This window comes from Rattus rattus, chromosome 15 (genome assembly GCF_011064425.1).
Source record: "Rattus rattus isolate New Zealand chromosome 15, Rrattus_CSIRO_v1, whole genome shotgun sequence".
Lineage (NCBI taxonomy): Eukaryota > Metazoa > Chordata > Mammalia > Rodentia > Muridae > Rattus > Rattus rattus.
In genome coordinates this window covers 55,652,607-55,796,785 of record NC_046168.1, presented here as the reverse complement: position 1 = coordinate 55,796,785, position 144,179 = coordinate 55,652,607, and the positions used below count along the sequence as shown (strand labels likewise).

General features: G+C 44.1%; 1 protein-coding gene and 1 pseudogene across 4 annotated transcripts; one reads left to right on the top strand and one right to left on the bottom strand.

The window, feature by feature from the left end:
- Positions 1–60,618: 60,618 nt before the first annotated feature.
- Smad2 (SMAD family member 2) lies at positions 60,619–122,941 on the top strand. Of its 4 annotated transcripts, none has more exons than XM_032886258.1 (11): positions 60,623–60,900; positions 81,622–81,909; positions 104,170–104,259; positions 105,231–105,424; positions 106,315–106,449; positions 109,034–109,108; positions 115,358–115,411; positions 117,235–117,447; positions 119,263–119,400; positions 119,569–119,713; positions 121,834–122,941. In XM_032886258.1, exons 2-11 carry the CDS (start codon positions 81,674–81,676, stop codon positions 121,955–121,957), a joined length of 1,404 nt encoding a protein of 467 aa, XP_032742149.1. In that variant the 5' UTR covers positions 60,623–60,900; positions 81,622–81,673; the 3' UTR covers positions 121,958–122,941. The 4 variants fall into 4 exon arrangements, with proteins under 4 accessions (XP_032742152.1, XP_032742149.1, XP_032742151.1 ...); XM_032886260.1 differs by having other exon boundaries at positions 60,881–60,900; positions 81,627–81,909; XM_032886259.1 differs by lacking the exon at positions 60,623–60,900 and adding an exon at positions 60,985–61,158.
- LOC116884385 lies at positions 68,340–68,973 on the bottom strand (annotated as a pseudogene).
- Positions 122,942–144,179: the final 21,238 nt, after the last annotated feature.

Below are 144,179 nucleotides of genomic sequence, written 5' to 3'. Positions count from 1 at the left end.
ATGAGTGTAGAAGAAAAGAACGGACCATGGGGTTACTCAGCAAATCAGGAGACAGGAGCTCTATCCTGAGGCACTATGGAATGTTTCTCAGTGACAGAATACCTGCCTGATATCCACAAAGCCCTGGATTTGATTCCCAGCACCAAAATAAAAGCCTTGCCTGTGGAAGAGAGTAGAACAGCACAGGAGGTGTTACCACAGCCTAGGGCACCTCCAAGGGCAACTGGAGGTCAGAAGTGATTCCGATGAACCAAAGTTGGAGGTCACTGAAGGCTGCACAGAGGAAGAGAGCTGCACACCTTTAAGAGACAGAAAGTACTTGGTTCAGCCTAGGTTCACTCACACTCAGGTCAGAGCCTTGAGGTTAGGGTCCAAAGGTGGAGGAGCAAGACTTGAGCAATGTGAAGGTGAAAGCAGCCAAGAGTTTCCCCCCAAGATGCCAAGACACTTCCTGTTGGGGAGAAGAGAGTGCTAATTGCACAACAGAGCTGACCTGGATGATCTCTCTCTCTCTCTGTCTCTCCGTCTCTCTGTCTCTCTGTCTCTCTCTCTCTCTGTCTCTGTGTGTGTGTGTGTGTGAGAGAGAGAGAGAGAGAGAGAGAGAGAGAGAAAGAGAGACAGAGAGAGACAGAGACAGACAGAGACAGACAGAGACAGAGACAGAGAGAGCAATCAGGATGGAGAAGGCTACCTGGAGCTCTCCAAGTACCTGTGACCTGTGACCTCTCTCCTTGAAAGGTGGATTTATCCCAGCAGGCCACCTCTAAGGACTGTGTGGCTTCATGCAGGAACAGAGTACTACAGTGGGGAGCTGCTGGTAACAAGACCTAATTAGAGAGGCATTCGTTAAGTCCCTGTCATCCTTGGGGAATCTGACAAATGGGTTTCGCGTCTCCCTAGATCTTAGCGTTCCAAAGTCATAGAAGGAGGGGAAGAAGGAACCAAAGTCTGTCCTTGGAAACATGAGGCTGGGAGCTGGTCAATGCCTGCTGTCTGCATGAGAGCAGACCTCCCACGAACCACAGAAGGCGCACCTGCACCTTTCTCTAGACACATGAAGGCCAGAGACTTGGCCTCCTTGTCCCTGGGTGCTCAGTCCTTAGAGCCACTTCCCCTATACATTTAGCTTATAGGTTTACAAAATCCAGAACTTCCCTGGCAATTGAAAAGCTTGCTCAGCCTGGGCTCCAGGAGGATCTGTTGAGCATTTGCTGCCAGCCTAGCTCTGGGATGTAGGCTCCGTGGGTAGTCATTTGTCCAGAGCTTGTTGAGACAGATGCGGGCCTCCCTTTTTCATAACGCTCACAGCCTCTCTCCCTGCCTGGCAGCTGCTTTTCTCATCATTGGACAGGTAAGAAAAAAAACAACCTGAGCTCCAGCAGAGAAAGAACTTGTCCAAGATCACAGTCATGGTAGCGCCACAACTGTGCCTACAATCTAACTCCTAGAACCTTCTTGTTCTCCTCCTTCCCTCCCCGTCTTCGGTGACCTAGTCTTTGCCTTTGAAGTTTCTGGTCTCACCAGAGGGAGAAAATGACAGGTGTGAACCAGTGACTGACATCAGCAGTGGCAAACCTACATTCAGGGCGAGCCAGAGAGGGGAAGAGCCAGCCAGCTCTGAGTCTGGAAGCCGGTGTTCCTCGGCTTTCTCCTAAATCTTGGGAGAAATGATAAATAGTATCCTCTCTCCATCAAGACCACCCAAGGAAAGAGCACAGAGATAAATGCAGCCTTCTGCCATTTCGTGATGTGATACATTGTTAGAGAAGAATTGGCTAGTCCGTAATTGGTCACTGATTCAGCATCTTAGTGCTAACCTACATACTTCTGGATGGGAATAGCCAGTCACTCCTGGTGGCCTCTTGATACAACAACCAAGAGTTACAGTCAATGGAAGGTGTCAGAGGGTGCTGCCTTATGTGCGGTGACCCAAGGTTTGCTGGAAACTATTTTTATTGTTTTTGGGTTGTTTTCGGTCTAGTTCTGTAAGTGTATTTCACACTCTGAAATAAGGATACAAAGTATAATGTGGTGACCTCCGACTGGGTAGCACTGCTGCTGGCTGTATTATCTAGTGTTGCATGCCCCATGCAATCGCATGTGCTGTCCTCTGTGACTGGCAATTCAGTACATTTGCTTGCATGGATATTACTGTGTGTTAGCACTATTCCTCACGCTGTGATATCACCATAGAGATGATGTCACCAGCCTTAACTCTACTCTAACAGGACTACTATTGAACATTTAGCCTTTCATTGACTGGAACATTGTTATCTAACACACACACACACACACACCTATAAAGCAAGGTTCAGGACACGCCTGTCCCATTGGGAAGTTGCAGGGATCACATGAGTGCAGGAGTTCAAGAGCAGCCTGGGCAACATAGATCACATCTCAGAAAACAAGAGGGGGGGATGGGATGACCCAGGACTCAGGAAGTTAAGGAAAGAGGATTATCTCAAGTTCAAGGCCAGCCTGGGCTACACAGGAGACCTTATCTCCAAACCAACAAAGTAAACAAATCTCAATGAGGTATTAGAATGAATTTCAAAATATATATATATTTTGGATCCTGTCTAAAAACCTGAACTCTTGCCTCCTGCAGGAGAGAGAAAGAAATTAATACCAGGAAAGTCCTACGTTGCCTTGGAGACGTCTGCAGGACCATCCTCCATTCCATTAACCACATCACTTCGCTCTCACAAACTCCCCCCGAATTCCCGGCCCATCTCACCTGTGCTGGTCCATCCTCCATCAGCCTGCACCCCCCCCTTCCTGTTGTCCACCACTGTGGTCCTGTTAATGCATGGTTTATTTGGGGTTTTTTTTCTTTTTTGTCTGTCTGTTTGTTTTGTTTTTGTTTTGAACAGTCACCCATCTCACACATTCTTAACCAACCACCTTCTTGTCCCTCAATGCTCCTTCTCTTTTCTTCAGAAAGCAACTCTCACACTTTGCTTCCTTCTCTCTCTTCTCCCTCCTTTACCCACCATTTCTGCCTCTTCCTCTCCCCTTCTCCCTTTATTTTTTTTTCTTCTTTTTTCTTTTTTTTTGGAGCTGAGGACCGAACCCAGGGCCTTGCGCTTCCTAGGCAAGCGCTCTACCACTGAGCTAAATCCCCAACACCCCCTTCCCCCTTTCTTTTTACTGCCTTCGTCCTTTGGGTTTGAACCCTCCAGAAGCATCAGGTCAGGTTTAGTAATAAGCTAGGCTACTGATGCTTTTCCTCTAGGGAAAGGCACATCCAGAGTCTTGAAGAAAAAACATTAGACAGGATAAAGAGCCAGGGTCATCAGCCATGGGAGCCTCGGGTAGTAGTGATGCTACCATTACAGTGTGCATCTGCTGTGGCCTTTTCTGGGTGTCAGCTGGCTTGTCCGTGACACTTTCTAGAAGGTACCAGAGCTGGGGAACATGAAACACAGCCTGCTTCACTTCCCTCACAGGGTGAAATATCTAAAAACTCTTTCCTCCTCAATCAGCCCAGAAACATTCCTGTGACTAAAAAGGCAAGGGTGTTTCCAGTAATGAGTTGCTTGATTTCCATTTGAGAATATATTTACCCAGGAGATTGAATGAAGTTGTTTTTGCTGGGGATTAAAACAGACAGGCCCGAAGCATTTTTATCATCCTGGAAAGGGTTCTCATTAAAAAAAAAAAAAAAAAAAAAAAAGAAAGAAAGAAAGAAGAAAAGAAAAGAAAAGAAAAGGAAGGAAAGAAGGAAGGAAGGAAGGAAGGAAGGAAAGAAAGAAAGAAAGAAAGAAAGAAAGAAAGAAAGAAAGAAAGAAAGAAAGAAAGATGCTTACTAGTATCTGGGGTCCCATCAACTTTGATTTCACTCCTGCCTCCATGACAGGTAGCACGACAGCAGAACACTAGGCAAGGGCTCTAAATGCTTTGTTCAAAATGAAGGTTGAAACCACTCCTCATGAAGCTGGGTGAGAAAAAAATCAGGAAGCATGTGACATCTGGGCTGTCAGTACAATTGTTAATTCTATATGTCGGCTAGGCAAATAAATTGGGACCATGCCGTCCAAATCCTTGTCAAACATTCTGAGTGTTTCTGTGATGATTTGGAGGCAGATTTCAATCAGTTAACTTTGAATAAAGCATTGTGCTCTAGTCCATGGAAATGGATCTCGCTCTTGTAAATGGGTTTTATCCAATCAGTCAGAGACTGGATAGAACAAAAGTCCAGCCTTATTCAGCAACAGAGGACTCTCCAGCAGACAGCTTTGGAATGTTACCTGTAACATTTCCTCCTGGTTCTAGAGCAGGTTAAATATCAGCAACCTCCCACTGAGTTTGGGCTTGCCAACATCCATAATCACCAGAACAACTTCCTTGCAATCCATCCCTGTCAGTACTCGCCCAGCCTATTGGAAGGCAGGCAGCCATCTAATCCAACACCTGTTTCACGACGACAAATACCTAACAAGGCTGCAGGTTTTGATTTTGAAAGCCTCTTTTCTGTAGGGACAGCCGAGGAGAGGGAGGGCAGGTTCTGACTGGAAGAGAGAAAGCCGGGGTTGGGGATTTAGCTCAGTGGTAGAGCGCTTGCCTACCAAGCGCAAGGCCCTGGGTTCGGTCCCCAGCTCTGAAAAAAAGAAAAAAAAAAAAAAGAGAGAGAGAGAGAAAGCCTCACATTCTATGTGGTTCTATGTGACAGACTGGGCCTCCTCACTAGCAACCTGTACCCCCTACCCACACCCTGGGAGAGATGGTGATGCTTTCAGCCTTCAGAGCAGTTCGAATCAACACAAAGGACCCATTTGCAGGAATCTACTACCCAGAATGCATCTCGGGCTTCTCAGGTTGGGAGCAAGATCGCCAGGCTGAATTCCCTCCTTCCTCCTCTCCAGGACACATCCCCTCTCTGCCTGAATTAGCATCCCAACTGTCTTGCTGTCTTCTTTTTATTCTGCATAACCCTGGACCCACCAGAGCCCCACCACAGACTCCTACCTTCACCCCCACCCCAGGAACGAGAACTCACGCCTTGTAAGTTTGTGCAAAATGTCTGTCAGTAGAGCTACGTAGAAGGCCAGGGCCTGTATCCTGCTCATTCTCTTTCCCCACAGAGCTCAGGGCAGCATCGAGTATGTGGTGCATGCTCAACCTTCAATCCCTGGGATGGTCTTTATCTGCAGAATCATAAGCAGTGATGAAGAATCCCCTTCCTACTTGTTTGATCACAGTGGTGAATAGGATTAGAACGGGTTCTTAGACTGAGCGTGCTAGAAGCAGAACCTGAGGTAAAGATTCAGCGTGCTGGACTGCTGGGAGAGTGCACACAGGAACATGGAGCACAGGCCGGCCTAGGAAGGAGCTCCTGCAAAATGTGGAGTGTGGAAATCTCAGCTTGATCCACGGGGGCTTTGGAGGGTAGACGGCATCACGTGGACTTGCCACCACAGGGTAGCTAGGGACAGGGCAACCAACCACGCTCCTTGAAACCAAAACCCCTCAACATGTAGTATACATCATTATTGGGGATCTAGCTTTTCAACTCCAAGCCAGCAAATTAATGTCTTTGCACTGTCCCTTAGCATAAAGGAGCCAAGACCAGTTGGTGCTGGTCCATCCAGGGCTGGGCTCTAGGGAAGGCAAATACACACCAGCCCAGAAAAGGGATTTGGAAGGCAAAGGGTGGGCATCTGGTTGTATTCACTGGACAGGCAAAGGCCAGTGCAGCATCTCTCTGTTGCATCCCACACAGCCCGGAGGCCCTGATGGCTGCATGCCCCACCCCTCAAGGCAAGCAAGCCCTCAGTTCAAGCCAGCCTAGAGTCTGATTGGATAACACCTGATCAGCTCCCTCCAGACTCTGTTGGCTTCCCGCTTGTTTGTGACTCAATTAAATTAACAAACTGGTTTCCCTGCCCAGACTCTTTCTGCTGCCTGGATTTTAGCATATGTCAGTCAGGGTGGCCCAGCTTCTCCAGATGGCTGTGAGCACGCTCTACAGACCTAATGCCAGCTCGTGGCCGGGGAGTCCCAAAGATTCAGACACAGAAGCATGAAGGAGAGAGAAGAAAACTGGGTTAAACAAGAGGAGAAAGAAACAGAGGGGTGGGCAGGGCACAGAAGGCAGCCCATGTTCTTCCTCTCAAGGACAGCACCTGCTGAGGAGCCCATCTTTCTGCAGGGAAGCCCTCAGCTCCACAAGATTGGTAAAGACATCAGCCCCAGGTTTCTTTGGAACCGGAGGGCTGAGATTGGTGGTTCTCAAAGTACAGTCCCTGGAACACAGGCATTTGGAACTTATAAGAAACCCAGACTCAGTCTTAAGCCAGCCCCACAGAGTCAGACTTCCTCATGGGCACAGCAACCTGTATTGTTTGTATGTTTAATATATATGGATGTTTTGCCCACATGTATGCCTTTGTGCCATGTGCATACCTGATACCCAAGGAGGCCAGAAGAGGGCGTCAGATTTACAAGCAGTCGTGAGTGAAGAAGCAGAAGTGAGAGCTACCGTGTGGAAGCTAGGGATACAGCCTGGGACCTCTGGAGGAGCATCCAGTGCTCTCATCACTGAGCCATCTGTCCAGCCCCAGCAACCTGTGTTTTCAGCAAGTTTCTCAGCCGATCCCATGCCCACCCAAGCGTGAGAACCTCTCCTGGGTGTTTAGCCTTCCCTTCTGGGTGTTCAGCCCTCCTGCGACACCAGGGAGTCGGCCGTTCTCTGGGTCAGCTGCAGGCTGTTGTCAAACTCCGAAATGAAATAAAAATGGCAACTAGGAGATAAAGAGGCTTCAGCTGGCCCGTGACCGCTCAAAAATGACAAGCTTGGGGGTGTCCAAAAGACTATCACTGACCAGCAGGAATGCTGCGGACTCTGGATTGTGGACCAGCGTGATAGGCTGGTGAGAGGCCTAAGGGCAGGTGAACAGGTGCAGGAATCCAGCCTGCTCCATGTAGCTGGCGTTGGGGGAAGGCCGGGTCTTCAGGTTGAATAAATGACAGAGAAAGTACTACCCACATCACTGGGAATTTACTTCCTGTCCAGCGCAGCAGCCACCAGAGTCTGCCTGCAACCGTGCCTATTGGTATGACTCCCACTATCACGTTGGCTAAGACCAGAAGGGAAGCCCTATGTCTAGATGGAGTGGCAGCATGGCAGATCCTGCAAGCAAAGCTACAGGAAGCTTCCACATCGCCTGTGTACTCAGCAGTGACCCATCTAGACTGGTAGTAGGATGGAGGGGAAGCCACGACGCTAGGCGCCCTGCGTGGAATTTTCAATAAGCCCCTGCTTTCAGCAAGAGAAAATATTTAACTTCTGTACTGGACACAACATGCAACTGAAGCCCCCTCCTAATTAAATAATTTTTGTGAACGCTACAGCTAGGCAGTGGTGGGATGGGAGGACCTGGCTCTCCCAGGCACATCCATGTCGTGTCGGGAGGAGCCTTCTGAGGGTAGCGAGAGTAAGCTGGATGCTTAGCTGTGTCTTGTTTATCATGACCCTTTGGCCTTTGACCTTGAAAGGAAACTTCAGGCTCTCCTCATTGTCTGCCTCCTCCAGGTGTCCTCAAAGGCCTTTATAGTAACTTTTAGTTAAAAACAGCAACAACTCAAGACATGTCAGAGGTGCAGCTAACTTTCCTCTTGGAGCCTCGGAGCCCCAGCTCTGGCTACCTTGTTGATATGTTGGGACATCTGCACGTTAGCCTCGTCAGCTGTATAGCCTTGAGTCCAAGGACCCGGGAGCATCAGGAGAAACTCCCTTTCTTTTCCTTTTCAAACTGAAGGACTGTGCTAGTTGCTCCTTGTATCTCTGTACGATTAAAAGGTTCCTTGTTGTTTCAAACAAACAGCAAGTGTGTCGTTTGAATGTTTTTAAAATGACAAGGGGAAAAAAATAAAAGGAGTCATAAAACACAAATATGTGGATCCATCTTTTTTTTTCTTTTCTTGTTTTGCGTCTCTGTGCTGGATGCAATCTCCCTGGGGCTTTGAGCCCCACTCTCCGAGTTCCCTATCTCCTGGGGTCTGGGGGCGGGGGCAGGGCAGGAGTGCTCTTTGCTCAGCATTGGCAACTGAGTAGCAAGGATTGATTTTTCCATCTCGGCTGTCAAATGAGGAGGTGGTGCAGATTAAGGAGGATTAAGTAATTATGTTAACGAATATTCCCTCCAGTGCCCAGCGTGTTCGGAATTGAAGCGGGGATTGAAGTTGATGGGATATTTCTGTGAAATCAGGTAATTATTTAAGTGAGTTCCCAAGTAATTCAGCAGGAAACGACTCTAGTTCACTTAGATGCCCGCGTATATCAACGTCGTGAATGTAGAATTGCCACAAAATCACTCTAGAGTGACCCAAATCTAAAAGCAAACAGATACAGCTTGCCTCAGCTTGGAAGACAGAAGTTGACTCTGGTGTCCTCTCCCCTCTTTTCTGTCCTATCCCCTTTCTCACCTCACCTCTCAGATAGGACAGTAACCCCTCCTTTCTTAAAGACAGATCTTATGCACACCAAATGATACCAAGAGGAGGGCACGGAGGACCCCGGGCTACAGAAATTGGAGTGAAGGAAGTTTGTGGAGACCAGAGAGACACCAGGACGGTGGTCCTAAAGGATGGAAGACTAGGAACCCGGCGAGGGGAGTTGCAGTGTGCAGGGCCTCGGCAACTGTTGCTGGGTTCATCCGGGTACTTTCACAGTTTGGATAGTGTGAGGGCTGGTCACAGAACTTGGAAATCAGTCTGACAGCCTGTTAGAGGCTGAGGTCCAGCAGGAGAGAATTGAATCAGGTATAGGTTGGGAGGGGGTGGGGGAGGCGGGGAGGGGGCGGAGGGCGAGGGGCCGGAGGCGGGCTGGTCCTGTCTGAGTGAATTCAGACAGCTTTAGGGAGTGAGTGGGCCGGGACAGCCCATGCTGGGGCTGTCGAATACACCCTAAATGCACTTTGTCAAGTGTCTGAGCAAAGGCAGTAACTAGGACAAACCCTGTCCTTCAAGGAGATGGGAGCTGGTGCAAGGTGCCCAGCGCCTTCATGCGCCTCCTCCCCACACCTCCCCCCACGCTCCCCAGCCAAGCCCCGCCAGGAGTCTGAAGCAAAGTATAATCTAAAAAGTCTAGAATGGTGTTTGATTTGAGGCACGAACCTAATAATAAAGGACAGTCAGGGTGAGAGAATTGTAGACTGCAGTGGTTGCCCTGAAGGCTTCTAGATAAGATAGGGTCAGCCTGGGAGCCGGTGTCAGACAACCAGGAAACCGAGCTTTAGTCTGCGGACCCCCTAGGAGTTGCGTTCTGCTTTTCTTTGTTCAATCTGTCAACCCTGGCTGTAGGAAACACACCGGTGATTTTTATTTCCTCCTCAGACTGCGGATTTGCTAACTGGTGAACAGTATTGTTTTGGTCTCGTGGGGGGTGGGGTTGGAGGGGTGGATCCTAATCCACTCGCTTTAATTCCTGTGCAAGCAGTGGTCTTGTTGTCAGGTTGGGTCTATGTACGGTCTGGAGACAGGGAGGGACCCTAGACGGGCATGAACTCACTGTACCACCATTCCAGGTCCAAGATCCCAGACTGCAGCAGCTCAGCCCGTGCCCTCATAAGATGTATCAATGTCTGTCAAGTACAACCTCCATAAAACTCCAGGTCCACCCCCATCTCTCTTTCCCTCCCTCCCTCCCTCCCTCTCAGGTAAATCCATTAACTAACTGCCTTGGAACCTTGAAGCCCCAGGCCTTATAGATCTTGCCTGTCCATCAGGTCTGTCTAGGAGAAAAGAAGCCTCGGCTCCATTGTCTGCCAATCTCTTCTGTCTCAGCCAGGGAGCGCTTGAACATCCTTACTAAGAGGTTATGTATCTAGCCCACCCCTCAGTATAGAGGGGAATGAATTGGGTGACCTCACCTGTACCAAAAAAATCCATGGACATTCAGACCTCTTCTTGTGGTATTTTTTTTTCTTTTTTTTTTTCTTTTTTCGGAGCTGGGGACCGAACCCAGGGCCTTGCGCTTGCTAGGCAAGTGCTCTACCGCTGAGCTAAATCCCCAACTCTCTTGTGGTATTTACAAGTAGCCTGTTCTCTCACGGCACATTAATCCATCTCTAGTTTTAGGAAAAATACCTAATACAATGTTAATATTATTTTATAAAATGAGTTGCATTTTTATTTGCATTAATTTGTATTAATTATTCTTTCCTATTGGCCTTTTTTTCCCAATATTTTTGCCCCATGGCTAGTCGACCAGTAGATACAGAACCTGTGGCTCTAGAGAGACAATTGCAAAATCATATAGATATTTGCAATCTTATACCAATGTCAAATCCTTGCTAACTTTTAACCTGTTAAACCCAATAAAAGTTTGCTTTTTAAAAGTGCATTTATAAACATACACATAGATATGCAAATATCAATCTTGAGAGCATCTTAAAATATTTAAAAATCGGGACTATTATCAGAGCACTCATCTGAATCGCACTCTTTGATGCTAATTATAAACGACCCAGTCTGGCCCTTGTCTTTAATGGCTTTATAAGTGCTAGGCTTGCCTTTCCAATTAGACTGTAAACCGTCTTTTGCGTCTCTAATCCCTCTCAGAGCACCTGCCATAGAGTGGGCCTTGGTAAAAGTTTAATGATATGTCTGACTCTACAGGACTTGGGTTTTCAATTTGCTCCTTCTTCCGGCAGCCACTGCTCCGGTTCCATTCCCCCAACCATTAAAAAACAACCACTTTTCCTAAACTCTCACTTGGTTTTCCACCCATCACTTTTAACATTGATATTCCCCATGGACGAGTTACACACCGAAGTTAATTGGAGCATCATTCAGCATCACACTTGCCTTTTAAGTACACCCAGAATGAAACGCCACTTACCTCGCAATGGGCGTGGCCAGAGTGAGCTCCTCCCTCTTACCTCTCGGTGGGCGTGGCCAGTGTGCCTTCCTGAGGGCCTCCAGTGTCTTCAGGTATGTTCACAATGTCATTATCTACAATACTTGGGTAGCAGGTGTAGTCATGATGTCATTCAAAGGAGCAAAAGAGATCTTCCTCTTAAATACAGAGCAAACGCAAACATTAAAAATGCAGAAAAGTGGGGTTGGGGATTTAGCTCAGTGGTAGAGCGCTTGCCTAGCAAGCGCAAGGCCCTGGGTTCGGTCCCCAGCTCCAAAAACAAAAAAGAAAAAAGAAAAAAAAATGCAGAAAAGTACGCAGGGGGAAAAAGTGAAAACGTAGCCTTTTAAATGAAATACTTTTTTATTTTTCACTATGTGGACCTATATGTAGGTGCTGCCAGAGGTTGAAAGGGAGCATCGGATCCCCTAGAGCTGGAGTTGCAGGTAACTGTGAGGGCCGGGAGCCAAACTTAGATCCTCTACAAGAGCCACAAGTGCTTTTAACAGAGATGGCCCGTAACTGCCATGATCCAGCCCCAAACACTAAACTTTTAATTCTTCCCACTATCATTCTTTGTATATCCTCCCAACATCTTACTACGCGTGGGTTACATGTATATGTGCATGTAAATCTTTCCGAGCATACATAAATAGCTTCATATGACAAAAGATTTTGTCTTCCTTTTCCTATGAAGCAACGCTAAGCAAATATTTTTCCTGGGCCCAGCACCTTAGAATCAGACAGGTAAGGCGCTTGTTTCTAGTTTTTCTATTATAACAATCAACAGCCCAGTATTTGGGAGGCAGAAGCAGGAACATCTTGAGCTCAGGGTAGGTCCGGATAGGGGGACAAGATTCTTTAAAAAGGTAAAAAAAAGGGTTCAGTAAAGTTCTCGGTCATTATCTTGCACTTACACGGCTGTGCATCTTTAGGGAAAGGCTCTTGAGAATAGAAGGTGTTGGAAATGCAGAATCACAAGGCTTTAAATATATAGGTAAGCCCCTACCCCAAGACAACTGTACTATTTACACTGACCTTGAGGAATTATAACAAGGATGAAGAAGTGGCTTTTCCAGCCCCTCACTAAGAATGGAAGGTAACAACAACAGCTCCTTCTTTGGGCTTTCAAAGGTGTCGGTGTTTCTAGCCATCAAATCCCCTCCCCGCCTTTCTTTTAAGTGCATTCATTCATCCAGCAAAAATTGAGAATCTACTGTGGCAGACCATCTGGGTCAGCGGCTCTCAGCCTTCCTAATGCTGCAACCCGTAAGTACAGTACCTCATGTTGTGGTGACCCCCCAATCACAAGATTATTTCACTGCTACTTCACACTGTTATGAATTGCAATGTAAATATCTGATATGCAACCCCTTGGAAAGGTATAGGGTCATGCCCCGCTCCCCAAGATGAGAACCATTTAGCTGGATGCTGGAGGGAAAAACAAACAAGCAAAACAAGGTTAGTAGCAACTGTCTCTTCCTCCAGAAGTACCTTTGGAATCCTTTCCGATGTTGTTACTGATCCAGACCCACATATCCACCTCTGCAGTAGGGGCATGAAGGAGTAAGGTGGGACCGTGCCCTTGATAACTTCCCATCCACTCAAAGGCAACAAGCCTGAACCACAGTGGAGGCACACACATGCAAACAAAATCAGGGTTAATCTCTTGATACAGCGTCCAGTGTCGAGGATGGTGATGAAAGAGTTACAGGAGCTCAGGCGAGGAGCTGTGCCGTTGGTGGCTTTCCAAAAGCATCCAGGGGCCCCTGCGTGAGCTTTTAGACTGGTTTCCCACTGCGTGTACCGGTGTCTAGGTCAGGAAGGGAAAGAACAGGATGTGCATCCTTCCTGTGCAGGGACACACCTTTTTCACACACCAAATGCAAAGAGGTCAGGGACGAGACAAGGCAAGGTTTGGGGCGGTGGAAGAGAAAGGAGAAGAAATGGGAAAGCGCCTGTTTTGTGCTTGTGTTAGTCACTTATCTTTGTTTCTGTGGTTAAATAGCTGACAAAAGGCAAGCTGAGAAAGTAAATGTTTGTTGCAGCTCACAGTTGAGGGGGGGCAGAGTCCATCATGGCGTGCAACTTTCTATCTGCAGCAGAGGGAAACTGCTTGCTCATATCTAGATGGATCGAAAAGCAGAGATAGAGAAAAGTGACACTCAGTCTGCCTTGTCCTTCCCCCCTTCTCCCCTCCCCTCCTCCCCCTCCTCTCCTCTTCTACTCCCCCTCCCTTCTCCTTTCCCCCTCCCTTCTCCTTTCCCCCTCCCTTTCTCTCCCTCCCCCCTTCTCCCCCTCTCCCCCTCTCTCCCCTCTCCTGTATGTGTGTGTGTGTATGTGTGTGTATGTACATGCATGTGTGCATATGTGTTTGGGTGCTCATCCATGTGTGCACTTGTGGAGGTCAGAGGCAGATGCCCAGTATCTACCGCCATTACTCTCACCTCAGGTTTTCAGACTGGACCTCCCACTGAACCTTGAGTTCCTGCTTTTGCAGCCTGGCTTGCCTACACATCCTCGCAACCCACCTCCCCTGGCGTCCCCAACACTGACGTTGCAGGCAAACTATTTCACCCAGACTCTTACCTGAGAGCCGGGATCTAGACTAGGGTCCTTCATGCAGTAAGTCAGTGACCCACTGAGCCATCCCCCAAGTCTCTCCTTTTTTTTATATTTTATTGTCATTCTTTTAATTGTGTATGGATTTGGGCCTGTGGGCATAGCTAGTGCCTGCAGAGAACAGAAGACCATGTCTCATCTCCTGGATGTGGAGTCACAGGCTGTTATGAGCCATCCAGAGTGGGTGCTGGGAACTGAACGTAGGTTTTCTATGAGAGCAGAATTTAGCCTCTGAACCATTTCTCAAACCTCTACCCTCTCTTCTTGTCTGGCACCCCAGCCCATGGACAGTGCCCACACTTAGGAGTCTGCTGCTTCAGGTGCTTCTCTCTGGAAACCTTCCAACCGACACATTTAGGGATGTGTTTAAGTGGTATCCTAAGTGCTCTCTGATCTAATCAAGTTGACAAAATTAATTCTTTCAAGTTCTGTTTTTATTAAAATCTACAAACATACATGCAATTTACAATATTTACACACGCTTTTGTTATTAATATGAATTACATTTACTTTTTTTTGTTGTTGTTGTTCTTTTTTTCCGGAGCTGGGGACCGAACCCAAGGCCTTGCGCTTCCTAGGTAAGTGCTCTACCACTGAGCTAAATCCCCAGCCCCTACATTTACTTTTTTTTTGTAAAACCAACTATTTCCCAATTTTCTTCTGGCTAACAAAGCCCACTGTCCACTACCTCAAATTCCTCTTTTTTAATATGTAACCCCTTTTAGTTTCTGATTGCTTCTGGATTTACATATTTGTCTCTGGGTAACATCCTCCTCCTGTGAACTGTTGACTTCCTGTGGTGGGCGATCCTCAGTGCCCCCTCCTCTATGCTGTCCTGCTCCCTGCCTAGTCCGCTCTCGGGTCAGATCCCAAAGGAAGCTCCACGTCATTACGCCATCACGTCATCACGTCATCACGTCATTACATCATTACATCATCACGGCGAGGTGATCGTTCTCTGTGCTGTGGCTGCTTTCACATTCCTCTCCTTTTCATTTTCACTAGAATTGCTATCTCGTTTTCTGTCATCCAACCCCAATTCTCTCTATAGCTGTCTGTCTTCTCTCAAGAAGATCACAGTTCTAGCAATTTAATCTTTGTAAGAAGGCCCTCCATAGAGCCCCTGGGTTCCCCCACGTTGAACTGGTTCCGTTCTCCGCCATTACTCTAGGCTGCTTTCTTCATACTATCTGGCCCCCTGTTCTCTCCACACCGGTTCAGACTGTGGTTTGGGTTCCTGCCTTCCCAATGCCCTCTCCTGGGTGTACCCCCTCATTTTGGTGACGCATATCCCTCAGAAAATCATGTAGGAGGGATAACGTTTTCAGGCTTTGATTATAAGAGAATGGCACGGTTACTTGCACAGCTGGGCCGTGTCTGGAGAGTATCTTCCTCTAGAATTCTGAACGTCTTGACTTCTTACTTCAAGTACTGCCATCAGGCAGTCTTCTGCCTTCTGATTCTTGATCACAGTGTATCTGATTTCTTACGTTTTCCTGGCAATGACAAGATCTACGTGAATCTAGTGTTCTTAAATTTCTATGTGCATGCCTCTGTGTAGGACATTTGTGGGCTCCCTAGGACAGAAAGAGTGTTGGGTATGGGAATTTTACAGAACTTTTGACAAAAGATTTATTTTTATTAGTTTTATTTATGTGTATGTGTGTCTATGTATGTGAATGTGGATATCTGCTATGGTGGTTTGAATGTGCTTAGCCCATGGGAAGTGGCGCTGTTAGGAAGTGTGGCCTTGTTGGAAGAAATATGTCACTGTGTGGGTGACCTTTGAGGTGCTCAAGCTCCTCTCAGTACAGAAAAGAGAGTCTACTTCTGGCTGAGAGGTCAAGACATAGAATTCTCGGCTCCTCCAGCACCATGCCTGCCTGCACACTGCCATGCCCCCTGCCATGATGATAACGGACTGAACCTCTGAAACTGTAAGCCAGCTCCAATTACATGTTTGCCTTTATAAGACTTGCTTTGGTCATAGTGTCTTTTCACAGCAATGGAAGCCCTAAGACTAACTAAGGGAGCCTCTCAGAAGCCAGAAGAGGGTTTGGGATTTCCTGAATCTAGAGAGTTACTAGAGATCGTGAGCTGCCCAATGTGGGTGCTTGGAACTAAACTCCAGTCGTCTCAAACAGCAGCAAGTGTCTAACCACTGAGCTGTATCTCCAACCCTTGGCAGCATCATTTCATTGGCTTCCTCTCCTTATGCTCTCCCTTTTTTCTTACTTCCTGCAGTATCTATACTGTCTTCTGAGAAATCCTGCACTGGCTGGGTCATCTTATCTGTACTCTGCTCAATTTTTTTTTTAAAGATTTTTTTAAAATAGCTTTTTACCTTGTTTTCTGGGAGAGTTTTCAGTTTTAACTAACAGGGTTGTTGGATTTACCCTATTTTTATTTTCATTTGTACGTGTTACTCCTCTTAAACATATTTTTTATTTAATCTTTAGGAATTTCACGCCATGCACTCTGCTTCTAGTTTTCCCAGACCCTCTATGTAGTGGATGGGCCTAATGCTGCCTGTATTCTAATGCTAATTTGGGGGTCCCAAGCCTGGTTGCCCCAGAGTCCACACAGAGTAGCCACTGAGTGACCCTACCCCCCGTTATTTCTTATTGGTAAATCAAGATGCCAGCAGCCAATATGTTCTTCTGGGCAGAAGAAACATAGGCGGGATTGAGGTTCTCGGGCTTGGGGTCAGAGGAGAAGCCACCATGAGTTAGGAGAGGAAGGAGAAGCCACCGTGAGTTAGGAGTAAAGAAAACGTGGCCCCGAGGGCTGGCCAATTGGAGTTGAGAGCAGCCCAGATGAAACCCAGTAAGTAGTAAGTAATAATTCGGGATTACCGATAGGAAAGATAATTCCAATAGCGTGCAGCCTAGGTATCTGCCCAGCTCTTGCACTGCTTATTAAGGCTTATTGTAAATATAAAGACTGTGTGTGTCGTTCATCCAGGAACTTAATTAACTAAGGTGGAATAGAAACCTCGGGCTGGGATTAAAGTAATTTCTACATTTGCATATTCACCGTCCGTCCTTGTAGCCTCCCCCCAAAACTAAATAAAGAAATAAAGACAGAAAAGAATTCTCTATCAACCATGGCGTTCTGCGCATGCGCCACTCTGCTCCTCCGTCTTTCCCACGTCTCCATCACGTATTTATTTGTGGTGGCATTGGAAGTCGAGTTATGCTATGCATGCAGTATACCCCTTTGCCCCAAAGTCCCAAGCAGCTTTACTTGCAAATTTTCATTGTAATGAGTCATTAGGCTAGTTCAAGGCCTCTAGCTTCCGCTACAACATAAATACTAGACCCTCAAAAAGACTCACGGACACCCTGCTACTTCCCTGACTCGTGAGGATACTGTGGCTGCGGATATACAGGGCCAGCCTCTTCACACACTCCAGTAGCTCATAGATGGGGAAGATGTTAGGGTGAGCCAGCCCTGGGCCTGGGGAGTAGTTGACTTTGTCAGCCTGTCTGCTTTTCTGCACCCACACCACCAGAGAGCTGGCACTCCCGTTGGCCAGGTGAGGGGTGGAGCCAGCTTTCCTGCTCTTCTCTGCCCAAGACTCTGGCATCAGCTCTCACACACCCGTTAAATCTGGGCCACCTCTTCCTCTCACTCACATCACTGCTGGCACCAGCATGGGATGGTTGGTGCGGATCTTTGAGCTCAGCATGGCCCTCAGACATCAACTTCCGGCTGCGGTACTTATCTCCCGCACCTTCATAGCCTTCAGTGGAAACATGCACCACTGACCTCAACACAGACCCTGGCTGCCACAGGATGGCGGAGCCAGACATGGCCCTCCGGTGGCAGCTGCGCCTCGGGCATCAGTATGGCCTCAGGTGGCCGCTCAGGGTTCTCACATCAGGCCGTTCCTCGCCACGGGCATTTCCATTCTGCCTCGCCTCATAGCGTACAAACAACTTGGCTTCACTCCCGCCTCTCCGTCACCTACTTGCTTCTTTTTGCTGCACCGGTCAGGTGAGGGTCCTCAGGGCCCGCAGTATCAACTCTCTGAATTTTAAATGCCAAGAATTCTTTATGCAGGTATGTATGTACACACAAACATATCTTCCGTGTCTCTAGCTATGTTAACATAGATTGTGGGTTTAGCGTGGCGATATTCTTTGTTCTAAGTTACAAAGTCCCCGGAATAGTCCATTTTCTGTTTGTTCTGGTCTCTATAGTTCATGTTAATAGGTTGTCTTAGATGTCTGATAAATCTTGTTTATTTATCTCTGAAACTTTTATATACATATGTGTGTGCGTGCACACACGGGCATTTATGTTCATTGTGGGAGTGCATGTGCACATGCGTGTGCACGTGTGGGATTGAGAGGACTTCTGATGTCATCCTCGGGAATGTGGTCTACTTTCTTTGAGGCAGAGTCTCTCTACACTCAGGCTATACTGTCTAGCCCCAGGTATCCCCCTGCCTCTGCCTCCCCAGCGTATTTTTATGTGCGTGCTGAGGATTGAGGTAAGGTCCTCACACTTGGGACAAAGTTGTCCTACTGACTTAGCTACCTCACCAACCCTATGTAGCTACAAAGAGCAAAACCCATTATATCCTAATGTGTACCCCCGAATGTGGCGTTTTTCACTTTCCAAGTATGATTTAAAAAAGAAATATCCTGTACTAATGCTGTACAGCAGTGATGCGGTTACACACTCTAAGAGGGTGACAATAGCGAACATGGTACTTAAGTACAGGAGACAAAGAAACTCACAGCAAGCTCAGGGCTGTGGGGCTCTTCTGAGTCTGGCCATTTTCCTGGTGGAAAAATGTCTTTAAGTCTTTCCTTTGGAGCCATCAGAGGGAACCATACCAAGTTCCCACCTGAAGAGTGGCTAGCTCACTAGCAGACTGCCGGACTGCCGGAGGATGAGAGGGATGGAGCCTGGGGACCTGGCATCCCCCCCCCGCCCCACCCCCACCCCCAACCCTCCTCCCCACCCCATCTTCTGGGTCCTTGCCTGTCCCAGGTTCTCAGCTCTTTCAGTGCTGCCCTCTCTCAACCCCGTACAGATAACCATCCTGTTACAGATATAGAAGAGGAATATGGAGACTGCTTTGCTCACAAGCCTTCAGCCAACCCTTCTAATTCCATCTCCTACCCTCACCTCCACGTCTAGAAAGGCCTGGAGCTGCCAACTCTGGAGCCTTCTGGGGATTCTGGCTTACAAATTGAGCCGGTTTCCCACATTCTGCACTCTTGGCTTAGGATCCAATTTTCTCTCCATTTTCTGGGTCTGCGTAGTAAATTACCCCTTATCTGGTTGCATCGTGGGTTTCCAGTTTTACTGCTGTTCTCTCCTCTCCAGCTTTCCCTACCGATGTGGGTTTGCGCCTTTAAAAACCCCCTTCACTGGCACGCTGATGGGGTTTCAGTAAGGAGCAGAATCAAATGTTTTCATCTTTACACAAGTCTCCCTGCTGTTAGCTTCTCCCCTCCTCTCCCCGTCTATTTATTCTTCTACCTAGAAATCCCCACAGTAAGGACAGAAAGCAGAGAAATACGCTGAAGCCCAGAAAGCACAGCCTTCAGTCAAGGGGAAGGGAGGTGAGCTGCGGTGCGGTTCAGGGTCAGAACGCTTGCCTCGAAAGTGGTGGGAGTGTTGAGGAAGGCTGTGTCGTAGGATGTGGATTCGAGCAGCACACCCAACGGTAACTTGGCCTGAGTCTCCGTTCTGACAGGATGAACAAAGTCTCGGCTTCTGAGATGACACTAAAAACAGTGTTTCTTCCTTGAGGGCTAGCCCCCACTTAAGAACTATTTATTTCTGAATTTCCAGGGAGATGTGAGATTTAAATTTTGACTTAAAGGAGGCCTGTGCAGATACAGTGGCCATGGTGACACATTGGCCTTGCATTCCAGGGACTGAGCGCCCTTTTAGCACAGGTCTATGGCCAGGGTCTTTACAGGCCTTCTGTAAATTACCACTTGTATGTTCTTTTCTTGTTTCTTCTTCTTCTTCTTCTTCTTCTTCTTCTTCTTCTTCTTCTTCTTCTTCTTCTTCTTCTTCTTCTTCTTCTTCTTCTTCTTCTTATTCTTATTCTTATTCTTCTTTTTTTTGACCCAATTGGTAAGATATAATTGCCCACTTAAACATACAAAGCCCGATACCATCCATCTCTTAGGAACATTGGTAACAACCTGTAAATACACAGAGCAGAATCTTAACATCACCTGCCATGGCTTCTCACTCTCTCCTCCTCTTGTCTCTTTCTCTTCTTGTTTCTTCTTATAATGTGGATTATAAAGTAATGTCCTTTAGGCTGGGGTTGGATATCAGTGGTTAAAGAGTCAGGGCCTCCAAGCACAAGCCCTGGGTTTTTACCTTTGATGTGGAAAAACAAAACAAAAACAAAACGAAATGCATCCATTCCCACAGGGAGAGCAACAAGGCTTCCCTCCCTTTGCAGCAGGTTTGCCAGGCTTTGAGAGATACAAGCTCTTCCACCTCATACCAGGTCTGGCTGTTGGGAGCAGTTGCAGGGTGGGATTCCAGGAGTACAGGCCTTCCAGAAATGAATGACAGGCAACACTGAACTAAGCCCCACCCCCTGTATTATCCCATTGTTTGCTTTGTGTCTTACCCACCATACTCATGAGGAATACTTTGAATGTTGTCAGTGTCCCCAAGACAGAAACAACCTTTTCTTTCCGGCTTTAAATAAATATTAGTTAGATGGATGAAAGGGTGAGGAACTGAGAGGGATTCAAAAGCTCCTTCCACCCCTTGAGTCTAAAACCACTCTCTGTGTGGCCGAGCGTGAGAGAAGCTGTGTGCTGGGAGCCCAGAGGCACAGGGCTAGGCTGGCTGCTGGAAGGTTGCAGAGCGGGGGCCTTTAAAGGTCAAGGATGCTTGCCCGGCCCTAACCATTGGCCAACCCTACCACGCCTCCACTCGTACTGCCTCACTGTGGGGAATTTTCCATCCCTTGTGATTGCTGGGATGGTGCGGCTTCCTGCCTTTCTCCTTAGCATCGGTCTTCTCAAACAACATACACAGTCCTCGCCCTGCCCCCAGAAAGAACTGGCTTGTGACTTCATTCCCTAACACAGGCATTGCTGCCCCAGCCACTGCCCGCTTTCACCTGGCACCAGGCTCACAATGACGCTGTGCAGTTAGCTCAGTGATGTGACAGAAGTAAGACAGTGGTCACCAGAAATTGAGAACTTTAACGCCAAGTTCCGAGGCTACGGATCTGACCGTGGGGAGTGTCACACTGAGCTGCTACCAACTACACAGAAGGTCAGAAAGGACAGAAGTGACACAAACAAGATCTCTTCCTCCTGACACGGCCACTAGTCTCTTCATTCACAGCTCTTAGGAAGGTCTCAGTGACACCCTTACCTCCCCGGCACCATCCCTAAGTGACTAAGAAGGACACAGGACTTGAGATGTAGTCACTAAAGACCTGGGATGGGGGCAGGGAGGATGTGAAAGGTTTCTAAAATAAGAAATCCCAGCAGGCCTGGGTGGCTCTTGGTGGTCATAGTGAGGTGGAAGGGTGAGGAGGGAGCGGCTTCTATCTGCTGCTGTATAGGAAAGAGAGTGGAAACTCTCCCTCCCCTTTTCTAACTCTTTAGAGACATTTTCCAACGCAGTGTTACCCAAGGATGGCCCCGAAGATCCTTGTCAGATCTGTGCCCTGTGAGTGTATGGCTCAGAGACAAGGCAGAGAGGAAAAGATTTTTTGAATATAAGCTTGACATCAGGAGAGACTAAGCAAACTCTCTGGGACAGACCTACCTTCGTTAGGAGATCTTTTCACAGGACCATCCATTACTAGCCCTGGGAAAGCCGCTGCTACCATAATACGTCCAAACACAGAGGACAGTGGGCAGACCATGGAGCTCCTAAGCTCTCAGATCTACAACTACAAGACACTGAATTCTTCCAATAGCCAGAGCTAGGCTTGGGGGTGACATCCAAACCTGAGCAAGCTGACTGGTCTCTAGCTGGTGATACCTGGAGGGGAGGGGAGGAGCTACCCCCTTTACAAGATAAGCTGAGTCTACTGACATCTGGTCCAGCCAACCCTCCCACCCACAGTTGATTCGTGTGTACAAAGCCACTGCACTTCCTCAAAGAAAAAGAAATGTAGCATTTAACATGCACAATAAGCAGTAGGGTTTTATCTCTAGGCTCCCATCTCTCTGTCCCAGAGAGAGAGAGAGAGAGAGAGAGAGAGAGAGAGAGAGAGAGAGAGAGAGGAAAAGAGAGAAGAGAGTTGTGTGTAGGTGTTATCCTAATCACCCCCCCCCCCCCACACACACACACACACACCACACACACACACACACACACACACACACACAGATTAAAATCTTCAATTTTAGAGGGAGATGTCTTAAAACAGGATGTTTTCAGGAAACTGATAAGACAGTGGCCTAAGGGGAAGATGAAACTCAGCAGAAGAAGCTCCTTAAAACAGGAGCTGAACAAATTCAAAGTAGCTTCAGGAAGTCCCTGAAACTGACTAGATTCACTAGCCCCTCCTTCCCCAAGAGAAAACAGTTAAGACTGCTCAGCCTCATGCTCAGTCAAGCCAAACTACCAAGAAGACTCTGAGACCAGTCAAGCAGTCCAGAAGCAGTAGAGACCAGCGAAACTGTCTAGAAGAAACAAAATTCTGTCAAGCTGTCTGGAAGAGGTTAGACCAACAGAGTCACCTGGAAAGGACACTCTCCAACCTGCTGAGCTGTCTGCAGGCTGTGCAGCAGTGTGCTCCAGGATTTCAGCTTTGTGAGCTGTCACCCATGCTGGAGTTGGCTTTGGTGATGCAGCTGTCTTTGAGTCATTTCTGCTCCTGTAAGGAACCCCTCACCCATATTCCTGTAACTCACTCCAATAACACATGGTGGTTCACCAAGTCAGACTTCAGTGTTATCCATACCTTGCTCTGTGGTGACTACCTATCTGGGGTAGTTTGGACATGTGTATTATGTCTACACAAGGAAAATCTTTCACACAACAGGAAGGAAAAGAAGGCAGGGGGAAAACTGATGTAGCATTGTATATCTATAATCTCGGAACTTGGGGGACAGAAGCAGGAGAATTGCTGAGAGTTGAAGGGATAACCTGAGCTCCACAATAAGCCTGAGCCACAGCCTGGGCTACAGAATGAGATGCCAAGCCAACATACCTTTCCCACTCACACAAAAAAGAAAGAAACAGAGAGTTACAATGACTCCTCTTCAAAGCTCGTTTTAATTTAAAGTTTTTAGTCACAGGTGGGTGTAGTGCAGAGGAAGTCGATGTATCTATTGGACTCAAGCTCAGCTGCTGCTGTTTGAATCACAGGGCTACTAACTAGCAAGGATAAGTCACCTAACCTTCCTCATGTAACCATCAGGAATGCTAGCAACAGCAGGTCACCAGGCATAGTGGAGAATAAATGCTTTGTTATCTGTCACACACCTAGAAAATGGCCCAGTGCATAGCAAGTGCTGACTGCATGTTAATCTCAAGGTTATTCTTGGGTTGCAAACGTTGTGGGAGCCCCAGACACCAGAGGTTTCGGGTGAGCAACCCTTGTATGCTGTGTTACATCATCCCTTCTGGACCCCTGAACAAGCTGGTTTCCTCTCTTTATTATAGTTATGGAGTCACCCAACACTACACTACACCTACACTGTGTATTTATTTATTTTTAGGCGGAGCCCTCCTATGTAGCCCAACCTGGCCTCCAACCACAAACCCTCCTGCCTCAGCCTTTAGAGCACGGAGATTATGATATACACCAAAACAGTCAAAAAGTACTTTTTGAGTAATTAACCTCTATGTACCCTAACAGGAACTCTCCTTTGAAGCTGGGGTGTTGAGCACACCCTGGGGACAACACCTAGACAGTCTGTGTGCCATGGTAATGGATGCACGAAGAAGTCTCTGCTGTCAGAGAGGAGTGGTGTCCATCTGGGGGGTGGGCATCCAGGAGTACCCATCTCAGCAGTTGCTCATATCTTCCCTACTGTTCTGTTCTACTCCATCTTTGAAGCTGATGGATTTCTGTCTTACCACAAGCAGGCTGCCACACTGTCCCCATAAGGGCCTCTCGATGTTGAGTATAAATTCATTAATAAGAACCATTTGCTTGCAGTTTTGCAAGGAGAGAAGAACCAAGGTATGTGGCTGAAAGAAGTTCCAGAAGTTGGGAAGCCTGTGTTCTGAGCCTATTTCTGTCTGTCCATCCCTGATGGACAGGTGACTCTGTCTTCTTGAGCTTCCTCCTTTGTCTGTGAGCTAAGAAGGCTGTCTCCCAAAAGAATGGCATCTCTATTTTCTGAAACCCATCAGGATAAAGTAAATTGTCAACTACAACATCACAGGAAATGACCACTGTCCTACACCATACAGTAAAACAACAAAAAACCCCATCTCATTCATTCATCCATTCATACATGTGTGTATGCACCACCCGACACGCATGCTGGGTGCCTGGTAGAAACCAGCACTATTCTAAATCCCAGGAGCTCTGGCTGTCAGCTAGAAAGCAAACGGAGCCCAAAGGAAGAGGAGTACCAAGGGCTAATGTCATTTCCTCTAGTTGATAGGAGGGTCAGCAATGTGACTTACTGTTCTTAGGGGCTCTGTAGTGAAGAATTTAACCCTGCCTAAGATAGGGCTGGTCTTTGGTCTACTAGTGGGAGGGAAGCTCTAAAGCCCTTGGAATGCCAGGCCTGATAGGAATGTTTTTGTTTGTCTGGGAGCCCTGGGCCACTCCAGATAGTGGGAGCTGAGCATTTGGGTCCTGTGGTATCGGCTCTCTGTCCAGAAGGACTGGAGACTGAAGCCAGCCATGGAATCAGCCATGCCTGTTCAGTGACAGGACTCTAATAAAGGGTGTGTGCTAAGCCTGGGGCAAGCTTAGCCCCATCAGAGCCTGTGACAGCCCCCATCAGGCATTGCTACTGGGGAAGCAGCACTGTCCCCAACCCCCAACACAAGCAGAGCTCTGTGCTGGGAATTTCCTGCCCAGGACTTCGGGTGCAGCCCAGTGAGACCCTCTAACAGTGTGGTTATTAGAGAACTATCCTACTTAAGGGTTGCCTTAGAAACACTCAAACCTTTGACTGTAGTGGACCCTTGCCATAGACATGGAGGAAGAGACTATGAGCAGAACACGGAGGGGAAAGACAGCTGGGGCTCCATCACTGGGGCTCCATTTTCATGACAAAGAATGACTAGAAGGAGGGCTCCCAAGGTGTCTTCTTTCTATTTCACTCTGATTTCTTCAGACCGAATGAACCCTGAGGATGCCCCGGTGCTGTCAAGGTGGGGGACTACTAAGCCAAGAGAATTCCTCTTACCTAGGATGAAAGGACAGATGCTCCTGCTGCTTCTCAGGAAGTGCCAGAGCTGCCCCCTGCCCATGTCTCCTCCAAGCACACATACTATGTTAGTAACTCACCTTTGAACTCAACATTTTAAACAGCTGAGAGAAAGAAGTGGGGAGGGGAAGATGAGGAAAGGGAGGGGGAGGGGGAGAAAAGGAGGAAGGGGAGGGGGAGGGGAAATTAAAAGGGGAGGGGGAGGTGGAGAAAGAGGGGGAAGGAAGAGAGCACACTTCAGGATGACCCATGAACAGCATTCTTGAACAAAGAAACTGGAATAGAAAAACAGGCCTGGAGTGTGCCCGATAAAGCAACCCCTAAGAGACTTAGCTTCCAAAACGCAGGATGTACTTGGATACCGTTTCCATGTGATACACAGTGGCATCAAGTGATTTTCCCAAGTTCGCCAGTTAGTAGTAGATCTGAACTTCAGCCCTACCTGCATAGCATCTTAATTCCTAGATATCCTGCCCGAAACACTTGGAGAACCCTTACTAAACTGATCAGCCTGAAACCCCACGTATGTTCCAGCAAGAGTAACGGAGCGGGGCCCTATGTATCTGCAATCCCAGCACTTGGGAGATTGAGGCAGGAGGATCAGAAATTTAAGGGCATCCTCAGCTCCATGGAGATTTCAGGGCCCCCCTGCTTGAAAGATCCGAGACCCCATTTCAAGCAAGAACAAGAAGTAACTGAACTGACTACAGCTTCTAACTAAAATCAGGCAGTTTAAGTAGTAACATCAAAAGCTGGTTTTCTAAGAAACTACAAATTATTCAAAATTATATATATGTGTGTATGTATTTTAAAAAAAAAGGCAAACTCAAATTAGCCACAGCAAGAATAAAAGCAACAAGATAAATGGAACAAGAGAATTGTCTAAGCTCTATGTCTGGAGAGTTTTGTGGGTGATTTTCTTCAAGAAAAGGACTCATGGTGGTACTCTCAAATGTTCTGGGATATCACAAAGTAAGGAACACTTTTTGTCCACACAGCCAGTATGGGAGTGATGCTAAAAGTTGCTGAGTGAAGCGGACACACATGTGCCTCTGTACACAGTCCAGGGGCACTTTGAGCTGGGGTAAAATGAGAATGGTTTATATATCAGAAGTCTATGGTGGATAGTTCACTGTTGAATCAGGCATATGGTAAAACCAAGCTCAAAAACGAACTCCTGGCCCATGCCACTTAATGGCCTACTGTGTGTTCTAATCTGCCTGTTCCCTGACCAGGGGTTTGTTTCGTATTTGCTTTAGAAATACTTTTGAATTTAATGATGGTGAGAAAAGAACAGTTTGCGCTCTTGACTTCTGAGCCATCTCTCCAGCCACGCCAGTCAGGTTTTTACGTGAGTACCAGGGACTTGAACTCAGGTCCTCATACTTGCATAGCAAGTGCTCTCATCTGTGGAGCCATGTTCCCAGCCTCCTGCTCTGCCTTATTATTATTTTTTTTTTGAAACAAGAATTTCTCCATTTGACCAACACACTCTCAAACTCATGATCATTTTAATAGAAGCAAAAAAAAAAAAAAAAGTCTTTTGACAAGGTCCAAATCCCTTCACGATAAAAGTCCTAAGGAGCTGAGTATCACATCTGAGCAGAGTAAAGGCCACTACTACAAACGTACAGCTCAGATTACACTAAACTTCTAGCACGTCCCCTGGAATCAGGGAGGAGACAAGGGTGTCTGCTGTCTCCACTCTTAACACAGAGCCGGGAAGTCTTAGAAGAGTAACAAGAAAACCAAAGTGATACAAACAGGAAAGAAAGGAGCCAAAGAACCCTTCCTTGCAGGTGACATGATTCTCTATATGAGACCCTAAGGTCTCCACCAGAAAACTCTTAGAACTTATAAACCCTTTCTGCAAAGTGGCAGGACATAAAAATGTCCTTCCTGTATGCCAACAATCAATGTACTGTGGAAGAAATCAAGGAAAAGATCTTATTCATAACTGTCTACTCCATCCCCACACCCCTCTTCCCAAAACTTGAAATAAACGTAACCAAGGAAGTAAAAGACTTGAAAACACTCCAAAGAAGAGTCAAAGGCGACAGTAGAAAATGAAAAGACCTTCCCAGGCTCGTGGGTTGGAAGAATCAATACGGTGAAAATGGAGAGCCCACAAAAAAGCAATCCTCGTCAATTCAGTGCATGCCCATTAAAATACCAATAATCCACAGAAAGGGGCGGGGATCTTAACGTTTATTCAGAAGTACAAAGGCCTCATATAGCCAAGGGAACCCTTACCAAAAAAAGTAATGCTGGACGTGTCTCTTATCTGGTATTAAGTTAAATGCATTTATTGTTCGCTTGTTTTTATTTATGTCTGTGTGTTTGCCTGCCAGTTTATGTGCGTACAGTGCCCAAGGAGGCCAGAAGAGGGCGTTGGAACCCCTGGAGCCAGAGTTACAACTGTGAGTCACCTGATGTGGATACAGGGAACAGAACTCAGGTCCTGTGCAAGAGCAATAAATGCCAAGCCATCTCTTCTGCACCACAATTTCAAGTTACACTACAGAGTCATTGTAATAAGTACAGCAGGCACTGACACAAAACAGACATAACCTACGTAGCTAGAACCATTTGCTTCTTAACGAATATGCAGTGGCGGTTTGATGAGAAAACCCTCTCATAGGCTCATGTATTTGAACACTTAATCTGCAGCGGGTGGCAGTGTTTGGGAAGGTTATGTAACCGCGAGGAGGTGGCGCCATGCGGAAGGAAGTACATCACTTGGGAGAGCTTTATAGCCTCGCCCGACTCCTGTTCTCTCTCTGCTTCCGGTATGCAGATGAAATGCACTCAAGTCAGCTTCCGGCTCCTTTCCGGTGCTTCCCCGACTGTTTGTTGCCATGCCTTCGCTACTATGATGAACTGAATGCCTCTGGAATTGCGAACTAAAATGCTTTCTTCCCCAAGTTACTTTTGGGTATGGTATTTTATCACGGCAATAGAAAAGTAACCAATACAGACGCCTAAAAGTCACTCGCTGGAGAAAAGACAGCTTCTTTAACAAATGATGCTGGAGAAAATCGACATTTGCATGTTGGAAGAAAATTGAATATTTCTCCCTGCATATTAAAATATCAACTGCCAATAGGTCGAAGACCTTAATATAAGACACCAAACTCAAACTCCTAGAGGAAAACAATGAGGGAAATGCTTGGAGACTTGAGAACAGGTGAGGACTTTCCGAATAAAATTCCATACACTCAGGAAATAACACGGACCAGTAACAAACAAGGCCTCACAAAAGTAAACGCATTCTGTAGATCAAAGGAAAGTATTAGCCGAGTGAAGACAGCCTAGGGAGCGGCAGGAACTCTTTGCAAACTGCATCCCTCACTGGCGACCAACTCAGGAATACACAAAGAGGAGGGGGGGAAGGGACTGGCCAATAAATTGTCGTTTATTGAGTATCGGGGAAATGCCAATCAGAACTGCACTGAGAGCCCATCTCACCCTTGTCAGGATGCCCATTATCAAGAGAGTAAATTACTACAATTGTTGGCAAGGGTGCTGGAAGGAGGAGCCCTGACTGGATGTGGGAGAATAAGCTGGTGCAACCACTGTGGAAAGCTAAAATCAGATATGACCCAGATCCACTACCCAGGCATACACCCAAAGAACCCTACATGCTACTGCAGAGATTCCTGCTCATACCTGTTCACTGCTGCCGAAACAGGACAGCCTAGATGCCAATCAACTGATAATGGAAATGTGGCTCCTGTGAACGAAGGAACTTCATTCATCCAAAAAGAAAAAAAGAAAAAAAAAAAGAAAAAAAAAAGAAATGGTGAAGTCTGCAGGGAACTGGATGGAACCGGGCAACGCTAGCTCAACTGAGGAACCTCTGGCTTGGAAACGTAAACACTGTGCATTCTCTCTCATACCTGGGTTTTAGTATCACATTTTCATGTATTTGTATTTACATGGGAGTAAATGTGTGTGTATAGAGGCCAGGACACTAGAGATGGCCCCATCAAAGGAGAAAAGGGAGTCCTTGAGGGGAAAACGCGGGAAGGTATAGAGCATGTGTGATAGGAAAGTGGTAAGAGATGCACAGGAACTGAAAGGGTCTGGCTGAGGATGGGGAGGAGAGGGGGAGGGGAGAGGGGAAGGGAGGGGGAGGAGAGGGAAGGGAGGAGGGGAGGAGAGGGAGGACGGGGGAGGGAGGAGAGGGAAGAGGGGAGGACAGGGGGGGAGGGAGGATAGGGGAAGAGGGGGAGGACAGGGAGGAGGGGGAAGAGGAGAAGGGAGAGGACGGGGAGGACGGGGAGGAGGGGGAGGACAGGGAGGATAGAGAAGAGGGGGAGGACGAGGAGGAGGGGGAGGAGGGAGAAGAGGCCAACTAAAAACAAAGAATGTCTGAAAATGCCTCGAGGAAAACTTGTATCCAAGATAACTTTTTTAAAAAGTGTAATTTACAAAGTAATCTTCCTTGCAACACACTCAAAACGTAAGACATTAACTTCCATTTCTGTTTAAACTAAGAACTCAATCTTTTTTTTTAAAGCCCCCAAGATGCCACATGTATAACCCTCATTCTCACCTGTTCTTTTGTCTCCTGGACAATAGCCAGTGTCCACCTGGGCGTGGGGAGAGGGCACATCTCGTCTGCCGTGAGCCTAACTCTTTAGGAAGAAGGCTTATCGGAGCCATTAAACTTAAAAAAAACATTTACACTCATCGACAGGAGCCTGACACTATTTCTGTAGTTTCACAAAAATGAACCCAACTTTTAAAAAAAATGTGTTGGTACGGCATCACTGAGACAAATTCGAGTATAGTGAGTATAGTTAGTAACCCAACCAAATGTGGATGGCCTGTCATCTGATGTAGCATGAGCTCTCCCGTGAGGAGAGGACTGTAAGGCCACTAACTCCCAGGGACCCACAAGGCTTTTAGCGCTTGCCCTGAGAGGAATGAGTGTGGTGTACTCAGACCAAGGGTTGATAAGATATACGTAGACCAGGGCTGTGTCTGATTTACCTCTTCTTTTGTTTGTCCTGGAGGCTGACAATGATCTTTATAGTTTTTACATTATTGGAGGAAGAAGATGAATATCATTTCACAACCTGTGCAAATCAGGTGAGGTTTCAAATCTCAGTGTCCATAGATCGAATCCTATTGGCATGCAGCTGGGGCTGTCTGGGGCTTGTCCGTCTGCTTTGCACTGCGGGAGCAAAGTTTGGCCATTTCTACAGAGCTCATCTGTTCCAAATGGCCCAAGAATATCTGCCATCTTGCCCTGTGCTGTAAAAGTTAGCTAATCTTTGTTTCAGAGGAATTAATAGTGGCAGAAGGCACGAAAAAAAATGAAATGTTGTGTCTGTACAAAAAGCATCTGTACAGGCACTTGATATAACAAGTCCCTATGTACAAAAGCCTAATAATTCCCATTGGCTGATGGGTAGATAAGTAAAATATAGTATACCCACATGATGGAATATTACTTAACCATTAAAAGGGATGAAGTAATGCTACAAGCTACAATGTGGACAAAACTTGAGGGCCCACGAAGTGAAGGGAGCTTGCCTGTAATGATTCTACATTGTGTGATTCAATTTATATAAAATAGAAGGACAGTCAAATGTATAGAGATAGACTGTCGGTTGCTGATTAGCTCTCTAGGTCCAAGGGCTGACCGAGGCAGGGGATTGAAGACTAATGGGGAGGACGAAAACTTCTAACGTTAATCATGGTGACTCCTCACCACTCTGTGGATAGGCCGAACGCCACTGCCGAACGCCACTGCTCTCACACATTGCCGCTAAGTGGGCTTTGTGGTAGTGGATGACATCACAGTGAAGGAGTTTTTAGGAAAGACTGGAGGTGGCGGGTGGGGTGAAAGATCATTTTAGGTAGTTTCAGGAGAGGGTTCCCTAAGGATGCAGGACTTAAGCCTTCAAAGATGAGAGGAATCAGGAGAGGGTGGTCCATTTAAAGGAAACAACAAAAGCCAAAATTCTGAAGCAGAAAGGCTTGTCGTGTTGGAGAAACAAGGCCAAGTGTGGCCGAAGCTGCCCATCCTAGTGAGACAATGAGGGGTCACAAACAGGAAGTGGGGAGACTGCTGGTTCTGGAGGCTCAAACGGAGCTTCCCATTGCATCTGAAATGCAGTAGGGAAAGCCGCTGAACTGTGTAACAGGAGAGGATCTGGTATATGCTGTAAAGGGTGAGCTGTCTCCTGTATGGGTGGCCAGCTCCAATGAAAGATGAAGAAGAGGAGGAGGAGGAAGAGGAGGCAGCAGCAGCATGTAGATGTGTGAGGGACAAAGATGTCTTGACCTGCCATCGCCAGCCTTTCCCTAACAGTTTGCATAACCACAGTACATGATCTGACCCAGACAGTTAACCCTGGTACAATGCTGTTGCTCAAGTCACAGACTCTAGGAGTCCCCAGCTTCAGTCTTGTCTCACTTCGGGGTGACATCCAAGGCTCCGTGTTATTTATTTTTCTTTTGAGTTGCCCATCTGCAATTGCTCCCTGGTCTTCTGGAGTTTGACGCATAGCTCTTCACCTTACCGGCTGAACGGAACCATTGGCTGTTCTGGAAAAGACTAGGATGTGACAAAGGAAGGAAATATACCTTGGAGGATGACAGAATTCTGCCTTATTATTGGAATATTATAGAATATTATTGCTATGGTTTGAATATGTCTTCCCCTGACCTGGAGCATATGCTACAAACCATCCACAACGCAACAGTGCTGGAAGGGGGGCTTAATGGGAGGGGTTTAGTTGGAGGCGGGGCTTAATGGGAGGGGTTTAAGTGGAGGCGGAGCTTAATGGGAGGAGTTTAACTGGGGGGGGCTTAATGGGAGGGGTTTTGGTCATGAGGGTGGAGCCCTCATGGAAGGGTTAGCGCCATGATTACAGGGCTTGAGGCCACAAATTCTACCTTTCAGTTTCTTTCAGCCATGGGAAACCTTAAGCCATGGTATGTTGCGACGAGAAGGCCCTTACCAGAAGCCAAACAAATGCCGGTACTATGCTCTTGGACTTCCCGGAATCAGGAACCAAATTCCTATTGCTTTATCAATTACTCCATCTGTCGTGTCATGACAGCAGCACAGAATGGACTGACACTGTGTATCCCCATGGCATGCAAATGGATGTCAAGAAGGCATGTAAAGCCAGGACAACAGTGTAGTATATAGTATACAGTATAGTATATAGTATAGTAGCATGGCCCACCCAATTTTTCAAAATGACATATACTCATATAATTATATGTATTTGTAAATTCATGAAGGTTATCAAAATTTACCTTTGTCTGGGAATGGAAACTGAGCAGTTGAGTGTGTAAGAATTAATTGTTTTGTGGGGGTTCCCCTTATGTTACTCTCTTTCAAATTCATGGCCTCTTTTTTTTTTTTTTAATTATTGCCACACACGCATTATGCATTTCATGTAATGTGTTTGCATTACCTAATAAGATGATAATGATGACAGTGGTGATGACAACGACGATGAATGATGATGATGATGATGATGATGATGATGATGATGATGATGATGATGATAAACCTACCTGCCTTATTGGAAAACCCCAGTTAAGGGCTGGTGCATGGAGGCCCTAAAAACCCTCTGAGAGTCTCCTGGAGAAGAAAGCTCGCATTTAAGCATAACTCAACCCTGACCCAGTTTAGAAATTGTTTGAGGTGAATCCCAAGAGAGATTAGATTAGCAAGTGGATTATAACGATGAAAGTGGGGTCATAATAACTGTTGGTGGTAACGAGTGCTGTTCTATTACGTAGGGCTGTGTTTTCCTCGAATGTTCTAGAACTGCGGGCGAGCAGTTCTGATGCTGGGTTTTGTCCTCCTTGCGCTATCAGCTAGCAATGACTTTATGCAAAAAATCCGCGTTTCTCCCCTCGCTGAGCCTCACACAGAAGCAACTTGCTCACACACACACACTGTTTTCTTTCTGCCTGCCCGGGATGCTCGCACGCACCAACCACCATCACGGAGCAATAAACCCATTGAAGGCTGGCAGGGGAAGCAGAGAGTGTGTCAAGGAATCCAGAGCAGAGGTGGGCGAAGCCTCGCGAGAATCACCATATCCTGTTTGTTGAGGGAGCCTCGCCAACCTCTTTACTGAGTTCCAGTGACTCATAGGATCCTCTCACCGCACATGCACAGATGGCGCCAGGGACAGGAGAGAGCCACGCAGGGCCATAAATCTCAGGGGCGCTAATCCCAGTCAGCATATGCTTAATTAGGCAAGGGTGTGTTGGACTTCCACGCACAGATAATTGAAACCCGTGCAGAAGATGACTGGTTTTTGTGTTTTAAAATGATGAAATATACATGTCTGGAATTTTTATGGTGCACTTCATTTTACAGAAAATAGCTTTAACCACGATGCTAATCCTTCTGATCTTACCTAATAAAACTATTTATTGTGTCTTTTATTGCAAAGGCAGTGCATGCTTTTATACACAGATAATTTTATATACTTGTAATGGAAAACACAGGACAGTATAATAGCAAAAGTAAGATCTATGGGATGCTGGGTGTGGCGGCACACACTTGTAATACCAGCACTTTGAAAGCTGAAACAGGAGGATCGCAAGTTTGATGGCAAGCTGTGGATGTGTCCCTGTCTCAAAAATAAAACCAAAAAGTAAAATAAATAAATAAATAAATAAATAAATAAATAAATAAATAAATATAAAAATAAAAGAGAAAAGGAAAGAAGAGCTGGGTTAATCTGAGCACTTGGACCCTAAGGAAGGCAAGAGGGGGGAAGAAGGGAGACAGAGGGGAAGCTGTCAGTAAGGTTTCAAACTATCCAAGCTGCACTTGCTATATTAAGAAAATGTAGTATCCCAGAGGAGTAGTATTGAGCTGATTAAATGTGGATCAGGATATCCATCAACATATCCTCAGGAGGCCTTTCAGACTGGACAGTGGAGGGGCCTGGAACTTCTCTGTAGACAGCACCCCTGCCCCTGTCTCTCCTTCCCTGCAAATGCCAATCACTGGCTCAGCAGCCATTGTGAGCAAGAGCAGGCACGCATGTGCTCTCCTCTCTCTCTCTCTCTCTCTCTCTCTCTCTCTCTCTCTCTCTCTCTCTCTCTCTCTCTCTCTCTCTGTGTCTGTCTCTCTCTCTCTCTGTCGTTGTGTGTTTGTCTTTTGGTGTGTGTTCCTGTGTGTGTGTGCCTCTGTCTTTGTCTCCCTGTTGTCTGTCTCTCTGGGTGTCTGTCTGTCTCTGTCTCTCTGTTTTTTCTCTCTGTCCCTGTTTCTCTGTCTGTTTGTCTCTCTCTCTCTCTCTCTCTCTCTCTCTCTCTCTCTCTCTTTCTCTCTCTCTCTCTCTCTCTCTCTCTCTCGCACCATAACATCCCAATCTAAAACGTTTGGAGAGCACCTGGCCTTTTCAGACTGACTGTGTTGGTGAGCATTGTTGAGCATTCTCTGCTTGCCGGGTTAGCCCCCACTTGCTTGTGCTGGGCTCCTGACCTCAGCACACTATGTTTCCTACTGGACACTTGGCTTAAGTGGAATTTTTGCTAGGTACAGGGAAGCCACCGAGAACCAGAAGCACATGCCTTAAGCAACTGTCCAGCTCCTGCCAAACCTGCCTCAGTCTCTGGGCTCAAAGCGCCCCCAAAGTAGGGTTTCTCCTGCCTTTCCAGGAAAGTGATCTCTGGTCCCACTGGGCCTCCCCCCAAACTTCTCTGAATGCTGAAAAGTCTTTTCTGGCCTATGATGTGAGAAAAGTGGGGGGCCTACTCAGTTGTTTCCCTTATTCTTCCCATGGGAGCACAATCGGTCTACTCTGGGTTCTCCACTGCCACTGTGACACCTCCCTCTTGAGTTGGTGGTCCCCGCAGTTCCACTACCATAGGCAGAGGCACTTCCACACAGTGAGGGGCCGCAGCTCTGAGTCATCCTGAACCAGGCCCTAACACAGGGCTTCGGGAACTGAGCTGTCTTCCTTCACCTGATTAAATCTGTCTCTCCCAGTCTTTTCCCATGCTATGAAACCCTATTGTGGATATCAAAAGCAAATTATGGGCTCTTTCTTTTGGTTTGTGTAAGGTGTCTTATCTGTCCTGTCTGTCACCTCCCCCATACCACCAACTCCTCTCTAATTTCATAGGCAGACAAAAGTAAAGCCAACACATAGAACGAAACTCAGTATCAGTCTACCTACAATACCTTATAGTAACTTTTCTGTATATTTTTAGGAGAAATAAGAATAAACAGTTCTTGAACAACAATGACAACCAACCAGAGCTTCCAGGGACTAAGCCACTACCCAAAGACTATACATGGACTGACCCTGGGCTCCAACTGCATAGGTAGCAATGAGTAGCCTAGTAAGGGCACCAGTGGAAGGGGAAGCCCTTGGTCCTGCCAAGACTGAACCCCCAGTGAACGTGAATGTTGGGGGGGGGAGGTAATAGGGGGAGGATGGGAAGGGGAACACCCATATAGAAGGGGTTAGGGGGATGTTGGCCTGGAAACCGGGAAAGGGAATAACAATTGAAATGTAAATAAGAAATACCCAATTTAATAACGATGGAGGAAAAAAAAACCAGTTCTGCTCCGTGCCTATACGTCACCTTTTCTTGCAGACTTGTGGTAGTTCTGTGTGCCGGAAGGCTATCTACTCTTGACATCCCACAGACCTTTTTTGCTTGCTTGTGTGTTTCTTGGTTGATAATTTTTTTTCAAGGCAGGGTTTCTCCCTGGCCGTCCTGGAATTCAGTCTGTAAACCAGGCTGGCCTCTAACTCACAAATCCTCCTGCTTCTGCCTCCCAAGTGCTGGGACTAAAGGCATGCACCGTCACACCCAGACTCAACGTACCTTTCTTCTGTAAATGTTTGTATTCTCGGGCTGTGTTTTATGCAGACCGCCCATTCTTACAATCTCATTTCTTTCGTACTCGAGGATAAACTCCGAGACTCTATCACGTTTGTCGTCTTTTCTATCACATTTTGATATCTACCCCTCTTTGGTTTACTCCCCCCCCCTTCATAAACTGGGGATTTATCTTAGAATGGTTATGACAGTAAAAGCTTGATTAGTTCTGGGGTGCTACTTTCCCAGAATCCTTGATGACTGTCGAGGAATTAGTACAACCCCGAGTGCAAGGAGACTGAGTCGCTTTGTTCTTTCCTTGACTGGTAAGGACACTAACCTCTCACATCTAAAGAGCGGTTTCCCTTCTGAGCAATGGCTGTGGAAGGTTGGCAAAGAGCCCAAGGAAGCTTCCATTGCTGGAAAGTTCTCTGCTAAGTCCCTTTGGAGATTGTTTCTGGAGGCAGTTTTTGGGCCACATAGGAAACCAGTCTTACAAGTTAATAGCGCTTTCTCGAACTGCAAATTACCCCCTGCAGCTTGATTCCACCCCTTTTCCCAGGTAACGTGATTCAAATGGCTCCTTCCTACTTCCAAAGGGGAAGTACACTTGGAAGCATGCTGAAGATGGGGGTTAAGCTGGGTCTCTGTTCTCCATGTTCTCTTTTTTTTTTCTTTTCTTTTTTCTTTTCTTTTTTTCGGAGCTGGGGATTGAACCCAGGGCCTTGTGCTTGCTAGGCAAGCGCTCTACCACTGAGCTAAATCCCTAACCCCCTCTCCATGTTCTCTTAAGTTAGTCTTCTAACGGTTACCTTTGACAGCAGGGACAGGGTGCACGCACACGCACATGCACACGCACACGCACAAAGGAGGTTCCACGTTTCTGCTCTGCGTTTATGCCTGGAACCATGAAGAGAAGGTTAAGAAAAAGCCTTGAGCATTTGGGAAGAAGATAAGGTTGGAAAGACTCTGGCCTCTGAACACAGACAAGAAGGCCTCTTCCCGACTGCCTCCGGGAAGATGAGCGTTGGATCCTGATTCTCTGAGAGTTGGAGTCATCAGTGAGGATAGCGAATGGTACTTAGAACAGACTGGATGCTGTACAGTCAGGAGCAGAGCCCATGGTTCTGTTGAATTTTTTTTTTCCTTAAGCCCCATGCACTTCTAACAACACCAGCTAAAGGAAAGAAATGCCAAAATGGCTATCCCCCTGGATTTTATACATCCCCCAATTTCCTAATTGCCACAGCCACTGCCAACAATACAGACTCAATGGTGCCCCATAGGGAGAGGTCTCAGAACACACCACAGGATGGGACTGCAAATTTCAGTGATTACAAACAATTAAAGTGGGCAGCCAACGTGTAATTTTCGTTTTAGGCACGGACAGAGAATAAGAAGTGACATACTGCGTCGGAAAGGAGAGGAACAGAACTGTTTCCCTTTGTGTAAAACCCATACTAGATCAGGTTGAGATTAAAGCTAATGTGCCCTCCCTGGTTTGCTTGTAAAATTGGGGGGGGATGCAGAAATTAGTGAAATTAAATTCACAGTTGCATTAGCTTGGAATAACAAAAAAAAAGGGCCATGTGATTTTTGCATAAGCAAAACCAGGGATATTTCAGCTTGGTGGGCAAAAACGAATTTGAACATCCTGACACTGGGAGAGTCAGAGACACTGCTGGCTCTCCAGGACGGTTGGAGCGTTGGCTCCAAACGTGACGGTATCGTTCTCTCTTGCTCGTTTTTGCTTCTTCCCGAATACTGCCTTACATCGGTCTTGATGCAGCCTCCCCTTTCCATGCGTCAGAGCGGGTGTCTATCCTAAAGTGAACTGTACTCAATTCTAGAGGCACTGCTTGCTCTTCATGTTCTAATATACACTTTAAAGGCCCTGCTGTTGCAGCTACTGCTCAGACTCCAGAACGCCACTGTACTACAAACTCAGTAGTCAACCATCGCCCATGGATTGGCCTTACGACGAAGGGCCCATTTTCTAAGTTTCCCAAAAGTATCATTGGGTGGACCTGGGCTGGGACATTTAAATTTGCACAGGTTGGTCAAAGATCCCACCCCCTAGATCAAACACCTATAAGGGAAGGTTATTTAAGAATATTAGCATCTCTTCCGAATCCCTCCTTTTAGAAAGGAGCTGGGACCAGAAAACAGACATGTTGAGCATGCAAACTGCTACCTGAACATTTCACTCCCTGCTTAGGGAGTCAGATTCATTTCCTTTTTCATTCAGAAGAATTTCATGCTAAACTGAAACTCTGATAGGGTAACAACTCGTTTTTTAGACTTGTTTGATATATACATACACACACATACACACACATATATATACATCATATACATATACATTATACATAATACATACACATACACACACACTTACACATACATATACATATGTATTTGAGTACCCTGTAGCTGCCCTCAGACACACCAGAAGAGGGCATCGGATCCCATTACAGATGGTTGTGAGCCACCATGTGGTTGCTGGGAATTGAACTCATGACCTCTGGAAGAGCAGTCAGTGCTCTTAACCACTGAGCCATCTCTCCAGCCCTGATGACTCAGGTTTTGTACATTCTCAGAGCACAGGTAGATTTGGACATCATTGTACTTTTAGCAAACAGTACAAGGCTACACCAGTTCACTAAGCACTTGGCCTGAGTATAGGGTTGATTGAGCTGCATTTCTGGACATCTGTACCATTCATGCTTTGACCTGTGCTGTTTCCACAGGGACAAGACCTAGGTTAATGAATTTAGACAGGCAAGTCACGACCCCACCGCTAACTAGATGGATACCTTAGTGTGCATACTCCAACTCTATTTTCGTCCACTCTTCTGCAATCAAACATAACAGATATGTCAAAATAGCAAACAGCTAGAGCCCACGAAGGCGTTGTGGAACCCAGAGAGTAAAATGAATGAATGAATTTGTAATATAGGAACTACAACGAGCTGTACGAGAAAATCAAGGCTAACCTGAGACTTTGTTCAGTAACGTGACTTTTGCCATCAGAAAAGGACGGGTGCTTCCTATCGGTTGTTCACTCTGAAGGGACCCCTAGCTGCAGTCTTTGTGCTCCCACCGGTTGTCTACTGTCAGAGAACGGTGATGTGGCCATTGTTGTGGAAGGATTAAACCAGGAGTTATTGAATTAAACAATCCCAGGTCACTTGAAAGATGTGACCCTAAGGGGAAGACTAACGCTTTTCTACTAATCAAGCAGAATTTTCCTGCAGTCACTGTGGACTAGGGTATACAAGAATACATATTCTGACCAGATTATTTGCTCAGAAACAAATTCTTACGTATTTGCATTTGGCTTTAGGCAGGATCTCACGATGAAGCCTTGGTTGGCGTGGAACTCGCTATGCAGATCAGACTGGCCTTGGATCATAGAACTCTGCCTGCCTCTGCCCACCCCTGGGAATTGGGATTGAAAGTGTGGAGGTGCACGCCTGCCTTATGCTATTTCATTCTCGTTCGCCTTACTGATTGCCGTGGTTTTAGCACTTACCAGGTGCTAAGCAGCGTTCTTGCCGATTTCCTGAGTATTCTCACGTGTGCCGCACCATGTTTAGGGTGTCAGCCCAGTTATTTCTCCCGGCAACCTCACTTTATAAAGGCCCGGTGTTACCCTAGTTTGATAAAGCAAAGGAGAAAAGAAAATAACATAGTTCGGGTTGAGGACCCTGTATTTCTGATTCCGAAAGCATCTGCTTACATAGCTGTGGAGTGAAGCAGTCCCTGGAGAACTGGTGTCAGCAGGAGCCACCATCTTGCCACTTTTAAGGCAGGCTCTACGTCACTGTCTTTGTAACGTCTACATCTATCATGCTTTGCACAGAGCAGGAAGTGTCTCATGCCATGTTCTCGGTTAAGTCCCTTCTGGACATCAGCTGACTCCTTCAGTAGAAGACCCTGCAAGAACCCCTGAGGTAACTCAACTCAGCTTAATGTGGCTCAGGCCAGCCGGGGACTTTTATTTTGAACTGTCCCTTCTCCAGTGAGTCTTGTCCTATCCTGGGGCACCTCTAGGCTCCTGTTCTTGGGAGGTTTGGGCTTAGCTGTCAAAACTTCCTCAAAGTGTTTGGAATTTGCTCTAATGTCCCCTACGATCCTGTTAATGTCCAAGTTCCTCGGACTGTTACTCAAATTTTCTTTTCTTTTCTTTTTTTCTTTTTTTTTTTTTTTTTTTTTTTTTTTTGGTTCTTTTTTTTGGGAGCTGGGGACCGAACTCAGGGCCTTACGCTTTCCTAGGCAAGCGCTCTACCACTGAGCTAAATCCCAACCCTCAAATTTTCTATATCCATTCTAGTTTACACAGCAGTTTCTAAAAGATACGGGTAAACCAGGTGATGGCGGCGGACACCTCTAATCGTCTAATTCTTTCTTTGGGAGGCAAAGAAAGAAAGATGACTGAGAGTTCCAGAATGCCAGGGCTATACAGAGAAACCCTGTTTTGAAAATCCATTAAACAAACAAACGAACAAGCAAACAATAAACAGGCAGGAAAATGTTTCAGATAGGGACCGTAAGTGTGTCAATTTATCCTTGTAAATCGGTTTCCTTTTGTTTTTTATTGCCGTTCATTTTAAGCGATACATCTTTTTCTCTAGCATTTTTTTTTTTTTTTTTTTTTTTTTACTGAAAAGTAAGTGCGGATTTCATCTGGTTTTTCCTCCTTAACATTTGCCGTGTCCCTTCAAACCACGGTCTTGTATCCTGTTTAGTTGTGGAAATTTTCAGTTACCATTTGAATTCATTACTATTATTTATTTGACATTTTCTTCTGGAACTCTTATGAGATACTTATGAGATCTGTATCTCACTGAATCTCACCTATTCATAATCCTCGCCTTCATTATTCTTTAAAATTTTAAAACGCATTTTGCACTACATTCTGAATGACAGCTCACACAGCAATCTCTGCTTATGACCTACTAAATATTTATCATCAACGTTCACATTTTTATAGCCATATTTTTAATAAATGTTTGTCATGCGTATGGTTCTTACTTCTGACTACACCGAAATTTGTTTTGAAATTTGTCTTTTTAAATAGATTTTAAGCCGGGCCCTGTAGCCTTAGGCTTTGCTTGGGAGGGCCGAAGCAGGAAGCTCATAACTTCAAGGTGAACTTGGACCTCTTGGTGAGACCCTGTTCCAAAATACAGAGTAAAAGGAAGAACTGGGGGTCGGGGGTAGGGGTTGCTCATATAGAGGCACAGAGTAGAGTGGAGGGCCCATCATGCACTGCAGGAAGGCTCTTCCGGTTGTGATGTGCTCTCTTCGATCTTTCCCAGCTTGGCTCTGCAATGCCTTCCTAAAGAAGTAACTTCGCATTTCAGTTGCTGATCCTGACGCGGTGCCCCTTTTTTGGGGGTTAACGTTGCTTTCTACCATTTCATTTCAGTTTGTAAGCTCATTTCGACGGATGTCTGTTTATGTAGCTTTTGGTTCATCTCTGTTTACTGCTCAGCAGGTCTGTGGGTTTCTCTCCGCCTGTACCCAGCAGTTCCTATGGAACCAGCCAGCGTTCCTGCTGCGGTCTAAGCATGCTTCCGGTGCTTCAGATGGAGGGGCAGGGCCAGTGGCGTTCTGGAGTTCCTGACTGTTGGCTGTGCTCCCGGCTCTCTCCTTCCTCATTTTCCCAGTTTATCAAATCAGCAGTCTTACACCTAATCCAACAACAACTTCTCCTTAAGCATCTTTTCACATTCAGGTAAAATATTCTTACCTTAACACGTCGCCCAACATGCGGCCATTTGGCCCGGGATACCCTGCAGGAGCTGAAATCACTATATGGATGCTGCCTGGAATCCAGGAACCCAGGCAGCCATACTATTGCCCTATGTACTACCTGAGCTCTGTGTTCTGTTTCTGGGTCAGGGAGCTTTTGATTTTGTTTTTGAAGCTACGTTAGTTTCATTTTTGTCATCGTCCACTACGGCCGTGCTTTAAGATAAAGGCAGTGCTTCAGAACTTACTATCTCCCCTGGAACAACACAGAGAGATGGCCGTAAAGAACTGCAAGCTGCAGCCTGAGAGATCCACTGGTCACTGGATCAGGTCACTCTGCATCCATCAATCAAAGGATGAAGAAGGGCCAACCCTCGGGAATACTGATCCCTCTTCCAGTGCTAGGTTTACCCTTGACCTTGTCATCTCAGACCCTTAACCCCTCACCTCCACTGACCTTACCCTCTGTCTCACCAAGCCCCAGACAAAGCAAAAATTTTAATTCCCTATTTTTACGGTGAAGGATGATGTTCAAGAGAGATGTTCCTCAGATCGAATATTAGGATGTATACTTTGCTATATTGCTTAAATGAAGCCATGTTTATACATATACATATATACATATAATAAAACAGTAAATATAAGTAAGATACTAAATGGCAAAATATAAATATTAGAATCTAAAAAATATAAAGTTCCATATTCATGTATGCAGAGTATAGGGTTCCACATGTTGGTCTGCACTCATTTGCTTTTCTGTTGCTGTGATAAAAACCGTGGCCAAAAGCAACACAGGGAGGAAAGGTTTTATTTTAGCTTTTGACTTTCGGTTCATACCCCCAACATTAACGAAATTCAGGACAGGGACTCTAAGCGGTGACCTGGAGGCAGGAACTGAAGCAGAACCCATGCAGGAGCTCTCCTTAGTCACCAGCTTTCTCCCTTAGGCTCAGTCCCCAAACCCTCTGCCTAGGGATAGTGCCACCCAGAGTGGGCTAGACCTTCCTACCTTAGTCATCAGCTGACACAAAGCTCTATTCAGTGGTTTCTCAACCTTCCTAATGTGGGTGACCTCTGACCATACAATTATTTCGTTGCTACTTTGTAACTGTAATTTTGCTACTGTTACGAATCATAATTGCAGCAGATAGGCGACCCCCAAGGAGGTTGTGACTCACACGTTGAGAATTGCTCAATCTGACTGAGGTAATTCTTCAGTTGAAGTTTCCTCTTCTCAAGGGCTAAATTGTGTCAAGTTGATGATAAAACAAACTAGCCTATGGTCTCTGTGTTTACCTATGAGCTTCCAGACAACCAGAGTGAATAAATGATTGGCTATGTAGTTCTTCTCACAAAGATAATCCTTCCCACTTCTTTAAGATAAGTAAACCTAGGATTTCATTGTTAATTGTGTGTACCCACGTGGACAAGTGAGGACCCAAAGAAAGTTCTGGATCCCTGGAACTGGAATTACAGGCTGTTGTGAGTCGCCCAATGTGAGTGCTGGGAACCAAACTCAGATCTTCTGCAAGAGCAGCATATGCTCTTAACCACTAAGCCCACGAGTAAGCTTTTGGGGCAGGAAATTCTACCATACAATTCTCCAACCATGTGCAATGCCTCAGCAAGGGACAAAGGGAGGTGAGGTAGAAGATGCCTTCAGCACCTTTGACCTCGGTGAGCAAGGCAAGAGTCAGAGGTCCTCCTGAGGAAGCCCTCAGACGCAGTGTCCTGGGAAAGGGCAGAGTTCAGGTAAACTCGGGCATTCATCTTAAGGAGATGCTCTTTAACTCTCTCAGAACTACATCCTCTTGTGCATCTGAGAGAGCCTTCTGAACCTTGGATTAGATTCCTGGGACCACAGGGTGAGAGGTGAATTTCCTTATTAGTCATTACCAGCTGGAGGAAGGGGAGGGGTGTGGATTAACAAATTACCTGCTCTAAAAAAAAAAAAAAAAAAAAAAAAGGAAAAGGGAAACAGAACAGAACAGAACAAAAAACCAAATGGAACAGCTGGGGAGGAGGAAGTAGTAATCTGGCTGTGGAGACCCCTGACTGTAGGAGGTCATACCTCCAGGGCCTTCTTCCTTTCTCGTCTTCACCTCTAACTTTGTGTTCCATACCTGCTTTCCCTCTGTGGGACAACACAGATGGCTAAAGAGAAAAAAAAATCCTTCTAATGGCAGGTTTGTCCCTTGACTCTGTTCCTTGGTCCTCCCCTGCACCGACCTCTGTTACTAGGCCCCATGGTACTTCAGCAACAGTAGCATGCTCCCAGAGTGTAGAGTCCTAGTCGCTGTTCCCAGGACCCTGGCTACACATTCTTGGGCTTTTCTGTGCACTCTGATCCACAGATTCTGTTGTTTTTCACTAGCACATCATGAGCTTCATCCTCTCCTTGCCTTGGTAGAAGCTGTGATCCATCACTGTCCTGGTTTGATTGCCCCACAGTTGACCTTGAGACAAAGGTTTGAGTGTAATTGTTGGTGTGTGTGTGTGTGTGTGTGTGTGTGTGTGTGTGTGTGTGTGTGTGTGTGTGTGTCTGTGTGTGTGTGTGTGTGTGTCTGTGTGTGTGTCTGTGTGTGTGTCTGTGTGTATGTGTGTGTGTGTCTGTGTGTGTGTGTGTGTGTGTGTGGTGTGTGTGTGTGTCTGTGTGTGTGTGTGTGTGTGTGTGTGTGTGTGTGTGTGTCTCTGTGTGTGTGTGAGCCCAGGAGGCGTAGAAATCCAGTCAGGGAAGTAAGGGAACACCAAGCTGTATGCACATAGAACACTCCACCTGTCACTGCTGAAGGTTCCTCTCAGGCACAATGCTTCCAGCTTGCACTGATTGGGTTGAAAACTGCAGGCTGATACAAGAAACTAACATGTATTAGTATTGGAAATTTAAAAGGTGAGCTGGGCTGTGGATGGCTGGTATGACCACTTTTGTGGTGGCACCTTTGTCCTAGCCCTGTTGAGCATAGTCTCTGCCACGGCTGAGTGACTGTGGCTAGAGGGAGACCCAGACCTTCTGACTAGTCACACATTAAAATGTCCACCACCGACTACTGAATCTTAGGTAAGTTTGTTTTTAGTTAAATCAATTTCATGTTCCCTTATCTCTTATTAAACTTGCAAACTTCCTTCTCATATGTATGCTTCCTGCTCCTTTCAAAGAGCCAATAAATGCTTCAAGAAGAGAGGATCCACGTTTGTCCCAAGAATTCTGAACACCTAACGTCCCATGTACTCTCTTCCTTCTCAAGTCCTTCCAGCTCAGCACGTTGCCTTCTTTTCATGGATGACGCCCTCAGCAACCTCAGTGAGCAAGGTGAGGACCAGAGATTCTCCTGAGGAAGCCCTCAGTCACAGTGCCCACCGGCTGGCAAAGGACAGAGTTCAGGTAAACTCAGGCATTCATCTTAAAGATGTTCTTTAATGCTCTCAGTCCTGCATGCTTCTCTGCATCTGAGAGAGCCTCATATCTGAATCTTGCATTAGATTTCTGTGGCCAAGGGTGAGACTTGAATTTCTTTATTAGTCATTTTATTGTTGTTGCAGATGACAGAAATGACCATTACCGTTTTTAGATTTTTCTGCCAGGAAAATCTAACGCCACGGACACACTGTATATCTGTTGATAGACTACATGCGTATGTTCTCTGTGCACGAGATAAAGAAAACCCAGTGTTGCTCTCATTGAGTACACATGTGGCACTGGACCATCAGTGTTGTTCTTTGTCTGTCAGGCATTGGTTCCCACTCCTCCACTTCAGGACAGCATCTCTGCAGTATACACCCCTTCTCCTACAACATCTTGTATGTTCCATATTACTATTAAAGTCTCCCCTCAGGGAAGCTGAGGCAGGTCTGTGAGTAAAGGCACCTGTCGTGAAAACCAACTGGGGTCCCTCCCCTGGGGAGCACATAGAGGTGGAATGAGAGAACCAACTCCACAGTGTTGTCCCCTGAACTCTACTTGTACCCTGTAGTGCATGCCCACATGTGTGCATAGCACACACACACACACACACACACACACATACACACACACACACATACACACACACACAAGCACACTTGAAATGAACAAATTAATCTTATTTATTGCTTTATTTCCCTTCATTGGATTGTCCTATTTCCCTTTACAAAATAACATTGGAAGATTCTGTATAGATGTTGTGCTGGCCAATAGGCAACATCTCCCACTTGACGTGTGAGTGCAGAAGTGTCCAGATGTCTCCAGCCATAGCTTGGTCTCAGCAGGGCTTCGCATCAGCTTATGCAGAGAAGACCCATGAAAGTCAGGTGTCAGAGGCTCCAACCCACTGCTGCTTAGCGGAACTGGGTGACCGCTCACATGTCTTCACTCGGTGTGTATATCTGTCTTCACTCTCATTAGAAATGTTTGCTGATCTTGGGCAAATTTCTTGCCCTCTGGGGACTTTTGTGGTTCAGGAGAAGAATAGGTTCTTTGTGGGACTTTTAGAAAACTAAATGTGACAATTGAGCTAGTGTCTTGGACCCCTTAATGCTCTATTTCGTGTTTATCCAGGAGGGAAAACATATAATCCATGTCAGAATATGTATACTTGGAATGACTACAGACCAACAGGAAACTCTCAGGGTGAAAACTGCGGATCGACACAAGGAACTAATGTGCATTGGTATCGAAAACGTCAAGGCGAGCTGAGATAGGGAAGGCCAATATGGTCACTTTTATGGAGGCACCTTTGTCCTTGTAAATGTTCATAGATGCTTTATTTGAAAAAAAGAAAGAAAGAAAAAGAAACACTTTACACATTGATGATTGGGCAAATTGTAACCTGTTCATACAATACAATAATATGTAGCAATTTAAAAAAGAACTTTTGGCAAATGTGTAACCGTTCCCGGCAGAGGCGATCCCATGAGCATAACCACCCAGGAACTATCTTTAGATGAAAGACACACATTAGCTTATTTTTAAAATGTCTTCACTACCTCAAAGGCTGGGCACTCCTAAACCTTCCCCTGCTATCCCCCAACCATCTAGGAAGTGGCCACTTATGCAAATCTCACCTGGATGGTTGGCTTTCTCTCCTGCTGCTATTGAGTCCTATCCTTCTTCCCTGCGTTATGGAGAAATTCTTGTTCCTCTGCATCCTCTAAGAGTTCCACCCTGTGCCCAGCCATTGGCCATTGACATCTTTATTGATTGATCAAAAACCAACAGGGGACAAGGACCTTCAGTGTCTGGACATGCAGATTCCCATGAGTCAAAGCATTAGAACCAATCTCCAACACAAGTGCATAGAGGAATGAGCATTAACAGCAGGTGACAGAGGGTGGCCGTTTTCCTCTTGCAGCCTTCCTCCCTGGCACTGCCTATATGGCCAGTTGAGCTGGAAGTTCGTCAAGGGCACAGCACCTTACACTGCTTTGTGCTCTTCATCATGCATTGCATGGCACGTCGCTTATCGTGTAAATGTGGGTGCATGTACCCACACACACTCACTCTCTGCATTCTCTCCCTCTCCCTCTCCCCTTCCCTCTTTCCCTTGCTCCCTCTCCCCTCTTCCCTTGAGACAGACTCCCTCACCCAACCTGAAACTTGCCACTTTGTTTAGGCTACCTGGCCAGCAAGCTTCGGGGATGCTGGTCTCAGCCTCCCAGTGTTGGGGTTTCAGGCACATGTAGCCACACCTAGCTTTATATGCAGATGCTGGGATTTGAACTCAGGCCTTCATGCATCCATAGAAAGCACTCTTACCCACTGAGCCTTCTTCCTAGCCCCATAGAACCTTACTTTTCATACTTCCATGGTTCTTTACTGAGCTCAAGGAGGAGACAGAAAGATTTCCAAAGCAAAAGCAGTTAAGGACCTTCTTGGTTGAAGTGTCCTTAAGTTAGCACTCTTAATCAATATAGTGGTAAGGGCTGGAGGTTAGCTCAGTGGTAGAGTGCTTAGGTAGTGTATAAGAGGCCCTTGATTTGGTCCCTAGCATCACAAAAAAAATATATATGGTAAAAATACACATAGTACAAAATGTTATATAATACTATAGTATACATATTATATATGTGGTAAAGCAGCATTGTTTTAAAAGTATATGATGCTACAGTATCCATACCATGTAGTATAGACACAGTACAGATAGCATATCGTATAGAGAGTAGCATGCTAATGACAGACACCAGCGCTGAGACTTAGAGTTATTTATTTATTTATTTATTTATTTATTTATTTATTTTTGGTACCTATTCTTTGGAAGAAGTAATTCATTAAAGCTGTCATATATATATATATATAATACTGATTTTCCCCCCTTTGTCTGTATCTCATCGACTTTCCGATTTAATCCTTGCAAGTGAAGAACTAAGCACGAGTAACATTCTGTGGCCTCAGAGATCAAAGGACTTTTCATTCGTCTATTTGTTCAATAACAAAATTAAATCATTAAAGAGCTGGAGAGATGGCTCAGTGGTTAAGGGAGGGCACCGGTTGCTCTTCCTGAGGGCCCAGGTTCGATTCCCAGCATTCACGTGGCAGCTCACAAGTGTCTGTAACTCCCCTTCAGAGAGAACTGGCTTTCTCACATAGACATGCAGGCTGGCAAAACACTAATGCACATAGAATAAAAGTAAATAGATCTTTAAAACAATAGGAAGTTGAGTGTGGTGGTGCATGTCTTTAGTCCCAGCACTGAGGAGGCAGAGACGGGCAGATATCCATGCATTCAAGCCCAGTCTGGTCTACAGAGTAAGTTCCAGGACAGCCAGGGCAATACTGAGGAGCCCTGTCTCAAAACCCAAAAATCGAAGTTAAGTTGGGACCAAATGAAAGCTATGATTAAGAGACACACATACTTGATTCTGATAGAAAACCTGTGAGGTAAGCAACCCATGAACCCCTCTCTCTGTCTCTCATGTCACTCAGTGAATGTTTGGTTGTGCCTTAAGCAGAGGAATTTTCTAAAAGGGCAGTCAACCCCTCGACAGTGGGGTCCCTCTCTGTTCAGCTCCCTCTCCTCCTATTATGTCTGCACCTTTGTGTTTATCTGGCTCCCTCCTTGGCCAACTTTAATATTGTGAGCTGCTGTTTCCCGTCCTGACCGCCAAGGCGAACTGTCTCTTCTAGAGAATGACACACCCACAAGCACCAGAGACCATGCCCTCTCTTTGACTTCCCCATAGAGCGCTCATCGCGATACGGAGCGGGCATTCAAGGATATTTGCTAACTAAGCAAGTGCAGGAGGACAACAGGGCTCCTTGGCGTCTTTTAATCTGAGTCATTGGAATGCCATTCATCAGACAACCATTGGGTGAATGTAACCAGACATTAGTTTGGTGAACCAGTGTGTGCATGTAACTACTGATCTCCATACTTAGTCAATAAGAATGATGATGGTGATGATGATGATGATGATGATGATGATGATGATGGCGGTGTCATGGACATCATACTGAAGAGACAGAGAATTGGAAGAGCAGGAGCACTTCCTGGCAAAATTACCATTTTAAAAGCGGCAGAAGATTGGCAACAAAGCTCTGAAGTATGGTGTTTGTCTAGCATGGGCCTTGAATTTGATCTTTAGTGCGGAAAAGAAAACAAAAGGCAGTGGAGAACATAGAGGAATGCTCGCGGCAGCATTTTTCCTAAGAAGCAAAAAGTGGAAAGGCCCCAAAAGTCATGATGGCTCTGTAAAATTCGGCATCTTGGTAATCAAAAAATTTGCACACACTGTAAGAAGAGTGGACCTTGAAAATACTCTCCCAAGTGAAAGAGGCCGTACACACCCACCCACCCTCATACCATGGCCCCCATTTCTACAACTCATTTGGAATAGATGTGAAAAGCAGACAGCTGGCCAAGTTGAGGATCAATGGGTTTAATGAAAATATAAAATTGTCAGGGGGACAGCTCTGCGATGCATGAGAATTCAGAGAATTAGACATTTTAAATGATTAAGTTGTATGGCAAGTGAAATAAATATCAATAAAACTGTTGTTTAAACACTGTAGAAGCTAGGCATATGGTAGACATCTGTAATCCCAGGAAACAGTAGCTGATGCCTGACTAACACTGCAAGACCCTGCTTCACCTTAAGCAAAGCAAACCAAAGCCACTGTGTCCTTTGCCTGACTCCAGGGATTAGCCTGACTGGGGTGGGCGGGGCGGGGTGGTGAGCAAATGAAGAAAAGAGAGACACAGACACATGAGCAGAGAAGCTGGGATCAGGTGGACCAGCTCTCTAATGGAGAAACCCTTGCACCCTGGAAGCTCAGGGTGTTTATTATATGCAGTTAAACAGAAAGGTGGATTATTGTACACAGCTGAACAAAAGGGTAGGGTCATTATGGACTGATGAACAAGGAGGCGGGGCTTATGGTGCAGAGCTGGATCAAGGAAGCAGGTCTAACTAACTAGGAGCAGGCCCTGTAGGGACCAGTCTGCAGGCTGTAAACATTTGGCAGGAGAGAGCTATGGTAGACATTTGTGTGCACATATTTAAACTGCACCCAGATCAGAGGAAGGCTTTGCCAGCTCTCTGACCCGTTCCCAGGGGCATGGGGCTTTGCCATTTTCCCATAGGTCAGGGGTTATAGAGTCCTTGATATGGTTGTGCCATATCAGCAACACACAGCCATTCACTCAAGGCTACCTCAGCTCTCCACACAAAGGGGAAGTCGTAGAGACTATTTGTCACAAAAGATCTGACTATGCTGTGGAAAATATTTTTAGATGATTTTAAGTTGTGCTTACTAGTAATTGATAAACTATGTCTCTAAAGCCCAGGTCTTTGAAACCTTATATAAACAGAATAGAAAACCTCGGTCAATGCCAAGAGGTCAGTATTGAAGGATGCTGAAGACGCCAGCAATAGTGATTCTGTGTGGTGATGAACTCGGGAGGAAGCTGCAAGTGAGGTGAGTGAAAAGAGGGATTGAAGGATGCAGTGCAGTTAAGACAGCAAGAGTTCGGTAATGGATGTGGACACGAGGAGAGCACCCTTGAGAGACTTGGTATATTTGGTGCTGCTTCTCTTTGGCCGGCTGCCCCAGGTAGAACGCCTGCATCTCCAGTCTCGTAGTAGTCACATGTGGCGGGCAGAGTCTGAGCCGGCGCTTGGGGTGAGATTCCGGTTCTGTTCTCATCTTTGTTCACATTCCAGCCACTGTCTACCTACTGTGCACCAGACTCTGGTCCTAAGCCTGGTGAAGCAAAGTTCAAAGACGGAGCACTCCATCTTGGAGCTCCCACTCTTGCGGGAGAGACGAAGGAGGGAAGAAAAGAAACACACATGGATAAAGAGGACTATGATGGGGAAGGGCCCTCAGCCATCTGGAGGAATATGAAAGGAAGGGGTGGGGAACCTGGGATTGTGTTATTTCCATGTCAATATCTTGCTGCCTGCATGCAGTCACTCTATTGCAGTTCAAGTCCATAATGCATTCACCAAGGACACAGCCGCAACCACTAGATTACTTATTTTTCTTCAGGGACCGAATCTGAGAGAGAGAGAGAGAGAGAGAGAGAGAGAGAGAGAGAGAGAGAGAGAGAGAGAGAGAAAGAAAGGAAGGAAGGAAGGAGAGAGAGAGAGAAAGGGAGGAAGGAAGGAAGGAAGGAAGGAAGGAAGGAAGGAAGGAAGGAAGAAAGAAAGAAAGAAAGAAAGAAAGAAAGAAACTTAAGAGAGGAGAGACTTTGGCCTACAGTTTGGGAGACACAGTCCACAGTTACACAGAGAGCATGATGGTTGGGGTTGTGTACATAGTGGTGGAAGCCTGTGGTGTGGCTTGTTACATTTCTACAGATCTACAAAAAGAGAGCCAAGTCATAGGGAGGCTTGCCTGCAGAACTCGGGGTCTCCCCTGTGTCCTAACAGCTAGGCTCCACATCCAAAAGGGTCTGCAGCCTCTAAGTCGTGCTACTAGCTGGTGACCAAGTGCTGAAATACATGAGCCTGTGGGCTACATTTTAGGTCCAAACTATAACAATTACAATCTAATTTCATTATCGAAGAAATTCCGTAGCCAGGAATAGTCAGGGTCTCTCCTGCTCCGTCCCTTCCAGATCTTGCAGGGGTTAATCTATTGCGTGTGTAGATTTGCATGGTTTGAATTGATTAATGTGAGTGGATGCAGACGGTATGACGCCTTTGCGACTTGCTTCTTTCAGTTAGAATAAGGTTTCAAGTGTTGTGGTGGTTTGAATATGCTTGGCCCATGAGAAGTGGCACTATTAGGAGGTATGGCCTTGTTGCAGGAAGTATGTCACTGTGGAGGTGAGCTTTGAGATTTTGGTGCTCAAGCCCCACCAAGTGTGGAAGAGACCCTTAAGATGACAGTCTCCTCCTGGCTTCCTCTGGATCAAGGTGTAGGATTCCCTGGGGACCGTTGGTACATGCCAGTAGGATTTGCTGAGGGTGATTTGAACACCGAGGGCCTGGCTCAAGAGGTTTCAGAGGAGAAGAATTTTAGTATGTTGCCTAGAGACCATTCTTAGGATGTTTTGGTGAAGAATATGGCCACTTTTTGCCCTTGTCTGAAGAGTCTGCCTGAGGCTAAGGTGAAGAGTTTCAGATTAATCGTGTTGACAAAGGAAGTCTCAGAAAAGCCTGACGACGACTTGGTCTGGTTCACTCTCACGAAGAGACACTAGAACCGAGGCAACTCTTTATAAAAGCAAATATTCAATTAGCGTTGGCTTACAGCTTCAGAGGTTCAGTCCATTATCATTGGGGCACTGTGCAGGCAGATATGGTGCTGGAGGAGCCAAGAATTCTATACCTTTATTCAGAGGCAGCCAGGAGGAGTGACACTTCCACACTGGGCAGAGCTTGAGCACCAAAATTTCAAAGCCTATCTACACAGTGACACACCTCCTCCAACAAGCTACTTCACCTGAAAGTGCCACTTCTCATGGACCAAGCACATTCAAACCTCCACAAGTTTTAATATCCACTCATAGTATAATGTCTCAGATCCTTTATTGCTTTTGGTGGATAAGCCATTTGTGCTTATGCACTTATTTATTGACTCTTACAGTATTGTTACTGGGCTGGAGAGACGGCTCAATGGTTAAGGGCACTGACTTCTTTTCCAGAGGTCCTGAGTTCAATTCCTGGCAACCACATCATGACTCACAACCATCTGTAATGGGATCCCAAGTCCTCCTCTGCTGTGTTTGAAAAGAGTGACAGTGTACTTACAAACATAAGTAAATTGGACTGGAGAAATGGCTCAGAGATTAAGAGTACTGTCTGCTCTTCCAGAGGTCCCGAATTCAATTCCCAGTAACCACATGGTGGCTCGCAACCATTTATAATGAGATCTGGTGCCCTCTTCTGACCTACAGGCATGTATGTAGGCATAATGCTGTATATATAACAAGTAAATAACTAAAAAAGAAAAGAATATTGCCGGGGTTGGGGATTTAGCTCAGCGGTAGAGCGCTTGCCTAGCGAGCACAAGGCCCTGGGTTCGGTCCCCAGCTCCGAAAAAAAAAAAAGAAAAGAATATTGCCACTGTAGATACTGTACAGTGTGGATGTACATTGCCATTTTTCATGAATGTATGCCTAGAAATAAAACTTCTGGGTTTCATATTAATTTTGTTTAATTATCAGATAATTGCCAGATTTCTTTCAATGGTGACTGCACTATTTCACATTCCCATCAACAGTCTGTGAGGGTTGCAATTTCTCCACGTCCTTAGTAACATTTGATTCTCTGTCTTTGAGATCCCAGCCGTGCCAGTAAGTATGACATATTCTCGTCATATCCTTTGTACCTCAAAGACAACCTGGCACCGGGAGATGTCCAGCTTACTTGCTGAGTGCATTTGAGAACAAGCTGGATGCTATGCGTTGGGTCCGTGATGCTGACCCAAAGCTTATGTGTTGCAAGGCTCGATCCCTGGTGCAGCAGCCGCCATATTTGGAGGCGGGGCTTTTGTGGGGGAAGAGATTCGTCATGGCGGCTCCCACTCTAGTGGATAGTGCAATGATGTGGTCATAAGTAATGGACTGTCTGGATGATGGACACTTCGGGTGTGATGGACACTTCAGGTGTGGTTTGAAGTGTAGATGGAGGCCACTGAGAGGATGGAGACTAGGGCCTTGCTGGATGAAGGTCACTGCACTCTTTGAAGGTGTACTCATGAAGGTGAGATCTTGTCCCTGCCCCTTCTCTCTCTAGTTGCTCTCCTTTTCTTTGCTTTCTGGCTGCCATGTTGTGAGCAGCTTTGCTTCAAGTGTTCCCCCATTTGATGCTCGGCCTTGCCAGGAACTCAGAATGGGGTCAAATGACATGAACTAAAACCCCTGGCATCTTTAACAAAACCAACTCTTTCCTCCTTGGCTGACTTTCTGATGCGTTTTGTTGCCCGGATGAAAAGCAAACATGGTAGACTTTTCTCATTGGCACACTCTCTGGTACTGTATTTCGTTTCTTTGTAGAGTTCCTTAAACATGCCAGAGAAAAGCAGATTCCCAATTACAAAACAGAAACCTTTAAACGTCAGCTCCTCACCTTCCCAACCCTTCCTACGGAAGCAGAGCACACCTTACAGCCCACACACGGTTGGTCAGTCTGATGGGTCTGCTTACACACTATAAGAGATCTTCCAGATTGTGATAAGGAGTTGTAGCTCTGTCCTGGAAGATAAGGTAGTAATGTCCGCTTTGCGTTTAGACGATACTACTCTGTTAGAAAGCCTGGCAGCAGGTGTGAGGTTGGACTGAGGTGAGATCAGTGTCAGGAAGTTAAGGAGCTACAGCAGTATTTCTACTCCATGGTGACAGCGGGGACCAAAGCAGACAGCCTGGAGAGGAGGTGCTGGGTGAGTCTGAGAGACACCAAGGTAGTAGAGCTTTTGTGATACGCAGGAGGCAGCTCACAGATGACTCTAAGGATTCTGTTCTACGTACAGTGAGTGGTGATGTTATTTATGCATATGCTTACTTGACAGTTACCTAGTGCTTATTCTGGTGGGGCCTGGCTCTGATGCCCCAGACAAAGCGAAGCTGGCCTACCCTTGCTGCAGCACCAATGGCTGTTCGAATATTCTTGGCCCAGGGAGTGGCACTATTTGGAGGTGTGGCCTGGTAGGTGTGTCACTGTGGGCTTTAAGACCCTCACCCTAGCTGCCTGAAAGTCAGTCTTCCACTAGCAGCCTTCAGATGAAGATGTAGAACTCTCAGCTCCTGCACCATGCCTGCCTGGATGCTGCCACGCTGTTGCCTTGACGATAATGGACTGAACCTCTGAACCTGTAAGCCAGCCCCAATTAAATGCTGTCCTTATAAGAGTTGCCTTCGTCATGGTGTCTGTTCCCAACAGTAAAACCCTAACTAAGACACTGTCCATCAGTATCATCAGATACATACTCAAAACTTTTAGGAAGTAATATTTTGCTCCATCCCGTATGCCACACAAGACTTATTTAAGTCTTTTATACCTCACTTGCTGAGACAAACCAGCTTTATGCACTGAGTTTCTCTCTGCTACTTCTAGACACTAGGGCATGGGACCTGGGTTTCTAAGCTGCTCTTGAAAACTTTGGAATGGTACATCTATAACCTAAGGGGAAGTTAATTCACCATGGGATCAACTTCGGCCAACTGAGTGTAAAGTTCCTTCTTTCTTCAATGTCCCAAAGCTTGACTTCTCCATCCCGATCACTTGGCGATGTCCTAGGAGAGGAAGGCTGTACTTTCTTCAAGGCTGGTCCTGGATCTTTGTTAGTACAAACCGCTAACAGGATCTTCCTTGGCTTCTCATCTCAGTACGGATGCCTTGGACCCATACCTTCTAAAGAAAGCACCAGGACTTACATCTTGTCTCGTGTTCTGTTTTCTAGGGAACTGATCAAAGATACACACAGTTGGGGTAAAAACATTATCAGTTTGTCCCTCCATCAGATAATACACAGTTCCTCCAGCAAAATGTCTTTGTCCTAGCTAAGGACTGTTTACCATAAGGGCAATTGAGGCTCATTAATTCAGTCATTAGGTCACTGATTATGTAGGCACTGTCAGCTACAGTCAACCATCTTCATCAGAGCAATTAGACCAAGATGATTGACTCCCCAAGTGTCACACACTTATCCTGCCTAAGTGCAGCCTGGCTCAGCCAATATGGTCACACAGACCATTATAATTGAGGCATAAGGCCCTATTGTTGACATCTGACTAGCATATTATTTTCCTTCACAAAGAACTTTAAACAATCTGTATATTGTTCTCCCACGATTTAGACTTGGCTTTTGTTTAGCTTTTTCCAAACATGTAAATCTTTGATAATGTTCAAATGCCTTGATGACAGGAATGTACTGTAACTGTACTGCAATTTTCCAAGTATCAATTCAACAATCATTTGAGTTATCTAATGACCAATTAATCTAATGATTGTTTGTGGGTTTAACATGTAAATAGGCATGAGAACCACAGCTTGTTTTATACCAGTCTTCTCCCAACCAGAGTCTTATAATCTCTAATTCTCAAAAACCCTACCTCTAGATCTCACTTTTTTCTTTTTATTGAAAATAGATTTTTTTTCTCACATAACTATATCCAGATCAAGGTCTCCCCTCCCCCTACTCCTCCCAGTTCCTCTCCACCTCCTCTCCCGTCTGGATCCACCCCCTTTCTGTCTCTCATTAGAAGAAAACAAAGAGGCTTCTAAGGGACAAAAGTAAAATAAAATAGATCAAACAAAAACAAACAAATTGGAATAGGACAAAACAAATGGACGGGAGGAGCCAAGCCCGAGAGAAAGAAAAGAGATGGGGAGAGGAAGAGAGATTAAATTAAAAAAAATAAACAAAACAAACACATAAACAAAAAACAACTATCCCTGACATGACAGTCAGGAGACAAGGAAACTCCCAAAATGTCATCAAGTTGGCTTTCTTGGGCCATCTACTGCTGGCTATATGGTCTACCCTTACGAGTCGTTTGTTTTCTCAGTGAGACTCCCTTGGAGAAAATTTAATTTTCATTTCTAAGTGAGGCCTGTGACCACTTCTCCTTTTTGCTCTAGGACCTTATCTGGTGCAGACCCATGCAGACCTATGCACTCTGCCTAGGCATCTGTGAGCCCATGTGCCAGCTGTAGGAGCACATCTGGTGCAGACCTGTGCACTCTGCCTAGGCATCTGTGAGCCCATGTGCCAGCTGTAGGAGCACATCTGGTGCAGACCTGTGCACTCTGCCTAGGCATCTGTGAGCCCATGTGTCAGCTGTAGGAGCACATCTGGTGCGGATCTGTGCAGGCTGCCTTGGCATCTGTGAGTTCCTGTACGTCAATCCTGCTGTACTTAGGGGCTCTTGGTTCTTTGGTGTCATCTGTCTCCTCTGGTTCTTACACTCTCTCTGCCTCTCTTTCCTTGGGTGTTAAGCCCCAAAGGGAGACATCTTGTTTAGGGCTGAGTGTTCCAAGGTCTCTCACTCTGCCTATTTCCTGGCTATGGCTCTCTGTTCCCATCGGCTGCAGGAGGAATCTTTGAGGAAGTTTCTCAGGATGGCTGAGCAAGGCACTGATCTGAGTTTAGCAGAATGTCGGTAGGAGTCACTACATCCTTTAGCAAACAGTATTTGTTTTCACCTAGGTCCCTGGGTAATCTAATCTGATTCTTGGTCACCCAGGGTCATCATTGGGTATAGGTTCCCTCTTGTGGAGTGGGTCTTGTGGAGTAAATCAGACATTGGTTGGTCAGTCCCACAAGCTTGCACCACCATACCTTGCAGGCATCTACATTTCTCCTTTGGTAGTATGCAGTGTACCTTCCAGAACCATGAACACCAGTCCGTAAGGCTATAGGTAGGCACCAGCTTTCTCATTTCAACAAAAGTCAGTATGTCTTCTAAGTTCTAATTTTCAAAAACTTTACCTCAGTCCCCTCCCCCTCAGAGAGGGAGTGCGTCAAAAGAATGAGAATATTCAACCAATGCTTTTATGCTAGGTGCATAACAAGTGCCCAATGGATACCTGCTAGTTGAATTTAACTTCTCTCTGGTGTGTGTAGGTATGTGTCAACACCAATACAAACTTATTTAAAGCATGAAGATTCCTTCTATTGATATATAAATCTAGCTGGTGTTGAATATCCTCATATTGTTTAATACAAGAAACCACATGCAATTAATTGTTCTTCATAACTTTTGCTCAGGTTATCTCAGGCAATAATGTTTCAGTTTCAAAGAAAAATCCTTTCTTATATGACAGTGTTCACTGCTACTTAGTTTCACCGGCACTAAGCAGCACTAAGTGAGCTAAGTCTTGAGAAGAGCCCAACAGTTACATAGAAAACTACCAAGGGTGATGTCCTTGTTGGAGGATGCGGCCTGAGACTCACAGGCACTCACAGAAACACTGTATTTGACCTTGTATCACTTCTTGGCATGTTGGTAAGGGTGTGAGGAGGAAACTGGGAAGCAGCTGTCTTGATATTCAGGAGTTCACAGTTTGGATGGAGACAAAGAAAGCACATACGAGAGGTGAAGAAACTCCCATCACTGAGTGAGTAAACCACTGGTCAAAATACCAATCCAAGTAGTCATCCCATGTGTGCGAATCAGCAGTAACAAAGAAAGAACACAGGTAATGATGTAACTTTGGGCTGAGGAGACCAGAAGAGATTTATAGATTGACAAAGAGAAGATGAACTTGAGTTGGGTCTCTTGAAAACTAAAGCATAAATTGTTTTCTTAAAAATCAAACTATAGAAAAATTGACAATGAAATGAAAGGATTTTTAATCATTGACTCTTTGGCTTTTGAAATAGCTGTCATTTTTCTTATGTCTTTTAAATGCACTCTGAGTTGATTTAGGTTTAATTGATTCTGGAGTGGCATAGGTAATGAAGGGTTAAACTTGCTGTCCATTCATATAAAAAGACCAGACCCATTCAATATAACTTATACAATAGGGACCTACTTATAGATCTTCAGGTACCCTAGTGGATTTCCAAGCCGATTGTTGCCATGGCAACCATTGCTCCATGTGCCTTCAGCTCGTCTTGACCCACTTTGGTTTAGATGCATTTGTAACCGAGGGGATAGCAGGCATGCTCCCATTTCAACGCCCCTGGAGACTGCATTAGTAGCCAGATTCCCTTCTTCAGTCTTTTAGAACCTATAGCACAGTGGTTCTCAACCTGTGGGCTGCGACCCCTTCAACAATTCTCTAACTCCGAAAATGTATTTACGTTACAACTCATAACAGTAGCCAAATTATAGCTATGAAGTAGCAATGCAAATAATTTTATGGTTGGGGGTCACCACAACATGGGGTCTGGACATTAGGAAGGTTGAGAAACCACTGCCCTAGAGTCTTGGAAAGCTGTGCAAATGGAGGAGTTATGCTCTCGAAGTCTGACACTTTGGAGTGATGGTTTAACTCAAGAAGCATATTTTTTTTAGAATCTATCCAGCCTTGCTTCCCTCTCCCCACTCCAACTCCTCACGTGGACACCCAAAGCCACACAGGAATTGTACTTTTTTTGTACAATTCAAGACTGCCTTTAACAGGACATTTGGTATTAAAGGTGTTGATTTCTATCAGTTTACAGAAGGGCTGCAAGTCAGAACCAGTCTTCTTCTTCCGATTAGAGCATCATTTGCCTCCACCTCATTCCCAGGAGGCTTTGGAAGGCCCAGACAAGGAAGCTCCTTAACTGATTTTTAACTGATGGTAGTGCTGGGGTTAAAAGCAGAGCCTAGGGTGGGCCAGACAAATGCTCGCCCAGTGAAGCACATCCTCTGCCCATTAACATGGGAATTATGTGACCTTTCTCTAAAACTGTTAACAGAAGAAACTACCTTTGAAGGTAACGTCCTGCTAAGTTCGTGTTGGTGTAAATATTGTTCATAAGCAAATGTAAGTCAATGGTCTTTATCTTTCCTTTAATTTCAAAGTCCTGTTCATGTTTGCATTCATGATTTCTTTAATAACGATGACATCTATAACATTTAAGTTTTCATTTATAATATGTGAGTTGGTATTATGATGGCAAAGGCTTTGAATTTGGAGTAGAGCTGCATTTGAAACTATGACTGGCTTGCATCTGGGGCGAGCTACATTTTTCCCATGAGAAGAGTGGTGGAGATTTTGAAAGCCTATCTAAAAACCTGTTAAGTCTGGAGGGAAGGGCAAACAACTCAAGGACCACATAAAGGCCCCTGATCTGGATGCCCTCACATCTGAGGAGAGAGCATGCTCCACTCCTAACTGCTTCGCACACTGTGTTGTTACTCCTGCACTCCTCTGTCGTGCTCGTGAGGCTTGCTGGACTAACTTGCCTCTCCCAGAAATCCTATGAAGAGGTAGCTAAGTATAGATGGGCATGACCAACAGCTAAGCAAACTGCGTTCTGGTATTTTCTTTACCACTAGCAACCTGAAGAGGCATTTCAAATTTAGGTTTATTATCCTAACACAGTCTTTCATCTGCCAGGGTTGAGTCAAAATCAAACTGCAGGTAGTCTTAAATTTGGGAACTTGGTGAGAAGTACGGGTCTAGGAATAGGGGCACAGTTAGGGACATGAGCTAGGGAGAAGCCAGCAAATCAAGGAGCACTCATAGGTGCTCATGCTTCACAATGAGCATTCGAACCAGCTATCACTAATAGTTCTACTTCAGAAGAACCCACGGTTCGGGTTGGAGAAACACACCCAAGGAGGGGCCCAGCCCTAACACCAACCGCACGGACAAGAACCCCAGCTCCGCGGTTTTCGCCACCCGCCCCCAGGGCGGAGCCCCGCCCACTTATTTGCATAGGGCGCGCCCCTCAGCGGCCAGCACCCTGGCTTCTCCAGAGCTTTGCCAGTCCAGCGACTCAGACCCGGCTGGGGGCGGGCCCAGGCCCGAGCACGTGTCCATTCCGGCCTCACGACGGAGGTGGGCGAGGGCTTAGCCGCGGTGCTCCACCCAGAGGCGCCAGGGCGGGGGTCTGCGGGCGTGGCACGCTGCGCGGCCTTCCGCGATCCTCCCCGAGCCCGGTGGGAGCGCGCCGGACACGAACTCAAGCGCAACCGCGGGCGTGCCACCCCACCCGGCCTCGCCTCGCCTCACGCTCGACGGGGAAGGCGGAACCAATCAGCGAGCGACGTTTCCCTTCCGATTCCAGGCCCCCCCGACGCGGTGCTCACACCCCGGGCTCCCCGTTCGCTGATTGGTTGCGCGTGCCGCCGGTCGGGCCGGAGGCGGGAGGCGGCGGCCCGCGCCTGCCCGCGCCCGCTCGGCCCCGGCCCCTGCCCGCGGCGCCCGGCCTCCTTCCGTCCCTGCCGTGCTCCCTCCGTCTTCCGTGCGCCCGCTCGGCCGGCGTGCCTCACGCCTAACAGGCGGCCGCGGCGCCAATCAGCGGGCGGCAGGGTGCCAGCCCGGGGCTGCGCCGGCGAATCGGCGGGGCCCGCGGCTCGGGGGAGGAGGCGGGGCTACCGCGCGCGCGGCGGTGGAGGAGCAGCTCGCCAGCCTGCAGCTCGCGAGCGCTGAGCGAGCCGCCCGAAGGTAGGTGCGCGGCGGCCAGGGCGGAGGGCGGCGGCGGCGCGGGGGTGCAGGCAGTGCCGGGCCGCGGGGCCGCGCGGAGTGGAGCAGGCGGCTCCCTCCCCAGCCGGCCGCGGTGAGCGCGGGCCTGGGGGGCGGGGCGGGGCCGCGGCGCAGTTCCGCCGCGCGCCCACTCCTCCGGCAGCGCGGAGCCCGTCGGAAGAGGAAGGAACAAAGGTCAGGGCCCAGCTCGGACGGGCCGGGACCAGGCGCTGGGTGCAGGTAAAGCCGGGGCGCCCAGGGGACCGGGCAGGGGTGTGGGGCCGGGTCACGTGGCCGCCCGTGTGGGGTGTGGCGGGCCGTGGCGCGCGGGCCGGGTCGGCGCCGTGGGCAGGGGCCGCGAGCCCCGCCCGCCCAGCCCTGGCTGCGGCCCGCTTCTGTCCCGGCGCGCGGCAGCTCTCGCTTTGCGTTGCAGAATGGCTCCGGAGCCGAGTTAGGGGCGTGTGGTACTTTGCTTCTACTTTTTCCTTTTTTTTTTTCTTCTTTCCTGTGGCCTTTGTTAACAGTCGTGGGTTCCGAATCATAGTGTGCACTCAGAAACACGCTCGTGGCTGAGGCTGCCGGGCTCATCCTCCACGCACTTGGGAAAGTTGCTCCGTGGGTACTGCCTATTAGTTTCTAATCACACGCCTTTAGGAAGCATGCTAATTGAGTGCACTTATTTCAGACTTGGTTTTCACAGTCGGTGCTTGGATTATTTTCTTCTAGGAATACTGTCCTTGGGCCCCCAGGTACTTTTGTCCTCTTACCCTTGCAGGTTAGGGTTTCCTTGTGAATCTAAACAAAAGAAAATTAAAAATCGAGGTTGGTTTTGTTATTCATCCCTTTTACACTTAAAGGCAAACGCTACCTGTTTGTTGTCACACCAATTTAAAAACAAAACAAAACAAAACAAAACATGTGAAATAGTTCAGCAGCATTCCACCTTATTGTTATGCCTTGTTGGGGAATTCTAAACGGCGATGTTCTTAACTAATGAAACGACATATGTAAATAAATGTAACCTGAAGGTTATCTTTACAAAAATGGCACCCTGGAATGTCAGTTTCCAAAATCTCTTATTTCTAATTCCATGACTTAACCCCATACCGCTAATAGAAAGGATTTTTCTCTTGAGCCTAACACAAATACATTTGCTGCCATGCTGGGAATATCTTTCCTATTAGTTTACTTTGGTTCCTGTAAAAAGCAATTTCCTCCTTTACAGAGAAGTGTTAAGTAGTTAAAACGAAGTTGGAATAGTTTCAATCCATGAGTTAGTGAAGCAGATGGAATCCAGACATGAGAGAAGCAAAATGTATTATAGTTTTAAGGTTTTTATCCCTCTCCCATTTAGCCATAAAGAGATTTTTTTCTTCTTCATTAGGTCATTTAGCAAATGTTTATGTTGAATTCATAAAGTAACATCGATGTTATTTTTAAAAATTATTTTGGCATAAACTTACCTGTGGAGGTAAGAGAATTTGTTGTGGTCTTAGGACATTTTTAAACTGAGTGCCCAGGTACATGCTTAATGTTACAAAATAGTTGACTTACCTACGTTTAGGGTCCTCCCTGGCCAGGCTTAATCACTGGACTAGGATTACAAACCTCCTTGTGTTCCTTAGCAAGACACTGCTCTAATACTGTTGGTTGCTATTTTGTAGGTACACCCGAAGTGATTTCATATTGAGAGTGTTCTGCAAAGTTTGGTCTTTGGGGTTCTGAGGTACTTGTCAGTAAATAGCTATGCACCCTGTGTGGCTCATAAAGTCAGTGTTGGGAGAAACTGCAGAGTAACTTCCCGTTGTGAAGTGTGGTTTAACTTGCATTAGGACTGTTGGGGATGGTTTTCTGTATAGCCCTTTCCTTTGTGTATACATATAGGATGATGCTGCAGTAGTCAGTACTATCATTAGGGAGGCTGAGTGAACACACAGGCAAACGTAAGTAGTTTAGCTGCATGAACTGGTGCTTAAGGACCTTTTGGGTTTTTAGATTTGACTTTTGGGCCTAACCGTTTCCCTTCGTGCTTGGTTTGGATGCTGTTGGCTGAATGCTTTGGACTCCAGAAACCACGTTTGCAGCAGCCTTTTTATCCAGGTGCTTTTGTAATGCATGCAGAAGCTGTATATAGTGTAGTCTGGCAGATGGAGGTTTATTCATATTCTTGGGACAAGAATCCTTTTTAGAGGGTGGAGAGAGGCATATCTTTTTAGATGCTTTGTCTGGTAAAAGCAGAAGGACATTTTTAGGCCCTTGGTTTCTGTGAGTGCAAAGAAGTTTTCTACTAAGTATTGCAAAGGTGTATCAGAAACTGACTATAAAGAATTCAGTATCACTTTATTGGACAAGTAATATGTACGTCACAACACTTCTCAGTGGAATTAGGAAAATAAAAATCCTGTGTCTTCTGGCCAAGGCCCCAAAGTAAGGAGGTTAATTATGTCAGAGCATAAGCTGAGCTTGAGCACTCATAATTCATCCAGAGCCACTTCCTGAAGCTACTTGCATTGCTCTCTGTCGGGTGTAAAGGACGGCACTAGGAGGGAGGGATGGGCTGTGTTAGCTCCTATGACACTACTAAGAACGATGTCCGATGTCCGGGTTGGGGTGGGGGAAATGCCTGGCACTTTTTGCAGTTAATTCAAACTGAAGATGGAGCTAATCTTTCAGAAGCATGCTTGTTGAGCAGATGTACAGTTGCTGAGCTTAATTTGGTCTCAATCTGATTAACCATTGCCCGTAGTTAAAGAGAGTGGTTAAGGAAAGAGAAGGAACTTGAGTCATTTGGGTTCCAGTGAAAGGAGTATTGTATGCAAATAGTTAAGCCAAGAATACAGACTGGGCAGTGAGTCACGTGACAGAGTTGGAATCAAAGCCCTAGGCTACTCCTAGGTTTCTTCATTATGGTATTGGGTAAATCAAACTTCCAAGTTTTTTACTAAAAGTGGAAAAAGCAGCTTTAACCACTTAAGGTTGTTAAACCATAAGTTAGAAGATGGAGAACAGTCTCGGAGATGGAGTCTCAGGTTAAAGTTCTTGCTCTTTCGTCACCTTGGCTCTTCTTAATGCAGATGCTTTGCCAGCACCACTGTCCCTGACCTCATAATGGGCACTCAGCAACCAGGCCTTCAGTGGACCCTTTCAGGTTTTAGTTAAAACCTGGTGGTATTTATTTAAAATGTTTTTAACAGAGTTATCTGGCATCTAAGTCCACAGTAGATTGAAACTAGTAGATTTTGGGTAGTGTGGGAAGCTTAATGGGGTGTGGTGAGGAGTAGGCAGGATGGTGGGGGACTTGAAGCTTTCTGTCCTTTATTAAGAGAAAGCAGGTAACAGCCTGGAGAGGTGAACAGAGAATCTTCAAGGCACAAAACAAGTACCCATCTCTTGACAGGCATGTGTGATCATTCAGAGCAGGACCAGACCTGAAAGCCTAGCAGTGAATGTTCACCAGTTAGCTTAAATTTGGTTTGGGAAAACCTTTTTAAGACCTTATTATCTACTTGATACGCTTAGATGACTATTCAGGATGGTTAGCAAATGGGTTGTAGAGCACTGTGCTGTAGCCAGGGATTTCATGAAAGACCCACAGCATCTTGTCTAAGAGAGCCCTGATTTCAGACTGAAAAGTCTTTCTGCTACCCAGCACTCAAGACAGGTGACCTTAGAGCACTGGATCACACTTGACAGGAGGCCATCCTTTCTGTTAGCCTGCTGGTGTCAGGCGAAAGATTTCACTCAGGCTTTAAGAGACGGTATGCTAGACATTTCCTGGATAGAGCGATGAGAACAATTCACCCAACTCTCGTCAGGGTTTCTTGTTTCTTCATATTACTAGCTTTGATTTTGGAAAAAAAATTACTTACTGAGACCTGGTATCTCTCTGTAAATCAGACTTTCTATGTAGATCAGCATGGCCTTGAACTCAGTGATTTAGACTACTAACTGCTAAGAATACAAGTGTAAGCCACTATGCCCGATGACTTTGATTATTTGGGTCCTCCTTTCTACCTCAGGGTTATTTTCATTCTCTATCTGGTAATTGTTGGTGACCTAACAAGGAAGCCAGCCTTGCCGCTGTATTAAAGAAACGTCTTACTATCACTGATCAATTTTGGTCATTTCTCTACATGTTGTGGTGATGCCTTCAGTTATGATTCTAGATTTATGTCATTAAATATGGTTCTAAGTCACTTCAGTAGTTTGATACAATAAAAATATAATCTTAGTAAGTCAGTTGGATTTAGACATTGCCTCTAGCTTGGTCACATAGCTAGACATGTTAGAGTGGTTTTGTGATCTGCATACCTGCCTCACATCCCACTGTGAGTGGTTCTTTCTGTAGCTCTGTTGGTTTTGTTTAGTTATAACTGAATCTTCTCTTAGGACAGTTGCCTGGTCCTTTGGTGTGTTTTTATATTCATTTTTAAAAATATTCTTTTACAGTTTTATTCAAGTGTAGTGTTCTTTGAAAATATCCCCCTGGTTATCCTTTCTCATTCTTCTCCACCTCCCACCAAAACCCTTTTCCACATCATTCCGTCCCATCTTCTGACTCTGTTGTTTTTTCACTCCTCATCCATTGATGATGTCTGAGCCTTGGAGGAAGATGAAATAGATGTCCTGTTTAGGGCTGAATACTCAGCAGATATCTTATTCTGAGCACTTTGACAGGTTATGATCTCCACATCAACCATCACCCTGACCCACTGGAGAAGCTCGTTTGTAAGAATTTGGTGAGCGTTTCCCCATTTAGCAAACACAAGTAGTAGGTTCTTCCTTACGGCCTGTGACCTCTAGTCATGGGCTTTTGACCAGACTTACAGTTGGTCATCCCCGAAACGGCCATGCATGCCACTGTTGCACCTGTAGGTACATCTTGCCAGGCAGGGTGATAGGTTTTAAGACTTCCAGCTAGGTCAGACAGTTGGTGACTTTTCTCTTCCTTTTGGTACTATAAAAACTATCTATCGGGGGAAGCTTCTGGCTCAGCCTAGAGCTTGAGATCTTTTTGTGCTGAAATAAATTTGTGATGTCTTTGGCAATAATCATCTCATTCTGGTGGTCACTCGAGACAAATGGCAGTTGCTTGGATTGTTTTTGTTTTGTTGTTTTGCAGGGGGTTGGGATCTCCCTGATAACTCATGGGAAGGTAAATTGACTTTTAAAATAGCAGGTTTCCATATAACTCTTACACATCATTAGTTCTGTTAGCCCCCCACCTCTACTACCTCCCCGTCCTCTTCATTTCCTGTCTGGCTTCCTGGCCTCTACAGACATTCTGTCTTCATGGTTGTTGTACCCATGACAATATTCTGAGCAGATTCTCAATTTGTTGTTAAAATTTGAAACTGAATGTGTGATTGTTACTGACTTCTAGATTGACTTTTTTTTTTTTAATGGGATTTCATTGGCTTCAAGTCTGTAAAGCAGTAGTGAGGAGAAGCTGCCTCTGAAGGAAGGCTGTGTTTCTTTGTGTTTTCTGCAAAGCTCAGCTTTTCCTTTTTCATGTGGGACAGTTGTAGGTTTAATGTACTCAGGAAGGATGGATATTCTGTGCAAAGATTCAAAATAAAACCTGTGTACCTGTGTCTGTCAGTTTGTGTACCTGTGTCTGCTACGGTGCCTGTTTAGCACTTGAAGTACAGATGACGAGGCTGAGGAACTGAAGTTAAATTTTATATTATTTTAGTTAACTTTAACTTGAGTTGGCTATATTACAAGTATTGGCTGCTGTATAAGGCATCACAGGTAAAGACCGTTTGCACCATTGTAGAAAGCTCTGTTGGCACCAGCGCTTTACAGACTGCGTAGTTGAGTTTGCAGCCTGCCAGCCCTTACCACATGTTTGATGTGGCTGGCACTAGGTAATGCTTCAGGAGTAAGACAAGACCAACCTGGAAACCGGGAAGCCCATTAAGAATGCATGGCACTCTGCTGACTTGCATTTGGGCCTGTGCAGTCTTGTGTTGGTGCACATTTATGATCTGGGGAAGCTGAATGCTTGTGAGCTGATGATAAAGTTGCAGCTTCCGTGCAGCCTAGTAAAGATGTGAATTGGGCCAGCATGGAGCAAGTTGTCTACACAGTGCTCTCTGTGTCAGGAGGCGGGTCACTGAATTAAATGGAACATCTGTCTACATAGAGCTCACCCCTTAAGTGAGGTGGACAGTTAAGTGAGGCCAGACCCACATTTGCTTATAACAGTCCATGAGATTGCACATGTGAATGTTTCTGCTTAGTTAAAAGCCATATTACCCACCATCCTCCATGGGACTGACTTGGGTTCCCATTTGGCATTGTCCTTTACTAATCTAAAACTTTGGAAAGAACCTTATTACTGAGAGAATTGAGAAATCTGGTTTTCAGTTTGTTAAAATACATATTTTAATGGGGAGGGGGTTAGTGGTAGTGATTGAATCTACTAAGCAAACACTCCCACTGAGCTTTACATTTTAGTTTTTAAAATCCTTATTATTGCCTTCATTATCAGTGATTTCTTTGACTAACACATGAAATTTCAGATTATTGGCTATTTTTTTTTCTCTGCTTAGTGTGATGTGTTTGAACATATATTTCCAGCAGTCTAAAGCAGGGATGTTTACAGTATTTCCATTGGAGCTTTGGATATTCTGTAAGGCATTCATCACTGCCTTTTCATTTTTTTTTTTTTTTTTTTGGTTGTGGTTGACATATTTACCTTTGAGATTCTCTTTAGCATTGCTATTTTATTTATTGTGTATATGGGTTGGGAGTGAGAGCCAAGTTGTCACCACATGATTGGCTCTGGAATTGCTTCTTGTCCACCTTTTGTAGGTTCTGTAGGAAGAGATAAGGTCATTTAGCTTGTATCAGCAACCCCCTCAGTTTAGTTGAGTGTGTGTGTGTGTGTGTGTGTGTGTGTGTGTGTGTGTGTGTGTTCCTCACAGGCCAGAGCCTCAAGGACATCAGGTGTCTTCCTCAACCCATCTCTCTCGTGTTTCCTCCGTTGAACCTGAAATCTTGTCTCATACCCTTCATTCCTTTTTACATAGGTGCAGGGGACTCAGACTCAGGCCCTCATGCTTGTGCTGCAGGGGTTCCTACCCACTGAGCCATTCCCACCTCCAGACTCTATTGAAGTAAAAATTCATGTATGTGTTGAGAGATACTTCGTTTTCCTCTGCCATTTAAAGATACTGACATTCCTCTTCCTCTTGTAGTTTTAGAAAGGACAATTTATATTTGGTTTCTCTCTCTCTTTGTACCTGGGACTGTGCCTAGAATTTCATGTTAGCCAAGAGCTCTACCATTGAGACACCTCTTCAACCCTATTTGCTCTCTGTATTTACTACCTGCTTCTCTTCTCCATTTTAACTTTTGCCAAGTATTTTTCTTGCCCGATTCGTGTCTGTCTGTCTGTCTCCCCCCCAAGTTGTTTATTGGATATGAGTTTTACAAATATTACGTGTATTACGGTAACAGTGGAGCTGGTGAGTATTGGCATCTTCTCTAGGCTGCATGTGAGATCCACCAATAGTGTGGTAGAGCTTGTGGCCCTTTCCAAGGCCGTGGCTCTTGCGGCCAGCAGATGTCATCTCCCTGTGCTTGTGGACTGGTTTAGTGATCCACTGGGTGTTAGGGTTTCTTCTGATAGCTTTATGGAATTGTTCAATGAGGACAACCTCAAAACATTTATATGTGGAATCTTCACCAACCCAGTAGGAATTCACGACTCTCAAAGCCCCACAATGGTACCCAGCTCTCTCCTCAGCAACAGACTGAAGGCTTCGGGCAGATTTCAGCTGGTTAGCACCTTGGTGGACAGGCTTGCCGTAAGTTGCACCCTTAGGAACTGGGCATTTTCGACCACCATGGGGGACACGAATTCTGTAAATAACATATCCTTGCTTAGTCTTGTAGCCCAGCCTTTGAGCTTTATCAGGCCTGGTGGGGCGGGGAGCCCTGTGCAGTGCAGAGAGCTGGAGGTATTGCCAGCAGTAGACTCTCAGAAGAAAGTGCATCCTGTCGCTCCTTCCTCCATAGCTCCTGGATGTATTTGTATGCACCCATGTTGGCTCACCTGATGACTGCTGCCAGAGGAAAGGAAGAAGCCTTTCTCCCGCAGTCCCTTTTGTCAGGTCTCTTACTCTCTAGGGTGAATGTCAAGTTTCTAGGTATTTTCTCATTGGGCTGTGCTGCTTTCATGGCTGTGGGCCTGAATGGGCTACTTCATGCAAATGCTGTGCGCTTGTATACTTTACCCAGACATGGTCTCCCCGTGTAGCCCAGGATAGGAACCCGAGATCTTTCTGAGTCAGCCTGTAGTGCTGATGTGGTCATATGTAATGTAGATTTCTTGTGGTGACATAAACAAATTGCAGGAACAGACACAGGTTCGGCCCCTTTCTCCCACTGCAAACAGACATGACAGATAAAATAGTTTCTCATGTGAGTTGATGAAAGAGAGAGATGATAGAAAAAGTAGGTCAAAGGTAAAGCTGCTTCTGGTGTTCCTGAAACAGTCTGCTTCTGGGAGATGGCCTGCCTAGAGAGCAGCTAGGAGCACTAGTTTTCAGCTGGATTTTAATGTCACAAGAAGGTGAAGCAGAGTACATGTAAAAGAAAGTACAACCATAGCTAACTGTGGCATGTAAATAAGTATGTCAGTCTGTCCTGGAAATCAGAAACTCATCTGCCTCGGCAAAGCTGAGTAGTGCTCACCACGCTAAGTGTCCCCTCTAAGCACACTTGGACGAGTGCTGCCTTAGCAGATATGGCCGACTGTTCTCAAAAGTTCATGTGCTGGCTGCCCTATGGCTGTTCATATGAATGCCTTTTGCTTTGTTATGTGGACATTTGGGCATTGTGTGCATGTTGTATTCACATCCCACTTGTGCATGCACATGTATGTTACATGCTTCTGGACAGAACAGGAGAAGTTGGTTCTCCTACATAGAGTTTTAGGGATTAACTCAGGTCACCAGGCTTGGTGGCAAGTGCCTTTACCCTGAGAGTGCGTGATATTCTTATGTTTCACCAGAGCTCTTGTTGGTGGACATTGAAGTCACTTTAGTCACGGGTATTAGAAATAGTGCTGCAGTGCTGATGCCTTTGACCCTCACCGAACCTGGACAAGCAGTGTCTTTCAGATTTACAGTAGTAGGCCAAGACTATCTGCCTGAAGGAAAGGTAATTTAATTATCTTTTTGCATAGGCAATAGTTATGCATATAGTACAAAATTCAAAAGCAACAAAATAGGAAATTGAAGTGCAAAGTAATTTCCCTCTTACCTCCTACCTGGAGCTTTACTCTCCAGAAATGTTGCTTTTATTACTGGTTTCTTCCATATTTTGGAGCTCTTCAGTCTGGTAGGGGAGCCTTTAGCTATGTGTTGCTCGGCAGCTCTTAAAATGTTTAGTCTGAATTGTGATAAGGACCCTGAAGACTTAGGGACAAAACATGAATGTAGACTCTCTTGGTATTTTTGATACCCCATACCATAACAGTAATTACAAAGAATCCCTCCAGATGCACAGGCGGCTGAAGGGAAAGAATGACCAGAGCAGAGCCGAGCCCTCGTCACACCAGGGGCTTCGGCCATGGTTCTGTGAATGCACAAATGGAAAAGGTAAGTTGGACTTTATGAAAGTTAAAAGTGTTTGTGCATCAAAGAAAAGAAAATGTAAGATAATTCTCAAAATGAGATTATAGTTGGAAATCATATATCTTATAAAGGTTTTTTTATTCAGAGTATTTTGAAGAATTTTAGAACAAAAAACCCTAGAAGATGGGTGAAGGACTCAAGTGGACAGTCCTTGAGGCTGTGCCAATGGGCAGAGGCATTTGAGCATACACAGCACAGCGCTGACCACCACTAAAGCAAACCAGCGTGAGAGCTGCTTTATTGCTGGACAAGAGAAATTCAGGTTGGCCGTAATTGGTCAGTTAACTCTGTGCTGCCTTGAGAACACCAGAGCCATTCAGATCCTTTTATCTGTGTGGCTTCTTTCCCCCTTAACTTTATGCTTTGTCCTCAGCATTGTGACTCTTCGTGTCACCAGCTGTGGGGCCAGGTGCGTGTGGACTATTTGTGTGCTGCAGTTGGTTCCAGGCGGTTTCCTTGGCATCTTTGGCGCCCTTCCTCTCCATCACCTCCACTGTCTGTCTGGAACTCCTGTTTGGATCTTGGGCCTCAGCCCCTCCTGTTTTCCTCACCTTTCTGCTCTTTTTCCTAATACCATTGGGGATTTTTCATGTATTTTTCTTCTACTCAGTCTATTGCCCTGTGTGTTTGTGTGTGTGTGGATGTGTGTGGATGCCTGCGCGAGTGTGTGTGATTTTTCTGTTTCCCAATCTTTGCCTTTACACTTAGATGTCTTATTCGCTCCTACACCCTCTGAGCACTTGCTGCTCTTGCTTCAGTGTTGCTGTCTTAACTGCTCTCTGTCTTGGTGATCGACTTTTTCTCTCTTCCATGTCGTCTCAGTTTTCTAGAGGCTCCCTTCTCTGTTTTATTTGCCTTTTTTCTTTAGATAGTTGGTGATTGCTTTACTAAGAAGGGACAAAAAAGCTGACACAAACTGGAGATGTGGGGGAAGCTTGTCCCTTTAAAGTTTCATGGATGAGGGAGCTGAGTGGGCTGTTGGTAAGCTCTCAGGATTGGTGTGTGTGTGTCTTCTCTGAGGTTGATATTCTCTTGAAGAGTCTTAAGAATCTGACCATCAAGGTAGAAGTCCGGCTGTACATGTTTAAGAGGCAGAAGCCAACGGGGCAGGGCTTGGGAGTGTCTTTAGTGTGTACTCATGTGCATTTACTCTGTTCACAGTGGTACCTAACCATTCTCTGGTCAGGGCTTCTGTTTTACCCTCCAGAACAGTGAGTCAGAGAAGCAGTTACCTAGAGAGAGCTTGGGAGTTACTTTTTAAGGATGGAATTCCCTAAGGATCAGTTCTCACAGCCCTGTCAGTTTTATCTTCTCCCTCCTGACTCCCAGCTGTAGTAAAACTTGGTGAATTAGCTTGGTGTTTCTTAGCTTCGCCTACAGCCAGTCTAGAGGTAATAGTTTTTAAGTTTTTTACAGTTAGTATTTGTTTATTTCTTACCTATTACGTTCCATTTTCCTTACCTAGCTAGTCTCATGAGACTTTTTTTTTTAGTTCATGTAGTTTTAAAGGGAAGCATGGGTTGTGTTAGGCTGGTCTTGAACCATCATGGGATGGAGTGGAGCGGTGACAGCTGCAAGCAGCCTGATGGCTGACGTAGCAGCTGAGGGCATCTTGAGAGGCAAGTAGGAACCAAGCAGATACCTGGGCATAGCATGTAGCTTTAGTGTTTAAGGTACAGTGGTATTTGCCTCAGGTTTACCAAAGGAAAACCAATAGGCCTAGCAACAGTGTGTAGAGGAGGACACTATATGTGTAAACCCATTCAAAACAGGCTACTAGAGGTGAAATGTTAAATGTGTTAGACAATACAAGGTAAACCACGTGGGATGATCTTAAAGGTAGAAGTGGTGTACCAAAACAGTTGGCTGGTACATCTGACTGAAGACATATGAGATTGGTGTGAATTAAGAGAAAAGACAGTGGATATGAACTAAGAGTTACTAGGAATAGAATCCTAGTCAGCAGTGGCAGATGTCCCCAAAGTCCTTATCACAACCCCTGTATATGAAACCTGTCCTACAACTAAAATTAGAAAGTTCAGACAATGTCATGTATTAGTAATAATTTAAAAGGCTCTTGATTTCTGGAGGATTGGCAGTTGGTGCAAGTACATTTGTGTTCTCCGTACCATTTCTCCTTGCAGATAGTGTATTTCAAGGTGATCGCTTTACTATGTTTTTAAAATGTTACAAACAGAATCAAAACCTGTTACCTGTCTTTTTCCTTTTGATTTTTTAAAATTGGTAGGTCTCAGGATTTGTTCCTTTGATTCTCCTTCTCAGTCATGGTTCATTAGAAAAACGGCAGGGCATAGCACACGAGGAACGGTCTCCAAGGAGTCATGTGCACGGACTCACATTAGGTTGCAGTGTGGAGTGTGTTTGCCATGGGGCTCTCGGTTAGTTTCTAAGTGCTTTCTGCAGGACAGCATTCGCGGAGTGTAGGAAAGCATGTGTACCAGACTGTCTGCAGGGCTCCTGAGAGCGGGGACTGCAACTCAAGCACCTGCAAAGAGGAGAGTCACCATGGGGCTTGGGTCATGCATGGAGTGAGGGAACGTGCAAGCAAGGAATAGATCTCTGTATATAGGCTAGCACAGATAGTTTCAACAGTGAGGGAAGAAAACCAGTTGGCCAGTGTGAGGTTCATCATAAGCTTATAAAGTGTGAAAAAAACTTTGGCTATACGATGTAACAGATTCCATAAGTGACTGATGGCAGACAGGATAGTTGTTCCTGAGAAAAATCTGGAGGGAATGGGGTTAGAAAAATGTTTAGAGCTTGTTAACTACGTTGAGCATGCTTTATATTTGATTATTGCACAATCCTGACATTTCATAATGGGTCGAGGGTAGTATTTAATATAAAGTGTATGTTCTGGGGCTGCTTGCACACGTTAAACCTGCTCTGCCTACAGTGACAGATTCTCAAAACCTTACTTTTTTTCTTTTTTTAAACATTCATCTTGATAACGATGATGCTTGGAGGAATAAGTAAATTTAGCAAAATGTATGAGAGCTTCGTGGAAAAAATTCACACACGTTGATCACTATCCATCCAGTCCAAATAACTGAAGTCCCACATGTTCACACACAGATACAATACCACATGTTCACACACAGATACAATACCACATGCTCACACACAGATACAATACCACATGTTCACACACAGATACAATACCACATGCTCACACACAGATACAATACCACATGTTCACACACAGATACAATACCACATGCTCACACACAGATACAATACCACATGCTCACACACAGATACAATACCACATGCTCACACACAGATACAATACCACATGCTCACACACAGATACAATACCACATGCTCACACACAGATACAATACCACATGCTCACACACAGATACAATACCACATGCTCACACACAGATACAATACCACATGCTCACACACAGATACAATACCACATGCTCACACACAGATACAACACCACATGCTCACACACAGATACAATACCACATGTTCACACAGATACAATACCACATGTTCACACACAGATACAATACCACATGTTCACACACAGATACAATACCACATGTTCACACACAGATACAATACAACATGTTCACACACAGGTGCAGTCTTCAGAAATCCCTGCACTTTTATGTGGAGCCTGTACATTCCAGAAGATAACATCAGAGCATGAAAAACCACCCTAGTCATTTGGGGAGAGTTTTTTCGTTGTTTTGTTAAATTTTTTTGTTGTTGTTTTTTAAGAATGTATATTTTTGGGTATCATCTACATCAAATGTGGTTTAAAAAAAGAACAGTGGTTAAAGAATGCATAAAAGAGGAACCGTATATCGATATGGTGTTTGCTAACGTTAGGAGGGAATTATTAATAATTAGAAGACTTCGCTAGAAACTCAGGGTAGTCAGACTTAACCTAATCGAAACTTTCCAGTGAGTAATCTTGGACTCTTAGTTTTACTAAGATAGTTTTTAAACTGTCTTTGGCATCGAGGCTGTCTGTCTATCCTTTAAAAATCTGCATTATGTTAGTATCATTTATTGCAGGAATTAGAAACAGCATCTGAACTTAGTTCTTGCAGATGCTAGCAAACAAAATAAAAAACCTCTCCATGTCAGTGAGCTTGCTGCCTGACACACTGTTGGAGAGAAACTTTGTGCTCTGTAAATGACACATTCACATTTGTGTGGTAAGATTAGAAGGTGAGTTTTATTTTTGTCCAATTTGTAGTTAACTTGGAACAAATTGCCATGTCTTGTCATTTTATTTTCAATACATTTGCATCTCAAGCAGTGGCTGAATACTTTTAAAGTACAATAAATGACTATTCAATATTGTAAGTAATATTGCTTAAAATGTTACGACATAATGTAAAAATCATCCAGAGAGGGTTGGCCAGCCTGGTTACCGTGATAGGGAAAATTACTGCTGGTAACTAAGTGTTTGCTTGGTTCCAGATTGGTCATAATTGATCGGACATGATAAGGGACACTGATATATGACAGCACAGATCATGTGATTCAGATAAGCCAAAACAGGTTTAAATTTAAGGTGTTTTCATTTCATATCTTTACCCCAAGAGTGAGAGTCTGCTGGGGATCGTTCTGATGCTAAGGAGAATCTCTTGAAGGTTTTGCTAATGGTCAAGCAAGTTTAATTTTATTTATTTATTTTTTTTGGCTAAATTTTTGTGACTGGAATATTTGAACCCAAAGTTGTAGGCACAAATTTTTTGCAACCTACTTTTAATAAGGGTTCAACATGTCTTCTGTCCCACCACCAAGCAGAAGCTGTGGAAGAGAAAAGTTATTAGGATGTGGGGGAAGTGGACCTGTCCGACATTATTAGTTCTTTAAGGGTGAGTTGATCTTTGGCAGCAGTTCAGTCCCATAGTAGACCCCAGATACGCCTCGGCATCTGCAGGCCAGTTCTCCAGGCAGGCAGACACCCGGCATGAACCAGCAGCTGTGTTTCAGTCCTGAAGAAGCTGAGACAGCAGCTGGCCTGAGGAGAGGTGGCAGAAGCAGCGAGCTGCTGTGGAACCCCATGAGCAGTTCTTGGGCAAGTTTCTCTCAGTGGCTGTGTTATCACAAGTTGAGCTCAACAACACTATATAAGGGGAACATGTGTGTCGTTAGCAAAGAATAGCGAGGTGGAGCAAACCAGACCAACACTCAGTACCTTGTCTCTCACTGTCTGTGGGGTCATATTTATGTTCCTCCATCCTGGGTCCTTTCACGTGTTTGTTAGATCAAAACATCCTCTCACCTGTGTCAGTTTGAGGAAAGCAGTCTTTCATGTGTTTGCTTCAGCAAGACATCCTTTTACTTTTGTGCCCCAGCAAAACATCATTTGACATAACTTTCCAAAGAAACTAGAAGTTTTCACTTCACAAAGTACAGGAACTTTTCTTTTTCTAACAGTTTTCCCAGACACACAGATCGGTCACTAACCCAAGAGGATGATTTGTCCTGAAAGATTAGATTCTCAGTACCACAGCAGGCTGATGGCCTTGAGGCAAGTCTTGAGGGTGACTGGCCTGCAGTTGTATCTGCTAAGCTTGGTCCCCTGTCCACCTGCCCTTTCTGACCTCCCTGGCTCTACTGTATTTTATGTGGCCCTCGCTGTGTGACTAGCACAACCTCCTGTCTAACAGCATGTGTCACTGATTCTGGGGCCCGGCTCTGGAATGCTGTTCCCTGGGGCCCGATGGTCTTGGATACACCTGTGCATAACTGCCTGCCAGACCAGGAAGCAGAACCTTTGAATCATAAATGCCCACATCCAGTTGGACATTAATTAGGACATGTAAATTGTTTCTGAAATGACTGATTTAACAGTTGTTTTGATAAGCACAAAGCCAACTTGTCTTTAACTGCTCTCATGTTCCTATATTCACACTCTAGCCATTAGCTCCAAAAATCCTTTGTGACTTAAGACGTGGTGGACTCTTGGCCTATGGGCTATTCGCCTTGAGACTTCTGCTCTGGTGTCACTTCTGTGGTACCTCTCCCTTCCAGAGGTTGAATTGATCATGTTCTCTGTGCTAGGAAGAGACTGTACCACATGGCATCACACACAGTTGGCTTCCCTAGAGTATACTTTATGGTAGGGTAGGAATACAACAGGCCCAAAGGTACCCTTTGCTTCTTGCTAGGGGTATGAAGGTTATCATGTATCTGATGGGGTTTTATATGTCTGTCTTTTTGTCAAATGAAGCTTTGATACATTTGGTGCTTGTATGTTTTATTAATCAGCCCCTGTTGACAGTTTAACAGCTCCTGTCACATTCTGATTGTTTTCTTTATTGCCTTCCAACTCCCCTAGCTGATCACTGGATCTGCTGTATTGCTAAGGAAAGTTCTAGAAACTTATTAGCAGCATTTGCCCTTTTTTTCCCCTTTGTGTGTGTGTGTGTGTGTGTGTGTGTGTGTGTGTGTGTGTCTATAAATTGTGGAAGCTGTCAGTGCTCCCCACAATACCATTATACTACCAGTCCCCATCCACCAGCGAGTTTTGCTGAAGTTAGCCTTGAACTTGTAATCCTCCTCCCTTAGCCACCTGAGGGCTGAGATCATAGCCCTGTATCACCATACTCAGTTTGTACAAGTCCTTTTTTTTTTTTTTTTAAAGTGGACATGGTTTTATTTTTCTTTGAAGATTTTGTTATTTGTGGGGCAGGGAACATATACTATAGAGTGCTTATAGGAGGATGACTTGAAGGGGTGGTTCTCTCCTTCCATCATGTGGGTTCTGGAGATAGACTTCAGCTCATAGGCCCCCATTTTTCTTGACTATGTCTTTGTGGGGCAATGCATGACTCTTAAGGAAGGCATTGTGTCATTGTATGCTTGTGTCAGCAGTGTTTCAGCAGAGCAGGGGCATGCAGTTGTTCCACAGTAGGCCAAACTCCCCACAGATGTATAGGTTGCAGTGACCATGACCTGTGAATGTCACTTTATATAGCAAAGGGGACTTTATACATATAAAATAATTAAGATATTGCGATGGGTTGATTAGTTTGGATCATCTGGATAAACCCTAAATGTAGTCACAATGTCCTTAGTAGACATGGGCGGGAGGCTTAATGACAAAAAGGAGGTGGCAGATGTGAGCTCAGAGTGTTGTCTTCACAAGTGAGGAAGGAAAGGCGAGCAGGAGGACCTAGCCTGACAGACACCTTGATTTAGTCCATTCGTGCTGTTGTGAGGCAGTGAGTGTGGGGAATTCGGTATTAAGGTAGCTTGTGTTCTTATCAACATTTGATACTGTCTGAGACATTTAGAACCATTCTAAGTGATGTGAAACAGTACTTCATTGGGGTTTACTTTGCATTTTCTGATAGTCGGTAATACTCCCTAGTATGTTCTTTTACTCTAATTAAATGTTTGTAATTTGCTTTTCTCTTATTTAGCAAACTATATTTCTTTGATTTTTTTTTTCAGTTTTATACATTCTAAACTATAGTCATTTGTCAGATACATGTTGTAAAATCTCCCCCAGTCTGTGGCTTGTCTACTTACTTTCAGTGTAAATTATATAAGCTTTGTTTAGTTTAGGTGTTACTTTATAGGAATTTATGGTTGGTGCTTTAAGTTTTTAAGGTTAAGGAAACACTGTCCTCCAAGAGCTTAAGCTTCTGCCTCACCATGAAGAAGGAAGTGGGAGATGCTTATCATTTACATACTGAAAAGTTGTTGAAAAGGAGACTGACTTAGTACCTTTAGTGGAGAATAGGCTGTAAACAGTAGGCTCTTCCTGACCATACTGTAACTTCTAGAATCGCAAACTTTCCCTTCGTGCCTGCTCTATAATTACTAAGGCCTTTTAGGTTTTTTATTTTGTTTAGTTTAGGTGGTTTTTGTTTTGTTTTGTTTTGTTTTCCCAAAGTCTGGAAATAAGGTGATGTAGGTCATATAGTTTCCTTTTTCATCCTCTGAGTTGGTTTGATCATTCCATATCTTCATTTCCATGTGAGTCTTTGTGTCTTTCCTTCTTGCACTGCTGGTGGTAAAACACAAGCTTCACTCCTGCTCTGCGCGTGCTCTGCTCACTGAATTGCACTTGGCTTCAGCTCAGCGTGCTGAGACAGCTCAAACTGGGGAGACTAGACATTAAATAAGCATAATTAACATTTCTTCCTGCATGTTCTGGGATCTCCACCCTGCACACACCTTTGTGCTTCAGTTTGGATACTTTAATTTGGCCTGACTTCAAGTTCACCGTATGAACTGTACAGAATGGCTTCAGGAAATAAAGTTGGTGCAGCTAGCTAGTTACAGAGTGGTGTCCGTAAGGTAAGACTGAGAGAGTGAGAGTGGGTGCAGATGTCCACCCTCTATCCTGTAAACAGCACAGACTAGAGAAAGCTAAGGAATGGTGTCTGTGACTGAAGAAACTCATGGGGTGGGCAGACACCTGCTGTCTGTAACATGGATGTGGTGAGTATAAAACTTGAGGAACATGAAGTAGGAGGAACAGAAACGACTCGTAACTAGCTCGGGTTGCTAATACCTCTGAAGAAAGTGGTTATTTCGGGAGACTTTCCAGGCAGTTTTTTTTTATTGTCCTCAGTAGATAGAGCTGTAAAGAAATCTTAAACTTTGCCTAATAATCCTATTTCTGGAACTTACACTGGTATTTTTTTGAACTTTTTTTCCATATAAAGTAAGGTAATACAAAGGTAATACAAGATTTTCAGTGTTAAGAGTCGTGAAACAAGAGTGAATCAGAGTTAAAGTTCACTACTGGACACACATTCCCCTCCAGACACATACCTGTAATGTGAATTTATTTGGATAAAAGGGTTTTAAAAGATGCAGTTATAGATCTTGGGATGAGATCATTCTGGATTTGGCAAATGCCCTTATAAGGGTTTGTGGTGATTCATGGCACAGCCCTAGGAAACTAGTCATAATGAACACTAAAATGAAATACTTAAGTATGGGACCCGGATAAACACACAGCCCTAGTTGATGAGGAAAAGTTCCTTTTAAAGAATTAAATGTAATGATGGATGAACCAGAATGGGAAAGCAATCTTAGTAAGTAAATCTTGCCACCGTCATTAAAGGGAGATCACATTGTGTGAAGGATGATGGAAGAAGTCAGCCTACAAACTGGTACAGTTTGTCATTAGCTGTCACAAACAGGTAGGACATATAGTGTCTTGTTGTAGGTTGAAATATAATCTAAAGACGTATAGCTCACCTCCTATTATACAAATACAAGAAGAAATAGTGACATGACGAAGAAAACAATTAAAGAATGTAAACTCACATAGAGACGAGATGTTACTTCCTGAATCAGTTTTATGAAGAAAAAGAAAAGCAGAGGGTAGGAATTGTTCTAGATTTAACACAACTCAGGAGGCAAGCTGTCCACCTCAGTTGCATTATCTGTTTTGCACCTGGACTTAAAACAACCATAAAGTGGAATTTTCTTTTGAACCACGCAGGCAAATGGTGGGTAATGGATGATTCCAGGCTCTGGTAAGGATCAAGAAGAGGGGTCTCTGTACTTTCCTGTGGCTACTAAGTTACAGGGTTAAAATAACTATCTGAGACTTGGGTTGGTTTTTGTTGTGTTGTTGTTGTTGTTGTTTAAGGAAAATTAAGGTAATACCATATCTCAATCATTGCCACAAGTGGCAGTCTTGCTACTTATAAAAGTAAATACTAATGTATAAAAGCTGTGTTCCAGCCGAGTCTTCCTGACATCTTTATCTCTTTCTTGGAGATGCTCCATGAAACAGTAGATGCCGTAGATCAGGATGATGGAGACATGGAATTGGAAAATAGCAACCTTAGCTCACAGAGAGGTGAAGGGGCTCCTAGGACAGTAGTAATGTTTCAGGTCAGTGGGAGGATACTACATTCTAGGATGTGAGGCTGCCTTCAGAATTAAAAACAGTTGGGGCTGGAGAGATGGCTCAGTGGTTAAGAGCACTGACTGCTCTTCCAGAGGTCCTGAGTTCAATTCCCAGCAGCCACATGGTAGCTCACAACCATCTGTAACGAGATCTGATGCCCTCTTCTGGTGTGTCTGAAGACAGCAACAGTGTACTCATATAAATAAATTTTTAAAAAAGTCAGTTGATTGACATTTTAATTGAGACTGACATAAAATAGGAAAACTGGTGCTAAGTGCATTAAAAATAAGCAAATGAAAAGACAAAAAGGTATAAAAAATGTGCTTACATAGTAACACTGCTGATCTCATCAGATAATATACACATAATTCTTATAACTACAAATGGTTTTCATGGTGAGGAAAATAAGTGGCTCACCTCCTTAGGAATCAGTGCTGACGTCTGAGGTTGGTGCTTGCAGGAGTTCTCGTACGGGAAGTAAAAGACAGGGTAGAATGGACTTGCCTAGGAAGACAAGTATGCTTCGTTTTACTGTGTGCATCATTAGATAAAAATGATCAGGTATTAAGAATAGATGGCATTAAAGAGATTTCTTGAAGCAGATGAGGTTGAGTAAAACCTTTTCTCTATCAGCTTGATCACTATTCGTTATTCGTAATGAAAATTTAGAACTTTTTGACCATTGGGTGTGTGTATATATTATTTTTAAGTGTCCTCCACTCCTTACTGTTGGGGGGCGTTAAACCCAGAGCCTGTTTATGTTAGGCAAGCATACCACCACTTAGATATATATTCTCCAGGACTCTTGTTGCTAAATCTTTTGAGAATAGACTGAAGTCCTAAAAATGTGAAAAATTTGGTGTTTGTGAAAATATTTTAATCTTCATCAAGGTTAATAAAGAAAAATGGCCTTAGTAAAATGAATTGTCCAGAACATTGACAAAGATTTTATTTGCAAAACTGTATTTGCCCAAGATTTGAGACTTCTTGATTTTCAGAAGAATTTGTTGCCACAGTTCATTGAAAGTAGTGAAGACAGCATCGTCAGTATTAGGAGAACTTAATTAAGTGAAGAGTTGTTATTCTGTTGTGTGCTGTGGTTTACATTTGGTAGCATATTAAAATCACTATTTTAAGTTAGCTTTAAAATTAATGTTTCAATGTCTTTTCTAGGGTAGATTTACCAGGCTGTTTCTGAGTGTGGATTGTAACCCTTGGTAAGAAAATGTCGTCCATCTTGCCATTCACTCCGCCAGTGGTGAAGAGACTTCTGGGATGGAAAAAATCAGCCGGTGGGTCTGGAGGAGCAGGTGGTGGAGAACAGAATGGACAGGAAGAAAAGTGGTGTGAAAAAGCAGTGAAAAGTCTGGTGAAAAAGCTAAAGAAAACAGGACGATTAGATGAGCTTGAGAAAGCCATCACCACTCAGAATTGCAATACTAAGTGTGTCACCATACCAAGGTGAGTGGGCGGGGCGCTACGCTGGGTGAGGGGCTGCAGTATCCAGGTCCTCTGTACACAGTGATTATTAAAGTAAATTGTTTTGTTGTGTTAAGCCTTGAGTATTTTAAGGATTATTTTCTTGAGTACTGACTTTTAAGCAATAATAGATATATTGTTTTATCTCTGTTACTTAAAGTTACATGCCATTCTCATCTCTGTGACTGAAAACAATAAATATTCATTGAATGGAAGTAAAACACATACTCAAAACTACGGCTGACGAGTGCTGGCTAGTAGTTTCCTCCCGAGTTGGTCTGGCAGTGAATAGTTAGAAAGGCGCTGACTCCCAGTGAGACGCACGCTTTTAAGAAAGAACAGTGGGTGAGGCAGAGTCTTCTCAGCTTGCGTTGTAGTTGGAAGTCAGCTCAGAGGCTGGAAGTTTGAGCATAACTAGAGCTGAGTACAGTGGGTAGGAGAATGGTGACAGGTTGTTTTGAAAGTATATTCCAGTGTTTCTTTGTACATCATAGCTACATGTGTCTGTCCAGAAGACAGAATTTCCTGCGGAGTGGCATTGCCTTACGTAAGGGCTGGCTCTGCTTGCTTCCAGTGAGCTTTGAGAAGCCTACACCTGATGCCTGGAGATAATGGGTCCCAGTAGCACCAGACTTTGTGCTTGGCAGCTGCAGTAGTTAGTTTGCCTTGTTTGATAGACTTCTTAGCCATTTCTTTTACTTTGTTTCATGTGTTTCTGCATATGCTGATGAAGTGCTTGCTGTTTGTACTGTGTTGGTTCCTAGACAAATGGGGGAAAGTTCCTGAGGAAGATTTACCCACTCATTGAAGGAGTGATCAGAGTTTGAAACAGTAATGAACTCAAAAGAAGACAAGTGCAGTAATGGGATAGGAGAGCATGCAAGGTTGAAGGTTTGAGCTGATCTCTAGGGAAGCAGCAACTCACTGAGGCAGAGTCTTATATCTGCAGGAAAGGGCCACGGTCAAGATTCCAAGGTAGTAAGTGCCTTCCTGCATTGCAGGGCTCACGTGGAGAGAGAAGGAGTCCACTTAGCATTTAGAGGGCTGGAGGTGTTTGAGTGTTGGTCTAAATAACAAAAGAGCAAATACGTTTTTTTTTAAAACTGCATTTTACAAAAGATTATCTTAACAAGATATCTTGTGCAGTGGACAAGTGCTGAGGAGGAGGAAGTGGTGGTGCTGTGTGTGTGTGTGTGTGTGTGTGTGTGTGTGTGTGTTTAGGTGAATAGAAGTGTGGAAGTCACTTGTAATTCTGTCACAGTCTAGTGCAAGATGAGCAAGATTGGACTGACAGACTGGTACTCAGAGTGATTGTCAGCATTTGACCCGTGTTTGGAAATGGAGATCACAGGACTCTGGCAGATTGGCTAAGATTAAGTAACGCTTTGCTTGTTGGTTTTTTTAATTCTGTGCTCGGTTTTGTCTTTGTTGTAAATATTAAAGTGCCTACTGCTTGGCGGATAATTGCTGGAATTGCTTGTTCCTGGGGGGAGACTTAAATGCTCTTCCAGGTGTAGTGCTTACTAGGAAAGGTCCTTGCCCAGGGAGTCTATCCATAGGAAGCTGTGGGAAGCCTTATTTGCTGAAGACTAGGAATTACTAGAAATTTGGTGGAGAGTAGAAATTAGTCAGGGGAAACCACTGTGGGGATGGAGATGGTAGAAATTGGGAAAGAAGATTGGAGAAAGATTGTTCATTCCTTGTAAGCAGATGTCCTTCTGATCACTTTTCCACAGTAGTTTTAGAGGCGAGCTCTTACTGTACCTGAAACTTGCTGTTTCAGTGAGGAGGTAGGTCATGAGCTTGTCTGAACCAGGAGTAGGATCCAAGCCTCCACTGCTGATGGAGTGAGGTGGGCCAGAGTGGAACTGGTGAAGTAGCAGGTTCCAAGTGATCTGTGTGGTGTTGGGTTATATAGGAGGTCACCACAGTAATGGCTTCCCTTCTTTTGTGTTCTGCTTGAAATGTTCTTTTTCTTTTACCCACTTAAATATTACCTTGGTTTTACTATCAAAATTTACTTGAAATTTAGAAGCTTATTTGATTTACTATGCTTTTTAAAAAATATATTTTTATTCTTTAAGAATAAATTCTATGCAATTATTTTGACCATTTCACCTTATTTCTCCCCAAATCCTTCCAGACCTACCCCACACCCTTCGCACTGGCTTCCAACTTTGTGCTCTTAAAAAAAATTCCACTGATTCCAGTTTGTGCTGTTCATATATGAATGGGTGTGGGCCATCCTCTCAAGCATGCTTGACCCACAAGGGACCATACCTTAAAAAAGTCGACTCTCCCTCTTCAGAGCCATTAGCTGTCAATAGCTGCTCAGTAAGAGTGGGGGACTCGTGAGCCCTTCCCCACTCGGCTAGAATGTTAGCTGCCTCGATCTTACATAAATCCCGTGAGGGCTTAAGATGTGTAAGTTCATGAGTATAGAAGTCCTGTCATATTTAGAAGACACTTTTAATCCAGTTCTTCCCAATCCCTGGCTCTCAAAATATTTCCACTCCCTCTTCCACAGCAGTCCCTGAGCTTTGGGGTGGGCGTGATACCGATCTTCCTTTCATGGCTGAACACTCATTCTTAACACATTGATCAGTTGGTTGTAAGTTAACCAATGTCAACTGTACACACCAAGTCTCTGATGAGGGTTGAGAGTGGCACGGATGTCGATGTGGAAATGTAGAGGGTGATTTGATGTTTTGGCCATTCAGTAGAACAGTGCGTTTACTGCCGTAGGTTTGGCCAGAGTTACAGCAGCAGTTATGTTTTTCTTCTGTGGAGCAGGCCAGAAAACTCTTGGTTGTCCAGTCACATCCATGCCACTATTGCACCCACCCATGTGTGTGCCTTGCCCTGTCTGTCATTATTGTGGTTCACAGGATGTACAATTGGCCAAGACTGTTAATGTCTTCCCCTAGCAGCCCACAGGAGCGTCTCGTAGTGCTGTGAAGACTAACCCGCAGGAAAGAAGCCGCCCTGGTCATTCCAGCCTGATTTGCCATGTTCTGCAACCATAGCTGCTGCTTTAAGATGTAGATGTGCTTGCGTGGGTTGTTGTTGATCCAGAAGAAGAAGTTGCACTATAGTTTCTTACAGTATAGTTTGATGTTGCAAAATTAAGTAGAAAAATTAAGTCAATTATTAGTTATTTCTTAACTATTAAATATTTTTAAACAAGTTTTAGTTGAAATTCAGTCACCTCAGATAGTGTACATATGAAGATGAGAGGTGAGAGTTGAAAAAGAATTTTTTTAGGTAATCTAAGCCCAATTTAAATGATCTAAAAGGTAATGTAAAATGTATTTAACCACATTCACTTAAAATTGTAAGGTGTGTTAATAAAGTAAATTCCTTAAGATTTTTTTTTTCTTTTTCTTTTTTTTTTTTTGGAGCTGGGGACCGAACCCAGGGCTAGGCAAGCGCTCTACCACTGAGCTAAATCCCCAACCCCATTCCTTAAGATTTTACAATCCTAAAACTACAAGGTCAATTGGTGGGAAACATGCTAGCTTCAAATACAGCGAGTGTTTACAGCTAAAACACCCATTTTGTTGACATGAAGCACTTTCCCCTTTGTGTCCTTTGCCCCACTAATATTAGAGTGTGATTAAAATTGCCTAGGACAGTCCTGACTTTCTATCCTTCTGCTCCTCACCTCCAGCGGCCTCACAGGTTTGGAAACTGGACGTTAGCAGCACTAGTTGCCTGTTTGCACCATGGTGTGAGTAACACAGATGGCTCAGAGCAACCGACTGACTTGAGTAGATGAGCTGGACCTGGAGGCCCAGGCAAAGATTACAGCTGCAGTACACAAGTTGCATCTGCATTTTTAAGATCTGGGAAAGGGAGAGATGCTAGTCATAAAATCAGAATAGGAATTGACTCGTGGAAAAAACAAACAAAAAATCTTTTAGTATATTTTAGCTGCAATAAAATAAAGCAAGATGAAAGCCTCTCATGGGGTTGGAGTTATAAAATATTCAAAGCAAGGTACCGTGAGACCTAACATTCCAGTATCATAGTGGCCATAGCCATTATGCATGTGTGCAGGAGTGCAGAGCTCACTTTTCCAAGTCGGAAGAACTTTGATCATGTCCTTTTTTTTTTTTTGGTCTTTCATCCTAAGGGAACAGTGAAAGATTTCTCATGTTCTTACAATGCTTTTTACTATAGGCAGGAAAAGTTTGAAATCCAGTTTTTTGAACTGATAATAAAGAAAACTACCCAACTTGTTTGTTTTATGCCACAGTTGAACAAGGATGGCAAAACAGACCGCTCTACTGATCTCACGCGTAAACAAACGCAGAGTGCAGATGCTAACTGCAGTTCTTTGTTTAAAGAAAGCCCCAGTAATTGCTGCAGGACAAGGTGAGGTTTATCACACACACCGAAGGGCGCCCTGTGTCAGGAAGTCTCCTCACCCAACACCGACTTAGGTTTAAGAAGAAAACTTTCTGTTGGACTCAATATTTATACTGGAGAAACTAGTATATTCATAGTTTGATGAAGAGTATATTTAAAATGTTAGGTTTAAATGATTATGAAACTTTTAAAAGAGAGGTATACTAAATTTTTACTGGTGGCTATTTATGGATGGGAAGAAAAAAAACGCTCTATAATCTTTTCCTAGTGTTATGTATAAATAAGTGTGTTTTTACTCTTAGAGTTAATACAGTTAAATGTTGAAATAGGATTTAGGGCAATTTAATTCTTGTCTCCTTAATATACCTCTTGTTTGGGCTGGAGAGATGGTTCAGTGGTTAAGAGCACTGACTACTCTTCCAGAGATCCTGAGTTCAATTCACAGAAAACACATGGTGGCTCACAACCATCTGTAATGGGATCTGATGCCCTCTTCTGGTGTGTCTGAAGACAGCTACAGTGTACTCAAAAGTAGATAAATCTAACACACACACACAAATATATCTCGTTGACTTTTTTCTCTGTATCATCACAGTTTGTAGTTCAGATGCTTCTAAAGTTAGCACCACTTTTTGGTGTTCTTTGAAGTCAGTTTTTCTATTAAAGGACAATTTGAAATGGACCTGGTAGCCTGTAGTCTCAGTTCTTAAAGGCTCATGAATGCCAGGAAAGTCTGAGCTACATACACAGTAAGACCCTGTTTCAAGAAAAAAAGCAAGAAAAAGAAAGTGTGTGTGTGTGTGTGTGTGTGTGTGTGTGTGTGTGTGTGTGTGTCTGTGTGTGTGTTGTATTTCCAGAAGAGTGTAGAGGAGTGTTACTTAGAACCATGGAAACAGTGTGTGTACATGGTTGAAAGTCAGCCTGGAATATATTGTTGGGGAAGACACCTCACACCCTCTTCTCTGTCACCCAGTTTTCCTCTCTAGTTAGACTTCTGTCCCTTCAGGACAGTAACTTTCTAGTGTGGTCATTGATTGATACTTGGTGGGGTTTTTTTGTTTTTTGTTTTTGTTTTTTGTTTTTTTTTGGTTGGTTTTATTTTTTCATCTTTTAAACAACAGAGAAAATCAAAAGAACTTTGTGTAGATTGTCAACTTTCTTTTCTGGCTTCCTGTCCGTATGCCTTTTACTTGTCTGGGCAAACTGGAATAGTCACAGAGAAGTCATTTGGAATCTAAACTATGGTGTTTTATTTTTCTTAAACACTTGAGAAGAGAAGTTCCCATCTGCATGGTGATGGATTAAGTGTGGTTCTGTGTGAAGCATGGACTGGGGAGCTCTGCCTTCGCTTCAGATTGCCTGGCTTTGAGTTCGCTCACTCAGTGCTGAGCGGTGGATCCCAGTGAGGTGGGGTGGCCGCTGTTTTATGGCTTCCTTGCTTGGGAAGAGGGTGTTTCGGGGTGAGGACTCTCACAGTCTGGTTTCTGACCCCATTGGAAACAGTGTGAGTGAGAGTTGTAAGCTTTACAGCACTGGCCATGAATATAGTTTATTTGGAACATTCACACGTGTCTAAACTTTTCCTTTTTCTTTTTTTCAAGAGAATATGTGTTAAATTGTATTACCTATTGTTTTGGTAGGCAACATGTGTTACATATAATTTAACTTAATTCAAATATGTAGTTTATTTGTAAAACCAATGAGATCAATGAAACTATGTATTCAAAAGTAGGACTTTGAGGTTGTAAGAAATGATACCTTTTATCAGACTTAGCATGCAATTACAGTTTTTCTATGTTCTGTTTATAAATTGTGAATGTGCTTGGGTTGTGGTTCAGGATCCTGTAAAGTGCTTTGAAAGGGCACTTTTGAGATTCTCGATGGTTTCCAATGCCTGCTTTTAAAAAGGTTTTTAGGTTTTGCAAGGGGTCTCCTGTTATAACACATTCAAAAACCTTTTGTAAATATGTGTACATTCAGGCATAAACATGTGTGTGTGTGTGTGTGGTGTGTGGTGTGTGTGTGTGTGTGGTGTGTGTGCATGGTGGTGTGTGTGGGTGTGTGCATGCATGTGTGGGTGTGGTGTGTGCATGTGTGTGCATGTGTGTGTGTGTGTGTGTGTGTGTGTGTGTGTGCATGTGTGTGTGTGTGTGTGTGTGTGTGTGTGTGTGTGTGCATGTGAGTGTGTGTGTGTGTGGTGTGTGTGTGTGCGGTGGTGTGTGCCATGTGTGTGTGCATGTGTGTGTGTGTGTGTGCATGCATGTGGTGTGTGGTGTGGGTGTGTGTAGTGTGAGTGTGTGTGTGTGTGTGTGTGTGTGTGTGTGTGCCAGCCACATGCCCCAGCATTTGTGTGGAGGTAAAAGGACAGTCTCAAGTGGCTTCCTTGCCTTCCACCATGTATTGAGATAAGACTTTTTATTTTTCTTTTGTATATGCCAGGCTAGCTGGGTCCACAAGTGTTTAGGATTTTCCTGTCTCTGCCTTCTCTCTTCTTAGGAGCTCTGGGATTAGACGCTTGTGTTGTATCTGGATTGTATGAGTTCTGGGGATTCCAACCCAGGCCTTCATGTTTTTTTGCAACAAGTGCTATTGCTCCAGCCCACATGGTACTATTTTTTTATTTTTTTAATCATCACTTCATCAGAGAAAACACACCTGTCTTAGGACCTTTGTTCATTTATAAAAATTAGTGAATTATTCTCAGATTAAATCGCCCCATAATACTAATTTTTACATCTGGGGCAAAAAGCATGATTCTTCTTGTGCCATAATCGTGTTGGCATCAATGAGAAACTCATCTAGCTAAGTAGTAATGACAGCCCTTTTGTTTTCTTAATATTAGCATTCGAGGTATCTTCTAAGAGTAGTGTTTCACTCTCTCTCTCTCTTCCTGTCTATAGTAGAGTACATGGAGACTTCTGTGTCCACAACTTGAAGGAGTTTGTCTTTTCCTTTAACCACAAGGGGACCTAGGTGTGAAGTTTACAACATCAGGCTTGATAGCAAAGCCTCCCTTCACCCACCCCACTGAGCTGTTTTGATGGAATAAGGATTACTGTACTTAAACTTCTCACTCATGTAGAACTTGTAAACGGGGTCAGGAGAATAACCCCAGCGTGAGATCTTGCTTGGAAATAGTAAGATCTGACTGTATGTTCCTTCCCTTCAAATTGAAGGGCTTCAGAATTGCTTCTCAATTTGTTAGGTGTCTGCTGAGGTTTGAGAGATGTGTAAACTAGTTCTGACTTCTTGGAGAAGCCTAAAAAGTGAGAGACCAACCAGAGCTGTCCTTTGTGGTATTAGAGTAAAGAAAGGTCATGATGAGAGTAGCCTGCCCTTTTGGGTATGATGGGTCAAAGGTGCAAGACTCATCCCAGAGACTGGGTAGATAGCAAGAATAGTGAAGATTCCATGGAAAGGAACAAGAGACCTCCAACTTTAGGTCTGCATAGTCTAGGCAGAGCAGCCTGAGAAGTCAGTTCCTGCGCTATAAGTAGAGGAAGGGAATCAACATTAGGGTGCTTGCCTTCTGCAAGGTCACCTCACCTTGTCCTTCAAAGCTCTTCCTGTTTGTTAGCCCTGAACTTGCAGGCCGTAAACATGACACTTGAACAGTCCTGAGGAAGGCAGAGCACGGTTAAATGTGGAACAAGTTTTTTATTTAGAGCAGGCAGAAAATTTGATTTCTAAAGATATTTGTCATGTGTGTGTGTCTGGACATGACTAGAAACCCCATGACAGCTTTAGGAAATACAGTTCGACAGGAGCTTGTTGGAGCAGTGGTACTGGGTGTTGAAGGATTCTGAGCCAGGGCCAGCTTGTTCCATGTGTTGTCTTCCTTTGGGGCTGAGAGTTCTGAGTTGTTAGCTGGGGACAGAGGAAATGCAGGTTGGAGGGACATGACAAGCATCTGCAGGCAACTGTCATTTTAGCAACTTAAACCATTTGACCATAGAAGTCTCAGAAACTATTTTACCATAAACCATCTTTAATTGGTATTTCCTTCTATTACCATCATTCTGCCAAATATGTGTGTATGTGTGTGTAGGCACGTGTGTTTTCAGGTAGAGGGAAGACAGAGACAGTGGGTGTCTTTCTGAATCACCGTTCGCCTTTTTGAGACAGATTTCACTCAATTGGAGCTCACTGATTGAGTGAGACTTGGCCAGTCAGTAAGTCACAGGGTGACCTGTCTGTCTTTCCAGCTTGCCTACTGTTGTCCCTGGCTTCTTGGTATGGGTACTGGGATCTAAATCATCTGTCGTGTTTGAGTAGCAAGCACTTCAGCACCTGAGGCACCTCTCAGCCCAACCTAATCTTTACTCAAAAGCTCTGCTTTGGGGTTGTTGCAGGACATATCATAGGAAATGTCACTTTGAGAAATCGATCAATAAATTCTAAAATGAGACTTGAAACCTGTTAGGAGACACTGGTTGAATCATTCATCTTAGCCTTTTTCTTTTAAAACTATCTTTTAGTATGTTATCATATATTAAAAAAGTAACAAAGAGTTTTCCCAAGCCAGGTGTGATGGCTCATGTCTTTAATCCTGACACTCCAGAGACTGAGGCAGGTGAATCTCTGAGTTAGAAACTAGCCTGGTCTACATCGTGAGTACAGGCCAGCCAGAGCTGTGCAGTGAGACACTCACTCTCAGATACATACATAGAAAGCTTTTCCTTATTGCCTGGATATGGTGGCTTATGGCATTTGCACTAGTGATGGAGAGAAGAGGTGCTCTACCCAAACACTTTGATCTCTGTGCATGAAAACCCTTGCCATATAAAGGAGGGTGGATTTTTATTTGGTGGTGTGCTAATTTAGAATACTTGTTATTATATTATAAAACACTTATTTGTAGGAGATGAGGTATGTAGATGTAAGAGGACAATTTACAGAAGTTCATTCTCTTTCTACAACGTGGGTCCCAGGGTTTGGAATCAGGTCATCTGGCTGGACCTGATGCTGCTTTCCCCAGTGAGCCCAGCTCTCAGGTCCATAAAATCATTTCTTTACAACCAAATTAAAGCATTGCAAAATGTGTGCTTTGACTCTTTACAAAAGTTTATTTAGTCCCTGTAGTATATCTGGTGCATATTTCTTCTGTTTTTCTGCATCTAATTTGAAAGATAAAAATGATGCTTTTTTTATTATGATTATTTTTTCATTTTGGGATACTGTTTTTTGAATTGCTAAAGACTGTATGTGAAAATTAAGATAGAAAATCCATATGCTGTATTGTTAAAGTTAAAAGTCTTTGTACTCTTTTCAACATTGACTATTTCTTTAAGTTAAAAAGTTCATAATTTTCAAAGGGCTTAAAATAATCCCACAAACCATTTTTAGACTTGACATTAGATCATTTCCATAACCAAGGATGATGTATGTTTGTGGGAAACCTGTTGTTAGTTTTAGTTTTCAAAGTCAGGGAAAATCCATGAGGATCTCAGATTGCATTGTGACAACACTTAAAGTTAGACATGAAAAATACTAGGGATAGGAATCCTTTTGGGTCTTTGAACATCAAAGAAGGGCTGTACCAAACCAAAGAAGGGAACAGGTATTTGAGTATAATCTATACTATACTCAGTGCAAAATTAATGTGTAGCTTTCAAAATTTAATCATTGCAACTCACTGCTTTAACAACAGAGAAACCTGAAGGTTAAGATCAAAAGCATCTTAACAAAATTCATAGTTTGTTTAGACTTCCAGCATATTGGAGTTTATCTGATTGAGGACATTGAAGAAAAGACATGGCATTTATACATTTAATTACAGAAGACCTTAATTTTTCTAAGTTCAGTAGACAAAAATACCTATTCTTGTGTCTCAGTTCATTATTTCAGTGGAGGAACTGAAGAGTTCAGTGAGTTAATGAAAATAAAGATGGAGTGGATCATCGTTCTTCCTGTGGAATGATTAACATAGGAAAAAAGCAAATGAGAAGTTCAGCAAGGTGGTCTTTTATAAATACCAGCTCAGACAAATGGAATTGATAAGAAAATAATTGCATCTGTAAAACTAAAATACCTCGGAATATAGTTTTCGTAAAAGATAGAAGATCTTTATATGACATTCTAAAGCTTTGCCAAGAGAAATCAAAGGCAAATGCAAGGAAGACTCATTTTTATTTAGCATAGCTAGGGTATGTCTTCTTTCAGACTGGTCCTGTAACACTCAGTGGCTGCGTGGAGCTGAAGCAGCATGGTGTGGAAGAGAAATGAGAGCAGACAGACTTAGGTAGTATTTGCCAGGTGGAGAAGACAGTGGATGCTCTGCTAAGTTTTGCTTTTATTCAGGTCGCTAAGGTTCCAGTGCAGAACCCACTGTGTCTGACCTGAAGTACCACAAGTCAGTTTTGGACAGATACAACACTGAAAAGTGAGACCAGGATCCCAGCAAGGAGTGAACTACACAGGGGAGCTCACATATTTTTAAATGGTGTTGAAGATTATTGGCTGACCACATATGTGGAGCAGACTTACAGTAGCCTGCTGAAAAGTAAAGAAACAGGTCTTTTAAAAGAATGATAGTAACTTGACTTGCTCAGAGTGCCGTTTGATTCCAGGCAATCAAAACAGAGATTGATGATGGAAAAATATGGCTAAACCTAGAGTCATCACAGACTATCAGGTCCAACTCACAACCCTGACTTACTGAACTGCAGGGAAAGAAAACTTGTCTCTATTCCTTGTGGAATGGCCAACCAAGACACACCTTAGATGTTGAAACTGCCAGATGATCAATTGACTTGATAAATCAATGTTTGCTAGTTGAAGCACTCAGTAGTATTGGTTAATGGGCTTTAATACTTCAGTGTGGTGTTGGCATAAAAAGAAATAAGTGGTATAAAATGGATCGAAACACGTTTGAGGGCTGAGGACGTGGTTTAGTGGGTAAAGGGACCACCAGGCCTGCGGCTCAACAGCCTGAGCTCAGTCCCCAAACTGAAGTACATAGTGAAAGGTTCAGCTGCCTCTGCCTCCCCATGCTGACGGTATGCGCTGCTGTGAGCCTGCATGGTAGCTTCTTCAGCTTAGAAAGGCATATGATAATAGCATTTTAATACAGTAGATTTGGGTTTTGTTGGTGTTTTTTTACTCACTGTTTACCTGTGGATTCCAACACTCCTTTCTTGGTGCCGAAGGACCATGAAAATTCTATGGCGGGGACTGGGAAGAAGGCATAAGCCAGCATGAGGACTTGAGATCCACCCCAGCACTCCTTGGGGGAAGGGGGCAGAGAAAGCCAAAACCCTGGGACTCTACTAAGAGCCAGCCTAGACAGCGGCATGACCCCACGCCAGTGAGAGGCCTGAGAGAGAGATGGTTCAGACAGCCTGACGACCTGAGTTTAGATCCCCAGAAGCTGTGTGTCCTCATTGGGAAGTGGGAGGTGGAGGCAGGAGACTCTCCAGAAGCTAGTGGCTAGATCAGTTAGTGTCTGGGATGTTTGGTTGCCAAAAAAAAAAAAAAAGAAAGAAAAGTGGAGAGTGAGCAGAGCAGGGGTCACAACATAGCTCAGGAAAAACAACTCTCCCTCCCCTCCCCTCCCCTCCCCCTCTCCCTTTCCTCCCCTCCTCCCCCTCCCCCTCGTTATCTTCCTTACCATTTGTGTAGTGTGGTAGCGGGTAGAGTATTCATTTTGGAAGTTTTTTGTTTCTTTGATGCCTGAGTTATCCAAAATGCAAACTTTTAGATCCTTAGAAGGGTCGGTTTGTCATCAGTAGTAATAATTATGGTTTCTTAGTTACAGATTCTTCCCTGCAAGTCCATCTTCTGTGAGTGTATCATTCATCAAGAGCTAGAGCCTCAAGTGAAGCTCGTTTGGTTGAGGCCATTCTCTAATTGATTAACACACCTACTTTGCTCAGTTTTTAACCTACTTTAACTTTTCCATGGAGTACCCTATGGGACTCACTTGGATACGCAGAAGAAACATTCTCTTTTGACAAAGGTTACAAACAATATGTCAAACAACACTCTTTACTGTTGTATACCATGCAGATAACATGAATAATAAAACCATGAAAATAAAAAATAAAAATTTAAAAATAATAAAATGAAAATAATAAAGATTTATTGGGTTCTGAGGATTGTGTCTTTTGCCCAAAGTTAGTGCTTCTTTTATTTTTTCCTCCTCTCCTGACTCCTCCTCCTCCTCCCCATCTTTGAACTCAGATCCACCTACCTTGCTTTGTGAGTGCTGCATGACAGACCTGACTGCTTCTCTCCTGGCCTGGCCTGCCCTGGCCTTGTCTTTCCTTTCCTTTCTGTTCATATATAGTACTGGAAATTAAACCCAAGATCCTTACACATGCTAGGTAAACATGCTACGACCGGGCTATATTCTTAGCCCTTAGAGTTTTAGAAGACCTCAGTTTGTAGCTTGGGCTTGCTTTGAATTTGCTGTGTAGCCTAAGCTGGCCTGAAACCTGAAACTTCCTGCTGGCTTTCAGTGCTAGTATAGCAAGGTCCAGAACCAAGCGAGTGCTTTCTTAAGCAGAGTTCTAACCTCTTCTTTTTGTTTTCCAATAATATGTACATGCATAAATTTAAAAAGTGTATGAATACAAACATGTTTGTGGATATTTGAAGTTAAGTATAAAATGTTTATAAAATGTCTTCTAGGATACATCTTATAAATTATGTTAGATTTGAATTTTAAATTGAGCTTCAAATATAAGCTATTGTGATGAGTAAAAAACTTAAAGTTTGTCTGTTTATTTGTGTTTGGTGTGTGGGTGGGGGTGGGGGTTGAGTGCTTTGTGAGCATCGATGCCACAGTGTAAATGTCTGACGACGTTCAGGAGTTGGTTCTTTGCTCCCAGCTGGTTGGAGCAGGATCTGCTTCTTTACATCGCATTTTCAGGCTACCTGACCTGCCAGTCTGGAGCTTTCTAGATCTTCAGTCTCCACCTCCCATCTCACCTTAGGAGTGCTGGATTATGTAGCCTGACGCCTACTGTGCGTACAGGGATTGGACTGGCTGTGGGCTTTTGTAGCACATGCTTTTCACTACTGAGTCATTACGCAGGCCTAGGTGAATTTTAAATGTGTTAGTTATTGTACTTGCTGTAAGTGTGGCTAATAGGGAGATTTGGTTTATTGCTAAATGACTTGGTGCATGCAGTGATAATTAGTAATGGACTTATGCTGACGGATTGGTTGTCATGCTTGCGTCCTTGGGATTTTAGTAGATGTTCCTTTTCTTTTCTCTACACTTTTTTTTTCCAGGGTGAATATAGAAGCAAAACTAAAATCCATATGTAATAGTTTGTTCTAGAGAAACTATTCCATACAAAGAACCTGTGTGGCTTTGTATTAGGTGAAAACAGCTGTGCTCGAGCTTGCTCAGCTGGCTTCGCAGTAGTGCGAGGACGTCACTGTTGGTGGTCTGTGGGCCAGCACATCTTATTTCAACACACTGCAATACTCTTTCTAATTACATTAATAAGCAGGGTTAAATTTAGTTAGACAGAAGTCAGTAGACCATTTGTTTTGGTATAATTTTCAATAGCTAAACTGTTCTACAATATGTCCTGAAGTTAGGCAGTCAGACTAGTGAGTTACCAGTCAAACTAGTAATGTGTTTGGGGTATTGCTATCATTGATAAGAGATGATAAAACTTTCAACCCCGCAGTACCACAAAATCGAAACAACAATGAAACCTGTTTGTTTAGGATACTTTACTTTTAACACTGCAAACCTTTTTCATACCTTTCTTTTGCTGTCTGTAGTGCTTGCAAACCCTTGTTACTGTACAGCAGGTTCATTTTGATTTCCAGTAATATCATTTAAATGTATAGAAATGGAGTGTAGGGTAAGGGATGTTACTGCTTCTGTTTCTGAGGAGGTTTACTGTATAGCCCAGCCTTACTTGAACTGGATCTGGGTCCTGTCTTGGTGTCTGAGATGCTTAGATTCCAGGCATAGGCCATCATTTCTGGCTATTTTTTTAACCTCATAAAATTGTCACGTGTGGAGTGCATGTATCATTGACAAATTAGGTTTGTCAAGTGAGTGCACTAATGTGCTGTACAAAGCTGTCAGTTACCTGGGCGGTTCTTGCCGTGCTTCTGCTGCTAAGCAATGCTTGAATTAACTTGAGTGTACTGCGGCTCCAGGGTTTCATGTAAATGAACCCATTCAAAATCTAGTCTCCTCCTCCTCCTTCTCCTCCTCCTTCTCCTCTTTCTCCTCCTCTTCCTCCTCCTCCTCTTCTAAGAAGGTGCATTTTTTTTAAAAAGATCTATTTATTGATTGATTGATTGATTGTGAGTACACTGTAGCTGTCTTCAGACACACCAGAAAAAAGGCATCAGATCCCATTACAGATGGTTGTGACCCACCATGTGGTTGCTGGGATTTGAACTCAGGACCTCTGGAAGAATAGTCAGTGCCCTTAACCATTGAGCCATCTCTCCAGCCCTCGCCTGTTGAGCTTCTTTTGGTCCATGGAATGTTTATTACTTTTACTTATCAGTATATCACTATTGTTGCTATTTAAAATCCTTGGAGAACTGGGGGTGGGGTAGCTAGTGGCAGAGTGCTTCCCTAGTACATTAGTACAATATGCTTAGCCCTCGGAAACCCTGAATTCAGTCTCACTGCACATCTCACATTTGAATCTTTGCACTTTCATACACTTTGGGTTAGTTTCATCAACTGCAGTGTCACAAAAATATTTGGCAAAGATAATGGCTGTAGTAGATTATAGAGGCATGAACAACATGGGCCGTCCATGTTAAAACTAGGCATCATGATAGTCCTTTTTTCTGTGGATGTAGTGTACATTTGCAGCTTCTTACACTGTCTCTATCTCTGACTGCTGCCAAGCAAGTCTTACGTATCTTATGGAATCTTTTTCTAAGTGTTTTATCTTTTTATACTTAATTTATTACTGGGATATTGAGAATACAGTGAATTTTATCATTTTATATCCTACAACATTGCTCAGTTCACCAGTCTATTGTACAGGTTCCTCATAGATACCCCAGGATTTCTGTATGAAGTTTAGGTATTAGTCCCAAGCAAACAGTTAATATTTCTTCCTTTTCTGTAGCTTTTGTTTTTAATTTTTCTTTCTTTGTTGTATCAAGTAGGACAGTGCTGGTCTCACATCATTTTCTGCAAAAATTTTAAAACACCAATTTAATTTTTTTTTAAATGAGTGGGAATTGAACCCAGGACCTTCCCTTTTGAGTACTGGGGATGGAGCCCCTGGTCTGTCCCTTCCTCTTTGAAGCAAGTGCCTCTGCTACTGAGCTCTGAGTCCCAACCTCCCTTTTAATTCTCACAAAATTGCCAAACTTAGACTCCTGTCTCAGCCTCCACAGGATTACAGCCTGCACCGCCAAGCCTGATTCATTGCTTGTTGTAAAGTGTTAAGGCTGTACTGCCCACCACCTCTCCAGCAACCTCATACTGTGGCATCATTAGCATTTAAAGTGTTTTAAAATGTACTTTGTGATTTCTTTCACTTAGATTCACTTGGTTATTTCTAAAGTTCATTGACTTTTTATGGCCTTAGCATATATGTGTTTGTGTGCATGCATGCGCGCCGCACGTGTGTGTGTGTGTGTGTGTGTGTGTGTGTACTAAATACTTTTTGTACACTTGAATTTGTTAACATTGTACAGGTCTTCTGTGACCTGAGGTGGATAGGGTTTGTGTGTCCTGTCTCTTTAAAGAATTACTGCTGTTGTTCCAGTATTTATTCCTTACTGATCTGTCAGGTTTCCCTTTCTGTTTTGCCTCCATATTCTTCTGTGGTACCTGGTAGGAGTGGAGCAGTGGCCTCCTGCAGGACAGAGAGCACCCTGCCCTCAGCTATGTTCCTAGTCAACATGTATCGTGGGTCTGACTTTAGATGCTTTTCGAGACTGTTAATGCCTTATGTCTTCTTTTAATTCTTTGTCTTGAATGTTTTATCTTTAGTGTTAAATATTATTGTTATAGAATTAGAGCTGTCTCATTTGGATTCTAAGTCTTGTCAGTAAGGAACTTACAGATACACTTGGAAGGAAGTTCAAGGACACCTTTATTAGGATTTCAGAGAAGACCAGGACAGGAAAACTGTCCTGGCAATTGCCTGGGGGTGGGGGTGGGGGGGTGCGGGAGACACTAAAGAAAGCAATGGGTTTTGGCAAGCAACCAAATGGAGGCAGAAGAGGGGAAGGGCTTCAGAGAAAGTGGAAAAAAAAAAAAAACCCTAAGGATCTCAGGAAAGCACACTCAGACTTTGGCTGCTATCTGCAAGAAAAGGAAAAGGAAAAGTTGCGGGGCTGGAGAGATGGCTCAGTGGTTAAGAGCACTGACTGCTCTTCCAGAGGTCCTGAGTTCAATTCCCAGCAACCACATGGTGGCTCACAACCATCTGTAATGGGATCTGATGCCCTCTTCTGGTGTGTCTGAAGACAGCTACAGTGTACTCATATACATGAAGTAAATAAATAAAATCTTTTAAAAAAAAAAAAAGAAGGGAAAGTTGTACTTTTCTGGGTAACAGGACAGAGCACAAGTCTGGGCCACCGCATGGTGGAAGCTTTGTGAGTGGCTTTGTGGAGAAAGAGCTTCCTGGGATGACAAGCAAGTTACTCAATAAAGGGATGATTCTACCCCCAAAGATTTGTGTGTTGTATATATGTATGTGTGTATGTTTTACGTATATGAATGTTTGCTTGCAGGTATGTGTTTGTGTGTGTGTGTGTGTGTGTGTGTGTGTGTGTGTGTGTGTGTCTGTGTGTGTGTCTGTGTCTGTGTCTGTGTGTGTGTGTCTGTGTCTGTGTCTGTGTGTGTGTGTGTGTGTGTGTGTGTCTGTGCTGTCTGATCCCCTGGAGCTTGAATTAGAGGTGATTGTAAGCCACTGTATGGGTGCCAGAAAGTGACCCCAAGCATTCTGTAATAGCAGCAAGTACCAATCACTGGGCTGTTTCTCCAGCCCCTTCTTTCATATCCCTGTCACGTCCTCAGATAAATCAGCTTTTCTCAAGTGGACTCCAGCCAGGTGATTGACAAACCCAACTGGATTAACTCTAAAGAGAAAGGGCAATAGTATGCACTCATCTAATATTGGAAGTAGGTTGGAATGCCATGTTGTTACCCAGGATACATAGTCTCTATTCATTTTTACCAGTGGGGTTAAGGAGAGGCAGTTATGGTGTTTGCCTTTGTAGTGTTACAGGAAAATGGGAGGTTGAGGAAGGAAGTCCCATCCTCAATGTCTTCCAAAGCTGTTAATCCTTGTAACGATCCCCCTAAGAATTGAGACTCTAAATTATTTAGAAACCAGACCAGGGGTCAGCGTAAATCCCCAAATATTTGTACCATTTCTGGCTTCCATCCAGGCCAAGACCAAGGAAGGATATTTCCAGCTTCCTGGCCAAGGGCAAGAATCTGGTCCTCATTCCGAAACGGCCTGCATGATTTCTATATTCTGCCAGCCATTGTCTCTGATTGCACTCTACCATTTCCTTCATGAAGCCCGATGGCTGTAGGCACAGTTATCTCAGCTGGTCTTTGTTTAAAGAACACAGTTTTATATGGACCTTTCTCTTCATAGGGTACCTCTCTACTTTTCCTTGGAAGTGGTGTGTTGATGCTAATTATTGTTGCCATGACTAGATTTAAATATCACGTGGGCTCTGTTATTTATTGCTATATGTGATTCTTTTTGTTTCTTCTGTTAGTTGTCTTCATTCTGACTGCTTTTTGGATTATAATAGCATCCTTAGTTTTGTAATCATGCAGTTGCTTTTACAATTCTGTCTATCTACTGTTGTCTAAAACTTACATTCATGTGTTCTTTAGGTCACAAATTTTTCTACAACCTCTTTTCATAGAAATTATTAGAAAATAATAACCACCTTTTACATTTAGCTATTAACATTTTTAGCTTTTAATTTTTTCATAATACTGTATTTTCTTCTTTTATAGTTTTTCTTTATCCTGAAATATTTATTTTCTGCAAAATCTGCTAGAAACAAGTTTGGCTGACTTTTTGGTCTTCAGAACATATTTGTGTCTTGACTTTGCAAAGGCTACTTTGCTTCTGGGCTTGTGGGTTAAACGTTCTTTCTTTCCCTTGCATAAAGATGTTCTTTTGTCTTCTAGCTTTCGTTATTTCTTAAGAGAGATTGTGCTTTTGTCTCTGTATGTAATGGATTATTCTTCCTAGACTGTTGCCAAAGTAAAGCAGACAAGATTGTAAAGGCCGTAAGAATGGGTGTCATCTTGTAGTTTTCACAGGGAGGGAAGGTGTGGGTTCAGCTTTGTCTTGAGGTGACTGAGCATTAAAGAAAGAAAAAATAGGGACCCCAGGCAGGGGCAGGGTGGAAATAGAAGATCCATCTGTATCAGTATAAGTAGGCTCCTCCATGTGCTAACTTGGTACCTACTCAGGGTAGGGACTGGCTTTTTCTGGAGTAGGGGTGGGGCCTTCAGAGGAATTGTTTGCCTGAGGGTCTTTAGAGGAGCTCAAGAGAGTTGGGAAAGATTTGTACCAGAAGGTTCTAGGAGAAGACAGGGCCTGTCATAACTCGTTAGGTGGTTTAAATTCTTTGGTGTTCACTGGGCCTCTTGGGTGTTTCAGTTTAGTTTTTTATTAAGTTGGAATGTTTTAAGACTGGAAAATGTACCGACCATTTCCCCCCAGCCATTAATTTATTTCAGTTTTTGTTTTTTTTTTTTTCTCTTACTCTACAACTGCACACATAAGTCAGGGTTCATTTTGTTTGGGAGTCTTTGATTTTACTATTCTTGGTTAGGTCATTTCTGCTAATGTATAAATTTACTGATATATTCTTTGGCCATTGGGCTCTTTATTTCAGAGTTTGTAATTTCCAGTTTTAGCATTTCTGTATTTACATTTGTTGAGATTTCTGATCTGTTCATTAGTTTCAGGAACATAATTCATAATGGTCACTTTAAAGCTCTCATCCAGTTGTTTCTGTGACCTTTCAATTGTATGGCTTTTAGTTGTCTACTAGTTTTGTGAAACAGTGTTGTAGAAACTCGGGATTCTGTTGTCTACCCTCTGAAGAGTTATTTTGTTTTAGCAGGTGTCTGGTAGCTTCACAATCTAGATTTGACTTCTGCTGTTGGCAGAGGCTGCATTCTCAGATCTTTGTGCTTTTCCAAGTGCTGGTTTCATTAACCCCCACGGTTTGTCCACGTGTGTCGTCAAGGATTGGGCAGAGGTCATTGTTGTTTGAAGATTTCTCTCCTGTGGCTCCTTTATTTACAGTTAAACTACAGTTGTATACATGTGTTCCAGTTTTACTGAATTACTGTGGCTGGGGACTGCCCTCAAGTAAAAAGTGTTAGAATACAGCTTCCGTCCAGGGTGGCCTTACTCATCTGCAAGTCGACACCTTCCACACTGCATACTTCTTTCTATTTATCTTTAAATACTTTAGTGTTTGGTTGGTCAGAGCTGTGGTTTGAGGCAAACTGACCTAATTGAGCTCCTGGACTTCACAGGATCAGTTTGCTTTGAGTTAGCATGTTCCTGTGTCTGCGTGCTTCTGAGCTCAGGCGGATCTCTGAGGTAATTCTCAATCTGGTAGGACCAGTCTCTCCCAGGCCTTCTTGGGGCTCTTATTATGTGTTATATACTTAAAGAATCTTGTCTGGATCGTAAAATCTATGAACTAGAGGTGTGCTTCTCTTCATGTACTTTGTGTTTGTTATGTTAAAGTTGTTTCTTTAATAATTACACAGACTTACTAGTTTCTTTGTAGGTGTTGGTACAGAGTGGGTCTGCTTTTGAAGTGTTCTGGCAGTGCAGTGACACACAACCATAATCCAGCACTGGGGAGGCTGAGGCAGGACTCTGTTTTTCAAGCCAGCCCAAGCTAAATATAAAACAAACAAGCAAACGTTTTCCTAGCTAGAATTAATATTTTTAAACAGTCTTTCCAGTTTGAGGGAATAGAGCCAATGAAAGCTGTGAATTGCATGGTGGCATGCTGGCTGTCAGGCTGGGTCAGGTGGAGGTCAGCATCATCATCGCTCTGGACCATTCACCTTCCCACCCAGTGCTTTACTCCTGGGTTGATTTCAGGCCCGGGGGGAGCACAGCTTACGTGCTCTGTACCCTAGATGCTGGTTCTCGTGTTCTCAGAGGAACCTGAGCGAAATGTTATTTCTAATGCCATGACAGAGTAGCCTCCACTCATGCTGTCGTTGTTTTCTTTATATTGTTCTCAAGGAAAGAGTCAGCTGTATACTGTTCACTTCCGCTCTGAGTCACAAGAGGAAGGTCTAGATTACCCTCATTTCTTGACCCTTTCTGCTTTTCATAGTATGGCGATGTACTAGACTGTCTAAAACACATCAGGGCAGCTCAGGAAAATGTCCAAGTGTGCTTTTTCCTTTCCTAGCCCCTTTCTTCCTCTCTCCCTGCCAGACTCTTCTTTCTCTCTTTCTCTTCTTTCCCAGGAACTGCTCAATTCTAGTCACTGTGTACTCAAAAAGTCAGGAGTGCCCTGGGTTAGGGGTCCTGGGTCAGTCTAGACAGCTGCTTTCAACCTGTGGGTTACAACCCCTTTGAGGGGGTCCTCAAACTACCCTTTCATAGGGGTCACCTAAGACCACCAGAAAACACAGATATTTGCATTACAATTCATAACGGTAGCAAAGTTACAGTTATGAAGTAGTAATGAAAATATTATTGTTGGGGATCACCACAACATGAGGAACTGTATTAAAGAGCTGCAGCGTTAGGAAGGCTGAGAGGCCCTGCTGCAGACCATCTTTAACCTCAAGAAAGCCTGCACTTACTTTCCTGTTGCCCTTTATTGATCCCCCAACTTACAAATGGTGAACAAATGTGAAACATAATCAGTTGTTTAAAGTCATTAGAAATGTTCCTGATTTTCCTCAAATTTTATTGACTTTTGTAATATGTGAGAAGTAAAATTGAGTCTCAAAAATTATATTTGACTGATTTAAAAAGTATAGCTTCATAGCCAAGAGACAAGACAATCAAAAGCTCTATTCTAAGGGTTCCTTTTAAAGTCTTCCCTTCCCCCACAGGCCAGTAGTAGTTACTTTGAAATGAAATAGTAGTTCAGGGGAAATAGGGTGAATTACCTTTGACCTGCCTGTGTTCTGGATGTTCTGGAAAGAGATGTGAAAAAAAAATTAAGGCGTGTTATATTAAAATAACTTAGTTTATGTTCTTTTGTCCTCTATAAATAGTGGCACGAAAGTAACTACAGCTGTCAGTAAATGGTATTTCTTATTACAAACAGCCCAGAAATATTAACCGTGGATGTGTCTCGTTTGTTTAATTACTTATTTTGAGATAAGATCTCATAGACCAGGCTGGCCTTGAATTTACTGGGTTAGCCTAGGCAAGCAATGAACTGGTCCTCCTGTCTCCACCATCCACGTGCTGATTACAGATGTGTGCTACCACACACAAGTGATAAGTGTTGCTTTTAACTGGACCTTCTCTACAGTAAAATACCAGTTGACAGCTGTTAATCGAAGAGGGTTTTTTGTTGTTATGTTTTAAACTGAATAATGAACTGAAGCCCTGTTAATGGAGTTGATGGCATAGGATGAACTCTGAATAGCAATTGACAAGGGAGGGCATTTATAGGTGTGATTTCATTAGGTTAGCAAGCATTGGTGTCACATATAAAACATAATCATAACTTATCTGGAGTCACATGTTCCATTTATTGGCTTCCTTCATATAGAAAATATAGCAGCCAGTCCTGACCCGTTGTGGGCGAAGCGATGTATATTTTCTGGGTGAAGGAAGTATTCTGTACATTCTCCATGCTTTGCATCATGGTATTTTGAATAACCATGCTTCCATGTTCACATCAACTTTTTGTTTTTCGATTTATGCACAGCACTTGCTCTGAAATTTGGGGACTGAGTACAGCAAATACGGTAGATCAGTGGGACACAACAGGCCTTTACAGCTTCTCTGAACAAACCAGGTGAATATTCCGCCCTCCATGGGACCCTAGAGACCGTGTGGGAGGGTGTACTGTGGAAGATCTCCACTGGGTTGTTTAGTGTAACTTCTGCCTAGGATGTTAACTTACTTGTGAGTAAGGCATAGCATGTAAAGTATCTGCGTGCCAGTATTAAAAATATATTAAGTGTTTCAGCTGATGTTTTGGTCAATGCAATTTTAGTTTTGAATCATTAAATTATTGTGTCCCATAACGAATAAGACCTTTTTATAGCTCATTATCCAATATTAGATAAATTTGTTACTGGCCTAATTTATAAGTGGATACATAACTAGTTTTTTCTAAATTTCTTGTTATCATCTTAAGCTCATCTTTACACTAAACTAGTACGTATTTGATGAACCTCTTACATCACAATTAACAGTAGGCTAATTTGTTTTCCTGTCACCTTTTTTTAAAATCACATCATTCTCTTTTAAGCATATTGGTATTTGTCCATTCCATTCCATCACCATCTGCATTTCTGTGTGAGCCTCATAAATGAGCCCCAGATATCAAGAGTCACACTTAAATAACAGTTACATTAGCCTGAGTAAGTTACTGTCACGTCATTGTTGATATTTGCCATTTTCATACTACTTCCTTTTTTTGACGACCAGTTGCCTTCAGAATTAATGCCTTTGAAAGAGTTTAGCTTTTTAAATATGGATGTTGACGTTTTCAAGTATAGCCACATAACACTTTGTGGATCACTGCCGTACAAGGCTGCCTTGCACTGGCATGTGAGCTGTTACATGCACACTGACAGGAGACAAGAGCGAGGGCCACTGCCTGCTCACATCCAAACCAGGCTGTGCCCTTCCTGGGATCACTAAAGCTGACTCAGTGGCTGTGCTCTCCTTCATGTCCTCTCAGTGTATTAACTTAGCCTGTTGATGACAGCTAGTCTCTCCTTTTAAAAGTGCCCTCCTTTTCCCCTTGCTTCCAAATAGGTCTCTTGATGGTCGTCTTCAGGTGTCTCATCGGAAAGGGCTGCCACATGTTATATATTGCCGGCTGTGGCGCTGGCCAGACCTTCACAGCCATCATGAGCTCAAGGCGATCGAGAACTGCGAATACGCTTTCAGTCTGAAAAAAGATGAAGTGTGTGTGAACCCTTACCACTACCAGAGGGTGGAGACACCAGGTGGGGACTGTAGACGGTCTTTGGTTCTGTTTTCCTCGCTTTAAACTAAAAGGATGACTGAAGGCTGTGTATGCCCTATGTCTCAGAGAAGTTTTAATGTAAAATTCTAATAAACTGTTAAATTGGGCATATAAATGTTTTCTTAAATTTTAAACTTTTATGAAAAAGAGTATCTTGGACAAGCGGCTCGTCCGTTTCTTGGGAGCATACTTAGTTGGACAGCAAGGTATGTATCTAGGAAGCTCCTCAGATTTGCTGTTCTGAGAGCTATCCATGTGTCTCTGCTGCAAACATTCTATTCTTTAAGTGCTTTCGGAAGTGCTTGAATGACAACATTTTTATAGAAGTGATTTAGTGAACCTCGTAGTAGGACTATGGGTTTAGTGAACAATAGATTTAAAACCTAAAAATTTGTGTTATTAGAAAAAAATTAAATCCCACTTTAGTGAAGATATTTTTCCCTCACCAGTTTCTTTCATATAGGGTTCCTCTGTGTAGCCTTGGCTGTCTAGAACTCTCTCTGTAGACCATGCTGGGCTTGAACTCAGAGATCCACATGCCTTCCCAGTGCTGGGATGAAAGGCCTGTGCTACCCCTGGGCTCCCTCACCATTTCTAATGGAATTTTATAAATTCTTATGGTAATATAGTATTGGTAGGGTCACATTGTTCCCCAAAATAAATAAATGTTAATTTGGAGACTTAAACGGTAAATTATGGAAATCAACTCCATGATGGATTTGTCGGTTCCTTAGTGTCATAATAGCAGATAGGTGTGCCCAGACTTTGAAAGGTGAGCTGCAGCTTTCTACGTTGTGAGAACATTGAGTAAAGACTGCTCTGCTCCCCCCTCCCCCTTGCCACTAACGCAGATCTCTTTAACTCTTACAGTCTTGCCTCCAGTCTTGGTGCCTCGGCACACGGAGATTCTAACAGAACTGCCGCCTCTGGATGACTATACCCACTCCATTCCAGAAAACACAAATTTCCCAGCAGGAATTGAGCCACAGAGTAATTACATCCCAGGTACTTTTGCCTTGAGAGTCTCTTAAAACTTAGGTAAATAGCAATCTTGTAACAAACGCCCACGTATTAGTAATGTTTCATTTTCAGGGTGCTCTTGACTTTGGAAGGAAAAGTCTGATTCGTGGAGTGGTTATTTTGTTTTCAATACAAATAATTGTATTAAATTAAAATGTATTATAAAATTAAACTATAATATTTTATTATAAAGGTTTACCTTTTATTTTATAGTGGCTTTAAACAAAGTACTATGAGACGTAGGAAAAGGCCCTTGTAAGGTTGTTATAGCCATTGAAGTAGAGACACGCGCAGAGCGTAGGCACAGGCACAGCATATGGTTTAAGAAAAGCATCCTGGCCAGGCAACAGAGGCACACGCCCTTAACCCTAGTGCTTAGGGGAAGGGGGGTACAGAGGATCTCTGAGTTCAAGGCCAGCCTAGTCTACAGAGTAAGTTCCAGGACAGCCAGGGTTCCACAGAGAAACCTTGTCTCGAAAAAAAACAAAAAGAAAAAAAAGAAGAATGCAGGGTGTGAACTGAGGTGGCCATGTTGGGGACACTGCCCACTGACCCAGCTCACTGACTCTCACAGTCTGCTCTAGGCTCTTGTTTTCTGTGTCCTAATAATAGTTCACAATTCAGTACCAACCCTATAGTTCTTACTATTTTCTAGAAAAACAACTACTGTGTTAATTTTCTTATCTACCATTTCTTTGTGTTTCCACTAAGAGAAACTAATTAGGAATTAATTGTATTCTAGATTTTTAGTGTCTCAGTCTCTGCCTACCTCATCTCCCTTTATTTTAAAAAGTAGGGTTTTGTTATTTTGCTCTGTTTGTTTGTTTTGAGACAGGGTTTCTCTGTGTAGCCCTGCCTGTCCTGGAACTCAGAGATCCACCTGCCTCTGCCCCCGCAAGTCCTGGGATTAAAGGCATGCACCATTGCAACAGGCCAAGAGACTAGATTTTAGGGCACCCCCGTCCTATGCCACTCCCCCACCCCTTACCATAGAACATTTTTGTGACATTAGCAAAGAAGTGTAGCTATGAGCATCCTAGTACAGTGAGTGACATGAGGGAAGAGAAGAACTGTAAACTGAAACACATCCTTCTAGGGGATGGGGAGAATTGGGCCTCTTCTATGAAGTGGCTAGGAGTGAAGTGTGTGTGTCTGTCCGTCCGTCTGTCTGTCTGTCTGTCCATGTGCATGTGAGTGCAGGTGCCCACAGAGTTCAGAAGAGGGCATTGGATTCCCTGGAGCTGAATCCCTTGACTTGTTAGGTGGGTGCTGGGAACTGAATTCTGGGTCTTTATAAGAATAGTACCTGCTCTTACCTGCTGAGCCATCTCTCCAGCCCCTTGAAAGAACTCTTAACAGTTTTTAAATGCTAATAGTTTATTATCAATTTATGGATAAATAATAATAGAGGATGATAAAGAAATACAGTGAGATAAAGTGTCTTAAAGTTGAGCTCTCTTCATATTAGAACTTTGAAACACTGATGTTCAGACTGGCAGAGCTCAGCTTTTTAAATTTTCTTAGTTTTAATCTTTTAAAATAGTGTGTGATAATATGAATTGTTTTTAGTTTTTATTGTTTGGTTATATGAAAATAACTAACATTTTTAGCATTAGCTGTTTTGACACACTGAGTTCTAAAGAGAATTTAGTGGCAGTCTTCTTGTTCATTCGTTTGTTTTTTAAGACAGGTTCTTACTATGTAGACCAGGCTAGCCTCATACCTACAGAGACCCTCCTGCCTCTGCTTTCCAAATGCTGGGCTTTAAGGTGCCCTTCTCCCCGTTGACTGGTGTCAGAATCTTTTTTATGTCATGCGCCTGCATTATTTTCAGTTACTGTTAAAAATTGAAAATGATATACTATTGAAAATCTTTTGTACTTTTTTCCCTTAAAATCACAAATGATAAAATTGTATGCATGCTTTTATTATCACATTTGAGATTCATTCAATTATACAGATGCCTCTTGAGCATAAACATTTTATTCAGAAAATGTATCGGAAATGATGTTAGAATCCTAATTTTTCAGTAATTACTTTGTCTGTTTTCTGCTTTAAGGATTTAGAATTGTTAAGCAGGTAGGAAGCTGATCCGGGGAGGTAGGTGGAGGCAGAATCCAGGCTGGGTCCGTCCTGAGCCACATTACTGTAATCAGAGCTTCCTGTCCATCTGTCTCCACTAGGTTTTTTATCTTGTTTTGTTTTTAATGAGAGTACTAATGTCTTTGAATCGTATGAGAGTCCTATTCAAAGTTAGGCTTTTGACTGTTGTCCCAGAATATATACACGTGTACCAGGTGGTAAATGATGTCTTAAAAATTGCCAAGAAAGCTGGATTATGTTATAAGCTGTGTTATGAATTCACTTGCAAGATATGGATTAGAGCTTAAGTTGCAAACTCAGTTTTGCTTTATGATTTTTATATACGTACACCCATAGTGTCTAGTTTTGCTTTTTATGATGATACATACTTTTTTGGTTTTCCAAGTGATTCATTGCTTGTATTGGTAGCTGAGAGAAAAAACAGAAATCAAATCAACTATACTTGACTTGTTCTAAACTTTTCTAGAAACACCACCACCTGGATATATCAGTGAAGATGGAGAAACTAGTGACCAACAGTTGAACCAAAGTATGGACACAGGTAAATACGAACTTCTCAGTAATTAGACATTGGTTTGGCCTTCCGTGATCTCAGAGCACGTCACTAGGTTCAACCAACCACACATAAAGAATATGTGAAGATAAAACTTTAATGTGTGCCTAGTAAGATGGCTCAGTGGCTAAAGATGTTTGCAGCTGTGACAACCTGAGTTTGGTCCTCAGCTCGCACAAAGCAGACGGAGAGAATCAATTCCTGTAAGTTGTCTCTTGACCACCACACATGCACTGTGGAAGGCACATACTCACATAACAGCCACCCGTCACAGTGTGAAAGAGAACACTATTGAGTCAAGAGTAATGTTTAGTGGCATCCTGAATTTAGAGAAGTTGAGAAATGTACCCAAAAGCAAACCTTGCATCTTAACAGTATCTGAACTTCAGATGAGACTGTGTTGTCGTAAAAATGAATGTGTATTACTGTGCACAGTTGGGAGATGTTTCATTGCTAGAGTTAAGTGAAAATCTGAAAATTCTCAATGCCTTTTTTTTTCAAGTATTCTATGCTGCTGTTTAAAGTTTTAATTACCCCATGAATGAATGAATACCTTTCATAAAAGACTATGGTCACCCTAGTAACAGGTTTGTAAGAAGGATTTTAGAACAGAATAGGAAGACCGCATTTCTGAGTGTCTTTGACTTAATAGTGAAGTCTGAATTATAAGAAACTATTTACATAAAATACCTTGTTCCTGGTCTAATTTTGATTAATTTCTGATAATTAGCTATTATTATATCCAGTATTGAGAAAGTTTCAGCATTTAATAATGAATATTACATACCTCCGAGCTTTACACTGTTTGTTAAATGATAAATCCTATAACCCAAGGAAACCAAGTAGGGCACCCACGTGAGTGCTTTAATGTCATTTTCTCGTATGATTTATTCAACGTGGCCAACCTTAAGGATTAGTTAGTGTCTTAGTTACTGTTTTATTGTTCTGAAGAGAAATCACAACCAAGGCAAAAGACAGCATTTAGTTTAAGTCTTGCTTATAGCCTTTGTATGCAAAGTTTAGTCTTTTGTCATCGTGGTGGGGAGCATGGTGGCATCCAGACAGGTGCTGGAGCTGATCCATAGGCAGAGAGGAGAAACCTAAGGTGACACACATCCTCCTACAAGACTTCACCTACCAATTCTAATCCTTTTAAACAGTGCCACTTACTCATGACTGAGCATTTCAATATTTGAGCCTGTGGGGGCCATTTTATTCAAACCATCACAGTGATTCAAACTGGCCTGAACTCGGTGTGAGGCCCAGACTACCTCAGACTCAGGTCCACTTGGTGAGCATGGCCACCACCTCTAGCTAAGTTATTGCTAAATGGATTGGCATCCTTCCACATGCTAAATGCTCAGGTAAGATACCTGTGCTGTAGATAATATTCACATCTTCTGTAAGAGTTACAGTAGAAAGATAGATGATAATCTAATGATCATTGGCAATAGCATGTTGGATATGTTAATTACATACAATACTTGGCTTTCTAGTTAAGTCTCCCTGACACTCAGTATTTGTTAGAGAACAGTATTTTTTTGCACTCTTGTAGTTATTACCATGGTCTTGAAAGTGGGTAGCATATAAAGTTGTTGAACATCACAAGTGAAATAATATTCACTCTGTATTTAGAATATGACTATAACAACTATTAGTGAGGCTACAGGAAACTGGAGGGCTCGTGTATTGCTGATAAGAATGTAAATTATAATCATTTTAGGTAAGTTTATTGTTCTTCAGAAATTAAATACAAGATTACTGTATAGTCCCATCGTTTGACTCCTAGATCTGTACCCAAGAGAATTTAAACAGGTCCATGTAAAACTTGCAAGAATGTTTGTGTTGTAAGCATTATATATATCGTTTCCAAATGGAAACAACCCAGATGTCTACCACATTTTGAATGACTGAACAACATGAAGTACGTTCCTACAATACAAGTATGGCCTGAAACCTGGGAGGGAGCATGGCTCTGCTGACACCTTTGAAAGAAAATAGTTTAAAGCCAGTCAGCTTGTGGTACTAGTACATAAGTTTTCATTGGCTAATATAAAACAGTAAGATTTTGAAAATACATTACTAATATAACTTTTAGTTTATGAATTATATAGGTACTTAATATAATTTTTTCCCTATAAGCCAGTTCTATACCTACAGCCCACATGAAGGGGAAGAAGATAACGGCAGAGTTGTCCTCTGACCTCCCCACATGCACTGTGACACACATCATACCCACTAGTTTTGTTTTGTTAATAAAACAATTGATTGTTTATAATTACAGAGTAAATACATGTATAATTGCCTATCAAGGAGGATGTTCCTTATCTGATTGGAAACATTCTGTTGGTCAATTTATTATGATAGAAAATTCTAGTGTCTTGTGCATGGTAGGCACGCCCATGACCACTCTTCTGTACCCTCAGCACAACTCCTGTATTGTGTGAGGTTCTGATGATAGCGTTAATTGTCGGAAGAGTGTGTGTGAGTGTGAGGCTTGGGGACAGGATAAGTTTATGTGTGTGTAGGAAGTGTGTGCGTGCACGGAGTGGGCTGTGTGTGGAGTGTATAGTCGGCTGTTTGCTTCTTTCAGTCTGTGTTTCTGTCTTGCTGTTTAACTGGCTCTGCAGTGCAGCCTCCACACTCACCATGCAATACGGAGTTTGGTTCCTTGGTATTTACTCAGGTGAACTTACATCCTCCACAAAAATGTTAGCTTGGGTGCCTGTAGCAGCTTGATTCATAATTTAAAGCATTTGATACAGCCAAGGTGTTGGAAAAGTGTAGTTCATGCAGACAGTGTGAGAAATGACAAGACTGGTGAAACTTCAGGTACATAGTGAATGAATATCAGCGATGATCCATAAAGGCCATGTACATGCTGTAGAAGCCCAACTGTCTCACATTCTGAAAGGCAAGCCTCCTGAAGACACCAAAGACTTGAGGGGTTACAGAGAAAGAAGAATGGAGTAGGTAAAGCCCTTTCCATTTCTAGGACAGCGAGGCTGGTCACTGTGAGAGTAAACATGAAGAAAGTGTATAATGTATTTGTCAAAACCTATAGAAAATAAACACGAGTAAAACTGTGGACTCGATAACGATACATGAACGTATGCTTAGCACTTGTAGCATATCTGCTGTTAGGGTGGGAAATCATGGACAGAGAGTCTGGGATATGACACTTCTCTGTACCTTTTTTATTTAAAGATTTATTATATTTTATTTATATGAGTACAGTGTAGCTGTCCTCAGACACACCAGAAGAGGGCCTCAGATCCCATTACAGATGGTTGTGAACCACCCTGTGGTTGCTGGGATTTGAACTCAGGACCTCTGGGAGAGTAGTCGGTGCTCTTAACCACTGAGCCATCTCTCCATTCTGGCTTTTTTGTACTTGATACTCAATGATACTCTAGAAAAGAAATTGAGCTTTTTTTGTTTTGTATTTTTTAATGACGTCTAATGAAGCTTTAAAGATATATTAAAGATCTCAAAATTGGGGAAAGTTTTACAAATGATTTCTAGAATTTGGTTTAGAATTTAAAATGTAGAAATCAAAGGTGAGAGAAAAGACAATAATATTAAAAGTGGGTAAAAATCAGAATGTACTGCTTGTAAAGAAAAACAACTATAAAAGTCTTGTTCTTTTAAGGATGTTAATTTGGCACATGTCACCACACAGTGATACAGCAAGCTCGTCAGTGCCTGGTAGAACTAAGCATTTTGGGAGTGAACCTTGACCCCCTTTCTGAGCAGCTTAGCTACAAAGATACATGAACTTGTAAGGATGCATACAAGTGGTTCCCTAGATCTTAGGTAGAGACAGGCACTTCTGTCTTATGGATGGAAGACCTGCGGCAGGCCAGGCTCCTCAGCATTTGTGATAGGAATAATTTCTTGATCAGTTATCAGTTGTTTAAAACAGTATTTTTAAAAAGGATTGTGTTAATCATTTGCTTGATTTAAAATTTAAAATAAGCCTTTCTTTTTTCCGAGTCTAAAGGATTAACAAACAAATGGCAGGTTTTCTGATCACTTCTGTTGAGTATTCATAGACGTAGGTGATCACAAGCAGCTCCTCTGCTCCAGTTGTCTGTCTCTGCTGCAGGACACGCTGTGACCTTCAGGTCACCCTGCCGAGCACACTGAGACATTCCTCTTCTCTCCCTATGTGGCCTGCTAGTGCTTTTTCAAAATGGAGAAACAAAACAGCAACAACAAAACAACCTTATAATTGTTTCTTATAATTGTTTTCTAAAAAATAGTGATTGCCAGTTCTCTCTGATCACCGGAGTCTGTGGTGATTGCCGCTTTACCTGTGTCCTGCACATGGCTGCTGTCTGTGTGCTACACTGGTGAACGGCGCACTTCAGTCTCTGCTGCCACACACAGTTGCACTGGAGCTGACCACGGGGGAGGGGAGGGAGGGAGGGGGAGGGAGGGAGGGAGGGAGGGAGGGAGGGGAGGGAGGATATTGCTCATGGGGTGCTCATGTTTGGGGTTGTTGTGAGTGTTTAACATTGACAGCAAGTTAGTGTAAATTTAATTCTATGCCTTTTCCCTCTCATTTTGTATATTTGTGCCTGTATTTCCCGGATTAGATTGAGAATATTTACACAAGATGGGGAAAAATAGATAATTTTTCTAGGAAAACTGAATTTTGTAAAGTTAATTTCAACAAAGAACTAAAGCCAACCTTGCAGATAAAGATTTCTCACAGATTTGTTTGCTGGAATTTCACAGAATCCACTCAACTCTTAAGAAATGTGCTTGAACGTACACCTGGAATTGTCTGCTCACAGAACCTTATATCTGTCTCCTGTGTTTACTAATTCTTCTTGGTCTTACTTGAGATTACTGGAGAAGTTCTGAATAAGTGATTTGTTTCGGCTCAAAGCCAGGTATCCTGCTTAGTGGGAAAACCCTAAGCACAATGCAGACAAGTGTATCTGTTGTCAAAGCTGTTCTGTTTAAATAAATAGATAAACACTTAAATAAATAATAAATACTGCATTATCAAAATTAGAACCGAGTCAGGGAACAACTGACCATGTGCTCGGTGGCCTTGTCTGTGAAGAGCGTCATTGCTTTAGCTTAGTGCATTCTGAGCCACCTAAAGACGGGTGAGATCAGGACAAGAGGTCAGCCAAAGAGCAGACAGCACAAAACTGAAGTAAAACAAATAATTATAAACTAGAGAAAATGGAAATGCCCACTTAAGACACGGCCTCTTCTCCTGCCAGGGTGGTGCACACCTTGAATCCCAGCCAGCACTCAGAGACAAAGGAGGCAGATCTCTGAGTGCAAGGACAGCCAGAGCTACACTACATATTGAGACCCTGCCTCAAGAAAGCCACGCTGGTCTCTGCCTTGCTTTGTAGCTGAGGCTAGACGTAAACTCCTGGTCTTGTGATCTGGAGCTTCTGCCTCCTGGGATGTGGGCTCACAGGCTGCACCACCCTCCCAGCCCCAAAGTGCACCTGTGCAGACCATGTTTCCATCTGCTGTCAGTTACACCTTAGGCAACCAAGTTACACCTTGATGGTGTTATTGGGAATGTATACTGGTACAGCCTTTGGATGATAATTTAGCCAGTATCTATCAAAACTGGAAAGGCACCAACCCCTAGACCTGGTACTTCCTTGTAAAAACTGGCACTGATGGCTGCAGCTTGCTTCTTTTTTTTTTTTCTTCTTCTTTTTTTCGGAACTGGGGACCGAACCCAGGGCCTTGTGCTTGCTAGGCAAGCGCTCTATCACTGAGCTAAATCCCCAACCCCTGCAGCTTGCTTCTTTAAGTGAGTGATCACGAGGCACCAGGAGTAGCTGCAGATGATCCCGGTGCACAGAGGAGCACTAGGGAACATCTGCACAGAGGTTCTAATGATAACACATGCAAATGCTTACAACTGTTCCTGCTGGTCATGAAAAGGGAGTGACGTGGGATAGAAATACATTGGCTGATGTATTTCATGACTACTTCTGGAGAGGTACACAAACAGCTGTCAGTAGTGGGCTCTGGGGGTGGGGGAACCTAGATGGTAAGAAGACAAATCAGTTTATGCCATGAGACAGAAACCAGTGCTTCACCCTTTGTACCTCATGCATTGCAGCTCCCTGAGTTAAATTAAAATAGTGTCTGTGCATTTATTATTGGTAAAACACTCAGAACCATTTCCTTGTTGCTTGATCGAAAGTTCTGAAGAAATGTCAATGTCAACTTTCTTTCTGAATTCAGGCTCTCCAGCTGAACTGTCTCCTACCACTCTCTCCCCTGTCAATCACAGCTTGGGTAAGTAGTTGGGACTCCTCCTGTTCTCTCTGGAAATTGCTTTTTTGTGTGTATGAGGAAAATAAAATTATTCAGAGGACGTATACTAGTGTCTTTAAGAATGAAGGGTTGGTGCTGCAGTTGATACTGAAGGCTGCTCCTTCGTGGTTAGAAGGTGGTGGAATAGTCTGAGTTGCTAGAGCTGTTCTTAGGAAGCTGTGTAATTTAAGGTTTGACGGGTGCATATTTAGGGTGATTTCACAGTGGCAGTCAGTGGGGAAGATGTGTGCATGCACAAGGCACACGCACGGGCACACATGCATTCGCACTGCTTACTTTGGGCCACGTTTCCCCTGCTGGTTTCTATTCTTCAGCTTCTACATATTTAAATTTATTTTACAAAACCATCATATTTTGTTCTCTTGTGATCATCCTTAAAATACATCTCAGTAAAAATTAACAAAGTTAGTTGTCCATGGTCCTTGTCTTAGTTCTACCACTGTGCACAGACACCATGACCAAGAACTCTGATAAGGACAACAGTTAATTGGGGCTGGCTGACGGGTTCAGAGGTTTAGTCCATTGTCATCACGGACGAAGCGTTTAGGCAGGCATGGTGCAGGAGGAGCTGAGAGTTCTACATCTTCATCTGAAGGCTGCTAGCAGAATGGTGACTTCCACGCAGCTAGGATGAGGGTCTTACAGCCCACACCCACAGTGACACACCCACTCCAACAGGCCCACGCCCTCTAATTGTCCCACTCCCTGGGCCGAGCATATACAAACCATCACAGGCTTCATTTTCTGTTAGTAAGTCATCTCTTGGTGCTTGATCAGTTTTCACTTGCACATTTGTCTCTAACGCTGTATCAAGATAGGCAGATGTCAGGGAGATGTTTTGATTTTTCTCCCATTGTAATGTCTTTTTCTATGGGTTTTGACTTTCCTGTTTATTCTACTGTATATTTTGTCCTGTCCAAAATTACCTCCACAATGTATTTTAGATATGCACCCAAGTATAATAGGGTAACCTATTTTCTCTGTAATTTTTTAAAACAGATAAATAATACAGCATAAATTAATGAGGAGGGAAGGTTTGTTTTTTTTTTTTTTCTTTTTTTTTCCGGAGCTGAGGACCGAACCCAGAGGAGGGGAAGTTTTTAAAAGTTGTATCTAATATGATTTATGGAAATAAGTTTTATAAGCCACCAAACCCAGATACTATTGCTAATGCCATGAACTGCATGCTGACTGGAGCCTGATATAGCTGTCTCCTGAGAGGCTCTGCCAGAGCTTGACAAATACAGAGGCGGATACTCACAGCCAACCGTTGAACTGAGAATGGGGTCCCCATTGGAAGAGTTAGAGAAAGGATTGAAGGAGCTGAAGGGGTTTGCAACCCCATAAGAACAACAATACCAACCATCCAGAGCTCCCAGGGACTGAACCACTACCCAAAGAGTACACGTGGACAGACCCATGGCTCCAGCTGCATATGTAGCAGAGGATAGCCTTGTTGGGCACCAATGGGAGGAGAAGCCTTGGTCCTGCCAAGGCTCAACCCCCTAACCCCCCTCCCCCAGTGTAGGGAATGTCAGGACAAGGAGGTGGGGAAAGGGTAGGTGGGGGGAACACCCTCACAGAAGAAGATGGGATGGGGTTTATGGACGAAAAACAGGAAAGGGATAACATTCAAATGTAAATAAAAAAATATCCAAAAAAAAAGAAGAAAACCACTGATGTATGAAGACTGTATAGATGTTCCAGTGACTTCCTCAGCCTCTGCCTGTCTGCTGTGTGCTCAGCATCTCGTGTTGCTCATGCATTCTCTTCTTTTACTTCAGATTTGCAGCCAGTTACTTATTCAGAACCTGCATTTTGGTGTTCAATCGCATATTATGAACTAAACCAGAGGGTTGGAGAGACCTTCCATGCGTCACAGCCCTCACTCACTGTAGACGGCTTTACAGATCCATCGAACTCGGAGAGGTTCTGCTTAGGTTTGCTCTCCAACGTTAACAGAAACGCTACTGTAGAAATGACCAGAAGGCATATAGGTATGTTTTATTTTCTTTGTCTGAAAAAGTACAATTTATTCATACAGACAGATTCGAGCAAAAGTTTATATGGAAAACCCCAGCAGCTTCATCTCCATCCATGAAACCCTTTAGGAATTATTAACCTACAAACTTTGTCTTCTGCTTTATCTGTATTTGGCACTCTTTAATAGTGGGACATCTTTAGTACTAATTTACTTGCTCAGTCTCAGTAAAAAAAAAAAAAAAAAAGGCCATGGTCAGTGTTCTGTCCAGTGATGATCTATAATTCAGAGTGCAGTCGGGGGCTGCTTCATGGTCTTGGCACTTGTGTGGGGTCAGCACTGCTCTCCCAGTGGCACGGCGGTGCTGCCTGCTGCTTCTCACAGCAGAAAATGAAGCATCGTGGAGGCCCCACCTAGGATCTCTAAGAAACGAGTGTAGACCTGAGCTGGGGATCCAGCTCAGTATTGTGCCAGACGGTAAAAAAGTTGGTCAAACAGAAATACTCCCAGTTGCTCCTGATTTAAGTTTGAAATGGATGTTTTTAATAAACCTCGTTTGCATGAATAGATTTGTTGTTTACGTTTTCATCTCAGTTTATACATCTAAGGTGGTAAATTTCCGTGATTATAATTCACATACACATAAATTGGCTGAGAAGCTTACTATTTTTTAACCAACAAGGCAAAAAGTGTAGAGGTAAAAATAGCGAGCATCATCTGATCACTTCTTCAACCTCAGCTTACTTCTGCCTAGCTGGGATTGGCCATTGATTACCAGAGATTGATGCTGACTCTGTAAATGAGAACAACTGGGAGCTGTGAGTGGCTTTGTATGAGCTTCTCAAATCTTGTTCCATAAGAGTCCAGGTATCCGTGCAGATACCGGCTGTGAACAGCCTCCTCGACTTTACTTAACACAGGTTTTTAACTGTCAGTGGTTTTGTGTTATAATGAGACCTTTGTATATTAAAGAAAATTAGTGGTTTCCTTTGGCCTTTTTCATGTCACCCAACTGAATTTTAATTTACTATAATTTTAGTAAACTTATTTCTTAACATTTTTAAAAAAAAAAAAACTTTTGCTAGTTTATCATATGGTTTGGTCAGGGAATTGGCTGAAAAGTCTATTTTTGTACTTAATTGCCTTCCTTCCCTGCCCCCCATCCCTGTGCTTGGGGTTCTCCTGGGCTGTGAGTGGTACGGGCCCTGCCCTCTGGGTATATCCGCAGGCTTGCACCTCATCTTTTACCCAAAGCTAAGTGCGTGATTGCTGTTCACGTAGTCTTGGGACAGTAGGGTGGCAGCATCCACCTTTACCCTCTTGCTGTGGCTGTTTGTTGTACTGGTTATTCCCCCTGCCTCATAACCAGAGCAGATGGGCCGCTACTTGAGCTCCGCCTGGAAAGTCTCTCAGCCTAGTGTGTGATTGCCCTACAGAGAAGGCGGTTACATAATAGCAGGGTGGATCTTGTTGTTTTAATTTTCTTAACTTAGTGCACTCCTTAAGGAAAATTTGCCCAGACATTAGTTAACTTCCTTAAAATTAACTCAGTTATTAAGTGAATTTTAAAACAACAGGTAATTTGTATGAAACTGCCTAGCTATTGTATACTTTCCTATATTGTTGCAATATTTTTATGAGCATTACTTTGGAAAGTCAAAATTATTGTTAAAAATCCTTGGGAAAGATGCTGTGGTATATTTCAGAATTACAGTTCAGGAAGCATGGCTGTGAGCAGAAGTCATGGACAGGCCTTGGAATTTGCTCTGGATGCTGTGCAGGAACACGGAGGGCAAGCGTTCCGAAGCTAACCGTCTGTGCTTTGTTTTAGGAAGGGGAGTGCGCTTGTATTACATAGGTGGGGAAGTGTTTGCCGAGTGCCTAAGTGATAGTGCGATCTTTGTGCAGAGCCCCAACTGTAACCAGAGATATGGCTGGCACCCCGCGACGGTGTGCAAAATCCCACCAGGTAGGAGTCGACGTGTACCAAACCTCATCCCAACGCCTCCTTAACTTTGCTACTTGCTAATGGCTTTAGAAGTAGGAGCTGATTTTGTATGTTCACTCTGAAAGCATAGATCCTTTAGAATTACTCTCTAACAATGACAATAGCATATTTACTGTTTCTTAACCATAGGCTGTAACCTGAAGATCTTCAACAACCAGGAATTTGCTGCTCTTCTGGCTCAGTCTGTTAACCAGGGTTTTGAGGCCGTGTACCAGCTGACTCGAATGTGCACCATAAGAATGAGCTTCGTGAAGGGGTGGGGAGCAGAATACCGGTACGAATCACACGCTCGAGTTTCTACCCTGACTCTCCTTATTCTCTTCTCTGCATCTTCTGTAGTTCATTTGTGTTTCAAAAGATCTTTATATAAAATAATAGAAGACAGCTAAGCGTGTAAGTCAGTGGGATGCTTGTGTGTCACGTGGAGGTGCGCGCTTTAATCTTTGGAAACACAGAAGCCAGGTGGTGTGGTATACACAACACAGAAGCCAGGTCCGGGAGTTCATGGTCGTGAATGAATTACATGAGGCTGAGACTTAGTGAAAGTTGGAGGCCCATAGATAAGAAACTTGAAATGACTGTATTATAGGAGAGAAGACTAAACTGTATGTAAACATGCATTTTATAAAACCAGAGGTGTCTACTTTGTACTCAAGGGAAGCTTCCTGAGTGGAGCAACCTAGATCTAGGTTCTAGGAGATGCAGGTAGGGTTTCAGGAGAGCAAAGGGCAGTGTGGAATCTGGCAGTCTGCCAGCAGAGTTTGATTAGAAGTAGGATAAAAGTAAGGCTGAGCAGGTCAGTTGACAACAGCTGGTTGTAGTCCCCTCACCTGTGGTCTCGCTTCTCCTTACCCCAGTCTGCTGAGAGTGTACGAGATCTCCAGCCTGCTACACATGCAAGCATGGATGGCAGAAACCCTCATGCACAGGTGCCTGTGCTTGGAAGTTGCCTAGAGCATCCCAAAGACCCAGGGGTTACTGAGTTGATACCACGGGATAAAAAGCACTACATACATGCTTGGACATTGAGCTCCCCTGCAGTGCTTTTTTCTTTTCTTTTCTTTTTTTTGGAGCTAGGTACCGAACCCAGGGGCCTTGCGCTCTACCACTGAGCTAAATCCCCAACCCCGCCTGCAGTGCTTTTAATTATGTGTGTAGTGTGTATCATCATGTGTGTGTGTGTGTGTGTGTGTGTCTGTGTGTGTCTGTGTGTGTGTGTGAATGGCATTGCCTGTGAAATCCAGAAAGGGTTGTAGCTGTCTGGAGCTGGAGTTGCAGGTGTTTATAGTTGCCAGATGCGGGTCCCGGTCACTAACCTGGGTCTAACAGAGCATCGCATACTCTACCTGCTGAGCCTTCAGCCCTGTGGCTGTCCAGTCCTCAATGCTGTCAGGCATGGATTGTTTAGAGATGGAGACCTGATAATGTTCTTCGACCATGATTGAAGAATGTCATGTTGAAGAAGCAAAAGTAAATGTATTGATAACTCTTTGTAGCAAATAAGATTCAGGGAGTAGGCAGTGCCCCCTTTGTTAAAGCACTAGATGGTTTTAATTTCACTTTTTAAACTAGAAGCCTGAGGGGCGTTACTGACAAGGATGTTGCTTGTTGTGAGTCTTAGAGAAACTTTAGCTTCAAATCTTAACATTGTGTGGTAAGGATTTAGATTGGGTCAGCAGACTTTAAAATTGAACCTTGTTCCGGTGTAGGTTTCATTGATAACATAAAAGTAGTCATTTTCCTTGGGGCAATCTTTCCTGGTTTTTGTCTCTCGTCCCGGCCTCATTATTAAGTACCTTCCTCTCACAGGCGTCCCATTTGAGGTGGTAGGTAAATAGCAGTGTCAGTAGACTCATTTAACTTCAGGAGAAAGGATAGTTTGTAAATCTTTCAAAAAGGTGGACTTCTGGGGAGATAGCTTGCTTGGTAAATCTCAAAAGTTGGCCACTACAAGGACTTGAGTGTGAAGCTCCAGCATCCACAAGACCCGGACACAGCTGTGTCTAACACCTGCATGGGGTGGAATGGGGTGGCTGGGACTGAGGACCTGAGGCTGGGGGACAGATGGACTCTGGGAGCTTGCTGGCCAGGCAGTCTAGCCAGAATAGGGAGCTCCAGGTTCAGTGAGTGACCCTGACTCAAGGAAACAAAGTGAAGTCGAGGAAAACACCCGACTCCCTTCTGGCCTCTGCGTGCACCTAGAAACATACATATGTACCACACATAAAGAAATAAAATTCTTGAAAAAGGACAAAACTCATTAGTTCATTTTAGCAGTAAAAATTAACCATTTTAAAATTAATAACTATATACAAAACTAATAATTATTCTAAAAAATATATTTTATTATATATAGCCTTTTAATTTTCTAACTTTTTGTGTTCTTTCAAACAGGAGGCAGACAGTAACAAGTACTCCTTGCTGGATTGAACTTCATCTGAATGGCCCCCTGCAGTGGTTGGACAAAGTATTAACTCAGATGGGATCCCCGTCAGTGCGATGCTCAAGCATGTCCTAAAGTCCGTCAGCAGTGGAGCTCATCGGAAGACTTAACGTACCAACTCCTCCGCCACAGTACTCGTGTGTGATCCCGTGGACTGTGCTAGTCAAAACCCAGAGCGAAAACAGCACTTGAGGTCTCATCAGTTAAAGCACCTTGTGGAGTCTGTTTCCTATATTTGAATTTTAGATGGGAAATTAGTGTCTAGAAATGCCCTCCCCAGAGGGGACAAAGAAGACTTAAAGACTTAATGATGTCTCGTTGGGCATAAGACAGTGTCCCAAAGGTTATTAATAGCAGTAGTAGTTGTGTACAGTAACGTGTCCAGACCCAGTATTGCAGTGCTCTGCTGTTGTATACCTTCTTAGTGTGCATAAACGAGGTGTGTGCTGCTGCTTGGTCTAGGCAAGCCTTTATAAAACTACAGTACCTAATCTGTTATTCCCACCTCTCCGTTATTTTTGTGTCTTTTTTAATATATAATATATATATCGAGATTTTCAAATTATCATTTAGAAGCAGATTTTCCTTGTAGAAACTAATTTTTCTGCCTTTTACCAAAAATAAACTCGTGGGGGAAGAAAAGTGGATTAACTTGGAAGTCCTTGACCTTAATGTGTCCAGTGGGTCTTAGCATTCTTTCTGTGATCATTTTCTGCTGAATTGCATTAGAAGGAAACCTTGTTGGAAACTTCCAGGCTCTTTGTGCCATTTCTGTTCAGATTCAAAGCAGTGCAGCATGATGTCATTGCGGTAAATAGTTGCACTGATGGCTTCTGGGTTAGTTACTTCTGAGTCCAGTAAAGGATTGTGTGAGCAGTAAGTCCTTTTGTCTTATATCCAGACTTCAGCAGATGATAACCAGTTGTTCCGTTGATTAACTTTTGTCTCAAACGTGCACAGGTGACAGTATAATTATTTTCAGGGCTATTCTAGAATCATCTCAGTATGTTTCCTTCTTCCAACGCCAGTCTGATAATAAAGTATCTTTCTGTAAAGGCAGTCAGCCTTTGGCGTCGTCTCACTTTACTACAGGTTGTCACAGAAGAGACCTTTATTAGCTGATGCTGAAGTGTCATCAGCAGATAGGGCCATCTGTTCCTAAAGTGTATCGTCTGTAATTTATAATAAATAGAATGTTATATTACCTAGTTTCAAAATTTTAAATATTGTGAGCTAAGCCGTTCAGCAAGATTTCTAGCCCGCAGTTAGCAGTGGACTTCGCTCTTCTTGACTAATCCTGGGTGTGTGGTTTACTGACCTTTCTGCTCTGCAAAAAGGTGATCCCAGCTGTCCTGTTGGCCCTTTGCTCTGCAGCACACAGCAGTCACGTCCAGTGCTGATTCCCTTGTTTGCAACTCCGTACAAATGGAAAATACTTCCCAATCTCCTCTTTGTAAACTTTCATGTTTTTGCAGACAAATAACTTTGGTACTTACTCTCTGTGACCATACTCTCATGTATGTACAGTAATCATTTTTGATGCTTTTCAACATTTGGTTGTTTTCTACTTGATATTTCTCATTTTCCTATATTTGTGTCTGTATGTTCTGTGTTGTAAATTTGGTAGAGTAATTTTTTATTCAAATATTTATTGTTCACCTGTTAATGTGCCATGAAGTCCCTTAACCTTTGGGTGAAGGTGAACAAGAGAGCTGTGGTTCTGCCTTGCTAAGATAGCACTGCTCTCACGCATACTGCAGTGTCTGCATAGGGGTAAACAGGGTATGTTTAGAGCATGGCAGGGAGGATGCTATTGATAGACAGTGGGAAGGCCTCTGAGCGAGCGGTGCTTAAGCTAACACCTGATGGAAGGAGAAAGCGCTGTGAAGAGTCAAGATCAGTTTAACGCTGCTGGGACAGCATCTAACCCAGAGGCTCAGGCTCTGAGACGCACTGTCAGGTATCATAACTGCACATACCCACACGTGAGGATGACAGTGGTGGTTCTGTGTAGAATCTGTTGAAGGTGGGACTGCCTTGTGATAGGCTGCTTCTGTCATCTCCCTGTCACCTCTTCCTTTGTTGTGCAGCTTTCTCACACCAGGTCAGTGCTAATTTAACAACTCCCTTTATGTAAATGCTCACCAGTCTGAAGCCCGATGCTTCGAGCTTCTGGACTTGTTGCTGCACACGATTATCACCACGTCCCTCCTGGTGTTTGTCTGTCTCATGATAGGTAGGACACGTATCCTGGGCATTATTGCTGCAGAGCCTGCTGGAGGCCGTCATTGTACAGAAAGTGCCCCTCACTGGAACCTTTCACAGACTGCAAAACGAGCTGTCGGGACAGGTCTGGGGGCAGAGCACAGCTCTGAAAGCAGTAGGAGGTTATCAGACATGTTAAAGAGATGCCAACAGGTTTTCTGTACAGTATGAAGTGTTTTCCTTGGGAAACACTGCCTCTGAGCTCGGACTGTCACAGTGTAAACTCATGTGAAAAGAATTCAGTGGTCACCTTTGCTTTTCACCAAAATGCTGTGGGTGTGCACTACCCTCTGTCTACCATGGCCTAGTTTTTGTTGATTTTACCTCTTCAGCAGGACTGGTTTTTCGTTCCAGATGACTCCTGGGCCTCCTCCTGGTTGGTTCGTGCACACTTCAGTTTTGCACACTATTGAGCCCCATGTCTCAACAGTGATTTGAGAGCCTCACCAGATTCGAACATTGCTTTCGGGATGCCACTGAGCTGGGCTCCAACTTGAAGACCCTTTTGTGCTAGGGTCTGAGCCACACCACTTACACTTCCTATCCATCCTGATCCACATTAGTCAGCATAGTTTCTGCCAGCCACTGTGATTCTGGGACCGTGTCCTGGCCCTGGCGTTGGACTTAGTCCTGTGAGAGTTCCTGTTGCTTTCAGCGCCCGTCACTCTGCCAGAAGAAATTTGCATGTGTTTTCTTGAAAGTTGAATCTAATTCTGTACTTTTTTCCGTACTGTAAATATGTATTTGCAGATTGTCTAATGTCTAATTTAATGTATCTTGTTTGTCTATGAAGCCGTCAGAGTTCCCCTTTTCCCCTTTGTTCCTTTACTTTCACCTGCCTCATGCCATTGTTGTCAATTCATCCCTACGGAGACCCCAAGTGCAACAGTCAGGTTAGTAGGCTTTGGCTAGTCGAAGTCAAAGAAAGCGGATGCCCATTTGCTGCCTCTACCTCTGCCAAAAGCTGCCCATATGTATTTTTTTAGGTCTTTTTTCTTTTTTAAGATTGTTAACTACTTGGAACAGTTATTCTCCTAGGTGTCCCTGCTGGAGAGTAGCTTGTCTGGTGGTAGGGTATAAAGTCACAGGAGGCAATCTAAGTTGACACTTCTAGCTTGCCTGTGTGTTCCGTCTCTCTGCAACTTTCTCAAGTGTGTCTTCACAGGACAGCCAAGGGCCTTTCTCATTCTGTGGCTTGAGGCTTTGGTGTCCTGATGTCAGACTTGTTACTTATCATGCTTTTACGTGAGCTCTTTGCTAAACCCAAGGCTTGCCTGCACCTTACCCTCTCCTGCCAGCTCTATCTTTTCTGTATTCGTTCTGTATGCTTCCTTTAGCACTATGCATTTCTCCACAGGCAAGCTAGTATTGTTTGTTCCTGGTCTGCTGTTGGAATCTTACAAGTGGCTCTGGAATTCTGCCCAGTTAAAATGTCCTTGTGACTGACAAGTAGCAAACCGTCAGCATCCTTTATTATAATATTCTCCATCACAGTTTGGGGACAGTCTAGATCAGTGAATCTCAACCTTCCCAATGCTGTGACCCTTTAGCACAGTTCCTCATGTTGTGGTGACTCCAGCCATAGAATTATTTTGTTGCTACTTCATTACTGTAATTTTGCTACTGTTATAAATTGTAAATATCTTTGTTTTTTGATGGTCTTAGGTGACTCCTGTGAAAAGGTCATTTGACCACCCATCCCTAAGAGGTTGCAACCCACAGGTTGAAAACCACTGTTGTAAAGTTTCAGATTTAGTATAGTCAAGAGTATGTGGTCTTGAGCGATAGACCTCTGTCATTAGCTCCTTTTCTGTTTTCCAGCTTGCTTATTTGTCCAAGGAGATTGAGAGACAGGTTATTTCTTGCTTAGCCAGAAAATGGGGAGTTAATCTCATGAGTGCTTTTGCAATAAGAACTGGCCTCATGTTTGTGTTATTTCTTGAATAGAGACTTTTACCTTGGACATTATTGCTACCTTATATACATGAGAGTTGCCTCAAACATTTTTAGTTTTAGTGTATGTGTGTGTGTAAACGTATACATACATGCAGCCTCCGAAAACAAACAGTGGGAATATCTTAACAGTGATGAAAGATACATTGTTTAAATCTCCGATCTTAGTAAAGACATTCCTCGTTTGCTTGTAGACATTTTCCTCTCATGACACAATCAGTGGATTTAAAATGAAATTACCAGTCCTGATTTGGCAATTCAGCTGGTGTGCCGATGTTTCGGCACAGTGGTGAAAACCATAAGAAATCAATTACCACCAATAAAGCTTTCTATATACCTCATCCCTAAACTGTACACCCAGTGCTGAGGGTTAACTCTTGAAAATCCGTCTGTTCTTCATTTGTGTTTCCCCGTGAGATTGCCACTTAAGAGACCCAGAAGTACCTCTGTGAGGTCAGACTCCCACACCTAATGTCACCCTAAATGAAGATAGTTGAGGCCTGTCTGGGCAGTGATGACAGAAATGAGGCCTCTGTATACTAACCACCTAAGTGTTCATTGCCTAGCTTCTGAGTCTTAGAGTGAACCCTAAATTTCACAGATGCTAGAGATGTAGGATCCCTTGGGAGAAGGAATGTTTTCTGGTTTGCTATTTTGGGATGGAAAGTAAGAATCTGCTCCTTGTTTCTGACTCGAAGTAATTTTTGAACAACCAAATAAACAATATCAGAACAGATACAAGGCTTTAGAGTAATGGAAAACTCTGATTACTCAGCTTCCAAACCAGCTGTTACCCTTCCTCTCTGTGGCTTTAAGGTTCCTGACTGGTTACAGTGTTAACCACTAAGTAACTATGCCTCTAAGACTGTATTAAGTTGTACCCTTCACAGTGTTGTGACATAGAGTTGGCTTTGGGAGCATTTGTGTGGGGATGGAAGTCTCTCTTCCTGGGGAGAGTCCCTAAGGAAGTGGCTGGCCACCATCAGTGTTGACATTGGTGAACTGCTCCAGCTGAGAAGAAACAAGCCTTGAAGGGCCAGGGCCTAGCTGGTGCACAACTGACCTCGCCTCAGACCTATAGTGGACTATTGGCTTGTAGAAGTAGTTTACAGAGATTAGTTTAAGTCAGGAGAATAATTTACCAGCCGCTGGCCTCTGAACTTAAACATACGGTGTGTACATACCGATCCAGCCTATTTCTTGGTAAAATGCAGAACTCAGGTTGGGCAAACATTAGCCCAACTTTACCTTAGGCTTCATTTATGCTGTTATGGACCCTAACGTGAAGTCTGAGTATTTGACTTCTTTGTTGGTGGCACTTTCTAGGTGGGCTGACCCAGGAAAGCCCACAGTGACTGGGGAAGGCTGGGAAGCCAAGTCGCAAAGCGTCAGAGTGTTGCCGCCTCCTGCCTCTCTGGGAGCACAGCACACAGTGGCTCTGGGCCTTTGCAAGTGCCATCAAGCTTAGCTGTCTTCATACATGAAATTAGAATGTGGGGGTGGTCGGCAGTGAAGGTTTTCACATTTAAAGAGATATAAAACAATACTCAACTGGAATATTCATTTAGCTCAGAAAATCTCAATACATGGTAAGACACTATGTAACTGGTGGGAGCAGGAGACTTGGGAAATCTTGTCTGAAAGTGGGTTTCAGGAGTGAAGTCTGATACACTACCACTAAGTGTACTTGGTCTCAGTTAACTAACCTTAAGGTATTTCCAGGTTTCTAGCCGTTTAGCCAGTTTGGAGGAAGTAGCCTTTAGCAAGAGAGCTAAAAGTCCAATGTCCTTAAGGAGCCTTATGTACTCGGGAATTCTTTCCTCTGTACATGTTAAGGGAAGGTGACCAGTTCCCTGCCATGCCTGGGACAAGTGTCCCGCATGTGCAGTGCTAACCAAAGTGAGTGCTGGGGGTCCTGGGAAGAACTGTCCTCCTTAGGTGTCCTCAGGACTTATTCTCACATTAATGTCATCATAGCTGATAGCTATGTTGGGTTGGCTGGTGGCTGTCTACACTTTCAGGGGTCAACCTATATGTTCTATAATCATTCATTTCTATGGACACAGCCTAAAATTTATGATAATACAAGGGGCAAATGGAGTTGAGTATATAATGAAAAGAGGCAATGAGATGGTGATGGATCTGTGTAGGCATGAGTACATTTTGTCTCCTTAGGAGTCTTTCCAACAGAAACAGTGTGAAATTATAAATGTCTTCCTTCTCTTATAAGGGTCTTCAATGCTTTGGTCTCTATTTCCCAGTCTGTCCTACTCAAGAAGCCAGAATACGATACTGTGTTTCTTTTTGGTGGATATGGTCTTAAAATGACTAAATGTGTCATCCAGAAGCAGCAGGTAAAGGAATCGGTGTCCCGGTAGAGTTGGAACCATTTGCTCTCGTCTCATGTGCTACTCTCAAGGTGCTTTCCAGCTGGATTGAGCTCAGGAGCCAAGGGTTTTTCTAAGACGCCGTGGACTTGATAGTGCCGTTTGGTAGATAAAAACCCTGTTCCTGCGCTCTGGTGGTCCTCAGTGGCTGATCCGTGCACTGTGATGGAGATACCAAGTGTGTTATCTGTAAGCCTTCTCTCAGTGACTGCCAGACAATGGTGTGCTTGTGTGTGTGTGTGTGTGTGTGTGTGTGTGTGTGCGCGCGTGTGTGTGTGTGTGCGCGTGCGTGTGTGTGTGTGTGTGTGTTAATTAAACAAGGAGCTGAGGCTTTATTACAGCTGGTTTCCAGTTAAAATTGTGAAATACTTATTTCTTGTCCACAACCAAATATTTCAGTCTATTTAATGTATTAAAGAAATAGTTCTGCTTAAGAAAATGTTGCTTAAATGTCCTGTGATTTCTGGTGCATTTTTATACAGATCTGTGTGCGTCTGTGTGCATTCACTTTCTGCCTTTGCTCTCTGTGTGAACAGTCCTGTCGCCCTCAGAAGGTGGACACTATTCCTAGCATTAAAAAGAAACATTTGAGTCACTTACCATGGCATTACGGGATCCGATTTGTTTTGATTTTGGCATAAGATGGTCTTTCTGAGATGATTACATTTTGGTAGCTACTATCTAAATTATGTGAATACAAAAAGAAAAAAGGATTTTGTATATATATGCAAGTATAATCTGAAGAGTATATCTTTTTTTAATTTGATGTGATACACATGGACTTTTCCTGTCCCTTTCTCAGACAGATTGGCCCTGCTTACCCAAAACACTGCATTGTACTAGTTACATGCTTTAATTCCAGTTTGCCTGTGGCAAATTAGTGATAATAGGCAACATTTATGTTTTAAACAAAAATATTGAAATTCAAGTTTATCCTGTAAATATACTTAACAGCACCACATAACTGTGTTTGTTGTTTTTTAAGGCCTCCTTGAAAAGTACTAGAGACCTAATCTCAAGAGTTACATGATCAACATGAAGTAATGGAGAAGCTTCCTGGTTGATCCATACTTCCTGTCTGAGAAAAAGGATCTCAAAAGCTGAAGTGTGCAACCCTGTTTGGCATCGAGCGGCCCAAACATTAATAAGTTGAGCATTTTATTGGAAGTAAAACAGGTTTACTATTAAAATTGGTATAGCATCTAACGATAATAAAAACAGTCTCAAAAACACGTGTTAACATTCTTGCTGCAACAGCCCTGAGGTAACCTGACTGGAGTGTCTCCCAGCCTTAGGAACGCCTGCTGACCAGCCTGCCATGGCGCTGGTTCTCTGCACAGACCAGGTGGCTGCTGTGCGCATGAAGCGGCAGAACACGGAGGATCACTGAGCTCTTCATGATTGGACATCACTCTCCCTCCTCAAAGTAACTCGAGTTCCGTTTGTTCAGGATGCAGAAGTGGCAGTGGCAGGCTGATGTCATCCCGTGCAGTCAGTGTTCATTGGCACACACGTCCAAGAGGTAGGGTGAAGCCTGCATTAGCTATTCAGTATATACTTGTGGGAGTAGGACAAGAGGATTCAATAGGTAAAAGCCCTTCCTGTGCAGACCCTACCTGAGCCTGATCCCCAAAACCCACATGAAGGTGGGAAGCGAAGTGACTACAGAGTTGCCCCCTGACCCCCACATTTGCCCACTTACACCATTCACAGAATAGTGGGAAGTTGCCTGCCTTCCTCTTTCCCATCAGTTCATGGGCTCCAGCTTCATTTTTGACAGACTTGTTTCCATCAAAACCAAGACTTTCTAAAATTTAGAAGTTCACAAACAGGAATATAAAAGTCTTCAGTGACTAGGCATGTGAATATTTGTAAAAATTGTTTGATAATTTTGGTGAAAAAAGGTTTATGCTACTTTGTACATATTAGGACCATAGGGTTTGCATTCTTTTTTTTTTTTTTTTTTTTTTCTTTCCTAAGCTGAGGACCAAACCCAGGGCCTTGCACTTGCTAGGCAAGCGCTCTACCACTGAGCTAAATCCCCAACCCCTAGGGTTTGCATTCTTAAACATGCTAACAGAAGGCAAGATCATTGAGTCCAAATTCATGCATATGTTCAGGGATAAGTCAGTAATAGACAAGCTTGCTTCCCCAGGAAGCTGGGGCCTTGAATGTTACCATAGTAGTTAACAAAGTATAGAGTTTGAGGTTATTTGGTTTCATTTGTTTGTTTTTGTCCCTCTCGGCCTTACACTGTTAATTACTTTTAAACGTTCAAAAATTGGAAAGAGCCGTGATGCAGAGCAAAGAAAGCAAGGGTGTTTCTGAACACATGATCCAGAGAAGACACTGAGTTCATTGTTCAAGGATTCACTCCGTTGGGGAGTGACTTACAGTGGTCTTGAGGTCTTAGAGTGCACCTTGTACATGTGAACATGGGAGAAACCAAGACATTACTTACTAAGCAGCCACTGTCAGTGCCGAGCAGAAGATTGGCAACCACAGGCTACCCTGGAGGCGAGTACCACAGGTGTCTATGTGCTGGGAGCGTTCAGGAATGTACCCGTGAGGATGGGGCGTGGCAGTGTGGCGTGCTACATTCGCAACAGCCACCTCTCTGCCTGCGAAGATGCTAGTTTTCATTCATTTACATGGCTGGTTTGGTAGAGCTCCCCCTGAGATTCTAGTGGTACCTTTGTGTTTGATGGTGGCATATTGGCAGTCTTCAGCCAGTTGACGGACAGCAGTTTGCTCTGAAGCCATGCTTGTTGAAAGCAGCTGGAAGCGCATGCTCTCTGCTGTTAAATTGTATGTTGTTTTCACGGGAGATCCTGTTTCTCTTAGCTTGTTATTAGCAGCATTTAATCATACTGCATCATGTAAATACTATGTTTGTGTACATGACTCACTTTTAAGTAGTTATTTACATAAAAATGTTTGGGCTACAGTGAAAAGGTGAAGACTGAAACAAGCCCATTTTGCCCTTGGAATAAAGTATTTTAAATAGGAATGTCTAGCTTGCCCCTTTCTGATAAAAAGGGAAAAAAAAAAAAGGTGTTTTGCCCAAGAACCCAGCTTTCTTCATTCCAGCTTTCCTGTTTTGTTAGAGGCTTTCTCTGTGTAACAGCTCTGGCTTAGAGCTCACAAGAGATCTGTCTTCCTCTGTTTCCCGAGTGCTGGGATTAAAGACATGTGTCACCACACCCAACCTCATTCTAAATCAGCTCTTGTGTGTGGCATTTTAACACTCTTGGTCAATCGTGAACACATTTTTTTAAGGAACTGAATTTCATAGAAATAATTGCATTTGTGGCCTGTAGAGCTCTGGTTCCTCCAGATGCTCTGTGGTAGTTAGAGGAGCCTTTCTATTACCGTCTATCTGAGGGTTTCATTTTGTTTGATTGTTTGGTTTTGTTGGTTTGGGAGGTTGTTTTTGACACAGGGTTTCTCTATGTTGCCGTGGCTGTCCTAGAACTCACACAGATCTGCCTGCTTCTGCCTCCCCAAGTGCTGGGATTAAAGGTTGTGCACCACCTCCTGGCTATAGGCTACCTGTGTTAGTGATGCAAGGGACACAGAAAAAAGTACTTTTCTCAAAATGAAAATCACCGAAAAGAGTGTCAAATTGTAATTTTTAAGTAAAGCATTGTACATACCCTGTTACTCTATTTTAAATAAAACCAAATATAGGGGAATAAAGTTGTGGGCGTGGCTGGGCAGCAGTGAGTGAGCTCAGTCCACATGGTCCACCAAGTCAGCACCGTCCATGTTACCTGACACTCGTCAGAAGTAAGCATGCACTCAGGTCCAAGGTGGAAAATGCTTCATTTCTGAGTTGAAAGCATAGAGACACTCACAAGGAATGTGGAAAGTGGGGGCCTTGGAAATCCCTCTGCCAGGCCCTTGGTTTGTTGCTATGTGGTGGCCATATAGCCAAGAGGAAGATGGAGAGACTAAAGAGACCAAGCAGAGTCTTAACCAGTGTTCCTTTGTTTCCAGGTGTTTGCATCCGTAGAGCATAGGGTCAATACAAAGTCACGTGGTTTTTGTCTCAGAGTTCAGTTACCGGTGTACCTTGCTGTGTGGGGGGCAAGCATTCTCACCTCATACCAGAGGCGGGAGGGATCACCGATGCAGAAACCACTTTGAGAGCCCGCTTGGGGTTTCCCTCATGCAAAGATGCTGCCCACTTGAAGCTGCAAGTGCTTAAGGAAGCTTTGTCGATGAGGTTTAGCAGTAACGTGGCTACTTAGTTAGGCATGTTGTGACCCTGGTGCTGAATTTTCTTTCGTTTCCTTTTTCTTTATTCTTTTCCTCTTTCCTCCTCTTCTAAGGCTAGTTACCTAAATTACCAGAGCCTCACTAGCTTCTGTGGCCAAAGAAGTCAGAGTTCCCAAGGCGATCACCCATATTTTGTCCAGCACTGCCTACTATGGCTTTGAGGAATGAGGATATTGCTTTGTAGATGATTAAATGGGCTCCCCTGCCCCACATTCTGCCTGTAACCCCCATAGTTTATTTTGACAATCATTTCTGTGAATACAAAATATTTTGTGGTCTTTAACTAGCATCTAGTGGTTCAACTATTTTGTTTTCAACTCTTCTGATCCTACACTTTTTTTTTTTTTTTTGGTTCTTTTTTTTGAGCTGGGGACCTAACCTGGGGCCTTGCGCTTCCTAGGTAAGCGCCTACCACTGAGCCAAAAGCCCCTGATACTTTTAAATATACTCTTATTTTTATAAAATGCAAAAGTACCACTACAAACAAAAATTGCCTAAAGTTCGACAGAGAGAACTATCGTTTGTTATGTTTTTATTCAACCTAAATGGTCTGTGTGCAAACAGGACACGGTGGACCTTCCCTCACAAACCATTAAGCATAGAAATCACCAGTCAGTCCCAAGAAGATTTAAAAAAAAATGTAGTAAGCCAAACAGCAAGCCATAGTAGATATGTAGAAATGTAATTTTTGACTTGGGGTAAGGACTACAAAAGATAGTTGGTCTGTTTAAATTTGGCATTTGAAAATAAATACAAGAACTAAAATGTTTCATGCATGTTTTTGACATATCCTGTTCTACTTGTCCATTGCAGGTGTCCAAATCAAAATGTACAGTGAAGTAGAATTTGCTCAGCTAGTGGCAGCATTTCAGCATATAGTCTGTCAGGTACACGCATAGTGTTGAACTGATTTAATATAGCATGAGAAGGCTTGTGGGTACTTGATTGTTACGGTCTTCATAAGTTCCAATACTGGGTCAGGATCTGTCATTTTTTTTTTTTTTCGGAGCTGGGGACCGAACCCAAGGCCTTGCACTTCCTAGGCAAGTGCTCTACCACGGAGCTAAATCCCCAACCCCATGTCATTTTTTAAAAAAAGGTTTGCAATTATATTGCCCCCAAAGTACTTTTTAGGGTATCAATTTATGGGTGTTTTCTACAGATACACAACTAGGGTCTGAAAGGATGGCTTAGTGACTAAGAGCGCCAGCTGATCTTCAGAGAACCTGAGTTCAATTCCTAGCATGAAACCCACATGGCAGTTCACAACTTTCTGTAACTCCAGTCCCAGGGCATCTGATGCCCTCTTCTGACCTCCACAGGCTCTGCTCGCATGCTAACACAGACTCTGGTGGTTTGAATGAAAATGGCCTCCATAGGCTCAGATGCTTAAGTGCTTGGTCCCTAGTTAGTGGAACTGTTTGAGAGGGATTAGGGGGTGTGGCCTTGAAGGAGATGTTTCACTGGGGTTGAACTTTGAGGTTTCATAAGTCCATGCTAGTCCTAGTCTCTGTTGCCTCTGGATCAGGATGTAAAGCTCTCAACTACTGCTCTATTGCCATACCTGTCTGTGTGCTTCCCACCATGATGTTCATGGATGGACTCTCCAAAATCATAAGCAAGCTCATGATTAAATGCTTTCTTTTTATGAGTTTCCTTGATCATGGTGCCTCTTCACAGCCATAGAGCAGTAACCAAAGCACAGACAATATATTCATGCAAACACATAAAATAGTTTTAAAAGTTAAGTACACTTTTAAAATCTAACTTGAGAGTAGTAAGTACAGTTAAGATTTCCCTTCCATCTCAGTATTTCACTGTCCTTCCTGCTTCCTTATTGGGTGCTAACATTGTCAACAGAAACTGACTGATATCTAGGCCCATGAGCCCACGGCTGAGGTGTGTCTACACTGTTCCAAAGGTGACTCCCGCTGCCCCACTGTGACTAAAACCCCATCCTCAAGCACCTGACACTTTTATGTAGCTCAGTGGCAGAGGTCAAGTTACATGTTTGCTAAGATCTGCTCTGAGCCCTGGCTCTGCACGGTTTCTGTAGGATTCCATCCATCACTCTGCCTTTTCCAGGTCACCACCTCCATTTCCTACAGTTCATGTAGGTTCCATAAGTGTAGATGGGAAAAGATCAGACAACTTTGCTGTGCCCATCTCTGCCCTTCACAGCCAAGGCTGTGGAGACCAGTTCATGCCAATCGTGTCTACTTTCTGAGACACCCCTCCTGACCGCTGTCACCTCTTCATTTCCACAGTTACTCTTGGGTGCTTGACCGTGAGAGGGACAGGACACAGTCATGGTGGTCTTATTTAATCCTGTTTTCCCCTTCAGAGCCTTTCTCTCTAGCTGAGAGATTCCATTTCCTTTAACCAGGGGCCTCCTTAGATCTTACCCAGGTGTCTTATGCTCAGTCCTTCAGGGTTGTTCTTGCTGTGTGAATGCAGCTTAAAGCGTAGAGCACCCTTTTCTTGACAAAGCTCATCTTTGACCACTGCGGATACAGACACCAGAAAACAGTGAGTGAAGAGACTCACCATTGCTCAAGGTTGTGTGCTTAGACCTAATAGGACATTTACACCAACCTAAGACTTTGGGAATGTGGTAAGGAGGGAGGAAGAAGAGCTGCAAAATGGTATCCTTGAGGTATGACCCAGCCACTGCAGTCTACACACCAGCTCTGATACCGGGATCTGATCTCTACCAGCCTAGGCCTGTCAACAGCTAGGCATGGATTGGGAACAGGCCTCATGGGGCTGAACCCCTCCCTGCTAATTATTGGCTGCTGTCTCCAAAGAGAAGAGACTGTTGTATTCCATTGCGTGGTCAACGGTGAACCTACCAGATTCCAATGACCGGTTCCTAAGGTCTGTTAATAGAGAGTCCTGGTTAAAATCAGCGAGTTAGAAATAAGGCAGGAAGATATGAATGTGACAGACGGGAAGGGCCTGCCCGAGTTGGAAAGGAGAGAAGAGATGGTGGGTACTGTATACAAGAGAGGGTGCATGTATGAAAGGGGCAAGGTTAGTCAGTAACAGCTCATTGGTGGAGCGTTAGCATAGCACGTGTAAGGCCCTGGGTTCTGGCCCTAGCACCTCACTACCCCAAGTTCACCCCCAAAGAAGACAAAGGGTCAGGAGGCAAATGCTGTGCAGATGACAGCTGTGCCGTGGTGCCTTAGACACTCCAGTGTCTGCCCTCCTCCCCGGGTCTAAGCTTTGCGACTTGCCTTTACTGAGCACGTGGTGAGGAGTAGATGAAGGCAAAGAAGGCACTAAAGGTGGTCAGTGCCGGCCCGGCAGACACTGCTCTAGGTTTGCTTCTGGCTCCAGTGGGTTTGCCTGTTTGGGTCATAAGGGCCTTGAATGTCTTCTTCCTGGTGCACTAAAATGACAGCATTGTCTCCTTTAGTCCCAGCACTTGGGAGGGAGGGACAGGCAAATCCCTGAGTTCAAGGCTAGCCTGGTCTACAGAGTAAGTTCCAGAACAGTCAAGGCTACTTAGAGAAACCCTGTCTCAAAGCACAAAAGGTAAGATGCCACCTCTATCATGACCCTTTCCTATGGTCCCCAGATCCCGTGACCCCTTCTCTACACTGCCAGTGACCACACACTGACAATAACGGACACGCATGCAGGCACGCACGCACACACGGCCCCCTTACTCACTTCAAAGTGGCTTTCTGCTTTGGAAAGCTTTCTGGCCTTACTTTGCATTTCAAATTCACTCACATCTTTAAGACCCAATTTAAATTCAGCTCCTATGTGAAGTCTTCCATAACCACCTCTGTTGAAAATAATGCCCCCTCCTAGAGCAGTAGCTGACAGTAGTGCTCGGGGTGTTCAGGGGATGCACACACGCATAAAAATACCAAGTGGGCCCCGGGGGAGGGGCGGTGATGGATATCTTAAAGGAAACAACAGTGAATGTTGTCATATGTTACAAAGCAGGTTCTAAAGAGAGGAGGTTCAGGAGGGGGGGTCTCTAGATTTAACTAGCAATACCTGAGTCATTAAACCCCTTGGGGTTAGATGCTAGATCCACATCCCTTCCCCCAACTTATCTGTGTGTGAGGAGGTGGGGAGGGGGAGAGAAAGAAATTGAGCCATGTATTCTATCATTAAATTGTAACCCCACCCACTTGTGTGTAACCCCACCCACTTGTGTGTAACCACACCCACTTGTGTATATCTCGTACAGAGCAGGGGCAGGGTAAGCCCATAGGCCAACTGATGGGTGCTCAGAAGACCTGACCCTGGCTGGTTACCTCAGGATGCCTTTCTTCCAGAGAGCTCATGTGTTCTCATTGTTTTCTTCACAGAGCCTGCTAGGCTGTCTCCACTACTCCCTTATTAGCTGTCCACAGGGTCCATGTTGATCAGTGGCCCTCCTTTTCTCTTTTGATTCCATGTTCTATTGAGCTGGGATACCTGTGTGTGCGGAGCAGAGCTAGGGTGAGGAGACATGGGTAGCTTAGTTCACAGCAGCATTAGTCTCGAGTGGAAAGACCGTAAGGGTGGGGGTACTCAACCTGAAAGCCAGTGGACGGCAGGCATCTTGTAGTTAGTGCACATCTGGAAGCCGCAGCTAGAGGCCACACGGGTCTCCGTTAAAACTGTAGCTACTGGAGAACGTGGCTTGTGTGCTTGGTTTTGCTTTTTACTTTTATTTTTTTTTCCAGTGCTAGGGGTCAAAATGAAGACCTGTGCATGCTAAACAATCACTCTCCCACTGGGCTACACCCAATCAGTACTGAGTCCTAACGGCACTTTACGTTTCTCTACAACTCAGGTATGAAGAGCATAGAAGAAACTGGAGAGATGGCTCAGTGGTTAGAGATGGCTGCTCTTCCAGAGGTCCTGGGTTCAATTCCCAGCAACTACATGGTGGCTCACAACCATCTATAATGGGATCCTGATGCCTCTTCTGGTGTGTCTGAAGACAGTGACAGTGTACTATATATTAAATAAATAAATAAATAAATAAATAAATAAATAAATAAAGTTAGTAATCCCCATCTTTAGAAAAACAAGACCGGGATAGACTTTGTTTTGCCATGAGAAGCCATGCTTTGCAGCACATGCTATAGGGAGATGATGCCAAGTTTAGAAAATGGTGCAAGAGTCTGCGGGTGAAGGTGGCAAGTGGCTGTGGTGTGATGGCTCAGCAGATACAGAAACCTGCTTGCAAAGCCTGACCCTAGAGGTCAATCTCCAGGACAAGAAGAGTGGGAGAGATCCTGCTCCTGTAAGTTTCCCTCTGAACCCCACACATGCGCCATGGCACACAGTACCCCACACCCATACATCATGTGCACAACCATTTTCAAACATAATAAAGTGCGGTGCTCAGTCACGGCTTTTGCTGAGACATGGGGGTATTTTTTTAAACAATTATTTACTTATTTTATGTATGTGAGTACACTGTCACTGTCTTCAGACACACCAGAAGAGGGCATCAGATCCCATTACAGATGGTTGTGAGCCACCATGTGGTGCTGAGAATTGAACTCAGGACCTCTGGAAGAGCAAGCAGTAAGTGCACTTAACCGCTGAGCCGTCTCTCCAGCCCCACATGGAGGTATTTTAATTTCAGTTTAAATCAAATGTTTTAGTTGATTGGTTGATCAGTTAACCATTTTCAGGATTGGTAAGTCTCGGACCCCAGTGGAAGAAATACTCTCCTTCTTGGGAAAGCCTTGGTTGCTGTTATAGGTGCCACCAGAGCAAATTATAAGACAGAGTGGGGGACCCGCAAGCACAGAGATCACAGGAGAACAGTCAGAATTTTCACAGTGGGAGGGTTCACTGAGAGTCCCACTCACACAGGAACACAGGCTCTGGGAGTGGTGAGCTGGGGTAAAAAAGTGAGGCTTAGGGGTTGGGGATTTAGCTCAGTGATAGAGCGCTTGCCTACCAAGGGCAAGGCCCTGGGTTCAGTCCCCAGCCCCGGAAAAAAAAAAAAAAGTGAAAAAAAAAAAAAGTGAGGCTTAGAGCAAGGGGAAACCCCAGAAGGTTCTAGAACAAGGAAATGGCTTAGTTGGGGGAGTTTATTCTCACGTGCATACAATTTGAAATCTCACTGTTTTTGTTCTTGTTTTGTTTTTGTTTCTGACATTTCTTGTAAAGGTAATTTCCAGAAAGAGAAGCCTGTTTATCTGTGCTACCGTGTTCCATGACGGCACACAGCTGAGATGGCGGGGGGGGGGGGGGACAGCCCTCTGACCTCATGTCTGAAAAGAAATGTGTTTTGACTGTATAATCACTAGCCTTTGTGGGAACATAGTCCTGGGGATCAACTGAGTGTCTCTGAGAGGCTTCCTCATCAAGCCCTCTCAACTCCATATCCTGAGGATGGCTGACCGTGAATCAAAAGGAAGTTATAGTTTGTTCCTTTTGGCTTGGGGATTATGAAAGAATCGTGCACATTAGGAGCAGGTACGTGATGGGGAAATCATGGCAGGTTCCTACAAACGTACTCATCAGTCAAGGAGGGGGGCGGCACTCAACAATGGGGAAAGCAGGGGTGATATAAAGAGGATTGCACACACGCGAATATTGGCTCTCAACCAACTAAGTTAAAGATGAGCCATTGTCCCCTCTCAGGTCTGACCTGGAGGGAAAGAATCTGAGTGACCTGGCACAGACGGGAGAGAGAACACTTAATGCTCCTCTGCTTCTGGCTCCTCCATGGGTCCTGGGAGAGGGTGGGGTGCAGGCAGGGAGACCCTCTTTCTGAGTTCTTGTAGCACATCTAGTCTGGCAATTCTACTCTGTAGTTCTGCATCCCCCCTGTGGGTTTCTTTAGCTTCCTTCCACCTTGCTCACCTGAGGAATAGAGAAAGCCAGCCAACTCTCCCCTCCCCATGCCTCCCCATGCCAGCCTCTGCTCTGGAAAACAGATAGCTTTTTTTGTTTTGTTTTGTTTTGTTTTGTTTTTTTGTTAACCAGCTGGCTTTTTTGTTAATTGGCTATAGGCTTTAGGCAACTGAATAAGGAGGAGAAACTAGAGAAACTACCATGCTCTGGGCTGATGGGAGGTTCAGAGACTGTCTGTTTCCATAGCAGCACCGTTGACTTCCACTCTCACAAGATGGTGCAGGTGCAGGGCACCATGCTGGTTCCCCGATGGTGGTGAGGGTGTTGGCTGAGTGTTGAGGTCTGCCAGCAACCTGTGTTCTTTACTAAGCCAACAGGCGACTGCTGGAACAGCCACAGATTTCTCAGTTGGTTGCCATACAGGGTGTCATTTGGTGTTGGCAATAAAGGTGGAAATAAAGGAATGAGGCTGCGTCTTTTTTGTGGCTCGTAAGTAAACCCTTATATCAGTTTGTACAGAGAAGTCTAGACATATGGGCGGAGCCCATGTTCCAGATACCGTGGTAAGAACTGGCAGATAAAACCCACTGCTTTGGACTGAGTTGGACCTCAGACCTCACTAAACCAAGTCAACACGGAGTCATTCAAGCTAGCTAGCATTGCACAATGACTCCAGGAGACTGTCTGAAGTCATTCTGGCTTCTTCCTGGGCTCCAGGTGGTCAGAAAGAAGCACCGGGTGCAGCACATAATTATTCCAAGGGGGCTTCATAAGCTGGTGAGTGGAGTGAAGTTTGAAATTATGGATAATGAGCTGGGTGTGGTGGCAAACACCTTTAATCCCAGCTCTTGGGGGAGGGAGAAGAGGTAAGAGGATCTCTGAGACTTCGAGGCCAGCATTGTCTACATAGCATGATCTAGTTCAGCCAGGACTACGAAAAAAGATTCTGCCTTAGGGGGGAAAATATATATATATAACTAAGCATGGATAATCCTGTTTTTACAGACTGAGCCCTGAGAGTAAGTCTTCTGGGATTCGCTATAGAGAAGGCTTATTTAGTAAAAATCAAAGTTGTATGTTATCTGAGGCAAGGCATCACACAGGATGGGGTGGGAGTATTGTGTTAGGGTGACGTGTGGCATGCAACTTTGCACAGAGCAGTGAGCTGCAGTTTGAGGAAGAATAACAAGAAACATTTTAAAATGGCATTGAACATAGGCATTCAGCTTTCGGTAAGGCATTTACTATATACTTTTCCCATGTGACTTTGCAGGCCCCTGTATAGAATACTAGACAAAGGAAGGCAGCATCTCAGAGAGCCCGTGCCTCTGCGGCCATGTGGGAAGTAAGTTCCTTGAGGTCTGTGGGTCCTAATTTGCTCACACTGAGCCCATCCACTCTGTTTTACTTCATCATTAAAAGGGTCAAAGCATCAGTGTAGGAGCATGTCCAGCTCTACACAGAAAGTCTCCCAAAGTGTACACTTGGCATTTGAGCCCTAAAGGCCTGCAAGATCCCAGGAAGTGTGGAGACACGTTGAATTCAGAACTGAAACTGACAGCCTGTCCCAGAAACATCCCAGTGTGCCTGCTTGCAAACAGCCATTCCCACAGTGACCATTCTTATTGGCGCCTCCCAAAGTCTCAGTCCGGTTCCCTGCAGATAGATATCCATGGAGTTAGGACTCACTGAGTTCCTAACTCGAGTGTGAGAGGAGGCATGAGTAGAAGCAAGCATGACCAGCATGGGGTGTGGAGGACGTGAACCTCCGATCTGAGCATCCAGAGGAACAATGGTAGAGCGTGGCCATGAATGCCCATGCTCGTCACTGAAAGGAGGACGCCTGAGATGCCTGCTCTTTTGCACACCTACCCAGGGCAAGGAGGAAAGGAACATTCTTCCACAGGTGGGAAGTAGAATTGTTCTTACTAATTAGAATGGTTACAGAATGGGGTTAGATGGGGACATGGGATAGATACATTTTGAGCCTGGTGAATGAGAGATCATGTTCATGGGGATGGGCTAGGGTTACCCTGGGAGGTCATGTGGGATGAGAGAGACACTAAAGAGGTATTCCTTGAGATACCTGAGCCATTGTGTGTGTGTGTGTGTGTGTGTGTGTGTGTGTGTGTGTGTATGTGTGTACGCGCGCGTGTGCTAAGATCAGAGGGGGGATGAGTGGGTTGACTTGTTTCTAAAGCAAAGCTAGGCAGCAGGCAACAAGGGGAGTGGAGGGAGAAGATTCTAGGCTGCAGTCCCAGGAGCACGGAAAAGGGTCTGGGAAGTTGGGGCGGGTGGATTTGACTGGATGGTAACAGCGAGGTCTACAGCAGGCTGGCCCTCAGATGCTAAAGGCTTCCTTTCCACCCACTCATCACTGCCTACCCACTGTGGACGTGACAAACCCTTGTCTTGGGGATCACAAGGTAAATGACTGGGATGACTTCTTTGGGGCCCAGATGTCCACAGAGGACAGGACACTTATCCCTCTGCCCCCATCAGCTGTGTCAGGTGGCATGGACCTCGAATGACCTCTAGTCTTCACTGCTTTCCACCTATATGACAGAGATCTTCTAATGTCCATCCTACTTTTTAACAGGAATAAACTTACAGAGTACAAGACGGGAAAAGTCTGTAAGAGAGTAGCCATTAAAGTCTTTCTCATTCCCCCTCAAAGACAATCTCTGTTATCAGGTTATGTTATCTCCTCCCAAGATGTAGCTCATGACCAAAGAGGCCATGGTATGATTCACCCCTCCCTGAGTGCTCTAATTGTTCTACAGTCTGTGTCGTTCATTATTTCTCAGAAATTATTCTATGTTAGTGGGTGAGGAACGCACTCATTTCTTTTGCCAACTGCATAATACTCCACTGTATGGGTGCATTATAACATATTCAATTAGTCCCCTGCTGTCGAACACAATATTGTTGCCAGTATTTTACTATTATAAATTATGTTTCATTGAGTAGCATTATACTTGTGTCATTTTGCATATGCAAATAAGAAATTCTCTGTGGTAGAATTGCTGGACCAAATTGTTTGCAATTTTGAGTTACTACAGAATTGCCTTCCATAAAGCCATGCCATTGTACAATACCACTAGCTATGATTAAGGGTACATGCCCTCTTCAACCCAAAGCATTAGAAAACTACTTCAACCAAGGTTTCTCCTCCTAGGGAGAGAAGTGTAGTCCTTCAAAGAAGCAGATTAGATGACCTCACATTCATTCTTTTCCTAGTGTTCTAAGGACGAAGCCAGTAGCCCTCAGCCTGGCCCACTAGCACCCCATGACCTAGACATGCCACTTCTCTGACCTTACCCCTCACTGTCCCTCTTGGATGCATTGCTGTGTTCCAGCTTCCCTGCCTTTCTTGTTTACCCTTGAATGTGCCAACTTCACCACATCTTCAAGGTTTGGGGTTTCCTGGGTCCTCCATCATCAGATTTGAGCTCAGTGCCTCCCATGTTATATTGATCTCTATCCAAAGTCCGTAACTTCAGATCGCAGAGAAATCGACTTTAATGTTAGATGCTAGAATGGTCTCCCCCAGGAGAAAAGAGAGCCTGTTCTCACAATGATGCCTGCCAATGAATATGTGGGAGTCATTATTACTTAGCCGCCATGGTGAGAACTTAACTCCACCATTGTGAGAACTGATTCAGGCTGGAACCAACCGTGAATGCCAAGACCAGTGGGGAAGACGTGGCTGGGGATCTAGATAACTGAGCGAATAATTTGTGAATTAAAGGGAGGAAATCCAATGTGCAATAACCCAGTATGACCCTCTGCTGTGAAATACGAAAGGGATGCCACTCCAGTGACTCTGCTTCAGAACACAGAACCCCACTGTGATCATGGCGGAACATTGAAACGAGTCTTAAATTCTTGAAGACCATGAAGTAATCGTAAGCAACACTAAACTTTAGAAACTATTATAAAAGTATGGGTGTTTTGTTGTTACTTGCCTCTTTGGCTTTTAAAACTAGGGACTTGTGTCACTATGCTCCGTGTCTTAATTAAGTTTCTACTGCTGTGATAAAATACCATGACCACAGGCAATTTGGGGGAGAAAGGGGCTTATTTTGGCTTACGAGTCCCAATCACAGTTCATCACCGAGGGAAGCCAAGGCAGGAACTCAGGCAGGGCAGGAACCTGGAGGCAGGAACGAGGGTAGAGACCAGGGAGGGGTGCTGCTTATTTGTTTCCGTAAATCTCCAACCCAAATAAGGCCATGCAAGGAAAACACAACTCAATTAATATGAATACAAACTACATGCCTAGATCGGGCAGATCTACCACTGAACTACTCTATTCCCCAGCTAGGAGATCCCTTACAACCCAAGGGTTTCTCCAGGCCATGTGCTCCCTCCATTTTCCTTCCATTTTCCTTCCTCCTCTCCCTCTCCCTCTCCCTCTCCCTCTCCCTCTCCCTGCCCTCCCCCCCTTTCTCCCTCTCCCTGCTGCTCCCTCCCTCTCTCTCTCTCTTCAGGTTAAAATGGGAGAAAGGTTCACTCTCTCCATTATCCCAGGCATCCCTTTGGGGAAGCAGAATTAGCATCAAAATACAAACAGCATCCGG

Bases quoted from the DNA above. Each gene is read 5' to 3' on its own strand.
- Smad2 (XM_032886258.1), top strand. From the start codon at position 81,674: ATGTCGTCCATCTTGCCATTCACTCCGCCAGTGGTGAAGAGACTTCTG. The intron at 81,910-104,169 runs GTGAGTGGGCGG...ATTTATGCACAG, and splicing joins AAGTGTGTCACCATACCAAG to CACTTGCTCTGAAATTTGGG. The intron at 105,425-106,314 runs GTGGGGACTGTA...TAACTCTTACAG, and splicing joins CCAGAGGGTGGAGACACCAG to TCTTGCCTCCAGTCTTGGTG.